The sequence below is a fragment of the Gossypium hirsutum genome, chromosome D13, assembly GCF_007990345.1.
Source record: "Gossypium hirsutum isolate 1008001.06 chromosome D13, Gossypium_hirsutum_v2.1, whole genome shotgun sequence".
Classification (NCBI taxonomy): Eukaryota; Viridiplantae; Streptophyta; class Magnoliopsida; order Malvales; family Malvaceae; genus Gossypium; species Gossypium hirsutum.
Window position 1 is genome coordinate 41,522,896 of NC_053449.1, and position 144,179 is coordinate 41,667,074.

Below are 144,179 nucleotides of genomic sequence, written 5' to 3' on the forward strand. Positions count from 1 at the left end.
TCCTGCGTATAGCTGTTTCAATTTTGGCAAAGTAGATCTGGTACCTACGGTGGAGGAATATATGGCCTTACTACATTGTCCAAGGCTTCAGGTGGATAAGGCATATTCTAGAGCCGCGTATGTCCCGGCATTTTGGAAGAAACTGATGAACATTACTAGCATGAGCGTGCAGTGGATCACAGCCAGGATCAAGTAGAAAGTGGAGTGTAAATGTATTCCATGGAAAAATCTACGAGACTTGATTTTAGCGCATCTGGATGGAAAAAAGAAGGTCGATGTGTTTGCTTTAAGAATCTACGGGTTAGTGATCTTCCCTAGAGCATTGGGGCATGTTGACGAAGCGGTTTCAGATCTCTTCGATCAGTTGGGTAAAGGGATCACGCCTGTTCTTGCGATTTTGGCTGAAACGTTTAGATCTTTGAATGCGTGTAGGCGAGCTGGTGAAGGCAGATTTATAGGTTGTGCGCAATTGTTGCTGGCATGGTTCCATAGTCATTTCTGGAAGGTCGACAAAGTTTCGTATCGAGTTTTCTCTGAGCATTACTCCCCGATAATAGAGATAGTGGCTACGCCAAGAAGGGACGATATATCAGAGGAAAATTGGATGGTAATTCTGTAAAACCTCCAGAAGGAAGATATTGAATGGATGGCTCCTTGGTTGATTCCTGACAGAATTCTGTATCGCTGCGGGGGCTTTGATTGGGTTCCGTTGCTCAAAATTTGGGGAGCCGTCGGGTATGCACCTTTGTTGGTACTTAGGCAGTACAATTCAAGACAGTTTGTGCCGGCAACGCATGGTTTAGCTCAATGCGAGTTCTCGTATCGAGGAGACAACTTTAAGAATAAGGTAAAAGAAATTTCTCAAGCTTGGAATCAGGTTCATAGGATGAAAAGGCTAGATGTGGGTTTGATGACAACTCCAGAATACGATGAGTGGCGAAGTAAGAGAATTAATGACAACGTTCCAGAGTTAAACTTAGAGGGTGTTTGAGCAATGGAAGAGTACCTACAGGTGATCCCATCAGAGTTGGAGATTATAAAACAGGATTTTGAAAAGAGGAATTTAGAGCTCGAAAAGAAGATAGAGCGGTTGGAAGAAGAAAAGATGCATTTAAGGCTAGATGTTGACGTCCAAAAGTTAGAGGCTGAAAGATTAAAGAAAGGGAAGAATAAAGTAGATGAGCATCTAGATAGCTTAAAGACAGACTTCAGAGCAGTGGCGACAGGAAATCCAGGAAGAAAGAAGCAAAGCTAATCAGTGGGAAAGGAAGGCTCAGGAGACTCAAGTACAGAATGAGGGTTTAGAACGACAGATGTTGGAAACTCAGAACCATCAAGAAAAATTGAAAGCCAGAATAGTAGAGCTCGAGAGATCACTCGCTCGTATAGAGGTCGTAATTCTGTGATAGAATTAAAAGTAAGCCTGTGCAAGATTGAAGAAATGAAAAAGAGGATAGAGGAACTAGAGAATACATTACAAAGCTGTGGACAAAGGATCGAATTCTTGGAAGGGAATGAAGAGCATTGGAAGGAACAACTTTATCATTCTCAGAGGCAAATTCAGAGCAGAGATTACATTATGGGCGAGGCTGTGGCTCAGATCCGGGAGGTATCTGATCATTTGCAAACAATGACAATTCAGGCTGACGTTTTAAGCGTAAAATATGAACTGGAATCAAATCGGGGTCAGGAGTTGGCTTCATTGTTGAAAGAAGTCAAAACTCTGAGCCTTAGGGCAAAGCCATATCTGTAATTCATTTTATGTAAAGAATTTTGTTTATCAATAAAGTTTTCTAAAAAAAAAGAAATTGGATCAGAATCGACGCTCTTTTTGCATTTATGTCATGTATTTGCATTACACGACATCATATGCATTCAAGATTATTAAAAAGGGTTTGAATTGGTTAAAATTGTGCTTCAGTTAATCTGGAAGCCAGCAAGAACTTGCCAACTGAACACCGTTACGGTACCCGTGCTAAGTCAAAAATTATGGACCAAAGGTTGGAAAAGCTAGAACGACTTCAAAAGGAAATGCAGGACCAGTTGTAGGTACAAATGAAAGAACAAATGGAAAAGATTCAACATGACATGGTACAAAAGATACAGGAGTCTCAAAATGACCTAATGACTAAGTTGACGCAACTAATAACCAAAGGAGTAGATAAAGGGAAAGGTCATGTGATTTGTAATGAGGAAGAAAACAATGATGAACCACTTTTTCCTCCAGGTTTTATGCCCCCGCATGCGCAAGTTCAGAATGAACCACATCCGCAGAGACCTTCTGTTTCAATTAGGCCTCAGCATTTTCAAGGTGATGTTTCAATGCCAAAGAACTTTCAGGTCGGATCATACTCTAATCCTGTTGATAATCTGATTAATATTGCTGTCCCGAATTTCGATGAAGTAGCTGAGAAGGATAAGGTGAAGGAAGAGTTTCCAAAGCAGTTTGAGGAGAAATAGAAATGGATTGAAGAGAAGTTTAGGGCGATAGAATGCATTGACAGCTATCATGGAATAGATGCAAAAGATCTGAGCTTGGTTCAGGACTTGGTGCTTCCTTACAAATTTAAGATGCCGAAATTCGAGAAATATAATGGGACTAGTTGCCCAGAAGCCCATGTTACTATGTTCTGTAGGAGAATGACGGGTTATATTAATAATGATCAATTATTAATACATTGCTTTCAAGATAGTCTTACAGGAGCGGCGTCCAAATGGTACAATCAGCTAAGCCGAACCAAAATTGCTATTTGGAGAGATTTGGCGCAGGCTTTCATGAGACAGTACAATCATGTCTCAGAAATGATACCTGACAGGATAACTTTACAAAATTTGGAAAAGAAATTGAATGAAAGTTTTAGGCAGTATGCGCAGAGGTGGAGAGATGTGGCGGTTCAGGTGCAACCACCGCTTTTGGAAAAAGAGATGACGACGCTTTTTATTAATACATTGAAGGCCCTGTTCATCACTCACATGTTGGGAAGTGTTTCAAAGAATTTCTTGGATATAATCATGAATGGTGAAATGATTGAGCATGCTATTAAAAGTGGAAGAATAGATAGAGGGGAGAATAATAGAAAGGCAGCCCCGAGGAAAAGAGAAAATGAAGTGAATAATGTGAATGCCTATGGTAAGTCAATTACCATGAATCAACCAGGGAAAGTGGTTGCTAATCAGCAGGGATCACCAAGACAGGAGTCAGGAGCTAGGCAAAATGCTGAAAAACCCCAGTTCACGCCAATACCAATGTCATACAAGGAGCTGTATCAGAATTTATTCAATGCACATGTTGTTTCTCCTTATCACTTAAGCCCTCTACAACCCCCGTATCCCAAATGGTATGATGCAAATGCTCAGTGTGACTACCATGCGGGAATTACCGGGCATTCAATAGAGAATTGCACGGCTTTCAAGAAGGTAGTTGAAAGACTCATCAGCATGGATGTTGTCAAACTTGACGACTCACCTAACGCAGAAAATTCCTTACCAAATCATGCTGATAATGGGGTGAATATGGTGAGCGAAAGTATGGGAGAAGAAGTCAAGAATGACATCGCTGAAGTAAAAACTCCGTTGAAGTGGGTTTGGAGAGAGATGGTGAAGAGAGGGTTAGTTGTTTTAGATTTTGAGGAAAGATACGAAACCGAAGACTATTGTGAATTCCACCGTGAAGTAGGACATGAGATTCAAGAATGTGAGGGATTTAGGGCTCTGGTCCAAAATATGATGGATAATAAGGAGATGAAGTTTTATGAAGAGGCAAAGGGTAAAAGAAATATATGTGCGTCAGAATTGGCAACGAAGACTCCAGGAATGAACTATCCTTTGGTCATTATCTCACACCCTAAGAGTAATGAGGCTAGGGTTCAGATAACACCAAAAATTGTAATCCAGAAACCATCAAATTTCTCATATAAGGATAGCAAAATAGTGCCGTGAAATTATGGGTGCAACGTGACAATCCTAGGAAAGGAGGTTGAGAGAAACCAGGAAATGAGTTCTTATACGCGCAATGGGAAATGATATGACGCCCAAGCAGAATTGTCAAGAGAAGAGAATTGGAAGAAAGAACAGAGAAAAGGAAAGGCAGCAGAATTTGAACCATTGGTTAATAAACCGATAAAAGAGGAGGAAGCAAAGGAGTTTTTGAAGTTTTTGAAACACAGCGAATACAGTATTGTGGAGCAACTGCGCAAACAACCGGCCCGCATTTCTATATTAGCTTTGCTCCTAAGTTCAGATGTACATCGAAGTGCACTAATGGAAGTACTAAATGAAACATATGTGGCTGATGATATTTCAATAAAAAGCTGGATCGGTTGGTCAACAATATAAGTGCTGATAATTTTATTTTCTTCAATGATGATGAAATACCGTCCGGAGGAAGGGGTTCTGCTAAAGCTCTGCACGTTACTACCCGATGCAAAGGGTACATATTACTGGGGGCCTTGGTTGATAATGGATCTGCACTGAATGTATTACCTTTATCCACTCTTAGTCGGTTACCGATGGATAGTTCACACATGAAAGCATGCCAGAGCATAGTAAGGGCATTTTATGGAACATAAAAGAGGGTTATGGGGAGAATTGAGGTACCGTTAAAGATTGGCCCAATTACTTATGATGTGGACTTCTTGGTAATGGATATTAAGCCTTCCTACAACTGTTTATTGGGAAGGCCATGGATACACTCAGTCGGGGAAGTACCTTCATCGCTACATCAAAAGGTGAAGTTAGTATCGGAGGGTCTGTTGATAACAATAAATGCGGAGGAGGATATCATCGCAACAGTAACTGGTGATGCACTTTATGTAGAAATTAACGATGAGGCACTGGAATGTATTTTTGGTCATTAGAATTTGTGAACTCGATGTTTATTGCTGAAGGAAGAAAAATTCCAGTACCGAAAATATCCAGGACCACAGAGATGGGGTTGCGATTGATGATAGGAAGAGGAGCTTCACCCGGGAAAGGATTGAGAAAATATCTTCAAGGAAAGATTGAAGCACCGATGCTGAAGGAAAAGTTTGATAGTTTTGGCTTAGGATACAAGCCAGACATGAAGCAGAAGAAGAAAGAAGTGGAGAAAAGACAAGAGAGAAGAAGGGCAAGTTTGAATGGACATGAAGTTAAGTGAGAGCCCTTGACCTTTCCCCACATATCTACATCTTTTGTGACGGGTGGATTTATTCATCTTGAGCGTGGAGAGTCCAATAGAAAAGGCATTAAAGAAATGTTGGAAAATGTTCATATCAATGCTATAGAAACAACAGAGGAAAGGGCCTTGTTGGAGATCTGCCCTTACGAGCTTGGGAGTGAGCTAAACAATTGGACTGCGGAAGAAATCCTTGTAGTCTTTAGGGCTTATTCAGAGTAATGCTCAGAACATTCCTGTTGTTTTTAGCCTAGAAACGATATGAAATCTTTTATGAAATAGGCTTGAGCCTAAATATCATTATTTTAATGAAATACATATTTACATTCATTTCGAGCAGTCATTCTTTTTTTTCTTTCTATTCAAGTAAATATTTTCTGTTCGATTGATTGTCTTTCAAATAATTCTTTCATTTGTAACCTTATTGTACAAATATTTATTCATAAATTTATATATTCTTGGTATATTCTTTGATATGCCCTCATAGGTCCTCAGATATTAATGACATGATTAACGCTATTTCAAACATGGAGCCTTTTTTTGAGCAAGACATGTGTTTGGAGAGATCTCACGACTTTGAAAATGATGAAGACTGTGGTGTATCTCCGGACTTGTTGAGAATGGTGGAATAAAAGGATAAGCAGATTCTACCTTATAAGAAATCACTAGAAATCGTGAGCCTAGAAGAAGGAAAAGAGGTGAAAATTAGAATTGAAATCACTGCAAAGACAAAACAAGACCTCATTGAATTGCTCCGAGAATTCAAAGATGTTTTCACGTGGTCATACCAAGATATGCCCGGGCTAAGTACTAGCATTGTGGTACATCGTCTACCCATAAAAGAAGATTGTAAACTAGTTCAGCAGAAGCTCAGGAGGATGAGACCGGATGTTGTGCTAAAAATAAAAGAAGAAGTCAAAAGGCAGTTCAATGCTGGGTTCTTACAGGAGATCAAATATTCCGATTGGGTAGCAAACATCGCCCCGTTCCCAAGAAAGATGGAAATGTATGAATGTGCGTGGATTACAGGGACTTGAATAAGGCTAGTCCAAAGGACAATTTTTCGTTGCCTCACATTGATACTTTGGTAGACAATACGACGGGTTACTCACTATTCTCTTTTATGGATGGATTTTCTGGTTACAATCAAATAAAGATGCACCCTGAATATATGGGGAAAACAACATTCATTACTTTATGGGGAACATTTTGTTACAAAGTAATGCCTTTCGGATTAAAGAATGCGGGAGCAATGTATCAAAGGGCTATGGTGCCCTTATTTCATGACATGATGCATAAGGAGGTCGAAGTCTATGTTGATGATATGATTGCAAAATCTAGAACTGAAGGAGATCATGTTCAAGTCTTGAAAAGATTATTCTTGAGATTGAGGAAATTTCAGCTCAAGCTTAACCCCGCAAAATGCACGTTTGGAGCCAGATCAAGGAAGTTATTAGGCTTCATAGTTAGTAAGAAGGGGATTGAGGTGGACCCGGACAAAGTAAAGGCAATCCGAGACCTGCCTCCTCCGCGCACTCAGAAAGAAGTCCAAAGTTTCCTAGGAAGATTGAATTACATTGCCCGATTCATTTCACAATTGACTGAGAAATGTGATTCAGTATTCCGTCTTTTGAAGAAGCATAATCCGGGTGATTGGGATGAGGAATGTCAACAGGCTTTTGACAAGATAAAGCAATATTTGGCTAATACTCCAGTACTGTCATCGCCCAGTCCAGATAGGCCACTGATACTGTATCTAACGGTGTTCAAAAGTTCCATGGGATGCGTATTGGGCCAACATGATGAGACGGGAAAGAAAGAAAGGGTAATATACTATCTCAGCAAGAAATTCAATGATTGCGAAATGAGATACTCATCAATTGAGAAGTTGTGTTGTGCTTTAATCTGGGCAACCCCAAGACTACGGCAATATATGTTGTATCATACGAGTTGGCTGATATTGAAGTTGGATCCTTTGAAATACATGATGGAATTAACTACTTTAAACGGGAGAATAGCTAGATGGTAGATCTTGCTATCTAAATTTGATATAGTATATGTAAGTCAGAAGGCCATAAAGGGGAGTGCAATAGCTGATTTCTTGGCCAGTAGAGCCTTGGACTTCGATTTTCCAAACGTGGACTTGATGTATGTGGCAAACACTGAAGAAAATCCTCAAAGGGATCACGTGTGGAGGTTAAATTTTGACGGAGCTTCAAATGCAACGGGTAATGGAATTAGGGCAGTCTTGATATCCCCAAGTAGAGATCATTACCTTCTGGCTAGCAAGTTGGACTTTGATTGCACAAATAATATGGCAGAATATGAAGCATGTATTATGGGCATTCGTGCAGCCATTGAGCGGAACATCAATGTGCTAAGGGTATATGGGGATTCCACATTGGTGATATACCAACTCAAAGGGGAATGAGAAACTAGAGATCCTAAATTGATCAGCTATAGAAACCTGGTTCTTGAATTAATTGATGAGTTTGATGACGTCACTTTTTGTTACCTCCTACGAGAGGAAAACCAAATGCCTGATGCATTAGCTACTCTAGCTTCGATGATTTAGGTAAACAGACTTGAGGCAATGAGGCCTATTCAGATGAGTATCTACGAAACCCCAGCTCATTGCTACAGTATTGAGTAGGAGGGAAAAGATGATCATCCTTGGTACTAGAGTATCCTACAGTATGTGAAGAATCAGGAGTACCCTAGTCAAGCAACCGAGAACGACAAGAGAACTCTGAGAAGAATAGCCATCGAATATGTCTTAGATGGGGAAGTGCTATACAAAAGAAGGAAGGATCAAGTACTGTTAAGATGTGTGGATGCCGTGGAAGCCAAGAAAATTTTAGAGGAGGTCCATGAGGGTATCTGTGGGACGCACGCCAATGGTTTCACCATGGCCAGACAGATCATGAGATTTGGATACTATTGGTCCACTATGGAAAGGGATTGCATTAATTATGCCAAGAAATGCCATAAATGTCAGATTTATCGAGACAAGATGCATGCACCCCCTTCACCACTTCACGTCATGACCTCTCCATGGCCGTTTTCCATGTGGGGTATGGATGTTATTGGGCCAATATCACCAAAAGCCTCTAATGGGCATCGCTTCATCTTCATGGTCATTGATTACTTTACCAAGTGGGTGGAAGCTGCCTCATACGCAAATGTCACGAAGTCAGCAGTCAGCAAGTTCTTGAAAAAGGAGATCATTTGTCGATATGAAATGCCTGAGAAAATCATATCCGACAATGCGTTGAATTTGAACAATAGCACAATAGCTGAGGTTTGCAGCCAATTAAAAATCAAACATCATAATTCATCGCCGTATCATCCAAACATGAATGGTGCAGTGGAGGTAGCCAATAAGAACATTAAAAGAATTGTGGGGAAAATGACTGAAACTTATAGGGATTGGCATGAGAAGTTATCATTTGCTCTCCTTGCCTATCGAACGTCCATTAGAACTTCTACCGGGGCAACACCTTTTTCTCTGGTTTATGGAATGGAGGCAGTATTACCCATTGAAGTTGAGATCTCTTCCTTACGGGTGCTATCTGAACTACAGTTGGACGAAGCCGAATGGGTCCAATCTCGGTACGATCAATTGAACCTAATAGAAGAGAAGAGGTTAAGATCTATTCACCACGAGCAAATGTACCAAAAACAAATGATGCGAGCCTATAAAAAAAAGGTCTGCCCTAGAGAGTTTCGTGAAGGAGACTTGGTGCTAAAAAAGATTCTCCCTATGTAAAAAGATTCGAGAGGAAAATGGACAGCAAATTGGGAGGGTCCTTATGTTGTAAACAAGTCATTTTCTGGTGGAGCTTTGATCCTAAGCTAGATGGATGGTAAAAGTTTGCCAAATCCTGTAAACGCAGACTCCGTCAAGAAATACTTCACTTGAAAGAAAAGGGAACCAAAGTGAAAACCCGCAAAGGGCGCCTTGAGGCCAAAGGGGGCTTGAGTCGAAAACCCGAAAAGGATGGCTCAAGTATTGATCAGAATGGGGCATGAGGTGATTTAAGCTGCTCAAATTTTGATTGGGGTATACGATGATCTTGCTTTACTTGAATCAACAAGAAAGGGTATGCGACATCTTGGAGCATTGACAGAGTACTGCAGATCTCCTAAACACATATCAAACTCAGAATAGTCTTTAGAAAGTTTGTACAGAGAAATTCAAGCTGCGATAACTGGGGCACCTAGTTCTTATTTTATTGAATGTGTTATCCTTGAAAATACATTTTTCTTCTTGTTAAGATACATGTTCTCAATCAACTTCTTTGTTATTCTTCTTTCGCTATCTTCGATATTTTATTTCTTTCGAGTTATGATCAGAACCAGCTTTATTCTTATCCATTGTTATGATCTTTTTGCAAACATATTGCATTGGAATAATGATTAATGGACTAATAATACTTTCACAAAAGAAGTTCTGCATATTACTCTGAAGAGTTTTAATAATACAATAACCTGAAGCAGGACTATCGTTTAGAACGAACCAGGTTTAAAGGTTAGACCTCTAAAAAGGAAAAGTATGAATTAAAACAATCCTTTTTGGATTTTATTTAAAATGACAGCAATAATCATGAGTTAGTAAGAAGAGATCGCTTTGGAGGAATTTCTTTATGCGCAAATATTTGATGCGGCATTTTAAGAATGGTATAAAAAAACCAAAGAATTATACGTTTGGTATCCTTCAATTACGATGGGAAAGGATTGAAAAATAAACCTCCTTATTTTTGAGTCACATCTTGAGAATGAAGATTCAACTTCTTGCGTCCCAGTGGATTGAACTGGGAGGTTCACGGTGGGAGCTATTTAATTGAGTATTTCATTGAAGGCGCCAGCCAGGAAGAAATGTGTTAAAGCACTTCCAGTTATAAAGCCTTAATAAACTTCGAGCAATGATAACCTAAGTGATAAAGAAGGATCATTCTCAAAAATAAGATTCTGCATTCATGCAAACACCATTCACACATGTCTAGTTAGGAGCATTTGATTCATTTCGATCACACCATCCTAATCATTAGGCATAATTAAGTTCATCATATAAGTCATGTTCCCCAGAGAACAGGTCGGTGAAGCCACTAATCCTATCTCCTTGAAGTTGCAGTGGAGCGGATTAAAGTAACAGATCTTATCTCACTGAAGTGGCAGTAGAGTGGATCGTATCAGGTCTTATCTCCCTGAAGGTGCAGCGGAGCAGACTAAGTAAGCAGGTCTTATCCCCCTGAAGTTGCAGTGGGGCAGATCAAAGATGGCAAATCTTATCTCCCTGAGGTTGCAGTGGAGCAGATTGAAGCCGATAATCCTATCTCCCTGAAGTTGCAGCGAGCGAATTAAAACATCAGATCTTATCCCTTGAAGTTGCAGTGGGGTAGATCGAAGGTGGCAAATCTTATCTTCCTGAAGTTGCAGTGGAGCAGATTGAAGTCGATAATCCTATCTCCCTGAAGTTGTAGCGGAGCGGATTAAAACATCAGATCTTATCTCTCTGAAGTTGTACTAGAGCAGATCGCAACCAGTCTCATCTCCCTGAAGTTGCAGTGGAGCAGACACAAGAAACAAATCCTATCTCCCTGAAGTTGCAGCGGAGCGGATCAAAATGATGGGTCTCATCTATCTGAAGTTGTAGTAGAGTAGATCATATCAGTCTTATCTTTAAAGTTGCAGCAGAACAAGTTGAAGCTACAAGTCTTATCCCCCTAAAGTTGCAGTGGGGCAGACCAAATATAGCAAATTTTGTTCTTTGAGAAACTACAAGTTACAAATTTTATCTCCCCGACGTTGTAGTGGATTGGATCGAAGCAATTCCTATACCTCTGAAGATGGAGTAGGAGGGAATGAGGCTACTGGAAGAAGAGGAGCACCAAGGTCCAGCACGACCGGGCAAAATTGGTCCTCTTTAGTCTTTGCTCTATTCTCGTTACACGACAATGAGCAAAGAGGGGCAGCTGTAATAGGCCCAATTTGCCCGGCCTATTAGTGAAATAAACCAAATAAACAAATGAATAAAATAAAACCAAATTAAAAATTAAAAGTCCAAAAAGTAACACAGTCCAGTCCTTTACATCAATAAGCCCAAATCCTAGTAGATCCAATTAGCCTAAAGTCTCAAGACCCACTAAGCCCAAACATTACAAACCCAATACCCAGCCTAGATCAAGGTTGAAACCCTAGCAGCAAGTAAGCCCCAGCGACACAGTAGCCCTAACTCCCCCGCACGTGCCAAGCTTCGGCCCTCACGTATGCGCCATCGCCTCCGTACCTCCACGTCCGCAGTCCTGTTCTCCGTACCTGCAAGAGACGCACAAACAAGCAGAAAAGCAGACGCCAACAGCACACGAAAAAGAAGCACAGAGAAAAAAACAAAAGGGCAGAGCAAGGGCGATTGGTTTCGATTTTTATTTCTCATTTTTTTGTAAATAGAGACTATAAAGGCCAAGAATATGCTGTAATACCCACTTATGCAATCAGAATACAAAAAAAACACCAAAAAGGTGATTTCTGGTTCTTTTTCTTCCTTTTTATTTTTCACAGTTCATTTTTCTTTTGTTGTGAGACTCCATTAGTCTTTTACTAAAGAAAAAAGGAAGTAGTAAAAGAAGGAAGGCGTACCTCTCGACTGGACCTATTGCTCTTTCTCCGTTGTCATCGGAGTTGGGGGCACGGTTCAGAGAGCCTCTGAAAGAGGCGATGAACTATTGAATGGCGCCGAGAGAAAGAGTTTAGGTTTTAAAACAAAAATAAATGTTAGGTTTTCGTTAAGGGTTTATTTTAGTTTTAATCGCAAGATCTGAAACGTCGCCGTTTGTAGCTAATGCGATAGCTTCAAAACGGCGTCGTCTGGTTGCCCTCGACCCGCGCAGTGACCCGACCCAAGGGCAGGATCCGCGCGTTTTGGGTCTGATGGGATTTTTGAGCTCTTAGTCCTTCTTTTTTGTATTTCCTTCAAATAAACCTTTATGTTACGTCTAAATTTGGCCATGCTTTTTTGCGTTCATTCCGATTTGGTCCGAGCTAAGACGTTGCGTTTTGGGGCACAGGAAATATTTCCCATTTGGTCCCCATGTTATCTGCACGTTACGCTTTGACCCGCCTTGTTATTCTGCTTTTGATATTTCCCCTTTAATTCTGTTTAATTTCTAATTTAATCCCCGTTAATTCATCTTTGTGTTTTAATATTCTTCCGTGTAATCATTACTTGATTTTATAAATATTTTTTTATGTTTTAGGTATTAACTTAATATAATTTACACATTCTCTTTAATTTATTTTCGTTCATGTGCGTATATATAACCAACTTCGAAATTTTAGTAATAACACTTTATATTTTTTATATATGCACATAATATATTTTTAGCACACGTATACATATAATAATATATCACTAATTTCAAATAATACTTTATTATGCATAAAAACCTTATTCTTTTTTTTTAATTTGTTATTTTATTATATTTAGTTAACTTTTATATATTATTACTATACATTTTTTATTAAGTTTTATTTATACAAATCCAAATGTAGATATTAATGTTAAGCTATCCACTTTTATTTTATTTCACGTTTTCTATACTTTTCTCTTTTTTTTTATGTGAACCTTTATTTGTTTTTTAGTTCTATTACCAAATTGTATAAAATATTTGTACTATCTATTTTTTTCTTTTATTGTTTTAAATTGATTATGAATTGGTGGGATGCTTAATTCTTAATATGGATGTTTATAATATGATCAAAGTCGATGTTTGTATTTGCTTGTTATTAATTTAATCGCTTCTAGTTTAAGTTTAAATTATTGCATGTATCGTTATTCAAACATGTTTTCGTTAGAGTTGAATTTCATTAAAGCTTCATAACCGTTTCATTTTATAAATTTAAAAAAGGGGCTTGGTGTTCATAGGTTCTCGAGAAAATCGTGCTCTCTAACTTACCGAGCTTTGATTCTTCTCGATGAATTTAGATGATCAAGCGTCCATTTTATTAAAATCATGCTATTAAAATAAAATTCTTAAGATTTCAAAATATTGTATCCTAACTTACCGGATACGATATTTTGTTATCTCGATTTTAAAATAAAGGCAATTTTCGATATTTAAGAATTTCGAGAAATTGAACCCTAACTTACCGGGTTCAGGTTTCTCGATGGACTTAGATAATCAAATAACCTTCTTAAACACATGATTTTCTAAAAAGGAACAAATTTAATTTCAAAGATCAAATTGTTGCACCCTAATTCACTGAGTGTAGCAATTTATTCCTTCAAAATGAGCCCGTCTTATTATTCAATTTGGTTTATTCAAATTTAAACTTCAAAGATCATATTTTAAAATCTTTTCAAATTCTCGACACCAAGACATTAAACAATCAATTCGGTACCAATTTTGGGCGTTACGAGGGTGCTAACCCTTCCGCGTGCGTAACCGACTCCCGGACCTATTTTCTCAAATCCTGCAGACCTAAAATTATTTTCAAGGTGATCCGATCACACCTTAATAAAAGATCGGTGGCGACTCTCAATTTTCTTTTTTAAGTCGACAACTAAACTTTTTTTGTTTTTCAAAAAAGGGTGGTTTCGACAAACACAAAACACAATTCACATATCATTCATGAGATAGCTCACATGAATCCTTGTTCGCAAGCATAACAAAACTATATACTAATATATATTACATTTACATACATACTTATTTAGTGGCCTTTGTCTCGTCTAATTTTAGCATACATTAAAAGTCCCATATACATTTATGTATATTAGATAATACAAAACCTATAAATGCATATATTTATTATATATAATAAAACCCACACATATATATTATATATAGCAAAACCACGCAAATATATGCTGTATGTATATAGCAGACCCAAGTAGATATATTATACATATAACACCCGTGCACGCATATATATATTATAAACCCCACTCATATATATTATATATAAAACCAAAACCCATATATATTATATATGAATAACAAAACTCCTATACAAATCTATTATATATATACACATACATTTTAGTACTTCAACTCACCTTTAAATTTAGCTCACACACAAATGTAATAATTAGATGCACAATTCACACACATTTATCATGTCAACTACATGGTTTACAACTATGGCCTACCTATTTTATTCTTATAACTACATGCACTTTTTAAATTCATGCATTTGGATTATTAAAATCGCACAACATGCATACCCAACACTCAACAAAATTGAAATGGTTTGCACTAGGAGAAATCAAGGTTCGCATATTAATTAAGCAAGGGATTCGCATATGTTACCTTAGCCTGTGTACCGGAGTTTAAATGTAGTATATCAAACCACTCACCTTAGTCAATACCTCTTGCACAACAATGTCAAACAAGCTTTCCTTTCCTTTTTGTATTGCTCGTGAAACCTCCCAATGAATCTGAAACTTTGCATACACATTAAATACAATATAAAATCACTAATAACAACTTTAAACTAAAAAAAAAGCAGCGAAATCACCACTCTAAGCTCACTTTTCTCATACTAAAAATTTAACTAGTTTTGCCGAAATAGGTGTTTAACCAGTCAAACTTTATCTCCAAGCCTTAATTTCAATTACAATATTTCTAAATATCATCTAATTTAACTTTCAAACCTTTAATTCTACCTAATCTCACAAATTTAAAGTTCCCAAAAAAAATCAAGCTCGTATGAACACACAAAAGGGGGAAATTTGAAATTAATTAAAATTGGTTACCTATGTCTCAAATTGAGTTCAAATACCTTCTATTTAGTTAAAGATAAATTAGAAATCAATCAAAAGTAGTAGGTTTACTCATTATTTCTAATTTCACCATTGTTGAACCGAAATTTGATTAAAAAGCTTTAAATCTTAAAAACTCTCTACACACTTGCTTAAATTCAAAATTAGAAAAATAACAACCTTAATCTAATCATAATAAGTCAGGACATTACCGCAATTTGAAGAAAACAACATGTTGTTGATCTAATTTGAAGTTGAACATGAAAAGAATAATGACGAATTTAATGAGGATTTAATGATTTTTCTTTAAAATTGGAAGGTGTTGAGATGTTTGGATAACTAGGAAATCACAAAGGATGAGTAAATTTTGAGAGAAAATATTATATTTGAATTTGGAAATTCCTTTGAATGTGAAACTAAATGTTAGGGAATGGGACGTGGGGGGTTTTTAAAGAGGAAGAAGATAAGCAGTTTTTTTTAAAAACAAAATTGAGGGGAAATTGCCTTTTAAAATAAATCCCAATTTTCCCTTATTTTTCAAATCAGTCATTAGTTTAATTAAAACACATTTTTCTCAATTATTTTAAAACCTGATTTTATTTTTAATTTTTTTAGCTATTTAATAATTGACCACGAAATCAAAATTTATACCACCCAATTTAAAACCGAATAATTATTTTTAATATTTTATTATTACTATTATTATTTAATTAATCATTTTATCCTATTTTTATTTCTATGATGTTAAACCCAATTTTTCTCTCGAGCCCACAATCTAATACCCAATCTAATACCCAATCTAATACCACAATCTAATACACATAATCTATCTCTTCTCTACTTTCATGTTTCTTGGGTTGGGGGTTATGTGTTTAGGGTGTAACAACCTATTTTTTAGTGGTGTCAGAAATAGTGGTTTCAGGACCACAATTCTGACGAGAGTCCAAATATATATTTAATTAATATTTATGATTTAAATATAGTATAATAGTGAATAATGATTTAATAGATTTTATTAATTGGTAAGTTAGTCAAGGTACAAGTGGTGCATACTGAAAGTCAAGTGGTTTTGGAGAGTGAGGTATCAGGACCTCATTTTTGTAAATCGAGCCCATGAATATTTTTATTAAATATTTATAGAGCTATTATATAAGTGAATTGAAGTTTGATCCAGAAATTCTAGTGTTTGGATGATTAATTAAAGCAAAAGGACTAAAACATAAAAGACGTAAAACATCATCACTATTGATTATTATTAGCTTAGGTGCATTGTTTAAGTTTGTTGAAGGATTTAAATGGTAATTTACCACTTTTTAGTTTAATGGTCAGTTTATACTTGGTTTTAATAATAATATTATAATAAAAGTTAAGTTAAATTTAAGTTAAAATATAATAAAACATAAGTGGATGGCAAATTTTATCATTCTTTCTTCTTTGCAAAGATTGAAACTCCATGGATGAAAGCTTGTAGAATTCGACCGATTTGTCTTCCTTGCATGTAAGCAATTTCTTTACTCATTTATAGTAAATTTTATATTTTTGAGATCGTTGCAACTAGGTCCACTTAAATCGTATCTCCATTTTCAAAACTATATAAGTTTGTTAAAAATTTCATTGATGATTTTTGAATGTTCTTGATGTTAAATGGAAGATTTTGAAGCTTGGAAATGTTTTAGGACTATTTTGTTAAGTGAGTTTTGTTAGTTTTGCATTTAAGGACTAATATGTAAAAATGTTAAATTTAGCGTGAAAATATTGTATTTTTTAAGTGATTGAAGGCTGATTAGGGATGGAATTATAATCGGTTATGTGTATTGGGGCTTTAATGTGAAATTTTTAATAGTTTCAGTGTTAGAGACTAAATTGAACAAAGTGTAAAAGTTTGGGGAAATTTGTAAAATAGAAATATAAGTTATATACATAAAAATGAATATGATAATGTATTTTAATTTAATAAATTTAATTTAATTATTATATAGATCAATGATTGAACTGTACGGGGGAAAATTGGAAAAAGAGGAAATTACAAAATAGTACCTACGAACAAATTTTCTTGTTGGTTGTATTAGGTAAGTTCATATGGTATGCTTGTGTTAAATTTTTATGTATTTAAAATTATAGCTGTAAATATGTTTAATTAAAATTTTGATCGTTTAAACTTCGGTATGAAATGTGAGATAGAAGATTAAATTGAACATAATTGAAGATAGTATAATTCGATAAATTAAGGAATTGACTTTGAATTGGAATGAAATAAGTTATGTTAGGTGATAAAGTGATAATTCGATAAATATAAGCTAAATTGGATCAATTAAAATTGGTTATATGTAAAAATAACTAATTTGACTAGATTAAAATAAAAATAAAAATAAAAATAAAATATAAAATATATAAAATATTATTTGAAATGTGGAATTATACTAATGTGGTGATGAGCTATGATATATGTATGGAATTCTTGATTTGATTGATTGATAATAAATTGAGTAATGAATACCTTATTAACTGTTCGGACAGAGTCAGATATAGTTGGCATGCCATAGGATAGGACGAGTTCAGTGTTACTTCGACTACGAGTCGATGAGGCATTAGGTGTCAATTTGCTTCGGTTTAACCGATGAGGCACTAGGTGTCAAACCTATTTATAGTGCTAGGCACAACTATTTACTTTAAGATGAAGAGTCACCTAGAGGATTGTCATTTTCCAAGCATGCAGAGTGGTGGCCTTTGACTCCATGTGGGATTCCTTTAATTCACTCACCGTAACTATTTGAGTTAAAGTGATATACAAGTGATTTTTTAGACTATTGAAAATGAACTATGAAATTATTTATTACCAGAATATAAAAGCAATATATATATATTAATTTAGCTAGTTTTTATCTATTTCAGGGAAGTGAAGAACTTGGCTGGTGTCAGGCTCAACCACTTTATGTTTCCATATTTGGTAACTTTATTGTTTGCTTGCTCATTGCATCTTAAGTGGATGACTCCCATTTCTGCCATCCAATTATTATAAGAAAAAATAGCAAAAACCTAGGTAAGACTTCCAAATAAATAAACAGCATTAAATAATTTTCCTATGCATGTTAGACAGCTACCATTTTATTGTTAAAAAATTAATAAAAGGTACTAACCTCTTTTGGATTTTTTACTCTTTATAGACAACACATATTTCCAATATTTAAATAATGAATTTAGACTAATAGTTAGCCAAGTTCTTGACTTCCCTAAAATGGATAAAAACCAACTGAACTAAAAATATAGACAAATTACTTTTATATCCTTATGATAAATGATTTCAGAGTCGATTTTCAATAGTCTAAAAAATCACTTGGATATCACTTTAACTAAAATAGTTACGATCAGTGAATTGAAGGAATCTGTCATGGAGTCAAAGGCAACCATCTCTACATGCTTGAAAAATGACAATCCTCCAAGTGATTCTTCATCTGAATTTTCCTTTTCTTCTTTAATTTTTTTACCTTGTATGTGGGGTGTGCCTCGTATTCTCTTTCCAATTAAATTCTGCTATCTTTTCCCAATTAAACTCTGATTATTCCAGGGACATTTTACTATGTTTAGTACTCTACTTAGCCTATTTAAAGGGGTTTTGTATCCCTGTTTCAAGATGCCAATCACAAAAAAGGCTTTTCTTTAGGGGCGACAAGATGTAGCCGCGCATGTGTTTTTCTGAGAGTTTCGTTGTAATTATGGAGAGTATTTTCTCCATATTTTGCTTTGGTTTGTGTAATCATTTAGTGGAAAATCGAAGCCTCATTTGCGTATGGTTTCTCCCTCTTTGAAGGTTTCTCATGTAAAATATTTGTGTTTGTTCTTCTCCACTTTTATTATCTAGTTGTTAATACGAGTCGAATCCTAACAATCTGAACAGGAAATTCTACAAGGTAAACAAAAATGAAAGAAGAAAATGAAGATTGAGATGAAGAATCACATAGAGGATTGTCATTTTCCAAGCATGTAGAAATGGTGGCATTTGACTCTATGTCAGATTCTGTAATATCCTAAAAATAGGGGGTTAGTAGAATCGGGTGTGTGAATCGAGAGAGAGTAGTAATGCACTAATTTTTGAGATCATCTGTGTGTTTTTAGGAAATAAATGATGTATTGGTTCGTTGGTTAAGTATTAGGGAAACGTTCCTTGAAACATAAGTTCAAATATCTTCCTTAGCATTATTTTTATTATTTTGCAAATTTTGTATCAAACCCTAATATGTGACAGGCCTTGTTTTTAAAATAAATATTGCAATTATTTCAAAAATAAGGAAATATACTAGTAGTTAGCTAATAAATGGAAAAGTATGAAATTTAGATTAAAGTCCCAAGTTCGAAAATTTTCCTTTACTAAATAATTAAGTTTTGCAAAATCTCTTTTTTTTTTAAAAAAATGTGCCGTCCATACCATTGAACCCTAGGCATAAATACAAAATTTTCTTGTATTTTTCAGCCTTTAAGTAAACTTTTCCCTACCCTAGCCGTTCACCATATTCCTCTCCTTTTTTCTCTTCAATTTTCTTTCTTTCTTCCCTTGTGTGTCGCTGTCTAAGCCACCAAGATTTACCATTAATTTCTCTTATTTTTGCAATGGGTTCTTGAACAATTATTTTCCTCTTATTTCTGTCATTTTTTCATAAAATTTTCAGCCTTAAATTTGAAATTTTAGCACTCAAGATTAGCTCAATTGATGCCTCAAAACAACTCCATTGTCACCCTTTTCACCTAGCTAGTGTAAGTTCTTGTTTTCTCCCAATTTCTTGATAAATCTTGTTAAACAAAAACATAAATTTACAGATCTGAATTTGGGGGATTTTTAAATATTTAATGGGGATTTTTCCAGCTTTTTAATTGATCTTGAAAGTGGTTTTAAATCAGCCCCAATTTGGCCACTGCGGGTGGTGGTGCGGGCGCCTATCGGCAAGAAAAGGGGGCTGTTTTTCTTTAATTTTTCCCATATTTTTCCAGAATGATTTTAGGTTATTCAACACCTCCTAATAATCCTTTAATCACATGATAATTAAGGAAATTCGTTCTTGATCAATCGACAATTTGAATCTAAAGCGTAAGTATAGGTAATTGTAAACTAGTTTGTTGTTTCGACATAGATTTTGGGAAAAGGTTATGGATTGATTAAATGAAGGATTTTAGTCAAGATTAGCTACTGATTTTCCAGTATTTAAATGTGTTAGGTGCTGACCCAAACATTCCAAATCAACAGTAAAGCTGAAAGACGTTCGCGCGTACAATTCGCATCAAAACAGTGTAAGAAATCTAACTAGTTTGAGTTCGAAAAATAGTTGTAATTGTGATGATTAGATTGAACCCTTAAGTTGGTGTTTAAGGGTTGTATAATATATTTTTTAACTAATTTCTATACTGATTTAATTTAATTTAATTTAGGTCCGTTTTAAAGTTTATTAAAAAATAATAAGATTGACTAGTGTGTTGCAAAAGATTGTAAATAAGGTGGGGGTCCAAACTCAAAAACTTGAATATTAATAATGATTTTATGTTATAAATAATAATTTTGCTTGATTATCGGCCTTGGCTATTTAGCAAACTAATTAACTTGAAAAGAGGTCAAATCAGGTACGTTTTGAGCCCTAACTATTTGGCATGGCATGGTAACAATGTTGCTAGTTTGACTGAATGATTGAATGTTTGACAATGTCATGAATGTTTGGTAATTTTGTGTATGATTGGTTGTATGTTCGTACAAGTGATTTGTTATGATATGTTTGAAATAGTATGTGACACGCCTTGTTTTTAAAATAAATATTGTAAGGTTATGTCAATGATGAGTAATTGACTTAGTGGTTAAGAGAAAATAAGGAGAAAGTGCAATTCTTGTAAAAACCCGAGTTTGATTCCCTTCTCTTGCAAATTGTCAATTTTTGCTATTTGTTCTCCTTCTCCTTATTTTGTGCCGCCCATGCTAAATTGGATAGCTCTAGTGTAAAATATAAATGAAACAACTGGAAATAATTTAAATATGAAAAATCCAAAGTTCTAGCTAAATACCATGTACAAGAAATAACCTAAATCTATGTATAGATATCCACATTTACCATACAATTATTACAACAAAAAATAGCAAAAACCTAGGTAAGACTTCCATAAAAATCAACAACATTAAATTATTTTCTTATGCATGTTAGATACCTACCACTTTATTGTTAAAAAAAATAAAATAAAAGCTACCAACTACATTTGGATTTTTTTATTCTTTTAAGACAAATCATATTTCTAATATTTAAATATTGAATTTAGACTAATAGTTAGCCAAGTTCTTTAATTTCCTAAAATGGATAAAAACCAACTAAACTAAATATATATGTAAATTGCTTTTATATTCTTATGATAAATAATTTCAGAGTCCATTTTCAATAGTCCAAAAAATCACTTGGATATTACTTTAACTCAAATAGTTACGATGAGTGAATCGAAAGAATTTGAGATGGAGTCAAAGGCAACCATCTCTACATGCTTGAAAAATGAAAATCCTCCAAGTGATTCTTCATCACAACCTTGTATGTGGGGTGTGCTTGGTATTCTTCTCCCAATTAAACTCTTCTATCTTTTCCCATTAAAACACTGTTTATTCTAGGGATATTTTAGTAGAATTAGATCTCTGCTTAGCCTATTTAAAAGCCTCTTGTATCCTTGTTTTAAGGCCAATCAAAAAAAAGCTTTTCATTAGGGGCGACAAGATGTAGTTGTATATGAGTTTTGGTGAGAGTTTCGTTGTAATTATGTAGAGTATTTTATACCCCTTTTTTGTGAGTTCCTTATGAGATTAAGGGTTTTGTTTTCTGATTTGTACCTTGGAATTTTGAGTTTTGTATTCGGGGTTTTTGGTAATGCCCGTTTAGTACATTTTGGTTTATTTTTTTCATATTTTACTTTCAATTGTTTACTCATTTGTGGAAAATTGAAGCCTCCATTGCCCATGGTTTTTCCCTCTTTGAGGGTTTTCCAAATAAAAACTTTCTATTCATTCTTCTTCACTTTTATTATCTTGTTGTTTATATGGGGCGAACCCCAATAATCTAAATAGAAGTTTTTACAAGGTAAACAAAAATTAAAGAAGAAAATAAAGATTGAGATGAAGAATCACCTAGAGGATTGTCATTTTCCAAGCATGCAGAAATGGTGGGCCTTTGACTCCATGTCAGATTCCTTGAATTAACACATCGTAACAATTTGAGTTAAAGTGTTATGCAAGTGATTTTTTAGACTATTGGCAATGGACTCTGAAATTATTTATAATCAGAACATAAAAGTAATTTATATATTTTTAATTTAGTAGGTTTTTTTATCCATTTTAAAGAAGTGAAGAACTCAGCTAATTTTTATTCTAAATTTATTATATAAATATTGGAAATCTGAGTTGTCTTAAAAGAGTAAAAAAATCCAAAAAGAGTAAAAAAATCCAAAAATCTTGGATTTTTGGATTTTTTTACTCTTTTAAGACAACTCAGATTTCCAATATTTAAATAATAAATTTAGAATAAAAATTAGCCAAGTTCTCCACTTCCTTAAAATGGATTAAAAACAAACTAAGTTAAAAATATATAAATTACTTTTATGTTCTGATGATAAATAATTTCAGAGTCCATTGCCAATAGTCTAAAAAATCACTTGCATATCACTTTAACTCAAATAGTTACGATGTGTGAATTTAAGGAAAGGCCCACCATCTCTGCATGCTTGGAAAATGACAATCCTCCAGGTGATTCTTCATCTCAATTTTCACTTTCTTCTTTAATTTTTGTTTACCTTGTAAAAACTTCTGTTTAGATTATTGTGGTTTGACCTGTATAAACAACGAGATAATAAAAGTGGAGAAGAATGAATACAAATATTTTAGGTTGAAAACCCTCGAAGAGGGAAAAACCACGGGCAATGGAAGCTTCGACTTTCCACAAAATGAGTAAACAATTAAGAGTAAAATATGCAGAAAATAAACCTAAATGCACCAAATGGGCATTACCAAAAACCCCAAATAAAAAATTCAAATTCCCAAAAACCAAATTGAAAAATAAAATCATAGGGAACTAAAAAAAAAGGTATAATATACTCTACATAATTACAATGAAACTCTCACCAAAACTCATATGCTGCTACATCTTGTTGCCCACAAAGAAAAACCTTTTTTTTTCTAATTGGAATCTTGGAACAGGGATACAAGATCCTTGTAAATTGGCTAAGAGAGTTCTAATCATACTAAATTATCCCTGGAATAATCAGAGTTTAACTAGGAAATGATAGCAGGGTGTAATTGGGAGAAGAATACTAGGCACACCCCACATACAAGGTAAACAAAAATTAAAGAAGAAAACGAAGATTGAGATGAAGAATCACTTGGAGGATTCTCACTTTTCAAGCATGTAGAGATGGTTGCCTTTGACTCCATCTCAAATTCCTTCAATTCACTCATTGTAACTATTTGAGTTAAAGTGATATCCAAGTGGTTGTTTAGACAATTGAAAATGGACTCTAAAATTATTTATCATAAGAATATAAAAGCAATTTATATGTATCTTTAGTTCAGTTGGTTTTTATCCATTTAAGAAAAGGGAAGAGCTTCGCTAACTATTAGACTAAATTCATTATTTGAATATTGGAAATATGAGTTGTCTTAAAAGAGTAAAAAAACCCCAAAACTAGTTGGTAGATTTTATTTTTTTAACAATAAAGTGGTAGGTATCTAACATGCATAGAAAAATAATTTAATGCTATTGATTTTTTTGGAAGTCTTAACTAGGTTTTTGTTATTTTTTTGTTGTAACAATTGGATGGTAAATATGTATATCTATACATAGATTTAGGTTATTTCTTGTACATGGTATTTCGGAAAAACTTTGGATTTATCAAATTTAAATTATTTCGAGTTGTATCATTTAGATTTTACACTAGAGCTATCCAATTTAACATGGGTGCCACAAAATAAGGAGAAGGAGAAAAAATAGCAAGAATTGACAATTTGAATGAGAAGGGAATTAAACTCTGGTTTTTACGAGAATATCACTTTCTCCTTGTTTCCTCTTAACCACTAAGCCAATTACTCATCCCTGACATAACCTTACAATATTTATTTTAAAAACAAGACGTGTCACATACTAGGGTTTAAAGCAAAATTTGCAAAAATAATTAAAATGGTGCGAGGGAAGGGATTTGAACTTTGGTTTTAATGATAGTTTCACTGAGACATAACCAACAGACCAATAAATCATTTATTTCCTAAAAATGCACAGATAATCTAAAGAATTAGGGCATGACTACTCTCTCTCGGTTCACAAACCCGATTCTACTAACACCCAATTTTTTGGATGTGACAAGCTGACTATGAGTCCCAACTGCTAACAACTTTACTTCATAGGTTAAGTAGAAAGGTTGTGAGGGCTCCTACCACGAGGTGATTGGATCGAAAAAGGCTACTAGGGGTATAGTTGGTGATAGAGATACACACAATAAAATGTACCGAATGTGATGAGAGAGCCTATAGCATATCATTGGTAATATACGGACTAGCATGAATCATCTGGTGAAATATAAGTACAGTAAAATAAAAGTTACAGGATAAATATTTATTTTAAAAACATTATTTATCAAGTATTCTCTATATTTTAATAAAACTTGAATCAAATTGATTCAAATAATTTAACTTATTCAAATTTGATTGACTTATATTTTAAAAATAAAAAATTTAAATTAAATAGCTCTAGTGTAAAATCTAAATGCTACAACTGGAAATAATTTAAATATGACAAATCCAAACTTTTGCCCAAATACCATGTACAAGAAATAAACTAAATCTATGTATACATACCCACTTTTACCATCCAATTATTACAACAAAAAATAGCAAAAACCTTGGTAAGACTTCCAAATAAATCAACAACATTAAATTCTTTTCCTATGCATGTTAGATACCTACCACTTTATTATCAAAAAAGTAATAAAAGCAACCTGCCACTTTTGGATTTTTTTACTATTTTAAGAAAACTCATTTTTCAAATATTTAAATAATGAATTTAAAATAATAATTAGCCAAGTTCTTCACTCCCTTAAAATGGATAAAAACCAACTAAATTAAAAAAAATACATTTCTTTTATATTCTGGTGATAAATAATTTCAGAGTCCATTGTTAATAGTGTAAAAAATTACTTGGATATCACTTTAACTCACATAGTTACGATGTATGAATTGAAGGAATCTATAACCTCCCAAACTCGACATAGACATTATGGCTAGACTGAGAAGGCTACATTAGCCACCAAAATGGCTAAGTTAACTTATGTTACTTTTGAAGACCGTCAATAAACTCATTTTAGAGAAAAATCGTAGTTGTACGTTTGTGTTAGTTTAAACATTCACTTATTAGGTCAATTGTACTTAAGATTCATTTTATTGTTGATAGTTTTGTTTTAGAAAAATTATTTACTTGTCGCTCTTTTTGTAAAAACTCGATGTTAAACTAATGCAACGGAAAAAACCATTTTTCAATTCATTTTGGTAACCTAGTTACCTTATCAATTTTTTTTTTCAAAAATGATTTCTTTGCAATGCAGCAGAATTTAGGGACCAATGCAAAATTTTACTTAAGCCAGATATCACGAGTTTTTCTGTTGTTATGCTTGAGTAATCCATGCATGCAAAAATCCCCAAATGGAAAGTTACCAAGCTACAAACTAGAAATAAGGAAAAAAAATACAAACAAAAACCAATAGAGACTTATTAATAATACTTATTAAAAATATTCCAAGGTCCAAGGTGATTCTTCGTATGCCAGGTCTGGTCCTAGTTTCAGGGTTTACCTGAAAAGTTAAACACTATGGGGGTGAGCTTATGAAAGCTCAATGTGAGTCGAACAATTATTTAAATGGACATAAATATCAAATATAGTGAAACATGTTAGCATTAACAGAAGAACACATAACTATCATTGAAATTTCATATCATTATATAACCATTATCAAATCGACGTCAACGGTGTATGAGCTAGGGTCATCATTCATTCGAGTAACAATCATTAATTTTGATATCATTCAATACAACACAATAATATACGTATCAAAAACCAATAACATTCAAGTATGTCATAAACATGATGCAATGCAAAGAGGTTCCTATCAAGTCATCCATTTGCTATACACTATGAGTTCCCCAGAATCCGTTTTCCAAACTCCAACGTATTCAAGCAAAGCTCGAGGTGGTAGAAACCACAGCGTAGCATAAATGCAGAAAATCTGTCGAATAACATATAAAGCGATAAAATCGCCAATCCCATTGGTACTCCAGGTGTAGTGCACTAACTATGTATAAATGCGAACTTAATATGCCGCTAGTACTCCACGGAACTCCTCCATCAACCAAAAATAACCCACCCCAATGTAAATGCAATATGTCACACAATCTCATCCATAGCCATAACTCATACTTTCACATTTTCTTGAAATTTTCAATACATGCCCTCAATTATCAAATACTTTCAATGAATGGAAATAATATTCCAAATTTCAAGTTACCAAAAAAAATGGTATCATCAACAATTCACAATTTCATATTCATTTATAACTTTTCTTTGTGTGCATGTATAATGGTCTTCCGAACATATCATAACAAATCACTTGTACGAATATATATTGCATAAGCCTTATTTCATTCATAATCATGCTATACATACAACCAATCATACATCAAATTACGAAACATTTATGACAATGCCAAACATTCAATCATTTAGTCAAACCAGCAATATTGCTACCATGCCATGCCAAATAGTTAGAGCTCAAAACATACCTGATTGAGCCACTTTTAAATTTAATTACTGAGCTAAATAGACAAGCCTGGTCAGCAAGCTAAATCATTATTTACAACATTAAAATATTTATTAATATTTAAGTTTTTAAGTTAGGACCCACACCTTATTTACGCTTTTTCGCAATACACTAGCAAATCTTTTGGTTTCTTTAATAAACTTTCAAACGAGACTAAATTAAATTAAATCACTATAGAAAATAATTAATACACCTCTTATACTACCCCTAAACACCAACTTATGGGCACAATCCTATCGTCATAATTACAACTATTTTTCGAATCCAAACTAGTTAGATTTTTTACATTGTTTTTATGTGAATCATACACGCGAACATCTTTCAGCTTTACTATTGATTTGGAGCATTTGGGTCAGAACCTAACATATTTAAATACTGGAAAATCAATAGCTAATCTTGATTAAAATCTTTCATTTAATCAATTCATAATCTTTTCCCACAATCTATGGTGAAACAACAAACTAGTTTACGATTAGCTACACTTACACTTCCCGAATTGTCGATTGATCAAGAACAAATTTCTCCAATTACCATGTGATTAAATCCTGATTAGGAGGGTTCAAGAACCAAAAATCATACTGGAAAAATATGGGAAAGAACTAAAGAAAAACATCCCCCTTTTCTTGCCTATAGGAGTGCACACCACCACCAGCGATGGCTGAATTGAGGCTGATTTAAAGCCACTTTCAAGATCAATTAAATAGATGAAAAAAATATCCATTAAATATTTAAAAATCCCCCAAATTAAAGATCTGGAAATTTAGGTTTTTATTTAACAAGATTTATCAAGAAATTGAGAGAAAATAAGAACTTACACTAGATAGGTGAAAGGGGTGACAATAGAGTTCTTTTGGGGCATCAATATAGGCTGATCTTGAGTGCTAAAATTTCAGATTTAAGATTAGAAATTTTATGATAAAATGACAGAAAGAAGATGAAAATAATGGTGCAATAACCCATTGCAAAAATAAGAGAAATTGATGGTGAATCTTGGTGGCTTAGGTGGCGGTACATAAAGTTGCAAAGAAAAGAAGGGAGGAACAAGGTGAACGACTACGGTAGGGAGAAATTGAATTAAAGGCTGAATAATACAAGAAAAAGTTGTATTTATACCTAGGTTTCAAGGGTATGGATGACACACATATTAAAAAAAACAAGGGATTTCGCAAAACTTAATTATTTTATAAGGGAAAAAATTTGAACTTGGGACCTTAACTAATTTCCATACTTTTCCATTTATCAACTAACCACTAGGCTATTTCCTTATTTTTGAAATAATTTTGCATAATTTATTCTAAAAACAATGCGAGTCACATATTAGGGTTTGATGCAAAATTTCCTAATATTTTAGTCCCTGGCAACGGCGTAAAAACTTGATGCAGTCGTAAACCAACTAAAAACTTGACAAAGGCAAGTGCACCTATCAATTAATAGTATAGCTAAGGTGAGAACAAATATCATTCCCATAAAGAGTAAAAGTACTAGTAATTACCGTCTTTCTATTATTTAACCAACAAATTGGAGTGATTGATTAAAACTAAAATTAACTAAATTAATTAACTAAAGAATACAACAAAGAACAAATCATGAAAACAAACGATTAACAACCAAGAAACGAAAAATACCCACGAAAGAATCTACCTAGATTTCATCTATCAATATTGATCTGAATTAAACAATTTTTTCACTTAGTATCTTGATCCGTAGAAATCTCTAAATTATGCTAATATCTCTTTCGAGAGTAAGAGCAACTGACGCTAGGTTGATTAATTGAAATTTATTTCTAATTAAAACCCCTATTTTCACATTAACACGATCTATGGATCCCCCAATTAGATTTGACTCTAATCCGGTAGATTTATGTGGTCCTATTTCTAGGATTGCATGCAACTACACTCAATTATGCTAGATCTACTCTTAAACAGGGTCTATTCCTCCTTTGAATTAAACACAACAAACATTGATTATTAATCTAGAAATATTAAACCAAGAATTAAGCACACATAATTAAAAACAAGATCTCAGTATTTATTGCGTAAAATAGAAATCAAAAGATAGAATTAATCATAGGGTTCATCTCCCCTAGGTACTAGAAAGTTAGTTCATAATCGCAAATAAAGACATCCCAAAGACAGTATAACTGTAAGAAATAAGGAAACTCGTAATAAACTTCAAAGAAACCAAAAGGATATCTTCAATCTTGATGGAAATTTGCTCCAGAGTTGGCTCCAATGGTGTTTTTTGAGTTATTTTCTTCAATATTCTTTGACGACTTACTCCCTTTTTCTTATATTTGGTATATATAGGTCTTATAATGCCTGAAAAACCTAAAAAGTGCACTTTCGGTGTTTTCAGAGTGTAATTCACGAAATCCACACGGTCTAGCACATGGTAGTATGGTAGCCCGTGTGGCTCACATGGTCGTGTGTCCAGCCCGTGTGGCTCTTGAAACTTGCTCCGATTTTCTGATTTCTGCTCTTTTTTCACTCCTTTTGCGCTTAAATGCTATCCTAAATATAAAAACATGAAGTTAAAGGATTAGGAGCATAAAATTCACCATTTTAAATCGAAAAATCATCTAGAAACACATTAAGAATGAGGCTAACACATGTTACTTTTGGCATTTTTCAAGAACGAACACAAATATTTTACGTGGAAAACCATCGAAGAGGGAAAAGCACGGCCAAAGGAGGCTTTGACTTTCCACTAAACGATCAAAAAAATAAGAGTAAAATATGGAGAAAATTCTTTCCATAATTACAATGAGACTCTCACGAAAACTCATATGCGACAACATTTTCTCACCCATAAATAAAAGCCATTTTTTTATCAGGGTCTTGAAACAGGGATACAAGACCACTTTAAGTAGGCTAAGTATATTTCGAATCATACTAAAATATCCTTGGAATAATAAAAGCTTAACTAGGAAAAGATAGCAAAATTTAATTGGGAGAAGAATACGAGGCACAACCCACATATAAGGTAAACAAAACTTAATGAAGAAAATGAAGATTGAGATGAAGAATCACTTGGAGGATTGTCATATTCCAAGCATGCAGAGATTGTGGCTTTTGACTCCATGTTAGATTCCTTCAATTCACTCATCGTAACTATTTGAGTTAAAGTGATATCCAAGTGGTTGTTTAGACTATTGAAAATGGACTTTGAAATTATTTATAAGAATATAAAAGCAATTTATATATATTTTTAGTTCAGTTGGTTTTTATCCATTTTAGGGAAGTCAAGAACTTGGCTAACTATTAGTCGAAATTCATTATTTAAATATTGGAAATATGAGTTATCTTAAAAGAGTAAAAAAAATCCAAAAGTGGTTGGTAGCTTTTATTATTTTCTTAACCATAAAGTGGTAGGTATCTAACATGCATAGGAAAATGATTTAATGTTGTTGATTTTTTTGGAAGTCTTACCTAGATTTTTGCTATTTTTTATTGCAATAATTAGACGGTAAATGTGAATATCTATACATAGATTTAGGTTATTTCTTGTACATGGTATTTAGCCAATAATTTGGATTCGTCAAATTTAGCATGGGCGACACAAAATAAGGAGAATGAAAAAAATAACAAAGATTGACAATTTACAGGAGAAGGGAATCAAACTCTGACTTTTAAGTGAACTGCACTCATTGTTTTCTCTTAACCACTAAGCCAATTAGTCATAGTTGTCATAATGTATCACATACTAGGGTTTGATGCAAAATTTGCAACATAATAAAAATAGTGCGAGGCAAGGGATTTGAACTTGGTTATCAATGATAGTTTCACTAACACTTTACCAACAAATCGACAACTTATTTTTTTTTCTAAAAATGCACAAATAATCTAAAAAATTAGGGCTTGACCACTCTCTCTTGGTTCAAAAATCTCATTCTACTAACACCCAATTTTTGGGATGTGACAAGCTGACTATGGGTCCCAAAAAATAACAACTTTGCTTCATTATTTAAGTGGTATTGTAACGACCTGAATTTGGGGCTAGTCGGAATAGTGGTTTCAGGACCACAAATTTGATAAGGAAAAATTTATTTTTATTATATTTTTATGGTCTACGATTTCACAAAATGATTTTGTGAAAGTTTCGTTCAAAAATTTTGACGTTTGGGCACTCAATTTAGTTAAAAGAACTAAATTGTAAAAAGTGCAAAAGTTGAGTTCTATATGTTAGAGCTGTCCAGTTGTTATGAAATTTTAAATTGGAGGTCTTTATATGGTAATTAGACCATTGGTTAAGTTGGTGGACAAAAATGGACATGGTTAGGCATGTTTCTAAAGTTTTTCATTAAGGGCATTTTGCTCATTTAGTTATTAAAATGAATTAAAAACAAAATTAAAAGCCAATTTTTGTCTATCTTCTCTTTAAGGCCGAATTTAGCAAGGGGGAAGCCATGGTTAGGGTTTTAAAGCTTCCAAGCTCCATAGTAAGTGATTCTAAGCCCCATTTCTAATGTTCTTACGTTTTCGGAGTCCTGGTAACTTGATTTAGCTATTTCTAGCAATAATTTAACCTAGGATTTATATTTGGAAAAATACCCATAGGTGAAATGTGTTTATTTTGATGTTTTATGGTAGAATATGAAGCTAGAAATTATGTTAAACAACTTTTTCTAAGCGATTTTAAGTGAAAACGAGTAAAACGACATAATCGGTAAAAATACCTAATGTTCATAAGTAAGTGTTAAAGTGGGAATTTGATGTTGCCATAGAAGGGAAAAATGTTCAATATGTCATAAAACATAAGAATAAGAGATGATGTTTAATTTCTGAGCTTTGGGGAAAAAGTGTAAATATGCAAAAGTTTCAGGGCAAAAATGTAATTTTATGACATAATCAAGGCATTATAACATGACCAAAACCAACACGAAATGACCAATTCAACAATCCAAAATAATTCAACCAATATGCCATACAAGGAACCTTAAATGCAAACATACAAACTTACCAAATCATGCATATATTTGATCACATTTCTACTATCAAACATAACTCACTTTTACCAGGTCATACCTCAAATATGACCATCAACACCTCAACATAACTTACCATTTGAGCCATACCATTCATGCATCATAAGTACCAAAATGACATAATCCAACCAATACAAAATGTTACCAAAACAACTTATACATGGCAAAATCATCAACGAACATTCAACTAGATACTAAAACAAGTTCACTTGTACATGCCATTATAATCTTGGCCAAAACATCAAAAACTACCAAAACTTATGTTGGATAGTGTGATAGATCTTTGACGAGCTTCCAAACCAATCGAGCTTCCGATTATCTATAAAAAGTAGGAAAGAAAACTATGTAAGCACATAATGCTTAGTAAGTTCGTAGAACATGAAACATAACTTACCATTTCATCTAAATAACATAAGTATAAGCATAATGTAATCCAACCACAAGCCTAAGCACCATCATCAATACAAAAATTAGTGCATTCATACATTATTCAATTGAATTTAACATATGGTAATTCATTTCCATGCAAACATACATCATTTGATTCATTCTTCATTTTCATGAACATAAACATACTTCTATTTGGGAACTTACCATTTCAATCTTTTTCATAAATACATGATATAGTTCATTTTGAACACTTACATTTGATTTCCTTTGCATGCCCGTTGAACCACTTAGAATATCATCGGATACTCAGGAAAGCTCACACGAAGTGTGCTTAAGCAAAACCATAACCTTTCCTTTACATCGTTTCTCACACAGACTGTAAAATAGGCCTACTCACACTAGCTGTGGGTCGAAATGTAAGCTACATAAAGCTGCTCACACGAGCTGTGGAGCATCCGCAACAAATGCAGGACCTCAGCCATTTGTAGGAGATTCAAAACCAGCACTCGGAATATGAAATCCCTAATGGCATGTCATTTGTATCCTACGAATTCCTAAGGTTCAATCCAGACTCTTAATCGTCATAGAATTGTTGGATATTCACTGTTCAGTTACATTACAACTACCATATTAACATAAAATTGAAAATAACATTAAAACAAAATTTATTCGTACAAACTTACCTCGATGATTAGGGCGTAAAAACGAAATCAATTAATCTGAGGCTTTAGCTTTTCCTCAATCTACATCCATACGTGGTCTATCTTGATCTAAATACACAAATTCAATCCATTTAATACTTCTATTATTCAATTCAGTCCATATTTAATATATTTTCAAATTTACTATTTTGCCCCTATCATTTTAACTTTTCACAATTTAGTCCTTAAGCTCATAAATTGAAATCTAAGCATTTTCATCCTTTTCTCAAGCTAGCTAATTTCTCTAGGGACCTATATCAGCTCATGCAAACTATCATTTCACAAATTTAACTTGAAATTTTATCATTTTTACAAATAAGTCCCTAAATACAATTTTCATCAAAAATTACTTTACAAAGTTTGTTTATTTATAAAAAAAGGACTCATAATATTTCATTAAGCATCAAGAATCACACAAGAACTTTCATGGAAAAACCCTAAATATTTAACAATTTTACAAATTATTCCCTGGGCTAGCTAGGTTAAGCTACAACGATCCCGAAAACATAAAAATCATTAAAAACGAGCTCAAGAACCACTTACATGTAGTGGATGTTCTTAGCCGAAACAATAAACCCTAAAATGGTGTCTCTTTCATTTGAAAATCGATGGAAAAAGATGAATGCGTAGGAAATGAAATTTTGTTTTATTTAATTTTAACCTTATTTACTAATTTACCTTTTTAACCTTTAAAAACATTGAAAATTTCAAATAAACCTTGCCATGAATATCCACTAACCACTCAAATAGTGTAATACCATCTAAGTCCTTTCACTTTAAAGTTTCATAGCCATTTGACACCCTTAACTAATAGAACTCTACTTTTGTACTTTTTACGATTTAGTCCTTTTTACTTAATTAAGCATGCAAACGTTAAAATTTCTTAACGAAATTGTAGTATGACCGTAATAACATCCCATAGACATTAAAATAATAATTTACTTGTCAGATTTATGGTCCCAAAACCTCTATTTTAATTTCACTAAAAACGGGCTGTTACAACTCCCCCTTAAAGGAATTTTTGTCCACGAAAATCTTACCAGAAAAGAGGTTCGGGTATTGCACTTTCATAACTTCTTTCGGTTCTCAGGTAGCCTCTTCTATTCCATGACATTTCAAGAGAACTTTCACTAAAGTTATACTTTTATTTATCAATTCTTTAACCTCTCGAGCTAGAATTTTGATCAGTTCTTCACTGTATTTCATATCTGCCTGAATCTCAATGTTAACAGGTGAAATCACATGTGAAGGATCTGATCGATATCGTTGTAACATAGATACATGGAGGAAATTGTGAATCTTTTCTAATTCTGACGTCAAAGCTAATCTGTAAGCTCCTGGCCAAACCCTCTCAATGATCTTGTATGGCCTAATAAACTGCAGACTAAGCTTTCCTTTTCAGCCAAAACAAAGGACTTTCTTCCAAGGTGACACTTTCAAAAACACTTTATCGCTGACTTGAAATTCAATATCTTTCCTTTTCAAATATGCATAAGATTTATGTTGATCCGAAGCTGCTTTTAAACTGTCTTGTATCACTTTAACCTTTTCCTCGGTTTCTAGAATCAAATCAATGTCGAATAGATATTTCTCACTGAGCTTAGTCCAGTACAATGGAATTCAACACTTTCAACCATAAAAAACTTCGTACGATGCCATCTTAATGCTCAATTGATAACTATTGTTGTATGCAAATTCAACCAACTTTAGAAATATCTCCCAGTTACCTTTGAACTCTAAAATGCAACATCGAATCATATCCTCGAGTATCTGAATTACTCGCTCAGACTGACCATTGGTCTGTGGATGAAACGATGTGCTGAAATGTAGTCGAGTACCTAAAGCTTTATGTAACTTGCTCCAGAATCGAGACGTAAACCGTGGATTTTTGTTAGAAATAATAAAAATTGGCACACTGTGCAATCTAACAATCTCAGCAACATACAACTCTGCCAATCTCTCGAGTGAAAAATCCATTCGCACTTGAATAAAATGCGCGAATTTCATAAATCGATCAACAATGACCAATACAACATCTTTCTTTCTCGGAGATAAAGGCAACCTAATACAAAATACATCGTGACATGTTCCCATTTCCACTCTGGAATCATTACAGGTTGTAATAAATAAGAAGGTACTTGATACTCGACTTTAACTTGCTAACAAACCATACATTTCAATACGTCTAAAATCTCTTGTTTCATACCTGACTACCAATATAACTGTTTCAAATCGTCATACATTTTATTGCTACGAGGATGAATCGACAAGCTACTACTATGAGCTTCTTGTAAAATCTTCTAAATGAGATCATAATTTCTCGAAACACAAATTCTGCCTTTGAATTACAAAATGTCATCTAAACCCACATGAAAATCTGAATCAGGTGTCATCTCAATCTATTTCTATTTAGCTATCAAAGCATCAATACATTTCTGAGCTTCACAAATCTGTTGCAGAAACGTCGGTCTACCTTTCAATTCAGCTAAAATTGAACCATCATCAATCAATGTTAACCACATGTTCAAAGCTCACAAAGCAAATAAAGATTTTCTACTCAATGCATCAGCAACAACATTAGCCTTTCATGGATGATAATCAATGATCAAGTCGTAATCTTTCAATAACTCGAGCCATCTGCACTGTTTCAAATTCAAATCTTTTTGTGACATCAAATACTTCAAGCTTTTATGATCCGTGAATATATGACATTTTTCTCTGTACAAATGGCGTCGCCAAATTTTCAAAGCAAACACAATAGCTGCAAGCTCTAAGTCATGAGTCGGATAATTCTTTTCGTGCGGTTTCAATTGTCTAGAATCATACGCTATTACTTTGCCCTCTTGCATCAAGACACAACCCAAAACATTCAATGAAGCATCGCTGTAAATCAAAAATTCCTTACTAGACTCAGGCTGAACTAACACAGGTGCCTCGGTTAACAAAACTTTCAACTGATTAAAACTTTGCTGACATTTCTCAGACCATTTAAATTTAACATCTTTTTGCAACAATTTCATAAACAGTGTAGCAATTATCGAGAATCCCTTAATGAACCTTCTAAAATACTCGGCTAAACCCAAAAAATTCTAACTTCAGATACATTTCTTAAAGGTTTCTAATCTACCACAACTAAAATTTTGCTTGGATCAACTCTAGTGCCATTTGCCAATACCACATGTCCAAAAAATTTGACTTCTTGGAGCCAGAACTCATATTTACTAAACTTAGTGAACAATTGTTTTTAGCGTAAGGTTTGCAAAACAATTTTTAAATGCTGGACATGCTTTATCTCATCTCGCGAATAGATCAAAATATCATCAATGAACACAACAAAAAATCTATTTAAATACAATCTGAATATTCTATTTATCAAGTCCATAAATACAGCAGATGCATTAGTCAAACCAAATGGCATCACAAGAAATTCATAATGTCTTTACCTGGTTCTGAACGCAATTTTTTGCACATTCAATTGTAATTGATAATAACCAGAATGAAGATCGATTTTTAAATATTTAATGGTTAATTTTCCATCTTTTTAATTGATCTTGAAAGTTGTTCTAAATCAGCCCTAATTCAGCCATCGCGGGTGGTAGTGCGCCTGCCTATGGGAAAGAAAAGAGGGTTGTTTTTCGTTAAGTCTTTCCCATACTTTCCAACATGATTTGGGTTATTCAAACCCTCCTAATCAACCTTTAATCACATGAAAATTAAGAAAATTCGTTCTTGAACAATCGACAATTTGAATCTGACAATTAGGGAATCGTAAGTATAGGTAATTGTAAACTAGTTTGTTGTTTCAACATAGATTTTGGGAAAAGGTTATGGATTGATTAAATTAAGGATTTTAATCAAGATTATCTATTGATTTTCAGTATTTAAATCTGTTAGGTGCTGACCCAAATGCTCCAAATCAACAATAAAGTCAAAAGACATTCACGCACACGATTTGCATCAAAACAATGTAAGAAATCTAACTAGTTTGGATTTGAAAAATAATTGTAATTGTGACGATTGGATTGAGCCCATAAGTTGGTGTTTATGGGCTGTATAAGAGGTGTATTAATTAATTTCTATATTGATTTAATTTAATTTAATTTAATTTATGTCTGTTTTAAAGTTTATTAAAAAACAACAAGATTCGCTAGTGTGCTGGAAAAGCGTAAATAAGGTGTGGGTCTAAACTCAAAAACTTAAATACTAATAATGATTTTATGTTATAAATAATAGTTTACCTTTTTGATCAGGCTTGGCTATTTAGCTAAGTAATTAAACTTAAAACAGGTCGAATCAGGTAAGTTTAGAGCCCTAACTATTTGGCATGACATGGTAGCAATGTTACTAGTTTGGCTAAATGATTGAATGTTTGAAAGTGTCATGAATGTGTGGTAATTTGATGTTTTATTGGTTGAATGTTTGAAAGTGTCATGAATGTACACAATATATGTTCGTAGAAGTGATTTGTTATGATATGTTTGAAAGACTATTATACATGCACACAAAGAAAAGTTATAAATGAGTATGAAATTGTGAATTGTTGGATGATACCATTTTATTGATAACTTGAAAGTTGGAATATTATTTCCATTCATTGAAAGTATTTGATAATTGAGGGCATATATTGAAAATGCTAATAAAATGTGAAAGTATGATTTATGGCTATGGATGAGATTTTGTGACATATTGCGTCTACATTGGGGTGGGTTATTTATGGTTGACAGAGGAGCTTCTACAAGGAAAGCAAAAATTAAAGAAGAAAATGAAGATTAAGATGAAGAATCACCTGGAGGATTGTCATTTTCCAAGCATACATATATGGTGGGCCTTTGACTCCATGTCAAATTCCTTCAATTCACACATCATAACTAGTTGAGTTAAAGTGATATGCAAGTTAGTTTTTAGACAATTGACAATGGACTCTCAAATTATTTATCATCAAAATATAAAAGAAATTTATATATTTTTAATTTAGTTGGTTTTTTTATCCATTTTAAGGAAGTGAAAAACTTGGCTAATTTTTATTCTAAATTTATTATTTAAATATTAGAAATATGAGTTGTCTTAAAAGAGTAAAAAAATAAAAAATGGTAGGTTTAATAATAAAAGTAGAGTATATAATGAGAAAGATCATCTTTAGAGGCCAAGATCACTAAAATTCTCAACATAAGTGATTGGAACATCTATTAGGGCAGCTTCATCAATGATTGAAACATCTATCAGGGTAGCTTCATCATTGATTGGGACATCTATCAAGGCAGCTTCATCATTGAGTGGAACATCTATTGGGGCAGCTTCATCATTGATTGCAGCATCTATCAGGGCAACTTCATCATTCTATTCGACTCCAATGCTGGCTTCTGCTTCTGAACTCACCAGTGTTTTCATCTTTCTCTTTCTTCCGCGCCTACCTGCTGAATGAAGAAAAAACCATGGTTGAATAACTCTCAAAAAGTACTAGATATAGATATGTGTTTTAGTTCAGAATCATATTGTCGAGTGTTTGAATACATGGTAGATATGGGTATTTCATGAAAATTGGAAATTTGGAGTTAGGGCTAGAATATGCTTAAAAAGTGAGTAGAAAGAGAAAGATTACCCTTTGGTGCAGTTAAAGCTGAAGCAGTAAGATTGCACATGTGCATATTCTCAGAATTTGTTCTCACCTTAGTTGAAGCCTCTATTCTTCATTTTGTTCTCCAGTTCCTCCGTAAGTCAATAATTGTAAAAGTTGAAAACCAATATAACGATGATTGGGAAAGAAACTCTCAAATCATGAAAGAATCGTTACAAAGGAAAAGTTAAAAAAAATCATGTAAAGAAATATGAGAAATGAAATTGTTTAGGGTTTAGGAAAATGACATGCTTACTAGCAAAGGTGCTGATGATTCACTTTTTTCGTTGCTATCCTTTTTATTCTTTCTACGCACGGGGAGACATCCGTTTCATACCTTTTTACCTCATGAAGTGATCGAAGAGTAATATTGCGCTCTTTATGGCGATATTTCTGCAATAATGAGATATTATCAAACATTAGTGATAAATGAGATATATATATATTTGCCTACATATGGGAAAAATAGATCATAAGATTTGTAAAAGTCATTTAAAGATAATTACTTTATCAATCCTCCCATATTTTCATGAACTTTCAATAACAATCCAATTGTTTAGGAACTTAGGCAGTGGCTTTAATTGATATGCAAAGCATTCAAGATAACTGTGTAAGAAAATGGTAGTTAATAGAGCTATTTGTTTATGTTTCTAAGGTGTGTGGATGCTTACCTTGTTGTATCTTCTCTTCCAGTAGGAGCTTGAGCTTCAGTAGGCAATGTAGAGACAGGGGTTGCCTCTATTATATAATCAATTGTTTGTGCGACTACTAGTTCAAACCATTTAGTAAATTCTGTCAGGACAATAACTTTGTTCTACTATATATGTAAAAAACTAAAATAGTTTATATAAAACACACACTCACGTGATAAAGAGTTAACCTTTTGAAATGAAAGAAGCACAAAATGAATATGACAACCTGCCTAAAAAACCTTAAGGGTATCTAAACCAAACATAACATATGTGGAAAGAGTTTAATATTAAAAACTTTGTGTTGAACAATTTTCAGAAAATATTTTTTAACCTCAAACTACCATCCAAAAATAAAATTGTAAGTGTTCATTTACTTCAAAGAATTTTTTTTTTGGAAAATTAAAATCGTTTTCACTATTTGTATAAAATAAAATTTACCATTTTTTATTTTTAAAAAATTCTGAACTGATATAGAAAATTTTAGTGTTAAACTTAAGAGATCTCTTTTTCTCTCAGTCTTATTTATATTATTGGGGCATTGCTAATTTAATTTATTCAAAATGCTTTTAGGTGGTGCAACCTAGCTAAAAAAATCTAAAATAGGCTTTTTTCTTGGTAATGTTGGTAGGAGGAAGATTGGTGGTGTTGAATAGAAATCTATATACTCTTATTTGGATTGTTGGTGCATGACTCAAGTTCTCATTCTTCCTCTCTTTGTTTTAGTTTTGATCTCATGGGCTTAATTCATGGAAGTTTATATGAAACATATTGATGTGACTTAACCTTAATCACAATATCTTGTATTAAATAGGTACATATATTTCAGTTGGAGAAAGTTTTATTTTTATTCTCAAATGCAACTTCAATTAAGCTAGGTTTTGTTCAACCGTGCTAAGGTTATGTGGACCAAACCAAAGAAAGAAATTCAATCCTATCTCTTTTTTTCTTAATTGAAAGATTAATTATTATAAATTGAAGAAAATAAGACAACATTCACTAAATCTTAGCATAACAAGATAGAAATAGCTTATTTCTAAAGAAAAATAAGTAGCTCCAAATTAAAAAAAAATATAAAAAAAGAAAAAAAAACCCTACCCTAAGAGTAGAAAGTCTTGATTGAAAAACATAAACAGTTTAAAGCTAGGCATAGTCAAATTTACAACCTAAAAGAAAACTTGTATTTCTTAAAATAAACTTTTGGCCTTATGGGTGCAAGTTATTTGTGGGATTTACAAGATTCAACAACAAACAAAGTTTTGGAGAAAGACTAAAGCATATTATGAAGATGAATGGAAAATTGACTCAAGTGGCAACTGTTTATGATTGTAAGGAGATTGAAAACCCATGTGTTGTTCATAAATTTGATATGGAGGATATGCAAGCCATCAAGGTTGATGATGGTTGTTGGCTAATTGGACAAGTGCTTGGTGGGGATTACGAAAGGGTTTTATGAAGTTGAAATTGTTAAGGAGAATCGAGTCTTTGACATTAATGTTAAGAAAATGCCAGGAAGGTAGTTCCTGATGGAATTTGAAGGAATGGTTCGTTGAGATAGATTATTGGTCTTGTTTCACCTTTCTCAAGCATAGAACTACATGGCTAGCTATTTGTGGTATTCCCTTAGAAGCTTGGAACTACAAAACATTCTAGAACATGGCTCGAGAATAGGGTGATCTGATGGTTGGCTAAGTCATGCTTTGCATGCATTGGAGTATTATTATCGTTATATCATATCATTACCGGGTTCGGATGGATACTCTTGTATTCGGCATATTTTTCCCACAAATGGTTACTTGGGCTAATTGGTTCTTTATGGTGTCGAATATGTAACAATTAATTTATATATTACCTTGTCGTATTAAAGTGATACTATGATTTTTATGCTTGAACCTTTTCTATTGTGGTTCATTTTATTGAATAGCTTTTAGAATTAAAAGTTGCATTTATAATGCTCGAGTGCTTGTAATTGGTTAATCCTTTTCGATTGTGGTTTTTGAGCGTTGATTTGTTTAGTTTTGTAAACTCGTTAATTGGTTGCTAATAGGTCGTTGAAATGCTACCTTTATGTCCTGGTGGGCTCGAGAGTGCTGTAGCGTCAAAATCGTACTAAGTGTGTACCCTAAACATGGAAAATTGACATTTGGCAAAAGTTGAAAAAGGGCACTATCAACGTCAGACAGGCGTGTGCCTGACCGTGTGTGAGACACAGCCATGTGTCTGACGAAGGTGTGGCTATGCGCAAGACATGGTCGTGTGATGGTGTGAGTGTGGCCATGTGGGCCACATGGGCTAGGCCAGATTAGACATGTGGGCCACACGAGCGTGTGGGTTTTGGGCCAAGCTGTGTGGGCCGCACGAGAAAGGCCAAACTGGGCGTGTGGGCCAAATGGACGTGATTAAGTCGAAAGGTTCTGATGAAGTGGTATCATTGGACTTCAGCCTTAACCATGAGGAAACCCTAAATCCCAGTCGATCTAAACAAAAAACTAAAAAAAAGTTTGTAGAAACCATTTTTATTTTGAAAAACGAGGTCGACTTTTAAAACGAAAATGGAGTCGCCACCAATCCTTTTTCGAGGTGTGATCGGGTCACCTTGAGACTAATCATTTTAATAAAACATTTTAATTTATTAAAATAATGATTTTGGTCTACAAAATTTGAGAAAACGGGCTCGAGAGTCGATTACGCACGAGGAAGGATTAGCACCCTCGTAACGCCCAAAAATTGGTACCTAATTGATTAATTAACGTCTGATTGTCAAAAATTTGAAAAGATCTTAAAATACGATCCTCTTTAAAAACCTGAATAAATCGAATTTGATGTTAAGACCTTATTGTCCCGAAGTAATAAGATGTCACATCCAGTAAGTTAGGATACGACATTTTAACCCTTGAAACTAAGCTTGTCTCATGCATTAAAGTTAAAAAAGGATATTTGGTTATTTGGATAAAAAAATCGAAACCCAGTAAGGTAGGGCACGATATTCTCACAACTCCAAAGTACCGAATATTGCCTTATTTTTAAAAATTTTCTTTTTTAAAATTGGGGAACATTGACGCAATATTAAAATGATGCGTAAAAACTTTGTTAAAAAACAGAAACGTGAAAATACAAATAAACAATTTGTAAACACATAATGGCAATTATTTAAATACTAGCATCAATAATCAAAGACCAATGAATTTAAAACAAAGAGTATAAAAAAAATAAGGCAAAATAAAATGTAAAGAAATTTAAAAATAATGAATTTGAAAATGAATAGTAAGGGAAAAAGAAATTTGAAATCAACAATATACAAATCAATAAATAAATTATATATAAAAAAATAGGTAATATATGTATAAGTTTGGAATAAATAATATATAAAAATGAAAATAGGGAATATATAAAGTAATAATATATAAATGATTTTAAGAATAAATATTGTGTAATAAGGAATTTAGAACAAGTTATACACAAAACATCTTAAAAATAAATGGTATATAAAATAGATAGTATAAAAAAATTTGCAATTGATAATATATGGAAAACAATTTAAAGCAAATAATCAAAAAACTTAAAATGGATGATTTATAATACGAGTGTTTAAAAAATAAACAGCATGTGTGACATACCATTAAAAATAAATAAAATATATAATTAATGGAAGAAAATAAAAGAATGATAAGAGTGGTTGAATGAATGAACAATATGTAAATAAGAAAATTGATGGATAAATAAACGAATAAAAGTAAAAGAATAATTAATGATTAAACAATTAAATGGATAAATAAAAAAGGTTAAAAAACACTTAAGTCACCCTAACTTTCACAATATGAAGATTCAACGAAAATCCTCCACCAAAATCCAACTCAAATGAAAGCAATTTAAAAAGAAAGAAGATGAATGAAGAACAAAATAAGAACAAGCCACAGAAAATAAGAACGCAAGAGAGGGAGAAATTTTAGTGAATGCTTTTGAGAATTATTATTGCTCCAAAGTCAAGTGTTTTACAATGAAGGGAAAGGCCTCTATTTATAGTTGAGCCCCCCCAAATCCAACGGTACAGATCAATTACATCAACGGCTATGATTGAAAGGTATCTACAAATTAAATCTCTATGATTACAAAATAATATCTTCTAAGATTGCATATCATTGAAGATTATGTTTCTATATGCGTCAAGCTTGTAGATGGACCTTCAACCTTTTCAAGTAATGGGCCATTCCGATCAGGCCAAATGATATAATTTTGGACTGGACTTGGACTTTGTTTTATTATTTTGGGGTTTTTTTGTGAGCCAGGGCTAAATTGGCCTATTACAGCTGCCCCTCTTTGCTCATTGTCATGTAACGAGAATGGAGCAAAGACTATGAAAAGGCCAAATTTGCTCGGTCTTGTTGGGTTCTGACTTCTTTGAGTGCTCGTCTTCTTCAAGTAGTCTCATTCCATCCCACTGCATCTTCAAAGGCATAGGAATTAGTGCTTCTATCTGATCTAATGTGATTTCAGGGAGAAGAGTTTTCTAGCTTCAATCTTCTCCGCTGGAACTTCAAGGAGGTAGGAATTGGTAATTTCAACCTACTCCAGTGAAACTTCAGGGAGATAAGGCTAGTGGCTTAAATCTGCTTCCCTACTACCTCGAAAAGGTAAGACTCGCCATCTTTGATCTGCTCCACTACTGCTTAGGGAGACAGGATATACAATCTTCAACCTACTCCACTACTGCTCAGGGAGATAGGACTGGTGGCTTAAATCTGGTTCCTATTATCTCGGGAAGATAAGACTCACCGTCTTTGATCTGCTCCACTACTGCTTAGGGAGACAGGATCTACAATCTTCAACCTACTCCACTACTGCTCAAGGAGATAGGACTGGTGGCTTAAATCTGTTTCCCTACTACCTTGGGAGGATAAGATTCACTGTCTTTGATCTGCTCCACTACTGCTTAGGGAGACAGGATCTACAATCTTCAACCTACTCCATTGCAAACTCAGAGAGGCAAGGCTGGTGTTTTTGATCTGCTTCACTGCCAGTAAAGGAAGACAAGATCCGCTATTTTCACTCTGCTCCGCTACAAAGTCAGGGAAGCAAGGCTAGTGTCTTCGATCTGCTTCGCTGCCAATACAGAAAGACAAGATCTGCTATCTTCAGTCTGCTCCGCTACAAACTCAGGAAGACAAGGCTGGTGTCTTCGATCTGTTTCACTGCCAATATAGGATGACAAGATCTGCTATCTTCAGTCTACTCTACTGTAAACTCAGGGACGCAAGGTTGGTGTCTTTGATCTGCTTCGCTGCCAATACAGGAAGACAAGATCTGTTATCTTTAGTCTGCCCTGTTGCAAACTCAAGAAGGCAAGACTTGTAACTTTAATTTGCTCCACTGCAACTTCAGGGAGATAGCATTATTGGCTTTAATCTTCTCCATTGCAACTTCAGGGAGATAAGATTTTCCATCTTCTGTCTACCTCACTGCAGCTTTAGGGGATAAGACTTGCTTTCTTCAGTCTACTCCACTGCAACCTTAGGGATATAAGACTTGTAACTTTAATTCGCTCCATTGTAACTTCAAGGAGATAGGATTATTGGCTTTAATCTACTCCACTGCAACCTCAGGGAGATAAGATTCGCCATATTCAGTCTGCCCCATTACAACTTCAGGGGGATAAGACTTGTTTTCTTCAGTCTACTCCACTGCAACTTCAGGGAGATAAGATTATTGGCTTTAATATGCTCCACTGCAACTTCAGGGAGATAAGATTCACCATCTTCTTCAATCCATTCCACTGCAACTTCAGTGGTATAGGATTTGTTTTTTCACCGATCTGTTCTCTAGGGAACATGACCTATAGAATCCATTTCATGGGCCTATTTATGCCTAGTGATTTGGATGTTATGACCGGAATGAATCAAAATCTCCTAACTAGATGTGTTATGAATGATATATGAATGCAAAATGAGAATGATCCCTTTTTTAATGCTTAGGGTGTCATCACTCATTGTTCATCAGGAGTCTTATCACTGGTGTATTGAACTACTATCTTATTCAACTGGTATTTTCCAATATAAAACTCGAAGAAACAATCACATTCTGCTCAGCAAGCTTGCCCCGTTGTAATTTCAGAGTCTCTTCCATTGTATCGTTTGGGACATAAAGTTTGTACCTCCAACTGCAACTTCAAGGGAATAACATTTGGTTTCTTCCATCCATCCTGCTGCCACTCAGAGGTATAGAATTTGTATCATCTTCAATCAATTTGATCTGTTACACCATTCCTTGGGTGTAATGACCAGATGTATATGCCTGAAATTTGCATGAATGCAGAGTATCATTTTTCTTTTCCCAAGGATGATCCCCTTTTACACTTGGGTTGACATTGCTCGTTATTTGTCGAGATGGTATCACCAAAGAAATGTCTTGTCTTTTTCTTCAACCAAAAAAATCTGAAGAGATAATCATCTTTCAATATTTCCAACCCTTAAACTTGGTGAGTTCTAAACAATATCCTGTTTCAGATTCTCGTGTTATTTAGAAGCTTCCAGAGTAATATGCGAAACTCCTTTTACGAAAATATTATTAGTCCATTAATCGTTATTTCAATAAAAATGCTTGAAAAATATCATAACAATGGACAAGAAGGAAATTAATTAGGAGCATAGCTCGAAATAATTAAATTAATCAAAGATAGCCAAGGCAATAAAAAGAAATTGATTGGGGCGTATCTTGAAAAGAATAAAGTAATCAAAGATAGAATATTCAAAAATGAGTAAGATGGAAAACTAGGTCCCCCAGATATCACAGCCTAAGCTTCTTTGTACGAAGTTCTTGAGGACCATTTTGAGCTTAATATGTGTTTAGGGGATCTGGACTACTTTGTCAATGCTCTAAGATGTAGCATACTTCCTCATTGTTAATTCAGGCATAGCAAGACTACCACATGCCCCACTTTCGATCAAAATTTGAGCCACCCTTTTCGGGTTTTCAACTCAAAACCCCTTTGGTCTCAAAGCGCCCTTTGCGAGTTTTCGCCTTGGCCTCTCATCTTTTTCTTTCTTCTTTTTTTTGATTTTTTTGATTTTTTTGTCTCAAGGTACCCTTTGCGGGTTCTCACCTTGGCCTCTCCCCTTTCAGGTAAAATACTTCTTGACTGAATTTGAATTCACCGGATTGGACAAGTCTTTGGTATCCATCTCAGTCAATATCAATGCTCCTCCAGAACAAGCCTTCTTTACAACATAAGGTCCTTCCTAATTTGGCATCCACTTTTCTTTAAAATCCTTTTGTACAAGAAGGATCTTTTTCAACATCAGGTCCCCTCGTGGAATTCTCTAGGATGAACCTCTTTATTGTCAGCTCGCATCATCTGACCATGACGGACAACTTTTAACCTTTTTTTTATTGGGTTCAACATTCCATAAACCAATGGGTCAGGTGTTGCCCCGGCAAAGGTCTTGGCCGACATTTGATGAGCATAGAGGGTAAATGGTAACTTCTTTATGCCAATCTTTACAAGTCTCGGTCATCTTTCCCACGATCCTTATTTTATTTTTTTCTTTTTTGGTTGCCTATGACTTCTGATCTTTGAACAGACTACAAACTTTTTACATTTTCCTTTTTGGCATTCTTTATCGGCGCCGGATCTCTTTTTTCTTTGAAATTTAAATTTAATGACTTCGACCTTGTAACATTGGCATATGAATCTATTTCCACCTTCTTAGTGAAGTAATCAAAAACTATAAAGATGAATCGATATTGGCTAAAAGCTTTTGACGAGATTGGCCCCATCACATCCATGCCCCACATATGGAAAATTTGTGAATAAATGGAGGAGGTACATAGGTTTTATCTTCCTGAAATTGGTATTTACGGCATAACTGATGTAATCCCGCTCCATGGTGGACCACCAGTACTGAAACCTCGTGATTAACTTGGCTATCATAAAACCATTAGTGTGTGTCCTTTTAACACAGTTATGGGCCTTTTAGCCTTAACAGCATCCACAGGTCTTAGTAAGCCAAACATATCTTGATATGATAGAGCAAACACATCTTTGAATTCTTGGAATAATTTAATGACGTTTCACTTTGTTTTGATGGTAAGACAAGCTCCAATCTCTTTCTCTTTTCCTAAGATCATTGTGCACTGACTTTTGTAAGGTAGGATCTATTTTTTCATCTTGTTCTACCATTCTTAAAAAATTAAGAGATAAGTTACAATCTCAGTCATATTCAATGTCCTGAGATCCCCCTAGACACATATCTTACTCAAAAGGAGATTTTAAGTCAGTAGCAACATTGCTCATGTCATTGATATCTGAAGAACTATTGTAGATACAAAGGCAGATTCCAAAGAATAAATAAATCGAAGGACAATTATTTGTATGAATGAAGAATAAAATAATATTTAAAAGAGAGTCCAAAGAACAAAAGAATCTATAAATGAAAAGAATGAAAGAATGTTTGCTCAAAAAGATGCATTTTATAAAGATTTTGGACACAAGCCTATTTCACAAAAGGATTCTTATTGCCTCTAGGCTTTAAATCAACAAGTGTGTTTTGAATATTATTCTAGATTATCTCTAAAAATATAGAGATCTTTTCCACAGTCCCATTGTTCAAAACACTCCCAAGTATGCAAGGGCTTGGAAACTTTATTCCTCGGTTCCCTCTTCAGATGCATCATTAATGTTTAGATTCTCCAATATTCCCTCTGGGCTTTTGACTTCTTCAAGGAGTCACAAATTTCTTTCCTCCTCCTTCAATTATTGCATTTACTACCCCGTCTAAGTGATTAGGTTCTGATGAAATGCCAAACTTCGCAATTCCCATTTTAATGAACTTTTCGACCAACTTTTTAAACGTAGTGCAGTTTTCGATCGAGTGACCCATTATTGCCACGTGGTACTCGCATTGGGCATTCTCATTATACCATTTTAGGAACGGAGGTTGCACGGGTTCTGAGTAGGATGAAGACACCACATGCACATAAAAAAGATTCTGATATAACTCTTTATATGTCATCGGGATGGGTGTGAAATGGAGCCTTTTTGTATTTGGCCTCGAGTTCGATTCCTGCCTTGAAGAGCCTTGATAGCTAGTGGTTACGGTCCTCGACTCACCTACAGTGATTGATTTGGAATGCCTGGTGCGCAGGTTATTCACTTCACTTTCCCTGTTTCTCAGGGTTGATCTTTTGGCACTTTCTCCTGCGTCTATCTTCCCACTCCTTATCGCGTTTTCGATTATCTCGCCGGACATTACCACATCTGAAAAGCTCATGGTAGCGCTTCCCAACATGTGGTTGATGAACGAGGCTTTCAGAGTATTGATGAAAAGCATCATCATTTCTTTCTCCAAAAGTGGTGGCTAGACTTGTGTTGCTACCTCTCTCCATCTTTGGGCATATTGCCTGAAGCTCTCACTTTGCTTCTTTTCCATATTCTGTAAAGTAATTCTGTAGGGTGTCATGTTTGTTACATGATTATACTGCTTCATAAAAGCTTGTGCTAAGTCTTCCCATGAATTGATTTTAGCAATGTATTAATAACTGGTCATTATTAACATATCCAGTCATCTTTCGACAGAATCTTAACATAGTCGGTATTAACAGATGATTATTAACATAGTCTGGCAATGTATTAGCAGATGATTATTAACATAGCTGGTGTAACGAGTTTCTGGAGAAATAATATCGTAATATCCATTGTAAGTTTTTGTCTTTGATTTACATTTTCGTTTGTTTCACAGTTGTTTGTTTCAAAACCCATATATCTGTTATTCTGTCTTCTTGTTGCCGTTGAGTCTAGGGAGGACGTTAGGCGTTGTGTGAAGACGATATAGATAATAGACGGTCTTAGGTACCAGGAACAAACATTATGGAACAAATTGAGTGTCAATTTCAAGATAAAACTTGTAATCATATTACGCATATAGACTCTAGAAATGAAAACAACATTTCATCTCTGAGTAAGGGTATAAACAGTCTTGTTGATATGACTTCTTTTTATTTTTCTAAGTTATGTAAAAAGGTCAGTAAAGTAGAAGAAAAGATAGATAATTTAGGAGATATTAAAAATTTAGACTAAAACCATGAGTCTAAAGAAATATTAACTAATATTAATAATAAATTAGAACAAGTTTTTAATAATAATATCGAGTCTGATGTAGATTTAGGTCATTTATATTATGGTAATGGTAAGGATAATATTTTAGTATTATTTGAAGAAGAAAACACTTCTTCTGATGAATCAACATCTATGTTAAAAAATTATAAAAAACATAAAAAACGGAAAAAAAAGGTGATAAACAAAAAGAATATGATTTCCAGTCCTATAAAACCCTTATAGAACATTGGAAAGAAAAATTTACTAATAGTAGTGATCAACTTGAGAGGGTTGAATATTTAAAATTAATAGAAGAAATTTATGAAAAACATAAAGATCTATTTATTAGGTTTAATTATCACTATATGTTAAAATATGATGATAGTAGTAGTTCAAGTAATTCTGAAAACACAAAATTATTAAAGAAACAATCTGATGAAGAAAAAACTTCAACAAATCAGGATAAAGATATAAAAGTCTCAACTTATAATTCTGATGAAGAAACCACTTCATCTGAAGAAGTAGACGAAGAAATAAATATTCCTGAACCAATAGATACTGAACTAACAGATCCTCGTAGAAAAAGGAAAATTGAGTCAGATTTTCAAACAAATGATTATCTGATTAAAGATTTAAGTAAAGTTCAATATACAACCAGTATGTTGTCTAATAATATAAAAAATTTAACTATTGATGAGAAAGATCCTAAAAATATAAGATAATGTATTAATAGAACTTCACTAGGATGGTTAGGTGTAAAACCTAATACACATCGTAGGCATAAAAATAAAAAATATAATAAACAAGTCAAAGGGAAACTAGAAAATAAAAAATTTTCTGGTCATATTAAGAGTCAGTTTTCTAGAAGAAAAACTTCTAAAGAACTTAAAGATATTTTAGATATTAAGATAGGTCATATAGTCAAAAACTTTTCTAACAAAAGAAAAGAAGTTGGAAAAAGAATTAATAGTCTTGAAAAACAAGATTTAGAAATAAGTTATAAAAAGGAAATAAATCCTTATAAAATTGAATCTGATAAAAATGAAAAAATATTTTTATTAGAAAATTATAGAAATACTAGAATTAAAAAATTAAAAATAGTTCTTCAACAAATGAAAATTGGGAAAAATGATATAATCACATTTTCAAATTTTCAAGCTAAGAAATATTGTACTTATATTGAAATCACATTTCAGTTTAGAGAATATAAACAATATTCTTTACACGCTTTGCTTGACACTGGTGCTACAACAAGTAGTTGCAGAAAAAATGCTATTCCTATAGAAAAATGGGAATTAATGAAAAATCCTATTAATGCTATTGGAATAGATGGTAAAGAAACCATAATCCAATATAAGGCAAGAAATATACCAATCTACATAAACAATGTTAGATTTGTAATTCCTAAGATGTTATGTTTCCCTGAAATGCATGGAGATATATTACTAGGAAATAATTTTATATATCATCATCTACCATTTTCTATAGATAAAAATTTGGTTACTTTGTTTGTAGAAAAATTCTCTGTGGAAATACCACTGGTAGAAACCATAAGTTTGTGTGTAATAAAAACTTTACACCAACAAGAAAAGAACAAATTAAACAACTAGAAACAAATCATTGGTTGTTTAAAATATTAGAAAACAATTTTAGTGATGAACCACTAAAGTTATGGAAAAATAGTCCTAGATACTGTGAAATAAAATTGATAAATCCTAATAAAATCATTAGGGTTAAACCTATAATCTATACTAAACAAGATATAGATGAATTTGATGTTCAAATAAATGAACTTTTAGAAAAAGGACTAATAGAAAAAAGTAATAGTCCTCGTTCTAGTCCTGCTTTCATGGTAAGAAATCATGCTGAGATTAAAAGAGGTAAAGCTAGAATGGTTATTAATTATAAAAGATTAAATCAAAACACTATTTTTGACGGATACTTTATCCCAAGAAAAGAAGTTTTAATTAACCAGGCTAAACATGCTAAATAATTTAGTAAATTTGATTGTAAATCGGGATTTTGGCAAATCATGCTAACTGATGAATCAAAACCTTTAACAGCCTTTAGTGTTCCTAATGGTCATTATCAATGGAAGGTAATGACATTTGGTCTATGTAATGCCCCACAAATTTTTCAGAGATGGATGGATTCCATTTTTAATAAGTATAAAAAATTTTGTGTGGTATATATAGATGATATCTTAGTCTTTTCAGAAACACTGGAAATGCATAGAAAACATCTAAACATTATTTCTCAAAAATTCCTAAAACATGGAATTATATTAAGCCCTAAAAAGATAGAGCTAGAGAAAACTGAGATTGAATTTTTAGGATTAAAATTATCTACAGATGGTCTTAAACTCCAAGATCATATTATTGTAAAAATAAAAGAATTTCCTGAAAAATAGAAGATAAAAAACATCTTCAACAATTTTTAGGAATTGTTAATTATGGGAGAAACTTTTTTCCAAAATTATTTGAAAAAATAGGTATATTATATGAAAAATTAAAAAAGAATATTTCTTTTTTCTGGTCTAAACAAGATGCAGAAATTATAAAAAATATAAAAGCAGAAATAACTTACAATCCAAAAGTTTATTTACCTAAAAAAGGTGATAAACTAATTTTAGAAACAGATGCGTCCCAAAACTATCGGGGATGTATTTTAAAAGCTAAAATAACTAATAATGAAGAATTAATATGCGGCTATAGTTTTGGAAAATTTAAAACAAATGAGGTTAATTATGTTATTTATGAAAAAGAACTTTTAGCTATTAAAAAAGGAATAAAAACTTTTCTTATATATCTAGCAGCTAAAAAATTTATTATAAGAACTAATAATCAGGTGGTAAAGAAATTTCTAACTAACAATAGTTTAGAAACTATTCCAAGAAGAATTAGGTGGTATAATGATTTATGTTCTTTTAATTTTGAAGTTATATATATAAAAAGTGCTGAAAATATTCTTGCTGATTTTCTGAGCAGGCCCTTTAATGGATAGAGGTAAACAGCCTCTAAAAGAAATAGTCGGTGAATGGACTACCGTTCACAAAAAACCCAACAAAGGGAGAGCAGTATCAAACTCCAAAAAAGGATTTGTACCTGCACAAATACCATTTTATCCTAACCAAGGATATTATGTGTCATATCCAATGGTAAACCAACCACTTGGACCAAATGTTTTAAAATATCCAATGGTAAACCAACCAGTTGGAAACAGTTTTTCAAATTTGGTGGGTCAATCACCAATGTCCCAAGATCCATATTTAGCATCACAAACCAGTTATGTTGATATGATCAAAGGATCAGAAAATTTGTTGAAAAAATAACAAACTGAAAAAGAAAAAGAAATTTTACAAATAAAAGATTTTTATAATCCAGGTTGATCACCAGAAAATTATGATTTTATAAATGAGATATGGAAAACCCATATTTCTAATCAAAGAGTCAATTTCAGAAGAGCTCTTACCAGATTTTCATTATTTTTATTTGAAAAACAGTTAAAGAAAATGAAGCTGATGATTTATTATTAAAATCTATTTTATATAGAGAATGAGATGAATTCCAATTAGAATTTATGGATAGTAAGGAGATAAACAATCTTCTTGATATTATTCAATATTTTATTCATAAAGGGAAAAACAATTCTATTATGAATAAAGTATTTAGAATATGTATGTATAATAAAGCTAGGGAATTATTACCGGTAGAAATATTCACAAAAAGCATATGTTTTACTAAAGAATATTTTCTATTTCAAAAAGCATTTTTAGAATATTTTCTACAAGCATATGTTTTTAATGATTATTGAGATAATGAATTTCTTACTTTAAAATGCAGATTAGATCATGAACCATTTGATATAACCAATATTCACTGGGGTTTTACTAAAGAAGTAGTTGTGCAAAATCTCTCTTTTCATCTTTTAAAAGATTTTCCAGCTATTGTAAAGCCAGTTTTACAAAACATCATAAACAATGATGATTTTATTACTATTTTCATATTGAAATTAGTAGTCTAATTGGTATAGCTGAACAAGAAAATTTTACCAGCCGTATCAAATTTGGATTATTAAAAAGATAATTGGAACCCCCCAATTATCTGCTGTTAATTAAGACAAAGAACATTTGTCAAAAACTATTGATGAATGTTATAATAAATTTGATCATTATCAAGTCCAAACAGGAATTGATTTATTATCAAAAGCCCATTATCTTCTCCATGATGATGTTTATAAATTATGGATAGATGGAAGAAGGATATTGGCATTTCCTAATGGAAACGTCCAGGAGGAAAGAGATGAAGAATCTGTGAAGCTGTTAAAAAAGATTGTTGAAATGGAGATAGAAGAATTTCCATCTCATATTACAGAAAAAATAAAAAATATATGGGAACTTGGAACTCACCACCAAGACTTTCATCAGATTCTTTACATTTGGATGAGATTGAAGAAATGAATCTCAGTAATATGCAAGAAGGTTGAAGTCAACAAAGATAGCAACCTAAAAGAAAGGCAATCTACATACCAACAAAAAGTTTTGCAATGTGGAAATCATGATGATGTAAGCTATAATGGAAGCAACCATAAAGGCTAATCAATGACATCCAAATGCAGACAAAAAGTCTTGCAACGTGGAAGATTTCATCAAACCAATGATGATGCAAGCAATGATGGAAGCTACCATGACACAAGCAAGTGATGGAAGCAGACATTAATTCAAGCATGCAATGTGGAAACAACCAAGGCCATGCAATTAAAGTTACAAGAAGAAAAATGAGACGTGGAAGCAGCCACATCCATTTGAAGCCGAATCCTTATCAGAAACACTGTTCGAATTCAAAATACGATTGTATAGAATTTGTAAACTCCTTTATAAATAGGGAGGAAAGATCAATTGTATAGACATCTTGTAAATTACAAAATACTTTACTTTTCAGTTCTCTCTTTTGTAAACGTTTCCTTTTGTAATAAAAGAGTCTATATTCCCTTCCGCTCATACTCAAAATCCCTTTACTCCCCCAGAATTGGTATCAGAGCCGGTTGTACTTTTCAAACTCTGGAGTTTTAAACTTTGGCAGGAGTACTGGATCTAGGACCAGGCTAAAGTCCTTAGTGTCAACCCTGCAATGGTAGTCAGTATTTTCTATTACTTTAAATTTCTCTTCCAGCCATCTCCATCGGTTCTTAAGTTGTTTTGACAGAACTACCCTTGCCTTTTCCATTTCTGCCACCTCATCGAGATCAGGGACAACGGGATTAGTTGGATTATTCCCCAGATTAGAAACTGAGCGTATCAGGTAGTTTATTGGTACAGAGGTACTGGCCTGGTATTGTTGAGGCCTGATCGTAACAGATGGTCATTGTGGGTACACCTCGGGTTGTGTCTGAGCATTTATCGGGGTGAAACCCAGAGGTTCGCCATTATCATCTCCAAAATGGACCGTAGGGTTTTTCCCTTTTTCTATCCCCCGGTTAACAATTGGGTCAATTGATCCATCATATTCTTTTGGGACTCTAACATCTGATCCCTCATATCTTGCTAAATTTTGGTCATTTGCTCCTACATTTGCATTTGCATCTGGTCTTACATTTCTCTTTGAATATGTTCTAACATTTCCAATCTTTGATCCATTACTTTTGTTCTTGCGCGAGTACCATAATGATGCTTAGTCGATAGACTTTTTTTCGGTTCCTAGGTTAACTGAAATAATTTTACCTAATTAGAGTCCTTTTGTGAAAATCTAATGCATATGATGCAATGTAATGCAGATACATGGAATGAATGCAAAAAGAAAGAGAGGCATTGATTCTGAATTCAATTCCATTAGAAAAAACTTTTTACAAAATAAATTTCTTTCCATAAAATGGATTACATATGCGGCTTTGACCTCATATTCCAGGCAAAGACTTCGATCATTTTCTTCATATCTAGATGCTAGGATCAAATCTTGCGAATTTTCCAAAATATGTCTCTTCTATCTCCTTTTTGTTTGATCCGAGCCACGACCCATTGCTCACCCCGCGATGCTCTTTAGTTTCTTTGAGACGTGACAGCTCTCAAATAATCTTTGTCGGTTTGAATCCTTCACAAACTTCCAGCCTTCTCTCGTTGTGTTTAATCAAACCATATTCGGGCAGTCGCATTATATTTCACTTTATCAAGAAATTCATTTTCCATGACAAGCTTTTCTATTTAGCAATCAAATTTGAATCAACGCCTCTTTTCTATGATAAAAATGCAAAATAATCATAAAAAAAATAAAACAAAATACGTCAGTACAGAAGAAATAAACAACAGAATAGAACACCTATCTAGGTGACCACTAGGGTTTGGCGCGACTTTACCTAGGGTAGGTTCTTAGGTCTCTCTATATGAGGTTCGGTTCTAAGGTAAGGGTACATGAACCAGCAGATTCCTCAATCGTCACCCATTATAGGCTCATATGGACCGAGTTCAATTCAGGGGAATACATTTCCCTATGGCTACACGGAGATGAAAATCTCACGAAAACATAGGTATGGATGTATCTCGAAAGTGATCCACTATCCTGTACAGAGGTGAAAACCTCATGAAATAGTAGCTTCTCACTCCCACTTAAAAGGGTGTGACCAACGGTCATGCAATGCAATGTGTAGAGATATAAAAATTTAAAATACAAAACATGATGAAAACTATAACTCAAAACAGATGAAATGCAATGCGAGGATCATATGTTAAAAACCAAAATTTCAACTTTCGACAAAAAATAATCAATTTACGACTTGACTCTCTTATGGTCCCAAGTGGAGTCGCCAAGCTGTAGAAACCATTTTTATTTTGAAAAACGGGGTCGACTTTTAAAATGAAAATAGAGTCGCCACCAATCCTTTTTCGAGGTGTGATCGGGTCACCTTGAGATTAACCATTTTAATAAAACATTTTGATTTGTTAAAATAATGATTTTGGACTACAAAATTCGAGAAAATGGGCTCGGGAGTCAATTACGCACGAGGAAGGATTAGAACCCTCGTCACGCCCAAAAATTGGTCCTAATTGATTAATTAATGTCCTAATGTCAAAAATTTGAAAAGATTTTAAAATATGATCCTCCTTAAAAACCTGAATAAATCAAATTTAATGTTAAGACCTCCTTGTCCCGAAGTAATAAGATGTCACATCCAGTAAGTTAGGATACGACATTTTAACCCTCGAAACTAAGCTTGCCTCATGCATTAGAGTTTAAAAAGAATATTTGGTTATTCGGATAAAAAAATCGAAACCAAGTAAGCTAGGGCACGATTTTCTCAAAGCTCCAAAGTACCAAATATTGCCTTATTTTTAAAAGTTTTCTTTTTTAAAATTGGGGAAATTGACGCAATATTAAAACGATGCGTAAAAACTTTCATAAAAACGGCAACATGAAAATACAAATAAACAATTTATCAACACATAATGGCAATTATTTAAATACTAGCATCAATAATCAAAGACCAATGAATTTAAAACAAAGAGTATAAAAAAATATAAGGCAAAATAAAATGTAAACAAATTTAGAAATAATGAATTTGAAAATGAATAATAAGGGAAAAAGAAATTTGAAATCAACAATATAGAAATCAATAATAAATTATATATAAAGAAATAGGTAATATATGTCTAAGTTTGGAATAAATAATATCTACAAAATGAAAATAGGTAATATATAAAGTAATAATATATAAATGAGTTTAAGAATAAATATTGTGTAATAAGGAATTTAGAACAAGTTATACACAAAACATCTTAAAAATAAATGGTATATAAAATAGATAGTATAAAAATATTTGCAATTGATAATATATGGAAAAAAATTTAAAACAAATAATCAAACAATTTAAAATGGATGATTTATAATACAAGTTTTTAAAAAATAAACAACATGTGTGGCATACCATTAAAAACAAATAAAGTATATAATTAATGGAAGAAAATAAAAGAATGATAATAGTGGTTGAATGAATGAACAATATGTAAATAAGAAAATTGATGGATAAATAAACGAATAAAAGTAAAAGAATAATTAATGATTAAACAATTAAATGGATAAATAAAAAAAGTTAAAAAAAACCACTTAAGTTAGCCTAACTCTCACAATATGAAGATTCAACGAAATTCCTCCACCAAAATCTAACTCAAATGAAAGCGACTTAAAAAGAAATGAAGATGAACGAAGAACAAAATAAGAACAAGCCACAGAAAATAAGAACGCAAGAGAGGGAGAAATTTGAGTGAATGCTCTTAAGAATTATTATTGCTCCAAACTCAAGTGTTTTACAATGAAGGGAGAGACCTCTATTTATAGTTGAGCCTCTGCAAATTCAACAGTACAGATCAATTACATCAACGGCTAAGATTAAAGGGCATCTATGAATTAAATTTCTAAGATTACAAAATCATATCTTCTAAGATTGCATATCATATCTAAGATTGCATATCCTTGACGATTATGTTTCCATATTCGTCAAGCTTGTAAATGGATCTTCAACCTTTTCACGTAATGCGCCATTTCGATCGGGCCAAATGATATAATTTTGGACTAGACTAGGACTTTGTTTTATTATTTTGGGTTTTTTTTGTGAGCCCGAGCTAAATTGGCCTATTACAGTTTTTTTCTTATTAAAAACGAAGAAAAAAGGAAAAAAAAAAGAAATGATTTAGAAATGATATTTTTTTATCAGCCACCATATATAGTGCTTTGTTGTCGAAGACTAATGAGCCTTTGGGTTAACTAGGGGCAAAGCTAACCAACAAAAATAGAGAGAGTAAAAAGAAAATCAAAAAAGGATTTGTTTCGAAAAAATTAAAAAATATGGAAAGAAAAAAGAGGTTCAGGTTTAAATAGTGGGGGAAATGGGAAATTTGCTACACAGTCCTCTTATGTTTTCATTTTATTTTTATGGCCTTTCGCTTTTTAAATTACAACTAAGATCCTTTCATGTTTTACGAAATTGTGTTTCAAAAAGAACTGGTTTTTTTTAAGTAACTTGGATCATTCTGAGTAAGTAAGTGGTACACAGAGTCTCTGGAGTCAATCCTATAAGTATTTTTGAACTTGGATAAAACTTTCTGAAAACACTGCAGTTTAGCACTTTATGAAACTGTAATGAGTTAAGTTAGAGACTGAAACCTCTAAAAAACTTCTAAACTTTTGATAATTTCAGCATAAAATATCTGCTAATAAATACTGGAACTGATGCATAAAATTTAGTCAATTTTGAAATATACGATTAGCATTCGTGGAACTCGCAGTCGTAGTATTTGTGGGCGCGATAGGAGCCATAAGGGGGCTCAAGTTGAGTCTTCCTCTTCGGGCAGTATGCCAAATTCAGACACGAATGAGACACCAGCTTCACCTACTACTGAGATTGGGTCTCAAAGCCTCTTGACTGGGGACGATGCACTGTCCCAAGCCATGTTCAGGGTGTTGGAGAGAGTCACTGGACACCATTCTGGATCTAGGGGTTGTGGGTCGGTAACTGAACGACTCCGATCCAATAGAGTTGTGCTGTTTAGGGGTGTCACTGGAGTCGCCCCTACTGTGGCCGAGTATATATTGGAGGCCATCGAAAAGATTACGAACGACATTGACTGTACTCTTGAGCAAAAATTAAAGGGTGCGGTCTCTTTGCTTCGCGATGAGGCATATAAGTGGTGGTTTTCGGTTGAGGAGGGTACTCAACCGGATCGTCTGAACTGAGATTATTTTAAGACTGCCTTCCAAAGGAAGTATGCGGGTGTGAGCTATGTTGATGCTCGTAGGCGTGAGTTCATGAATCTCACGCAAGGCGATAAATCTGTGACCAAGTATGAGGTCGAGTTTCATAGATTGAGCCATTACGCTTGAGGCATGGTGGCGTCTGAGTATGAGAAATGTGTCCATTTTGAGGATGGCTTGAGGGACAGTTTGAAGGTTCTGATTGCTCCACAGATAGAGCAAGAGTTTGCAGTTCTTGTGGATAAAGCGAAGATCGCCGAAGAGGTTAAGTGCGTGGAGTGTCAGAAGAGAGACTGAGAGAGGTAAGAATAAGAGGGATTCAAAGCCCTCTAGTTCTGTTCAGAGGCCTAAGAAATGGGCCAAACCTGATGGGCCTATTAGAGTGGGGGTTCCTGTTGCTCTTACTGGGATTCAGCCTTGTAATGGCTATGGTAGGGGCCATCCGGGCAAGTGTTGGAGGAGATTAGGGGCTTGTCTAAAGTGTGGGTCTTTGGAGCATTGGATTAGAGAGTGTCCATAGCGTATTGATCAGATGCAAGCTTCAGAACCGAGTTCTGTACAACTTCAGAGGGCAGTTTAGCAGCCACCCATGGGTCGTGGATCGGCTAGAGGTGTTAATGGTATGAGCCGAAGATAGAGGCACTAGGCAGAGGTGCTAGTCAGACTGAGGTGAGGCAGCCTGTACTGGTTTATGGTACTCGACGCCGAGAGCATAGAGACACTCTTAATGTGATCATGGGTACATTCTTTGGTTGTGATGTTCTATATACTGCTTTGATAGACATAGGTTCTACTAATTCCTTTGTAGCTAGTATAGTTTCTAAGAACTTGGGGATTTTTGTTGAGTGTTCTTCTAGTGAGATTACTGTAATGAGTCCGTTGAGGCAGTCTGTTCAAGTTAGTAGACTTTATAGGAATGTACGGCTGAAAGTGCAAGGGACTGTGCTTCTGGCAAATCTAATGGAGCTACCGTTTGGGGTGTTCAACTTAATTCTGGGTATGGACTGGTTAGTTAAGCACCGAGTTAGTTTTGACTGTGTGACTAAGAGGGTTGTTTTGAGGACAATGGATGACAAGGAAATAGTGGTGATCGGTGAGCATTGAGATTATCTGTTTAATGTGATCTCTGCTCTTGTGGCTAAGAAATTGGTTCGAAAAGGGTGTGAGGCGTATTTGGCTTACGTTAGTGTTTCAGTTTCTGGAGACTCTTTCATCAGGGAAATTAGGATAGTGAGAGAATTCCTGGATGTTTTTCTTGAGGAGTTATCGGGTTTACCTCTGAATCGAAAAGTTGAGTTCGGCATTGAGCTTCTCCGGGTACAGCTCCAGTGTCCATTGCTCTATACCGTATGGCACTGAAGGAGCTTATAAAGCTTAAGGCTCAACTTCAAGAGCTTCTAGATCGTGGTTTCATTCGTCCTAGTGTGTCTCTATAGGGGCCATCGGTTCTGTTCGTAAAGAAAAATGATTGTACCATTAGGATGTGTATTGACTACTGGCAGTTGAATAAATTGACAGTGAAGAATAAGTATCCACTTCCGAGGATTGATGTTGTTTGATTAGTTTTGGGGGGCTTCAATATTCTCGAAAATAGATATTCGATATGGGTATCATTAGCTGAGAGTTAAGGAAGTTAATATTCATAACACGAGATTTAGGACTCGTTATAGGCACTACGAGTTTCTAATTACCCTTTGGTCTGACCAATGCTCTGTCTGCATTCATGGATTTGATGAACCGAGTCTTTGAACCGTATCTAGATCACTTCGTCGTGGTCTTCATCAACGATATTCTGGTTTACTCTAAGACTGAGGATGAGCATGATGAGCATCTTAGAGTAGTGCTTCAGATCCTCCGAGAGAAACAACTCTACGCTAAGTTGAGCAAGTGTGAGTTCTGGTTACGAGAGGTAACTTTTCTAGGGCACGTGTCTGTACTGAGGGGTCTGAGTTGATCCTAGAAAGATTGAGGCTGTACTGGATTGGAAACAGCCTAAGAATGTATCTGAGATTCGTAGTTTTCTGAGTCTTGTGGGATATTATCGGTAGTTTGTTAGGGGTTCTCTCTGATTGCAGCTCCTTTGACTAAGCTTCTAGGCAAGGGTGTTCCTTTTGTCTGGACTGATGCGCAACAACTGAGTTTCAAGAAGCTCAAGTTTGTTCAAACTCAGGCTCCTATTTTGATACAGCCTGAATCTGGTAAAGAGTTTGTAATGTATAGTGATGCGTCGCATGTCGGTTTGGAATGTGTATTGATGCAAGATGGAAAGGTTGTGCCTTATGCATCCCTCCAGCTTAAGTCACACAAGGGGAATTATTTGATGCATGATCTCGAGTTAGCTGCGGTGGTGTTTGCATTAAATATCTAGAGGCATTATCTGTATGGTGAAAGGTGTATTATCTACACCGATCACAAGAGCTTCAAGTACCTCCTTACTCAGAAGGAGTTGAATCTTAGGCAGCGCCAATGGATTAAGTTGGTCAAAGATTATGACTACACGATTGAGTATCATCCTGATAAGGCCAATGTGGTGGTCGATGCTCTCAGTCAAAGAGCGATGAATGATTTGAGAGCGATGTTCTCTCATCTTAGTCTGTTCGATGATGGGGGTCTGTTAGCTGAGTTGCAAGTTAAGCCGACTTGGATTGGGCAAATTTGAGAAAAGTAATTAGGGGATAAGTCTTTGGTTCTACGATTCTGTCAGGTTGAGAGTGGCAGTACATCTGATTTTAGGCTGAATAATGATGGAGTTCTGTGTTTCCAAGGTCGGGTTTGTGTACCGAATAATTCTAACCTGAGGCTGTCAATTTTGAGGGAGGTGCATAGTAGCCCTTATGCTATGCATGCCGGTGGTAATAAAATGTATCGTGAGCTTCGTGAGTTGTACTGGTGGCTGGGTTTGAAACATGAGGTTATAGATTTTGCTACTCTTTCTCTAACGTTCCAGCAAGTTAAGGTTGAGCACCAATTGCCTTTGGGTTTTCTCCAGCCTGTTAAGATTCCCTTATGGAAGTGGGAACGAGTGTCGATGGACTTTGTTAGTGGTTTGCCCTTGACACCCACTAAGAAGTATTTTGTTTAGGTTATCGTGGATCCTTTGATGAAGTCCGCCCAATTTATTTTAGTTCAGACGGATTACTCTCTACAAAACTTAGTGAAACTCTATATCTCTAAGATTGTAAGACTGTATAGGTTTTGATTTCAATAATTTCTGATAGGGATCCTCGCTTTACTTCTCGGTTCTAGAAGAAACTGCATAAGGCTCTGGGTTCAAGGTTGGACTTCAGTACTGCATTCCATCCTCAGGCCGATGGTCAATCTAATAGGGTGATTCAGATACTGAAGGATATGCTTCAGAGTTACGTGATTGATTTTCAAGGTAGTTGGGAGGATTTTCTATCGTTAGCTGAGTTTACCTACAATAACATTTTTCACTTTAGCATCTAGATGGCACCTTACGAGGCTTTGTATGTTCGCAAGTGTCGTACTCCACTATGTTGGACTGTGTTGGGTGAGTGACGAATTTTGGGTCGTGAGTTGGTTTCCAAGACTGAGGATAAGGTTAGACTAATTCGGGATTGTCTAAAGGCGGGTTTTGATAGACAGAAGTCCTATGCAGACTTGAAAAGAAGAGATATCGAGTACTCTATGGGTGAATTCATTTTTCTTAAGGTTTTTTCGTGGAAGAAAGTTTTGAGGTTCAGTCGTAAGGGCTAGTTGAGTGCTAGGTTCATTGGGCCATATCAGATTCTGAAGCGTGTAGGACCGGTCGCTTATCAGTTGGAGCTACCTCCAGTGTTGGACCATACGCATGATATGTTTCACGTCTCGATGTTGAGGTGGTACCGGTTTGATCCATCTTATGTTGTCTCTGTTGAGGAGATCAAGGTTAGACTAGATTTGACTTTTGAGGAGGAGCCAGTTCAGATTTTGGATTGTGATATTAAGGTTTTGAGGAGGAAGTCCATTCCGTTGGTTAAGGTTCTGTGGCGGAATCCTGACACTGAGGAAGCCACGTGAGAACCTGAGGACTCGATGCGTCACCAATATCCTCATCTATTCAGATCAAGTAAATTTTGAGGTCGAAATTTCTTTTAGGGGGTAGAGTTGTAACGCCCTGCTTAACTTATTTCTATTTTTGTAAAATCTGATAAAATGAGTATCTGCTTCTGTGGCTAAGTGTTCTGGGTGTGTGTATGAGGTATTGGGTTCAAGTCCCTCATTTGGAAAGCTTTTGTTATTTATGATTCTAGCCTTATCTTTGGTGGGTTGAGTTATATTTTATCTTTAGTAAACTCATATCAGAATGAGCTTAATGGTTCGAGTGGTAAGGATTTAGTGTGTTGGAGGTCCTATGTACGAATCCCTGCGTGAGCGTGGGTGATAATTTTGTTCTGGTTGTCTACAGAGGTTTGGTGGATTTGGAAGTCTGAAGTAGTTGGATGTGGTTAGTGGAAGGATTTTATGGGAAATGGTTGTTGTGGTGAGTTGGGATATTAATTAAATTTATTTTTTTAATTAATTTTTCTCTCTCTTCTTAAAATTTGACTTCAGTTTCTACTTTTTCTTCACTTTTCTTTTTTCTGTCATTCTCATCTTTTTGTTCCTCCTCTATTTTTTCTTGTTTCTTTTTCTTTCGTTCCCTTCAATTTTTGTTCACTCTTCCTGTTCTTCGCGCGGTTTCGGTAAGGCTTTCAAATCTTTTTTGTTGTATTAGCGTAACGTTCCTTGTAGAGAATTTGATTTCTGCGGGCTATTGTGTAGAAGAAGGCGGTGAGGCGGTGATTTTCATTCCAACGATTTAGTTTATTGCGTGTGGTAATTTTTATGGTGGTAAGTTGATCAATTTAGTTTTGTGAACTCGTTAATTGGTTGCTAATAGATCGTTGAAATGCTATCTTTAGGTTCTGGTGGGCTTGGGAATGCTGTAGCGTCAAAATTGTACCAGGTGTATACCCTAAACACAAAAAATCGATGTTCGACAAAATATAAAAAAGGGCACTGTTGACATCACACCGGCATGTGCCAGCCCGTATGGGTGGTTGTGTACAAGACACAGTCGTGTGTCTGGCAAAGGTGTGGCCACGCGCAAGACATGGTCGTGTGATGGTGTGAGTGTGGCCGTGTGGGCCACACGGGATAGGCCAGATTGGGCATATGTGCCCACACGGGCATGTGGGCCTATAATTCTAAAATTTTCCCTATGGTCGTACGGGTCGTTCCAATCGACCGTGGGCTTATCGTAAGGTTAGTAAGGGATAAACAAACCCTTAACTATGTGATATGACATTCTGATAGTCTGCTCTGAGTAGGACACCGTTATGCATGTCTGACTATTCTGCTAAATTTGTATGTTATTTGTATACGAGCATGTTAAGCATGATATTTCTGTATCTGTATTCTATCTTTATGATTAGGGTGGCAATCGAATATTTGGAGGAAGTGGTCTGGATGGCGACCCTTCGCCTATATTCTGCCAGCTTGACTGCATATTATTTGTTATGTGTCATACCGGTACTATATGGTGTGTAGGGATGGGTGGGTGATTTTATCCCCACATGGTGTGATGGGATGGTCGGAGTTTGCTCTGCTTATCTAATTCTGTTATCTGTATCTGTAAAGGACTTAAGTCCGAATCTGATTCTGACAGTATATGAGATTTTTGTATGTATAGCATGTCTATTTCTATTGGGTTACACACTGAGTTTACGAAAACTCACATCTGTTTGTCTGTTCTGTTAAGGTAATCCATAGACTTAGCCTGATCGGTGAGGCGGAGTCTCACGGTGACCACAAGTTTGTGAACTGACTTAAAGTAATGGTTTTTATTTAATTAAGGTTTATTTCATGGAGTTTTGTAATTATTGGACTCTCTGGACTGTTTGGTTTTATTTTTGGATTTGGATTTTTGTTTTGACTCTTTATTTGCGACGGTTGACTAGAAACATGGTTTTTATTATGAAAACAAAGGTTTTTCTGAAAATACGAACTAAATTTTCAAAATATAACGGTTTCTAAGACTTTCGCTGTAAATTTTGTTTTGGCAAAGGAATTAATTAAATAACGTTTTCAGTAATAGTTATAAACGAATATGGGTTATAAAACTTGGATAATTTATTTAACAACTATACAAAGCTTTGTCGAAGTAACACTGATTTTAAAACCCTTCATTGTAACATTACCAGATTTGGCCACAACATCTTGGCCGGGTTTGGGGTGTTACAGGGAAAGGTTTTTTGTTTCTATTTTTTTTCTTTCCTTTTTCCTTTTTCTTCAAAATAAAGAGGTAGGAAGGTTCTGATTAAGTGGTATCATTGCACTTCAGCCTTAAGCACGAGGAAACCCTAAATCCAGTCGACCTAAACAAAAAACTAAGAAAAAGTTGTTTTCATATTAAAAACGATTAAAAAAGGAAAAGAAAAAGAAAATCTTTAAAAATGATATTTTTATCGACCACCATTTATGGTGCTTTGTTGTGGAAGACTAATGAGCCTTTGGGTTCACTAGGGGCAAAGCTAGCCAACAAAAATAGAGAGAGTAAAGAGAAAATCAAAAAAGGATTTGTTTCGAAAAAATTAAAAAATATGGAAAGAAAAAAGGGGTTCAGGTTTAAATAGTAGGGGAAATGGGAAATTTGCTACACAGCCCTCTCGTATTTTCATTTTATTTTTAAGGCCTTTTTCTTTTTAAATTAAAACTAAGATCCTTTCATGTTTTTATTTTAATTTTTAAGGATTTCCACCTTTAGAAATTGCTTTATTGGTCCCTGCACATTTTGATATATTCAAATTTTGAAATTCTGGCTAGGAAAATTACCAATTAAGTCCTTTTACTTTCATTTAAAAAAAATGAAATTTAAATGTTATTCAAATAAATTTATTTTATTTCTCTTTTAATTGAATTGAATTGAATTGAATTTTTAGTTTATTTTTAGTTTATTATCATGTATTTATTTTTATTATGTGAATATCTTCAATTATTTTTATTTTGTAATTTTATTTTATTCTATTTTCTTTCCTTTCACGAGATTATTTTTATTGTTTCTTTTATGATTATTTTGTGTTTATTCTTTATTGAGCAGTTCTTTATGAATTTCCATTGATTAATTTATTGTTTTTTCTATTATTTTTTTAGAATACTTTGATGGATAGTTAATAATTATATGTTTCTAGAATTTAGGTTTTTATTTATATTCAACTTGTTTTAGGATTTGGATTTTTAATATAATTTAGATTTAATTGGATTTTGGTATTAATTTTGGATCTTATTTAGATTTATTATTTTGAGATTTTAGATTTTAGATCTTTTAGGTTTAGTTAGATTTCAAATTTAGATTTTTGAGTTTAGATTTTCCTTTATTTTATTTTTAGCCTTCGAATTTCGAAATTTTAAGTTTTAATAGATTTAATTAGAATTTAGTCTTGAATTGAATTTATTTTATTTTTAGCCTTTTTTAGTTCTTTTGTTGAAGTATAGTTGTCAAGGTTTAGGTTAAATCTGTAATGTGTTTTGTTGATCTAGTCAAAGTTTTTTTTTTGTTTCTCATTGATTAAGTTATCAGTTTGAATTGTGTATGAGAACATAGGGCTTTGGGACAAAGATGGATTTGCAATGCTTCTCATCTCCTTGAGGAAGGCTACCTCATTATTCCATTGATTAGATCTTTGGGTCCACCATTTCCATGTATCTTTTTAGCTATAGTTGGTTGTTGTAGAGCTTTAATGTTTTTTTTGTTCTGGTTTAAGGTATGGTTGTTTCTTAGGTTTATAATATGCATACCTTTTTTCAAGGTCTATGTTGGATTTTAGTTTGTGTAGTTTGTCAAAGGAAAACTATAGGATAATAAATCAATTAGAAAAATAAAGTATATGTATTTAATGAAATTTCTTATCCAAAATATGTACGTTTTATGTCCCCATAATATTTCTTATCCCTTTTTTTTATTAAATTCAACATGAGTAAATTTTCATCGGATAGAATCTAATCTAACTAGTTTTAAGAGTTTTTTGGTAATTAGAAGTGCAAGTAAGGATACTAAAGATTGAACCTAAGTTTTCATGTCACACAACACAAACATCTTGGCATTAGTTTGTTTTCCATTCTAGAAAATTCTATGTGATAACAGTGCAATCATTCTTCACTTTCTTTTTCAAGGAACATTTCTATTACAAATTTTGATCTTTCTAAATCACTAGTTGACTAAGTATTTTTTTTATTCTTTTATTGTAGGACAACACCATTGCGAACTTTATTGTGAAAGGTATTCAATAGTTAATAATTCTTCTTGGCTATTAAAAATTTTCAAACATGAAAATTTTCTTGCAATTATGGTAATATTTCTAACAATTTTGGCCTCTTCCTCAATAGGTATGTCTTTGTCTCTAACCTATTTAGGCATCTCTCCAATAATCCCTTAATAAAATGTTTGGTGACGTTTTTTTTGTTTGTTTTTTTTATAATAATATGGTACTGCCAAGAATTGTGCTAACTTATATGTTTGTATTTTCATTAAAAAATAATTTTTATCTTAGTTTCCAATTTTTATCTTAGTTTGCCACAAAAGCCAACCCTATACTATAAGCCATTGCCCTGAAGCAAACAGGGTATATCTTGCTCTGCAGCACCCCAAACTGCTGTCTTGGTAGCTGTCCTGCCAAGATATAGCCGGAAATAAACGTAACCCACACACTCATCCCATATGTTGTAGCTAATCCAAGTAAGTTCGCTATACCCATCATTGTATTCAATGCTTTCATTGAATTCATGTACTTAAAACCATCAAGAAACTTGTTTGCATTCTTCGGAGGTCGGACAACTTCTTCCATGGTCTTTTCCTGAACGTTCTCCACTTGCTCTGATATATTTTTCACTATATCATCCCCCATCATCTTGGCTGTTTCTTTTTCTATTGTCGCCACCTCCTTAGACTTATCAATGGACTCTTTCGCCCTTTCTTTAACATCTTCGCCCTTTTGCATAATTTCCCCTTTTTCTTTGCCTAAAGCATTGCTGATAGATCCTTTTGTATCTATGACCTTGTCTTTGGTTTCATGTGCAGTCTCTGAAACCTTCTTTCTAACCTCCTATGCAGTTTACCAAGCCTTGTCTTTAACCTTCTCTTTCGCTTCATGTGCGGTCCCTGTAACTACTTGTTTAAGCTTGTTAGCTTCATGTGCGGTGTCTGAGACCTTATCTTTGGCTTTACCAAGGGTAGTGGTGGCCCTTTGAGTACGTATCCCAAAAGCATCGCATATAAGTTCCCCAAGTGAATGTCATCTCGAGCCAGCTTTTCCTTGTGAAATGCCATAGACAATGTTGGGAAGCGCAAATCTGACATCTTTCATAGTTTCCTTGCCAAAATATTCCTCTTGGTTTATTTGCTGGTGCAGTGACGGGGATGAGATTGAGACTTTGGTGTTATGTTTTCGATCTTGGTCATCTATGACCCTATGGCCTTGTTTCAATATAACATCGTCTCTTCCGACGGCAGCAACCATCGCCAGTGAACTAACTACAAGAAGACTCAAAACGAAACCATTCGCCACCTTTGTCTTAGGTGGGGATGCTCAAGCTGGGTTACATTGTTAATGGAGGTTTACTTTAAATAACTGGAAGATATGGTTTCAAACTGAGGAGGAAGAAACGATACGCATTGTGTTGGAAAATTGCATATTATTGGAACTTTGAGGCATATTCTCAATAAGTAAAGGTGGAAAGTTGAATCATAAAATTATGGTTTCATATTCTACTCCACGAGACCTTTACAACGGTATATCATATACTCAACATGCTTGAGTGATGAATAAGAAATTGATGCTCAAAGTAAGCTACTTGGAAATATTTGTTGAGGAAAGGTAAAAGCTTAGATCCCACATTTGTTAAATACAAAGTGTGAGATGTTTATATATATGGAACCCTTGTGAAGGGTGATTGAATGAATAAGCTTGGAACCCTGCCTTGCGCCCAGGTAGGGGGTGCAGGTTCAAACCCGACGGGGTTGGGGCACACCCGCACAACATGGGCTACGCGAAATGTCTGGACCAAGTCGGGCACAATAATTAAAATAATTTGTTGGCTCCTTCTTAATGGAAGATTTTGTGCATATTTAAAAAATTCCACCATAATAAATGCCTATAGAAGGCTATGAATTCTAAAGAATTTCTCCACACTGATATCCTCTCACACCGAATTTATTTTGCTCTCAAATTCTTCTTTTCCTCTCCATATTTTTCATCGTTCCGGTGATAGAAAAAGGCAATGTTTGTTCATTGATCGTTGTAGAGGTGCTACTGCTTTGATCATTGTGTTGTTGTATCCTGGGGGACATTCGACCAATATTTCTCCAAGTACCATTTTGTTCGTTAATCGCTGCAGAGGTGCTACTGCTTTGATCATTGTGTTGTTGTATCCTGGGAGACATTCGACCAACGTTTCTCCAAGTACCATAAGAGTTGTCGAATCTGCCTTAAGAAAACTATGTTAAGTAGGCCTCAATATTTAGTAAATTCTCTATTCTTATTTTTTATTTCAACTTTTGTTACGGTTTTTATTGATTTACGTATTTGACAACTTAATTATAATTTATTCTATTTATATTTTACATTATATATAAATATGTGTTAATTTATATTTAAATATTTTATTTGCTAAGGTGTTTTGTCCAACAATCTTAAGACAAATCATTTTTTTATTTTTTAAATTCTCTAATCCGAGATGAACGAGACATCGAGGCGAAAAGAGAAAAAAAATTATTTGAATATAAAATTTTAAATTAAATAAAATCTATTTCAGGATGTTTTCCCACTGTTAAACAAATTTTATTCTCGATTTTGATTTTTATTTCCAAACAAACTGTAAAACTCAATAAAATTTGTTTAGGGATTTATTCCCGCTGTTTAACAAATTTTCAACTTTGCTTCCAAATTAAAAGTAAATAAAATCAGTTTTGGGATTTCTTGCCGCTGTTCAACGGATTTTATTCCATTTTTTATTTTATTTCCAAATGGGAAATTTAAGTTAAATAAAATTCATTTCGGGATTTATTCCCGCCATTCAACGAATTTTATTCGAATTTCGATTTTATTTCTAAAACGATTATTAAAATTAAAATAAAATATGTTTCAGGATTTATTCCCGCCGTTCAATGGAGTTTATTCCAAATTTGTTTTTATTTCCAAAAACGAGTATTAAAATTAAAATAAATTATGTTTCGGGATTTATTCTCGCCATTTAACGGATTTATTACATTTTTATTTTGTTTCCAAAAACGAGAAATTAAAATTAAATAAAATCTGTTTCAAGATTTATTCTCGCCGTTTGACAAGATTTTAGTTTGCTTCCAAAGTAGAATTAAATTAAATAATATTTGTTTCGGGATTTATTCTCGCAGTTTAACAATATTTTATTTGATTTTATTTTGTTTCAAATTAGAACTAAATTAAATAAAATCTTTTCGGGATTCATTCCCACCGTTTAACAAGATTTTATTCGATATTGTTTTATTTCCAAACAAAGATATAATCAAATAATTCTATTTCAGAATTTATTCCCGCCATTTAACAGATTTTATTTTGATTTAATTATATAATTTTGTTTCGGGATTTAATCCTGCCGTTTAACAAATTTTTTTTTGATTTTGTTTCAAAATTTTAATTCTATTATTTAACAAATCAAATGGAAATTTTTCTATTTATAGTGGCCTTAATTGTGGTTTTAAATTGTGAATTAAAAAGAAATTTATCAATGGTGAATTAAAAAGACAATATAAGAGTGCATGCCTAGGATTGGTTCTTTGAAAGACTTGGTATGTAAGCATGCTGAGTGCACCACCTCTCTTTTAGGGTTATTGTAACACTCCAAACCCGGCCTAGACGTTATGGCTAAATCTGGAAATGTTAAATATAAAAATTTGTTTTATATGAAAATGTTTGTCATCCTTAATAGTTAAAATCATTAATTGTTTACATTTAAAAAAATCGAATAATTTGCAGCAGAAATTCTTAAGGCGTTATATTTTGGAAAACCGCGTTTGTTTTCTTAAAAACAATTGATCGCAAAAACATATTCATTTTTTGAAATAAAATCATTTTATCATAAGTTATGCCAAAACCCAAAAAAAATCTAAAAAAAAATTACAAACCCAAACATCTAGAGAGTCTAAAAATTACAAAACTCTCTCAAACTGGAAATTTAAATAAGCCAAATTATGTAAATAAAGTTTTACAAAATTATTGATATATTCGAGCTCCCGCCGTACCGACCTGCCTAAGTTTGAGGATTACCTAAAAGTAATAGACAAATAAAGAGTGAGTTTTATAACTCAGTGTGTAACTTAACAGAAATAGAATCACAGGTTGAATACATAATAGAACAAATACTAACGAATGTCTCATGCAGAATCAGAGTTACATGCAAATTACAAACCTACCCTCATCTGCTACACACTATCTCCAACCATCCCAACACACCATGTTGGGTATAAAACACCCATCCAGCCCTACACACCACTTAGTGTCCTTACGACACTTTTTACAAAAATCGCAATAGTGCTGCCGATATAATGGCGAGTTAACGCCTCACACAGAACACTTCCTCCACATAATATATAACCGACCCCTTAGCCAGATGCAATCAGAATACTAGATATAATAGAATAATAGATATCAAAATGTATATATCATGCATGCTCGTATAACAAATATAGAACATGCTTATACAAAAACGATCAAACATATCACATCACATTACATGCATTCAGGTGTTTATTTACGTCAAATTTCAAACTAATAGATTAACAGATTTCATGCTTTAAAGCTTATATAAACACATACCGACCCCACGGAAGGCCCAAAGTGAATGGGGACGACCTGTACGACCTTAGGGAAAAATTTTGAAATTTTGGGCCCACATGCCCGTGTGGCCCACATAGCCCAAAATAGCTTGCCCGTGTGGGCCCACACGTCTGTGTGGCCCATACTGCCCAATATGGCTTAGACCGTGTGTCACACACGACCTCACACATGGCCTATCACATAGTGATGTGTCGCACACGACCTACCACACGGCCTGGCACACGGCTGTGTCGCATCAACAGGCCCCAATTTCAACTTTGCCGTTCGTTATTTTTTGGGTTTCTCGTTACACACCTGACTATTTCTTGATACAGATTCAATGTGAGTAATCCCAGAACCTACATTGATGATTAACATAACCAATTTTAATGACGATTCCCGAAAAAAACTAATAACGACCCCAATCAAACCAAATAACCCTTCATAACACAACCACACACACTTACTGATGAATGAGCATCCACTACGCAAATTCTAAATTGTTGGAGGGTCTTCCACTGCCTCTTGCACTACTTCTAACAAACAATAGAATTTATACAATGTCACTAATCCGATTTAACATGATACAGCAACCAACACCTCTAGAAAAACAAATGCATAATGAATTGAACTTGAACACTTACCTTTGGATTTATAGTCAAGAATCACACCACTGCTTCAAAAATTAATAGCCCAACGTTTAAAGAATTTTCCCCAAGCAAAATTAAAAGAATAGATGAAAAATATGAAATTAAGAAAATTTAATTTTGGAAATGGGGGGTTTGCGGTGTGGCTTAGGAAAAATAATAGAGGGAATGTGGGTTTCTTTTTTTTAGTTTTGTAGCTAAAATAAAATGGAATTAAATTTTTTTAAAAAGATGGATAAGTAAAAAGTAATTTAAATACTTAATTTATTTATTTCAAAACTAACCCAAAAGACATAATCATTCAAAATTAACCACTTGATTTATTATTAATATATTTTCATAACAAACTCATGTAAAAAAAAACAACTTCAAAATTGTTTCGACAACAAAGCATATTTTATTTTAAATCAGATAAGCTTAGGAACAAAACGATTGAATTGAGACTCAAATCCATGACCCTAGCACACGACTATAGCCCCTAACCACTAAAACAAATACGCGCTAAAAACAAAACCTAACCACCATAACCAGTTAAACCTTGGGGCGTTAAATTTATCTACCTGGTGCATTGTTTTATTGTATTTTTTATTACATTGTATAAACTTTTGTTTCAGGTTTTACTAGATTCCTACTGTCTAACAAAAGTTGATAAGTTTTCTAATTTTGGTTTTGTTTCTTAACAGAAAAATGGAGACTCCCACCAATTCAATCAATTCACAATCTGAAGCTTTGGTTCAAATGCAATCTTCGATCCAAAACTTAGTGTTTCCGGTGGTAGCTGCTGTAAGCCAAAACGAGAAACCTACAAAATTATAGGGATAGAATTTCAAGACTTGGCAACATAAAATGTTATTTTAGTTGACCATGTTAAACTTGGCCAAATTTTTTAAAGATGACCCTCCTATTGTTAAAGAAAGTTACCACTTTCACTGCTGTTGAAGCTTGGAAACATTCTGATTTCCTATACGGAAACTACATCCTAAATGGATTGTCGGATGCACTGTACAAAGTGTATAGTGTTAAGAAAACAACTAAGGAATTATAGACATCATTAGACCATAAATGCAAAGTCGAAGATGCTAGAACTAAAAAGTTTTTAGTTGCTAAATTCTTGAATTTTGTTATGATTGATTCTAAATTAGTTGTGAGTCAAGTGCAGGATCTTCAACTAATCATTCACGGAATTTTTGCTGAAGGGATGATGATAAGTGAATCCTTTCAAGTGGTCGTCATTATTGAGAAGCTGCCTCCTGCTTGGAATGACATCAAGAATTTCCTAAAGCACAAAAAAAAAGGAAATGTTAGTGGAAGATTTAATTGTCAGACTTTAGATTGAAGAAGACAATAGAGGTATAGAAAAAAGGCATAACAAAGCAAAAAATGACAATGTTGCTAGGGCAAACGTCGTAGAAGTCAAGAAAGACTTCAAGAAGGGAAAACAACCGCAGAATGGGTCTAAACTGTGACCAAAAGGTGGTGTTTCCAAGAAGCAAAAATTTCAAGGAAAATGCTTCAATTGCAACAAGATGGGGCACTAGTCATCCGACTGTAGGATCTCAATGAAAGTTAGAGCTAACGAGACCAATGTTGTGGAAGAAATTTCTAACGAAGTGTCTAACATCCAATGTACTGATCAGCTAGTTCAAATGAGAACTAAAACCTTGTCAGGGAGGTACTTGTGTGAGGTATATCATCATTTACACAAAAAGGCAAAACAGTTTAAGGACATCCCGTCTACTGATCAACTAGTAAAGTAAATATACTTTCAGAAGGGAAGGTTCAAGGGTGGATATCTACCCATCCTATGCAACTATTGATCATATACTCTATCACCACATTGAGTCAATGTTTTCCGATACACTATCAATTTTCATTCATGTGGGGGATTGTTGGAAAAATTGCATATTATGGGAACTTCGAGGCATATTCTCAATAGGTAAAGGTGGAGAGTTAAATCATAAAATTATGGTTTCATATTCTACTCCAAGAGGCCTTTACAATGGTATATCATAAGCTCAACATGGTTGAGTGGTGAATGAGAAATTGATGCTCAAAGTAAGCTACTTGGATATATTTGTTGAGGAAAAGTGATGCGAACTCGTCCTCATAGGATGATTATGAGTCGCGAGAGTTCCCGATCGAAATTAAAAAGTATCAATGTAATGCACTTTCTAAAGGTTGAAACGTTAATGGTCGGCTTTTAAAGAAAAGGGCGATTTGATGAATAATAATGGAAGAAGGAATGATAAGCTTTGATTCAGTTTAAGGACTCAAGAATGAACCAATATTATAGAGCAATACTGACTCAATTCTTATATTAGTACTTAAGATGGATACAAAAAGGAAAACATGAACCGTGACCCTCTATCTAGCAAGATAGGAACCAATCAGTATGAGGGATGAACGCCACACTTCTAAGAAGTGATAAGTTCGAATGAAATCAGATTGATGCCACAAGGAATGTTTGATAAGTCAAATTGAGTCAAATGAGAACAAAAAGAGTGAACACTCACAATAGGATTAAAATTCATCAAAAGTTGTTACAAAATGTCCATTAATTCGTCCAAGGTATCCCTTGAGAGTTTCTAGACATTGATGATGCCAAAAGCCTTATTCACATTGTGAAATTTGTATTCCCAAACAACCAATTACATTGGTCCTTGTGAGTTAATAGAATTGAATGATTTAAATAGTGTGAACATGAATTGATGCTGCCTTGATAACCAGCTGGTCACTTGGGATATGTTGTTCATTCGTGCAAATTGTGTCACACGAAGAGTCTCAAGGTGTGAACAGTAAGAAATGAATGGTTCCATAGGTGTGAACTTGGTAGCCAACCGAATGGTCAAGTGTGAAAACACTTTATGCTTTGCTTTTCACGAAATGCCTCATGGGAGGTTGTCTTCTGCTCCTTAAATGTAGTTTACACAATACGAACAACTTGAGAGGAAGCTTCCTAGCAACAGAAATATGAACAATCTAGACAAAACTAAGATAAGGTTTAAATGCAACAATTTAAGACAAAAAACACACATTTAATTTGTATGAACTTAGACAAATATTAATGATGTAAGAATTAAGACACATAATTAAGGTGCAGTATTTAAGACACACATCTAAGATGTCTAAACTAAGACATAATTAAATCTCAAACTAAAATAACTAAATAACTAATGGATAAAATACTTATTTCTAGCAACCAAATTTAAACACACAAACATTAAAGTTTTACATGCAGCACATTGCGTGGAATGCATGGTTTACATGAAATGCATGGATTGCATGGGATGCATGAAATGCATTTTTTGCGTAACACGCATGGAGTGCATTACCGAACTCGATCAATTAAACCTGTGACAACTTTTTTAAACTTCTTGGCTCGTGCACGAGCAATTGGCCTTCTTGGAAGCTCAGTTGGATCTTGCAAGGTTTCACGAGTTACTTGTTTGACATCAAGGGTTTCGGTTGGGTCTATGTCCATGCTCACATCAACCCCTTCCCCTTCGAAGCAATTTGTCCCCAAATCGTCCCCTATATCATAAGGAGAGAGATCAGAAACATTGAAACTTGCACTAATGTTATACTCACCTGGGAGGTCCAATTTGTATGAATTATCCGTTAATCTTGTCCAAACTTGGAAAGGTCCATAGCCTCGGGGTAACAACTTAGATCTTTTTTGAGTAGGGAATCTTTCTTTTCGTATGTGGATCCAAACCTAATCTGCGGGTTCAGAAACTACTCGTTTGCATCCCTTATTGGCTTTGTTTGCATACTGTTCGGTTCTCTTCTCGATATTTTCCCTTACTTTTTGGTGTAGAGTCTTTACGAACTCAGCCTTCTTTTTTCCATCTTCATGCAAAAATTGATTAGTAGGTAAGGGAATTAAATCTAAGGGAGTCAAAGGTTTAAACCCGTAGACAACTTCAAATAGTGAGTGCTTAGTGGCTGAATGCATTGATTGATTGTAAGCAAACTCGATATGTGACAAGCACTCTTCCCATGTTTTCAATTTTTTTGGAATGATTGCTCTCAACAAGGTGGATAGAACTCGATTAACCACTTTGCTTTGGCCAACCATTTGTGGGTGGCACGTTGTGGAAAACAATAACTTGGTGCCATGTTTGCTCCATAAAGTCCTCCAAAAATGGCTAAGGAATTTGGCATCTCGATCCGATATGATCGTCCTTGGTTCTCCATGTAGTCAAACCACTTCCCTGAAAAACATATTTGCTACATTCGGAGCATCATCAGTCTTGTGGCATGGAATAATGTGAGCTATTTTAGAGAATCTGTTAACTACTACAAAAAGTGAGTTAATATTTTTTACTATTTAAATATTCAAATTGACTAGAAAATCAAATTTAATAATTTAAATGGTACCGTAATTTATTTAATTAAAATTAAATATTAAATAAATGGATTTAATAGAAATTAAATAGAATAAGAATAGAATTTAATAGAATTCTCTAATTTCTAATTCAAATTTCGAATCCTAAAACTAAAATAATAATAAATCCCACATTTAGTTCTAGAAAGTCTTAGTACAAAATCCATAGAAATGTCTACCCATGGTTCTATGGGAATGGTTAGTGGAGTGTACAATCCATAGGGCTTAATGCAAGATTTTTCCTTCTTACAAGTGATGCATCGGTCGCATACTCTCTTGAAATCTCGCCTCATCTTGGGCCAAAAGAAATGTTCGTGAAGAATGGCTAAAGTTTTGGCCACTCCAAAGTGCCCCATGAGACCTCCACTATGTGCCTCTTTCATGAGAACATCTCGAATGGAACCTTGAGGGATACATAATTTACCTTCTTTTAAGAGGTATCCTTCATGCTTATAGTACCTTTCAAATGCCCCTTTTTCAAAAACTTTGTAGATCTCCCCAGAATCAACACCAGTTTCATAAAGTTCCTTAACATACGCAAAACCAGGCAACTTAGAATCTAATTTATTGAGAAGTGCATACCTTCTGGATAATGCGTCCGCGACAACATTTTCTTTACCTTTCTTGTATTTAATCACGTAAGGAAATAATTCAAGGAATTCCATCCATTTGGCATGTCTCTTGTACAACTTGTTTTGCCCCTTAAGATGTTTTAATGCCTCATGATTGATGTGAATGACAAACTCCTTTGGCCATAGGTAGTGTTGCCAAGTTTCCAACGCTCTGATTAATGCACTCATCTCCTTATCATATGTTGGATAATTGAGGGCAGCACCATTCAATTTCTCACTGAAATAGGCTATGGGATGTCAATCTTGTGTTAGAAGGGCTCCAATCCCTATTCTTGAAGCATAGCATTCAATCTCAAAAGTTTTTGTAAAATTAGGTAAAGATAACAGAGGTGCATTTTTCAAGCAATCTTTAATCATAGTGAAATACTTCTCTTGTTCCTCGCCCCAATGAAAGTTTGAACTTTTCTTGATAATTCTAGTTAAAGGAGAAGCTATGGTGCTAAAGTTAGGAACAAACCTTCGGTAAAAACTAGCAAGACCATGAAAACTTCTTACTTGGCTTATGCTAGTAGGTCAGGGCCACTCTCGGATTGCTTTTACCTTCTCTTGATCGACTTCGAAGCCTTATGAGCTAACCAAAAAACCTACAAAAAACAATATTGTTAGTGCAAAAGGAACACTTTTTAATATTTGCAAATAAAGTTTCCTGTAACACCCCAAACCCGGCCTAGACGTTATGGCCGAATCTGGCGATGTCAAATGAAATGGGATTTGAAGACAAGATTGTCGAGTTAAAACCGTTACAATTAGTTAGCTTTTATTTAATTCAAAAAAAGTAAGTACTAGTTGATTTGCTTTAAAACTTGTATCTTACCGGAAGCTTTTTTAACCAATTAATTTAGGGAAAATCGTTTCTATTTATGAAAACCTTAGTTTTTAGAAAAACCGTGTTTTGTTGAGTTTCAGTTTTAAAAAAATCCATAAAAACAGTATAAAGTCTCAAATTTAAGGCCAACAAGTCCATAGTCCAAAAGTTACATAAAAAACCCCAAATAAATAATAAATTCTAGACATTAACAAAAAACAGTCTAAAATTTATGTGTGGCCACCGTCGAGTCCTCTGTTGCACCGGCCCGTCAAGCGTGGGGATTACCTTTACAAATTAAACAAAAAAAATGGTAAGCTTTCGCAAGCTCAGTGTGTAATCCCTATAGAAAACATGCATACAGATATTCAACAACATTCAGCTAGCTACAATCTAGGGCCTGGGCCATCACAGAATTAGTTTGGACCTTAGCCCGTTCAGATACAGTCTCAGAAACACATTAGGCCTTGGCCCATATCAGATACAGAATGCAGACACAATAAATCAAAATCCTACCCACCAGCCTCTACACACCATCTCCGTCCAACCCTACATACCATGTAGGGATTAAATCAACCCACCCATCCCTACACACCACGCTGTACCGAAATGCGGCACATAATTAGAAGGTTGCAGCTGAGCTGCCAGATAAAAGGCTTAATAGCCTTTCAGACACTTTCTCCAAATATCATCAACCCACCCCGATACAATGTAATCATACAAAATGTCATGCCATTATGCAATTAATAGTATATACATTCAGATATCATAAGTCATGCTCGGTCTAGAAATCAGACAGACAGATCACACATATAGGGGTCTAAGTAAAGCTTACCGACCCTATAGTAGATCCACAGTTGACTTGGGCAACCCATGCAACCTTACAGAACTTTTTAGAAAAATGGGCCATATGGGCATGTGGGCCCACACGACCCAAATTAGCCTTGGCAGCGTGATCCATTTTTAATGTAACCCATGAAAGCTAAATATTCATATATGTTTCCACTAATTACTTATATGTTCCTTCTAAGCTATCTACTTGAGTCACTATTACTAAATTCTTTATCTCTTGAGCTACACAATTTCAAATTAAGATCCGCTTGATGTTTTTGAAACTAGACTCAAATATATTTCTACCATAAAATTTTCAAAATTTTTGGTGTAGCCAATAAGTACAGTAAAATATTCAATCTTACCCCTGTTCTGCTGTCTGACAGCTTTGTCCCTTCATTGCTAAAAAGTAATTATCTCTTATTAAATAATTTGGATGATGTTTTCATTTGTTTCTATTGAAAATAGACTCATTAATAATTTAAACATGTAAATTTTAACCCTTAATTATTTTTCTCCAATTTTTAATGATTTTCCAAAGTCAGAACAGGGGAACCCGAATTCATTCTGACCTTGTCGCACAAAGTTTATTATACCTCACGATTTACAATTTCATTACTTATACCATTTCTTCTATGAGAAACTAGACTCAATAAGATTTAATTCATATTTTATTCATCCTCTACTTTGATTTCCATAATTTATGGTAATTTTTCAAAGTTTTGTATGATGTTAAAACAATCCCCGAGCACTCCAAAGCCTATAGTTGAACAAATAGCATTAATTTAATCTCACATAACATGATCCGAAATTGAACTCGTATCGAGGTTTTAACTCATAAGCGAGCAAACCTTACCTTCAACTGATGAACAGTAATTCCCACACAAACTAAGACACAATTTATGGTGATTATGAGTCCTTGAATCCTCCTCTAATTGGCATAAACAAAACACTTAAGATGAAAGTTAACAAACAGGGACAAATCACTTATCTAAAACTTACCGAACGATCGCAAACAAACGTGGAGCAACACGAGGTAGAGTGGGAAAAGAAAAATCAAGAAGATGAAGGGTGAAAGAGAGCAGAAATTCAGCAACAATGAAGAGAAAAATGGGAAAGTAAAAAAAAAGGGAAAAAAGATAAACATAATATTTGATAACCACCCCAATCCCTTATTTCTCTCCATCAAACTCCCCACTAAATCCACTAATCAGATTTTTAGTCCATCTCAAACTCTCCTGGACGCACAAACAAAAATAATGCCCAAGCCAAGATTCGAACACAGGACCTCCTTCACACCAACACTCCACTTATCCACCAGACCAGCAGGCCCATTTTGTTAATTATTTGTCAACTTTTACTTAAAATCCTACTGACCAAAGATAGGGCTTATTCATAAAAATACTAAAATTTTCCCAAGTCCTAGCTTGAACATGGGACCTGCCAAACACACTCAGAACACATAACCACTCAAGCAGACAAATATTTTGTGTCACACATTCAAAATACCCAAAATTAAAATTTTGGGGCATTACAATTCTACCTCCTAAAGAAAATTTCGTCCTCGAAATTTAGCTGATCAAAACAGATAAGGACACTGCTGACACATCGCATCCTCAGACTCCCATACGGCCTCCTCAGTGCTATGATTACGCCATAGAACCTTTACTAGTGGAATGAATTTCCTTCTCAAAACCTTAACGTCGTGATCCAGAATTTGAACCGGCTTTTCCTCAAAGGTCAAATTTGGCCTAACCTCGATCTCTTCAACAGGGACACTATGAGTAGGATCAGAGCGGTAGCACCTCAACATGTCCTTCAGTATCTAAATCACCCTGTCAGACTTACCATCGGCTTAAGGATGGAATGCAGTATTGAAGTCCAACCTTGAACCCAGAGCCTCATGTAACTTCCTCCAAAATCGAGACACAAAGCGAGGATCCCTATCAGAGGTGATCCAAATCGGTACTCCATGCAGTCTCACTATCTCATAAATATAAAGTTTCGCCAACTTCTGCAAAGAATAATCAGTACGAACTGGTATGAAGTGGGCGGACTTGGTTAATCGATCCACGATGACCCATATTGAATCCTTCTTAGTGGGTGTTAGAGGCAACCTATTAATGAAATCCATAGTTACGCGCTCCCATTTCCAACGAGGAATCTTAACCGGCTGCAGCAAACCCGAAGGTAACTAAGCTCAGCCTTAACTTGCTAGAAAGTCAGACATCTGCCCACAAAATCAGTAACCTCACGTTTCAACCCTGGCCACCAATATAACTCACGGAGGTCTCAGTACATCTTATTTCCACCAGGATGCATAGCATAAGGGCTGCTATGCGCCTCTCTTAGTATGGCCTGTCTCAAATCAGTATCATTCGGAACACAGATTCTCCAATAGAAACAGAGTACCCCATCAGTGTTCAGTCCAAAATCCATTGTACTACCACCCTCAATCTGCAGGAATCGAAGACCCAACGACTCATCCTCTAATTACTTACCCTTAATCTGTTCAATCCATGATGGCTTAACCTAAAGCTTAGCTAATAAACTACCATCATCAAATAAACTTAGGCGAGCTAATATCGCCCTCAAATAAATCATAGCCCTACGGCTCAGTGCATCAACCACCACATTGGACTGACCAGGGTGGTACTCAATGGTGCATTCATAACCTTTAAGCAGCTCATTGGTGCCTCATGGGTCTTAAGCTGACGAGATGCATAGGCTACCACCTTACCATCCTGCATCAATACACATCCCAAATCGACATGTGATGCATCACTATAAACAGTGAACTCCTTTCCAGGCTCCGACTGTATCAAAATAGGGGCCTCATTCAGTATAGTCTTGAGCTTTTCATAGCTCTCTTGCTGCGCATCAGTCCAGTTAATTGGCACACCCTTATGTGCCAGCTTAGCTAAGGGTGCTGCAATCAATGAAAAACCCTCAACAAATCGTTGATAATATCCCACTTGTCCCAGAAAACTACGGATCTCAAGCACGTTCCTAGGCTACTTCCACTCCAACCCAGCCTCAACCTTTCGAGGATCAACTTGAATCCCCTCATCTGAAACTACATGACCAATAAATGTCTCCTCACGCAGGCAGAACTCACGCTTACTAAACTTAGCATAGAGCTATTTTTCCCTCAAAGTTTGAAGAACGACTCGAAGGTGCACATCATGATCATCCTCAGTCCTAGAGTAAACCAGTATATCGTCGATGAATACCACCATAAACCGATCCAGATAAGGTTGGATCACTCAATTCATTAAATCCATGAAAGCTGTCGGTGCATTAGTCAGTCGAAATGGCATCACTAGGAACTTGTAGTGACCATAACGAGTCCTAAATGTTGTTTTATGGACATCAGCCTTTTTAACCCTTAATTGATGATATCCAAATCGGAGGTTAATCTTGGAGAAAATTGATATGACTGGTCAAACAGATCATCTATCCTCAGAATCTGAAACATCTGGAACATCTTTTACTGTTATAGACGTTTGGAACATCTTTTACCGTTCTGATATCCTTAACTATAGTGTCCCCAGAATCTGAAACACTTACATAGGCCAAGAATGCCTCACATCCCTTACGAACCAACTTCTCTGCCATCAGTCCAGAGATCACATTAGGTAAGTAGTTCTGATGTTCTTCAATCATGACTACCTCCATATCCTCCTCGGTGATTTTTCCCTTCTCGAATAAGGCAGAAATATCTCACTCCCTCTGCGAAGCTATAAGAACTCTCAAATTATCTCTGAAGCCATCCTAAAAGCGGACACATCGCTTATACTCAGATGCCACCATACCTTGTGCATAGCGGCTTAGTCTTAAAAACTCAGCCATTGATCAATCCCCCTATGTAAGATTCAGAAACTCCCTCCTACATACATCCACATAACTAGCTCCGACATATTTCCCTTCGAAGGCGGTCTTAAAGAACTCCCAGGTCAAACGGTCAGGCTGAGTGCCCTCCTTAACGGTCAGCCACCACTGATAAGCCTCGACCCACAGCAGCGAGATTGCACCCTTTAATTTCAACTTAAGGGTGAAATCTAGATCATCCATAACCCTCTCTGTGCCCAAAATCCAGTACTCGGCCACATTAGAGGTGACCCCAATGACTCCCTCAAGAGCTCAGCTCCATTAGACCAGAGTCGTTCCGTAACCAACCCGCGGTCTCCAAATCCAATATTGGCCTAATGACCTTCTCGAAAACCCTTAGCATAGAATGGGACAATGCATCGTCCCCAGCCATGCAATCTTGAGACCCTATCACAGTAGCAGGTGACATGGCCTCTCACTCGTATCCAGATTTGGCAGGCTGCCCGATGGTGATGACTTAGCTCGAGCCCCTCTACGGCCTTTACCTTGGCCTCTAGTTTTATAAATCAGTTACAGTTTTAGTATTTATTAACAAATATTTTATGTATAACAATATCGATTATTCAAAGTTCATTTTCATAAATAGCAGTCTCACTACAGCTTCCAGTTTCTCTACAATTTTCAGTATACACTAACTAAAGTGTTTTCAGCACAGTTTGCTTCCTATAGTAGTTTCAGAATTTACTATCTATAACAATTTCAGTTTAAAACAAATCACAGTTCAAAATACTTACAGGATCGGCACCGGAGACTCGGTGTACCACTTACTCAGTAAAAACAGTTTAAATCATTTGGAAATCAATCAATTTTTTGAAAGCCTAATTTTTATAAAACCCATCATCCACAGCCGAGTTTTGAAACCTGACTCTGATACCATTAAATATAACACCCCAAACCCAGCCTAGACATTATAGTCGAATCTGGTGATGTCACATGGAATGGGATTTGAAGACAAGATTGCTGAGTTAAAATGAGTTAAAATAAGTTCTAGTTGATTTACTTTAGAACTTGTCTCTTAGTTGAAGCTTTTGTAACCAATTAATTTAGGGAAAATCATTTCTATTTACGAAAACCTTAATTTAAAAAAAAACATGTTTTGTTGAGTTGCAGTTTAAAAAAAATCCATAAAAACAATATAAAGTCCCAAATTTAAAGCCAACCAGTCCATAGTCCAAAAGTTACATCAAAAACCCCAAATAAATAATAAATTCTAGATATTAACGAAAAACAGTTTAGGCTTAGCCCCTTCAGATACAGTCTTAGAAGTATATTAGGGCCTTGACCCATATTAGATATAGAATACAAATACAGTAAATCAGAATACTACCCACCAGCCTGTACACACCATCTCCGTCCAACCCTACACACCATCTGGGGATTAACTCAACCCACCCATCCCTACACACCATGTTGTACCAAAATGTGGCACATACTCAGAAGATTACAGCTGAGCTGCTAGATAACATACTTAATAGCCTTTCAGACACTTCCTCCAAATATCATCAACCCACCCCGATGCAATGCAATCATGCAAATATGTTATGTCATTATGCAATTAATAGTACATAAATTCAAATATCATAAGTCATGCTCGATATAGAAATCAGACAGTCAGTTCACACATATAGGGGTCTAAGTAAAGCTTACCGACCCTACAATAGGTCCACAGTCAACTTAGGCGACCGGTGTAACCTTACAGAACATGTCAGAAAAATGGGCTCACACACCCATGTGCCCTGCCTGTATGGGCCCACACGCCCGTGTGGCCCATTGGCCTTGGCCGCATGGTCTATTTTTAATGTAACCCGTGCTAGCTAAATATTAATATATGTTTTCACTATTTACTTATATTTCCTTCAAAGTTGTCTACTTGAGTCACTATTACTAAATTATTTATATCTCGAGCTACAAAATTCTAAATTAAGGTTTGCTTAATGTTTTTGAAGCTAGACTCAAATATCTTTCTACCATAAACTTTTCAGAATTTCTTGTTTAGCCAATAAGTACAGTAAAATCTTCAATATTACCCTTATTTTGCTTCTTGACAGCTTCGACCTTTTTTTGCTAAAAATTAATTCTCTCTTAGTATAAATTTTGGATGATGTTACTATTTGTTTTTGTTGAAAGTAGAATCATTAATAATTTAAACATGTAAGTTTTAACCTCTAATTATTTTTCTCCAATTTTTGATGATTTTCCAAAGTCAGAATAGGGGAACCCAAATTCATTCTAACCTTGTCTCACAAAACTTATTATATATTATGATTTACAATTCCAATACTTACACTGTGTCTTCTATAAGAAACTAAACTCAATAAGCTTTAATTATATATTTTGATCAACCTCTAAATCAATTTCCACAATTTATGGTGATTTTTCAAATTTAGCTTACTGTTGTTGTCCAAACAGTAAGCAATTTTGGCTTTTCACCCAATCCCGTTTTCTGCGTTTCAGGTACACACCTGGTTTTGTTTGATGCTAAAACAGTCCCCCGAGCACTCCAAAGCCTATAATCAAGATACTCAACATCAATTTAATAGATTTATAACCGAATTGACAACCAAGAACGAACAGAAACCCAACTTACGACCAACAATAACCCTCCATTATAGAAACGAAAAGAAACACTTACCGAAACTAAGCGAGCACTAACCGCATGTGAAAATGAAGGAAAATAAATGGATTAGGGAAAAGTTAAGAAGAAGAAAAAGAAGAGAAAGATGAAAAAACTCAGAGAATTTTGACAAGAGGATAGGGAGAAGAATAGAATGTAAAATTTTTTTTGAAAAAGAGAGTCAAAATTCGGTTATGGGAAAAAAATAAAATAAAATCCCAATAACACCCAAAATCTCTTAATCTTCTCCCCTAATTCCCATTACACATCCACTACTCAAAATCCCCTATTACAAAACTCTATCTCGAAATCTGAGCAAAAAAAATAATTCCTTTGCCTGCATAAGGATTCGAACACAAGACCTCCACCATAATAACACACTATTTAACCACTAGACCAGTAGGCCCATTCTGATGTAATTTACCCAACAATCAAATAAAATCCTACTAAACAAGTGTAAGGCCTAATTCATTCGAAATACCAAAATTTTCCCAAGCAAAGGATTGAACTTGGGACCTCCCAAACACTCCCAGAACAAATAACCACTAAAGCTAACAGATATTTGTGTCATATTTTCACAATGACGAAATTAGAAATTTTGGGGCGTTACAACTCTACCCTCTAAAAGCAAATTTCATCCTCAAAATTTTACCTGATTAGAACAGATGAGGATATTGCTGACGCATCGCATCCTCAGGCTCCCGCGTGGCCTCCTCAGTGCTATGATTACGCCACAAAACCTTTACTAAAGGAATATACTATTTTCGAAGGACCTTTACATCATGCTCCAGAATCTGAAGCGGCTCCTCCTCGAAGGTCAAGTCTGGCCTAACCTTAATCTCCTCAACAGAAATAACATGCGTGGGATCAGAGCAGTAGCGCCTCAACATCGAGATGTGAAAAACATCATGAATGCGGTCCAACTCTGAAGGTAACTCCAACTGATAAGAGACAGGTCCTACACATTTCAGAATGCAGTAAGGTCTAATAAACCGATGGCTCAGCTTGCCCTTGTAGCCGAACCTTAGAACCGGTTTCCGTGGCAAGACCTTGAGAAAAACTAAGTCCCCCACAAAATACTAGATCTCATGCCTCCTCAAATTGGTATACGATTTCTACCTATCAGAAGCCACTTTCAAACGATCCCGAATTACTCTAACCTTATTCTCTGTCTGAAAGACCAACTTAAAACCCAGAACACGTCGCTCACCCAACTCAGTCCAACATAAAAGAGTTTGACACTTACGACCGTAAAGAGCCTCGTAAGGTGCCATCTGGATGCTAGACTGGAAGCTATTATTGTAGGAAAACTCCACTAACGGCAAGTACTCCTCCCAACTACCTCGGAAAAAAATAACACAGCTCCCCAACGTGTCCTCCAGTCTCTGAATCACCCACTTCGACTAACCATTTTTCTGAGGATAGAAAGCAGTACTGAATCTAATCTTGACCCTAGAGCCTCATGAAGCTTCTTCCAGAATCAAGACGTGAAACAAGGATCTCGATCGAAAATGGTCGAGAAAGGTACCCCATGTAGTGTCACTATTTCTTATATGTAGAGCTGTAACACCCTAAACCCGGCCTAGACGTTATAGCTGGATCTGGCATGTCACATTGAAGTGTTTTTCGAAAGATTGGACTTGTTGGTAGAAATTTGACTCCATGTTTAAAGTTAACTCCTTTATTATCAAATAAAATAAAATGTTTGTCTTGCTATCCGATATTGTTTTTAATAACTTAGTCTAAATCGCGGAAGTTTTATTTTATTTAAAAAAAATTCTATTGTTTTAAAACCCGTGTATTTGAATATAGTAATTATTTTAAAACTCGTCCTCTCCTAACTAGCAGTTTAAAATAGGTAAGCCAAAAGCCCAAATAAAAATTTAAACAAACTTAAGGCCTTATTAGGAAAATAAAACCCAACATATAAATTAAATTAAATTAAAAGCAAATGTAAACAGCAGCAGATGTGTGGCCACCTCCAAGTCCCTCGCAACACCGAACTGCCTAAGGTTGAAGATTACCTGCACGGTTACAAGGAGAGGGTGAGTTTACGAAATTCAATGTGTAATCCCCTACCCAACAGTTAGCCTACAACATGCAATAACAGTGTGGGCCTTAGCCCGATACAGTAACAGTGTGGGCCTTAGCCCGATACAGGAACAGTGTGGGCCTTAGCCCAATACAGTAACAATGTGATAATGCAACCTATCTCAATCCAGCCAACACAACGCTTTGTACCGCCAACACACCGCTTTGTACCACCAACACACCATGTGGGGATAAAATCGACCCACCCACCAACGTACACCAATATCGCAGCGAAGCTGCCACTAATAGTATATGTGGCAAAACCACCAGTATAGTATACTTCCTCTATATCAGCATCCCAACCCCATGCAGTATGTCATGTCATAAATGATACGTGTATGTAGAATGCCATGCATAACATTAGAGCAAATCAGTCAGTCATACATAAAGTCATAACAGCCATTTAATCTCCTAGAGGTATAGTAGTCATTTTACCCTATGGGGGGTATTTCGGTCATTTTACCCTATGGGGGTATTTTAGTCATTTTACCCTTCGGGAGTATTTCAGTCATTTTACCCTTCAGGGGTATTTTAGTCATTTTACCCTTCAGAGGTATTTTGATTATTTTACCTTTCGCGGGTATTTTAGTCATTTTACCCTTTAGAGGTATTTTAGTCATTTTACCCTTCAGGGGTATTTCAGTCATTTTATTGACCCTACGAAAGGTTTGCAGTCGCCTCGAGCAACTTAGGTAACCTAAATGGGCAAAACAATGTAAATGGGTCTGAGGCCTATTACTCGGCCCAAGTGGGTCCGCACGTTCGTACGGCCCACTCAGCCCAAAATTCACTACGGCTATTGGAACTTTATAGCCCAGTCCAATATTTGCCATAGTTCATGGATTTCATTTGTGTAGGCCCACGAGCCCATTGGGCCCATACGGCCCATTTCGGCCCAACGTGGCCCATTATGGCCTAAGCCCATGAAAATACTCATGGAGGCCTCTACAGTTCACACCATGTTTCTTGGGCTCAGTTTACCACACGAGCGTTCGCACGCTCATGTGGCCTCAAACGCCGTCTTTTCTAGCTTTTAGACATTTGCCGATTTGTAGTTGAGGGGGGTGTGATCACACACTTATATTCTATTTGCAGAGAAATCTCTCACGCCTTGGAAATCTACACTTGACCAACAACATCCAATTAAATCACTTACATAGTTAAACCATCAAATGAACACAAGTGATCACAACCGATACTTACTACAACCTTTAATTGAGTGAAGAGGGAAGTTCGCCTATCCAAATGCAATCACCAACCTTCAACCCTTTGAAAAGTTCCTAAGCACCAACCGAAATTGGTAAGCACTTAATCAACAGATAATAAAGTAACTCTATACTATTACCCTTACCAAAATGCAAGAGAGAAAACAAACTACAAAAAGTGAGACACACGGTCGACCCCCCTAAAAAAAGGAAGATTCGACAACAAGAAAAAGAAAGGAAAAGATGAAAGCAGGGAAAAATCAAAAGAGTAAATCGGTAGTGGTGCAACAGAACAAGAAACGGTTGAAAGGATAGGTTCAAAAGAACAGCAGGAGGAGAAAGGTGTTTTCGGCAATGAAAGAGGAGAGAAATTGAAAAGAAAGAAAAAAATGAAAAGATGAGGGAGGAGAGTATGTTCGGCCAAAAAGAAAATAGGTAAAAAAGAGAAGGGCAATCAAAAGAAAATGAACCTAAGAGATACCCTAAAACTTAGCAAAAATCAGCACCTACAAGTAGGGAGAGGGAAAACCACCCAGAACCGACATGAAAAGTATAACTGAAAATGAGTAGAATGCCCACTAGCTACACAGCTAGTATAACCAAAAAGTATAATCAAAAAGTATAACCGAAAAGTATAATCAGCAGCACTCCCCTTATCCCTCCTTGAATCACTCCACCAATTTCTCCTCAACTCCCCCAATAACTCTATTCAAATTCCATTGAAACACCCCTTAGCTGTGTTTGAATCCAACTCCACTACCTACACAGCTCCAGTAGCAAAATAAATACTCCAATGCGCAACCCAGAACTTGAACCTTAGACATCACAGTTACACCACACGCCACCTTGCCACTAGACCACAACCTCTTTTTGTGTCATAAAGCAAACACTAATATTTATAAGGCGTAAATGCCAATGTCCAGATTCATTTAAAAGAAAAACTAAAAATTCTGCAAAAGCCAATGCTTGAACCCAGGCTTCTCAAACACTTCCATACACACCCAAATCACTTAGCCATGAAAGCAAACAAGCAATTTGTGTCAAATCATGCAAAAATTAAAGACTTAAATTTTGGGGCGTTACAAGAGCTTAGCTAATTTCTGAATAGAAAAGTCTGTTCTTACTGGGATGAAGTGAGTAGACTTGGTCAATCGATCCACGGTGACCCAGATAGAATCCTTCTTAGTGGGTGTCAGAGGCAACCTACTAACGAAGTCCATCGTTACTCGCTCACATTTCCATAATAGTATCTTAACCAGCTGCAGCAAACCCGAAGGTAACTAATGCTCAGCCTTAACCTGCTGGCCAGTCAAACAGTGAGCAACAAAGTCGGTAACCTCATGCTTCAACCCTAGCCACCAGTATAATTCCTAAGGATCTTGGTACATCTTATTCTCGCTGGGATGCATAGTATAGGGACTACCATGTGTCTCTCTCAGAATCGATTGCCTTAAATCCTCATCATTTGGTACACAAATCTGACCGCAAAAAAAAGTACCTCAACACTGTTTATCCCAAAATCAGTAGTGCCACCATTCTCAACCTAATGAAAATGCAACATGAGAGACTTATCCCCCAACTGTTTACCTCGAATCTATTCAATCCATGTTGGTTTGACCTGAAGTTCTACCAACAGACTTCCATCGTTGAATAGGCTAAGTCGAGCGAACATCATTCTCAGATCGATCATAGCCCTATGGCTCAATGCATCGACCACCAGATTGGCCTTGCCAGGATGGTACTCAATGGTACAATCATAATCCTTAAGTAGCTCAACCTATCTACACTGCCTAAGATTTAACTCCTTCTGAGTGAGTAGATACTTGAGGCTTTTATGATCAGTGTAGGTAATACACTTCTCACCGTACAAATAATGCCTCCAGACTTTCAATGCAAAGACTATAGTGACCAACTTCAAATAGTTCATCGGATAGTTCACCTCACGTGTCTTAAGCTGACGAGACACATAATCAACCACCTTACCATCCTGTATCAACACACATCCCAAACCAACAAGTGATACATCACTATAAACCGTGAACTCCTTTCCAGGTTCAGGCTGTACCAAAATAGGAGCCTCAGTCAGTACAATCTTAAGCTTCTCAAAGCTTTTGTGCTGTGCATTAGTCCAGTCAAACGGTACACCTTTACTTAAAAACTTAGTCAATGGTGCTGCAATCAGTGAAAATCCTTCCACAAACCATCGGTAATAACCTGCCAGCCCCCAAAAGTTACAGATCTTAAACACATTCTTAGTCTGTTTCCAGTCCAATACAGCCTCAATTTTTTGAAGATTGACTCAAATCCCCTCAGCAGACATCACATGACCTAGAAATGTTACTTCACGTAACCAGAACTCGCACTTGCTGAACTTAGCACAGAGCTACTTTTCCCTCAAAATCTGAAGAACAATCCTAAGGTGCTCGTCATGCTCATCCTCAGCCCTCGAATAAACCAATATGTCTTTGATGAACACCAGTACAAACCGATCTAGGTAGGGTTGAAACACTTGGTTCATCAAATCCATGAAAGTTGTCAGTGCATTAGTCAGTCCAAATTGCATCACTAGGAACTCATAGTGACCATAATGAGTCCTAAATGCCATCTTCTGCACATTAGCCTCCTTAACCCTCAACTAATGATACCCATAACGCAATTCAATTTTAGATAACACAGACGCCCCTCGAAACTGGTCAAATAAATTATCAATCATCGGAATGGATACTTGTTCTTAATAGTTGTTAGTAGTCGATACAAATCCTCATGGATCCATCCTTTTTCTTAACAAATAGTACTGGTGCTCCCCATGATGAAACACTAAGGCGGATGAACCTACAATCCAATAACTTCTGAATTTGAGCCTTGAGCTCCGCAAGCTCCTTCGATGCCATTCGATAGGGAGCGGTAGACACCGGAGATGTACCAGGGAGAACTCAATCCTAAACTCTACTTCTCGATTCGAAGGTAAACCTAATAGCTCATCAAGAAAGACATTCAGAACATCCTTTACCTTTCTGATATCTTTAACTGTAGAGTGTCCAGAATCCGAAACACTTACAAAGGCCAAGAATGCCTCACATCCCTTACGAACCAACTTCTCCGTCACTAGTGCAGAAATCACATTAGATAAGTAATTTCGATGTTCTCCAATCATGACTACCTCCATACCCTCCTTGGTGATCTTCTCCGTCTCGACTAGGGCAGAAACATCTCACTCCCTCTGCGGGGCTATCAAAACTCTAAAATTATCTCTCAGGCTATCCTCAAAGTAGACACATTGCTCATACTCAGATGCAACACTACCTCGCGCATAGCGGCTCAGTCTTAGAAACTCGACCTCATACTCGACCACTAATCGATCCCCTTATGTAAGATTAAGAAACTCCCTCCTACGTGCGTCCACATAACTAGCTTCGACATATTTCCCCTAGAAGGTGGTCTTAAAAAACTCTCAGGTTAGACGTTCGGGCTGAGTGCCCTCCTTAACGGTCAGCCACCATTGATAAGCCTCGTCCCGCAGCAGCGAGACTGTACCTTTTAATTTTTTCATAGGGGTGCAATCTAGATCATTCATGATCCTCTTCGTGGCCCCAATCCAGTACCCGGCCACATTAGGAGCGACCCTAGTGACACCCCTAAAGAGCTCAGCTCCATTGGATCGGAGTCGTTTTGTAACCGACCCTCGACCCCCAAATCTTGTATTGGGCCCAGTGACCCTCAACAAAATCCTTAGCGTAGCTTGAGACAATGCATCGTCCCCAGCCATGCTATTTTGAGATCCAGTCTTAGTAGCGGGTGACACTGGCATCTCACTCGTATCCAAATTTGGTAGGCTGCCCGATGACAAGGACTCAGCTCGAGCCCCTCTACGCCTTTACCTTGGCCTCTAGTATCCCATTTGCAGATACCTCGTATGCTCATATCTAATTGAATTTATCTGGTATTATAAGTTTTATTAATCAGTATTTATTAACAAATGTTTTATGTAAAACAATATCGACTATTCAAAGTTCATTTTCGTAAATCGCAGTCTTACTACAGTTTCTAGTTTCTCTACAATTTTTAGTATACACTAACTAAAGTGTTTTCAGTACAGTTTACTACCTATAGTAGTTTCTGAATATACTATCCATAATAGTTTTAGTTTAAAACAAATTACAGTTCAAAAACTTACAGGATCAGCGCCGGAGACTCGGTGTACCACTTACTCAGTAAAAAAATTTCAAATCATTTAGAAATCAATCAATTTTTCGAAAGCCCAATTTTTATAAAACCCATAATCCACAGCCTAGTTTTGCAACCTGGCTCTGATACCACTAAATATAACACCCTAAACCCAGCCTAGAAGTTATGGTCGAATCTGGCGATGTCACATGGAATGGGATTTAAAGACAAGATTGTTGAGTTAAAATCGTTATAGTTAGTTAGCTTTTATTTAATTCGAAAAAATAAGTACTAGTTGATTTGCTTTAAAACTTGTCTCTTAGCGGAAGAATTTGTATCCAATTAATCTAGGGAAAATCGTTTCTATTTATGAAAACCATAGTTTTTAGAAAAACCGTGTTTTGTTGAGTTGCAGTTAAAAAAATCCATAAAAACAGTATAAAGTCTCAAGTTTAAAGCCAACCAATCCATAGTCCAAAAGTTACATCAAAAACCCCAAATAAGTAATAAATTCTAGACATTAACGGAAAGCTGTCTAAAATTTACGTGTGGCCACCATCAAGTCCTCCGCTGCACCGACCCGTCAAGTATGGGGATTACCTGTACAGATTAAATTGAAAAATGGTGAGTTTTCACAAACTCAGTGTGTAATCCCCATAGAAAACATGCATACAAATATTCAACAACATTCAATTAGATATAGTCTGGGGCCTGGGCCCATCATAGAATCAGTTTGGGCGTTAGCCTGTTCAGATACAGTCTAAGAAATACATTAGGGCCTTGGCCCATATCAGATAAAAGATGCAGATACAGTAAACCAAAATCCTACCCCCACCTCTACACACCATCTCCATCCAACCCTACACACCATGTGGGGATTCAATCAACCCACAAATATCTATACACCATGCTGTACCAAAATGCGGTACATAATCAGAAGATTGCAGCTGAGCTACCAGATAACAGGCTTAATAGCTTTTCAGACACTTCCTCCAAATATCATCAACCCACCCCGATGCAATGCAATCATGCAAAATATGTCATGCCATTATGCAATTAATAGTACATACATTCAAATATCATAAGTCATGCTCAGTATAGAAATTAGACAAAAAGATCACATATATAGGGGTCTAAGTAAAGCTTACCGACCCTACAATAGGTCCACAATCGACTTGGGCAAACCGTGCAACCTTATAGAAATTTTTAGAAAAATGGGCTCACACGCCCATGTGGCGTGCCTGTATGGCCCACTCGGCCCAAATTGGCCTTGGCCGTGTGATCCATGTTTAATGTAACCCGTGCTAGCTAAATATTCATATATGTGTTCACTAATTACTTATATGTTCCTTCAAAGTTGTCTACTTGAGTCACTGTTACTAAATTATTTATATCTTGAGCTACAGAATTCCAAATTAAAGTCTGTTTGATATATTTGAAACTAGACTCAAATACCTTTCTACCATAAAATTTTTAGAATTTTTGGTTCATCCAATAACTACAGTAAAATCTTCAATCTTACCCCTGTTCTGCTATCTGACAGCTTCGTCCCTTCTTTGCTAAAAATTAATTATCTCTTAGTGCAAAATTTGAATGATGTTTCATTTGTTTCTATTGAAAATAGAATCATTAATAGATTAAACATAAATTTTAACCCCTAATTATTTTTCTCCAATTTTTTATGATTTTCCAAAGTCCGAACAAGGGAACCTAAATTCATTCTGACCTTGTCTCACAAAGTTTATTATACCTTACGATTTACAATTCCATTACTTACACTGTTTCTTCTATGAGAAACTAGCTCAATAAGCTTTACTTCATATTTTATTCATTCTCTAATTCGATTTCTACAATTTATGGAGATTTTTCAAAGTTAGCCTACTGCTGCTGTCCAAACAGTAAGTAATTTTAGCTTTTCGCTGAATCCCTTTTTTTTGCATTTCGGGTACACACCTGGTTTTGTTTGATGCTAAAACAGTCCCCGAGCACTCCAAAGCTTATAATTGAACAAATAAAATTAATTTAATCTCACATAATATGATCCTAAATCAAACTCGTATCGAGGTTTTAACCCATAAGTGACTAAACCTTACCTTCAACCGATGAACAGTAATTCCCACACAAACTAAGACTCCGATTGGTGATTACGAACCCTTGAATCCTCCCCCTAATTGCCATAAACAAAACACTTGAGATGAAAGTTAACAAATAGAGGCAATTCACTTATCTAAAACTTACCGAACGATCACAGACAAACGTGGAACGACACGAGGCAGAGTGGGAAAAGAAAAATCAAGAAGATGAAGGGTGAAAGAGAGAAAAAATTCGACAGCAATGAAGAGAATAATGGCAAGAGGGTGGAGGGATTTTGGGGAAAGTAAAAAAAGGGGAAAAAAGATGAACAGAATATTGATAACCACCCCAATCCCTTATTTCTCTCCATCAAACTCCCCACTAAATCCGCTACTCAGATTTTTAGTCCATCTCAAACTCTCCTAGATGCACAAGCAAAAACAATGCCCACGCCAAGATTCAAACACAGGACCTCCTTTACTCCAACACTCCACTTATCCACCAGATCAGCAGGCCCATTCTGTTAATTATTTGTTAACTTTTACTTAAAAGCCTACTGACCAAAGATAGGGCCTATTCATAAAAATAACAAAATTTGCCCAAGTCCTGGCTTGAACTTTGGACCTCACACACCTAGAACACATAACCACTAAAACAGACAAATATTTTGTGTCACACATTCATAATACCCAAAATTAAAATTTTGGGGCGTTACATTTCCTACCGTAATACCTTCCACACGGATTTTAAATGATGAATATGATCTTCCAAAGACTTAATGTAAATCAATATATCATCAAAATACACTACACAAATTTTACCAATAAAGGATCGAAGGACATGATTCATTAATCGCATAAAGGTACTTGGTGCGTTAGTTAGGCTAAAAGGCATAGCCAACCACTCATACAAACCGTGCTTCATTTTGAATGCGATTTTTCATTCGTCTCATTCTCTCATTCTTATCTGATGGTAGCCACTCTTTAGATCTATTTTAGAAAAAAATGTGAGCTCCACTTCGCTCGTCTAACATGTCATCTAAGCACAGAATCGGGTGTCGATACTTTATGGTAATCTTATTGACTGCGCGACAGTCGATGCACATGCGCTAAGAGCCATCCTTCTTAGGTACTAATAGCACGGGCATGACACATGGGCTTAGGCTTTCTCGAACATACCCCTTTTTTCATTAGTTCAATAACTTGCCTTTGAAGCTCCTTAGTTTCCTCAAGGTTGCTTCGATAGGCTAGTTGATTCAGATTAATGACTCCAAGAATAAAGTCTATTTGATGCTCGATTCCCCTAATAGGTGGCAACCCACTTGGGATGTCCTCCGGGAATATATCCTCGAACTCCTACAGCAAAGACATGATAGAAGAAAGAAGAGTGTCATCTAAATCATTAGTACTAAACATATTTTCCTTGTACATGAGCACAAGTAAAGGATGTTTCAAAAGCAAATACTTTCTGATTTCCCTTTCTTTTGCAAAAATACTCAACTTTCCCATCTCACTCTCTTCTTTTCTTTCATTTTTCTCACGTGTTTTTACCCCACACTCTTTTTTTTTCTCTTTTGTTTTTGATAGATTCTTTCCTTTTTTATTTTCTATTTTCTTGTCTTTTTCTCTCTCATTTTTCCTCCTTTTTTTGCTCTTAATTTTTCATAAGACGCGCTTAATTGGAGCTGATCTTCATAAACTTGTTTGGGAGAAAGTGGTGCTAAAGTAACGTTCTTCCCATGGTGTTTGAAGGTATATCGATTGGTATAACCATCATGCAATACTCAGCGATCAAATTGTCATGGTCTACCTAACAATAAGTAACCAACATGCATTGGCACTACATCGCAAATAACTTCGTTGCTGTATTTGCCAATCGAGAAAGTGATGACAGGTTGCATAGTAACTTTGAGCTCACCACCATCATTGAGCCGTTAAAGCTTGTAAGGATGTGGATGTTTGGTGGTTGCTAGGTCGAGTTTTCCTACCAACAAGCTGCTAGCAACGTTAGTACAGCTACCACTATCTATAATGACACTACATACCTTTCATTGGATGTGGGAACACGAGTGAAAGATATTTTCACGTTGTTGCTCATTCTTTGTGCTTGGATGCTCAAGCTTCGCTTAATGACAATAATTTCACCTTTCAAGGCATACTCCAAGTCATCCTTCTTATCAGTAGGTATTTCGGGGTCATCTTTCTTTTCAAATTCATATTCTATCTCACCATTGTCCCTTAGAATCATAACGTTTCAATTTGGACATTGGCTAGCAATATGGCTCCTCTTGAGGCATTTGAAACACTTGATGTCTCAAGTTTGATTTGGCACAGCCTCATTTTTTCCTTTACTCGAATCTCCACTCGACTTATTAGACTTTGATGCACCAATGTTGTCTTTGGTTTGAAAGGTGGTATCCTTTTTGTAGGTTCCTTGACCCCACTTCGATGTAGAAACAAAGTTAGAAAAGGGTCGGGTGGTACCTTTTCTTTTTAATCATTTTCTACCTTGATTGCCATGTGAACCATATCAATGACCTCAATATAGTGTTGCAATTCAACTATATTGGCGATGTCTCATTTGAGGCCAGCTAGAAATCTTGCCATGGTGGCCTCTCGGTCTTCCTCAACATCAGCACGTATCATTGTTATTTTCATCTCCTTGAAGTAATCCTCCATGCTTCGATTACATTGAGTGAGATTTTGTAATTTTTGGTACAATTCTCGATGGTAGTGGACTGGTATGAACCTCTTCCTCATAATAGTCTTCATTTCGGCCCATGTAGACACGGGTCATTTGCCATTTCTTCTCCTACACAAGGTTAGCTTATCCCACCAAATAATAGCATAATCAAAGAATTTGATAGCAGTAAGTTTTACCTTTTTACTTTCTTAGTAGTTATGGCATTCAAAGACGAGATCAATCTTCTTTTCCCACTCTAAGTAAGCTTTAGGATCGGTTTTTTCTTGGAATGAAGGGATTGCCTTTTAATATCGCTAAGGTTATCATCAATTCGATTTCGTTTCCTTGGCCCTCGATTTCTTTGACCTCGACTCGTTACGCTATGACTAAAGGCTCGATCACTCTCCATGTCACTCGAATCATAGTAATGTTCTTGATTTGGCCTTAGGGGACCTCACTCCCTCCTTTGACTTTGAGGAGAATGTCCCCTTTGGGCTCTTTTCTCCAATTGGTCCAATTGTTCTTACATTGGATCCAACTGGCGTTGCAACATTCTGTCCATCTCATAGATGAGAGCATGGTATGCTAGATTGGGCACACCACCAGCGGTACTCCTTTTACCACTAGTACTCTCAAAAGAAATGTTCACTTCTCTCGTGTTTACACTCGTTATTGGCTTCTAACCCCTCTAATGCTCTCACGCGCTCTTGCCTTTTACCACTCTTATTTTTATCTCTAAGTTCTTATGTGATTTTCTTAGACTTAAGTAACAAATCTTGTGGAATCAGCTTTAAAAGTGATGTAAGGTAGGTATTAAGGTTACGTGATAGGGAACTCTTAGAAGAAAAAAATCTATGATAATTTGAAGTGTGGCTGAAATCATTGCGGTCAAGGAAAACTTGTACTTGGGAACAGAAACACTTTCAAACTAGCTTTTCTTTATAGAATTTTGAATCTCCCTTTCATACTTTCGAACTTGGGATGTAGATATGTTATATTTCCTTCTTTTTTTCAAATTTTTTTCGAATTTTTTTTGAATTTTTTTGAAATACCAATCCTGGGAGAGATAAAAATGTTGGATACTTACTTAATCTAGCTAGCTCTGATACCAAATGATATATAAAATTATATTCAAACTCACGTCTTTCTACATTAACAATTAATTTTGATAACAAAATATATCTATTAAATAAAGTATTTCTTAAAACAAGGAGAGGATACCACTCCTTTTCCTTCAGTTAAAAATCCAACAAAACATCCCAATAAAAACTTTCACCCATTAATCCAATGAATGTAATATCTTAAAGTTAATTATTACAAACCCAAACTCCTGATAGTTTACGCACAGTTTAAATGTGTATTATTTCATGAAAGCAATAGAGTATATAATGAGAAAGGTCATCTTTAGCGGCCAAGATCACTAAAATTCTCAACATATGTGATTGGAACATCTATCAGGGCACCTTCATCAATGATTGGAACATCTATCGAGGCAACTTCATCATTGATTGGAACATCTATCGGGCCAGCTTCATCAATGATTGGAACATCTATCGGGGTAGTTTAATCATTGATTGGAACATCTATCGGTGCAACTTCATCATTCTGTTCGACTCTAATGCTGGCTTCTCCTTCTGAACTCCCCACTGTTTTCATCTTTCTCTTTCTTCCACGCCTACCTGCTGAATAAAGAAAAAACCATGGTTGAATAACTCTCAAAAAGTACTAGATATAGATATGTGTTTTAGTTCAGAATCATATTACCGAGTATTTGAGTACACTGTAGATATGGGTATTTCATGAAAATAGGAAAGATGGAGTTAGGGCTAGAATATGCTTAAAAAGTGAGTAGAAAGAGAAAGAAACGCTTTGGTGTAGTTGAAGCTGAAGCAGTAAGATTGGACATGTGCATATTCTCAGAATTTGTTCTCTCCATAGTTGAAGCTTCTAGTTCATCATTCTGTTCTCCAATTTCTCCATATGTCAATAACTGCAAAAGTTGAAAACCAATATAATGATGATTGGGGAAGAAACTCTTAAATCACGAAAGAATCGTTACAAAGGAAAAGTTAAAAAATCATGTAAAGAAATATGAGAAATGAACTTGTTTAGGGTTTAGGAAAATAGCATGCTTATTAGCAAAGGTGTTGGTGATTCACTTTGGTCGTTGCTCTCCTTTTTCTTTTTTCCACGCACGGGGAGAATGCCATCCGTTTCATACCTTTATACCTCAAGAGTGATTGAAGAGTAATATTGCGCTCTTTATGGCAATATCTCTGCACTAATGAGATATTATCAAACATAAGTGATACATGAAATATATATATTTTCCTACATATAGGAAAAAATAAATCACAAGAGTTTTAAAAGTCATTTAAAGATAATTACTTTATCAATCCTCCCATTTTTATGTGGACTTTCAATAACAATCCAATTTTTTAGGAACTCAAGCAGCGAATTTAACTGATATACAAAGCATTTAAGGTAACCGTGTAAGAAAATGGTAGTTAATAGAGCTATTTGTTTATGTTTCTAAGGTGTGTGGATGCTAACCTTGTTGTATCTTCTCTTTGGATTAGGAGCTTGAGCTTAAGGAGGCAGCATAGAGATAGGGGTTTCCTCTATTATATAACTTGTTGTTTCTGCGACTACTAGTTTCAAACCATTTAGTAAATTCTGTCAGGACAATAACTTTGTTCTACTATATACGTAAAAAACTAAAATAGTTTATATAAAACACACATACGTGATAAATAGTTAACCTTTTAAAGTGAAAGAAGTACAAAATGAATATGACAACCTACCTAAAAAAACCTTAAGGGTATCTAAACCAGACATAGCATATGTGGAAAGAGCTTAATATAAAAAACCTCGTGTTGAACAATTTTCATAAAATATTTTTAAACCTTAAACTACCATCCAAAATTCATTTACTTCAAAAAATATTTTTTTTGGAAAACTAAAATCGTTTTCACTATTTGTATGAAATAAATTTTACCATTTTCTATTTTTAAAAAATTATGAGCTGGCATAGAAAAGTTTAGTGTTAAACTTAAGCGATCTATTTTTCTCTCACTCTTATTTATATTATTGGGGCATTTCTAATTTAATTTATTCAAAATGCTTTCAGGTGGTGCAATCTAACTAAAAAAATCTAAAATAGGATTTTTTCTTGGTAATGTTGGTAGGAGGAAGATTGGTGAAGTTAACTAGAAATCTATATACGCTTATTTGGATTGCTGGTGCATGACTCAAGTTCTCATTCTTCCTCTATTTGTTTTATTTTTGAGCTCATGGGCTTAATTTATAGGAGTTTATATGAAAGATATTAATGTGGCTTAACCATAACCATAATATATTGTATTAAATAGGTACATATATTTCAGTTGGAGAAAGTTTTATTTTTATTTTTAAATGCAACTTCAATTAAGCTAGGTTTTGTTCAACCGTGTTAAGGTTATGTGGACCAAACCAAAAGAAAGAAATTCAATCCTATCTTTTTTTTTAATTGAAATATTAATTACTATAAAATGAAGACAATAAAACAACACTCATTAAATCTTTGCATAACAAGATAGAAATAGCTTATTTCTAAAGAAGAAGAAGTAGATCCAAATTAAACAAAAGAAAAAAAGCCTACCCTAAGAGTAGGAAGTCTTGATTGAAAAACAAAAATAGTTTAAAGCTAGGCATAGTCAAATTTACAACCTAAAAGAAAACTTGTATTTCCTAAAATAAACTTTTGGCTTTATAAGTGCAAGTTATTTGTGGGATTTACAAGATTCAACAACAAACAAAGTTTTGGAGAAAGAGTAAAGCATATTACGAAGATGAATGGAAAATGGACTGAAGTGGCGACTGTTTATGACCGTAAGGAGATTGAAAACCCATGTGTTGTTCATAAATTTGATATGGAGGATATGCAAGCCATCAAGGTTGATGATGGTTGTTGGCCAATTGTACAGGTGCTTGGTGGGGATTACAAAATGGTTTTATGAAGTTGAAATTGTTAAGGAGAATGGAGTATTTGGCATTAATGTCAAGAAAATGTCAGGGAGGTAGTTCCTGATGGAATTTGAAGGAATGGTTTGTTGAGATAGATTATTGGTTTTGTTTCACTTTTCTCAAGCATAGAACTACATTGGTAGCGATTTGTGGTATTCCCTTAGAAGCTTGGAACTACAAAACATTCTAGAACATTGCTCGAGCTTGGGGTGATCTTCTGTCAATGGAAAGTAACTCTCTGAAATTTCAGGATTTAAGGAAAATAACAATGCTCATCAGTGGAAACCAACTTAAGAAGATTTGTAATATGATTCATCTCAATTGTGACGAGATGCAATACCTTCTTAAAGTTGCAAAGTTAGCTAAAGGGAATAATTTCTACTTTGGGTGTAAAGGCTGCTGCATCAATCTATATATATAATAGCTAGGTGGAGGACTTTTTTTCGACATCAGAGATAACTCTAAAGATTCCTTAATGGACTTGGATTTCATGAACAGAAGTGAGTCTTATATCATAAGGTAGAAGAAACATGGCAAACGGGAAAAGCTCTTAGGCTAAAGGCTAGTTGATTAAATGAGGTTATCATTTCCAATATTATGAGGATTGAGCAAGGCATAGGTAGGTAAATGTGTCCTCTAATTAATCTTATAATTTCTATTATTAATAGGTGAATTTATTAGGTTGAAGATATGATATTGGCCTTAAGAATTTAAAGTGTAAATGAGAAGGAGTATTTATGGGTACAATGTTTTATGGGTGGTTTACACTATGATTAAGAAAAATAATCTTTTCTACGGAATATATATGGAGAGGGAAAGGGGGTAGGTAATAGATATAGGTATTCCATATGTATACTTTATAAAAATTAAAAAGTTGGAGTTAGTAGTAGAATATGCTTAAAAATGAGTAGAAAGAGATACCTTTTGGTGCTGAAGCAGTAGCAGGATTAGGCATGTACATATTGTTGCAAGGTTCTATCATGTGACATTGTTATTGGGGAATACGCATTCTCGTCTTTTGAGAATTGCAGGTATCCACATTTTCAATATTCTCATAATTTATTATCTCCTTAGTTAAAGCATTTGGTTCTTCTACATTCAATTGTTTAGTTCCCTGCAAAAGTTGAAATGCCAATATAACAATGACATGGGAAGAAATATGCAACTCTCAAAAGGATCATCACCAAGTTAATTTATTTATGTAAATAAATATGAGAACTAAACTTGTTTAGGTTTTATAGTTTATGAAAATAGCACACTTACTAGCAAAGGTTCATGTAATCCAATTTAGTCTTCATTCTCCTTTCTCTTCTTTGTACACCTAGGGGCATTTTGATTCATACCTTTCCACCTCAGCTAGTGATCGAAAATTAAGATTCAACTCTTTATGTTGATAATACTACAATAATGAGATATTATTAGACAACATTGTTAAACGAGATATATTTTTGTAAAAAATTGATTGGAAGAGTTGCAAAATTCATTTAATGATGATTACCTTGTCTATCCTTCCATTTGGGCGTGGCCTTTCAGAAATAATATATTTATTAATGTATTCAGGCAGTGGCTTTAACTGACCTACAAAGCATTCAGGACAACTATAATTATAACATAAAATATCTACAAAAAATGGCAGTTAACAGAGTTATCTATTTAATTTTGAAGGTGTGTGGCTCCTCTTGAAATTAGGTTTGTAACACCCCAAAATTGGCCTAGGAGTTATGGCTGAACCTGGCGGTGTCACATTGAGGTGTTTAGCGTAAAACTTGTTGTCGTTGAAATCCTTAAAATCAATTAATCATTTTTTTATTAAACGATGATTCCAAAACGGTTTATTCATTTCCAATCGTGCATCATTAAAAGCTAATCACTTTTAAAACATTATAAATTTTCCAAAATCTCATTTATTGCGAAAGTTATTTTTTTAGGAAATGTTACGAAAATGTGGTGTCTTTGAAAACAGTTAATTTTGAAAGCCCATCTTTTTTTACAATTAGTAGTTTATATCAAACTAAATAAATAAAAACCCCAATTTAAAGTTTATAACTTTAAAGAGGCCCTTTTTACATAAAAATACCCAAATCTAGTTACTTATAAATCATAAGCTAAAAATGAAAGCTGATGTGGTTGTGTGGCCATCATCAAGTCCCTCGCAGCACCGACCTGCCTATAACTGGGGATTACCAGTACCATTAAACAGAGGGGTGAGTTTATGAAAACTCAGTGTGTATCCCCTAACAAGCAAACATTCAATTAAATAGTAGATAAATGCAGTTTGGGCCTGAGCTCGTTACAATAATAGTCTAGTTCAGTGTGGGCCTAAGCCTTTTCCCGTAATAGTAAACGATTGGGCTTGAGCCCATCACAATGCCAGTAATCAATAGGGCCTTTGCCCAAGTTCAGTAATAGTATCAGTGGGGCCTTGGCCCATAACAGTAACAAATATCAGTCATGCAGTGGACAGTATGTAATATCATTAATAGATGCAGTAACAATAGAAAATCATTAATCAGTACAGATATGCAGTTAGAAATCCTACCCAATCCAGCCTCTACATACCACTCCGTCCCGCCAAACACACCATGCGGGGATAAAATCGACCCATCCATCCATACACACCAAGATTAGCACCGGTTGCAGCACTAAACAGTATTGCAACAAAGCTGCCAGTAAAATAAACGACATATAGCCATTAGTAGGTCCACAGTCGTTCTGGGCGACCCGTGCAACCTTATCAGTACGGTACAGTTCCTCCAAATATAACAACCCATCCCCATGCAATATGTCGTGACATAATATCATACGTGTATACAAAATGTCATGCTCAATCATAGTCATACATATCATAGAGCAAATCAGTCATACATAACATAAGGCCATAACAGTCATTTCATCTCCTAGGAGTATAACAGTCATTTTACCCTATAGGGGTATTTCAGTCATTTTACCCTATAGGGGTATTTCAGTCATTTTACCCTTTAGGGGTATTTCGTTCATTTTACCGTATGGGGATATTTCAGTCATTTTACCCTATGAGGGTATTTTGGACACTTTACCCTATAGGGGTATTTTGGTTATTTTACCCTACGAAGGTATTTTGGTTATTTTACCCTATGGGGGTATTTTAGTCATTTTACCCTATGAGGGTATTTCGGTCATTTTACCTTATGAGGGTATTTCAGTCATTTACCCTATGGGTGTATTTCGGTTATTTTACCTTATGGGGTTATTTCAGTTATTTTACCCTATGGGGGTATTTTAGTCATTTTACCCTATGAGGGTATTTCTGTCATTTTACCCTATGAGGGTATTTCGATCATTCTACCCTATAGGGGTATTTCGATCATTTTACCCTATGGGGGTACTTTGGTCATTTTACCCTATGGGGGTACTTCGATCATTTTACCCTATGTACTTTGGTCATTTTACCCTATGAGGGTATTTTGGTCATTTTATCCCATGGGGGTATTTCGGTCATTTTACCTCATGGGGGTATTTCGGTTATTTATTGACCTCTCGAAAGGTCCGCAGTGCCCTCAAGCGACTTAGGTAACCTAATGGTCAAAATAGTGTAGATGGGTCCATGTGGGCCCACACGTTCGTGCGGCTCGTTCAGCCTAGAATTTGCCATGGCTATAGGATCTATATCGCCCAATCCAGTATTTTCCACAATTTTTGGATTTCATCCGTGTGGGGCCCACAAGCCCATTGAGCCCACACGACCCATTTCGGTCCAACGTGGCCCATTATGGCCTAAGCCCATGAAAATGCTCATTGAGGCCTCTATAGTCTATGGCCCACGTTTCGCGGGTTGGGCTTACCACAGAGCGACCACACGCCTATGTGGTCCCAAATGCCGTATTTTCGGCTATTCGGCTTTTTGCTGTTCTATGATTGCAATGGGGTGTTTACACACCTGTTTACGAGAAGATGCGTAGACAGTCCTCGAACACTTTAGAACCTATGTTCACCCGTAACACTCGGTTAATCATATATCAATTGAATTTAAAAAGAATCTTATTCATTACACATAACTTCTGGATTGACAGTCACTTACCTTGATTGAACAACCGAATCCCTAAGCACTTCACTCACTGGAACAACGTTGGTCACTAGATCTCGGGGTTATTACCTGCAATCCAGTTGAACCCCTTAATATCAATTATCTATTAGAACAATTTAAGTCAAAACGAACACCAACTTATCGAAAGTATTAAAACCGTAGAATAAGAATGGTATACAAAATCGGCAGAGAGCAAGGAAAAAAAGTTGGCACAAAGAAGGTAGAAAAAAGAAGAGCAAATCGGCAAGAAGGTAGAAGAATGGTTTAGGGGACGAAGAGGTTTCGGTAGAGGGTAAAGAAAGAAAGAGTGCAGAAGGAGAGAAGATAGATTAGCCACCAGTAGAATTACTTGGAAAAGAAAGAAAAAGAGACAATTGAGAGAGGCAATATTCGGCCAAAGAGAGGTTGCCAACACAAAAAAAAAACGAGACAGAAGAATATGCAAAAACCTCTTACCACATCGACCTTCTAGCAAAAAAAGTGAAAACACCACAGAAAATTGAAATGAAAGTATACCAAAAGTGAGCAATCTCCCCTCTGGCCGAATTTTCCTGAGTACAAAGTCCAATTTTAGCACACCTTTTCTCTCCCCTCACTTTGCTTGATTTTCTCCTAAAATCTCTCCCCTTATCCTTCCACCGATTTCTCCTCCAATAACTCCATTCAAATTCTACTCAAACTCCCCTTAGCTGTGTTGCAGTCCAACTCCACTACCTACACAGCTCAAGCAGCAAAATAAATAATCCATTGCAAAACCCAGGACTTGAATCTCAGACCTAACAGTTACACCACACGCCACCTTGTCACTAGACCACAAGCTCTTTTTATGTCATAAAACAAACACTATTATTTAAAAGGCTTATCTGCCAATGTCCAGATTCATTTAAGAACAAAACTAAAAATTCTTCTGAAGCCAAGACTTGAACCCAGACTTTTCAAACAATCCTGTACACACCCAAATCACTTAGCCATTAAGGCAACAAGCAATTTGTGTCATATCATGCACAACTAAATATTTATGTGCAGTCTTCTAACTGTTCCCTTGTTCAAAACCTATTTCTTCTAGGCCCAAAATTTGGGGTGTTATAATGTTCTTACCCTTTTTTTCTCTTTGGTACCTGGACTTGAGCTTTAAGAGGTGCAACAGGAATAGCGGTTGCTGCTCCTAGGTTTATTAATTTTAAACCATTTGGTAAATCATGTTAGAGACAAGGACAATAACTTTGTTCTACTATATAACTATAAGTAAAATTGTACGGCACATTGCTATGTATTTAAAATATGAAAGAATCAGAAAATTTACGTAAAAAACCTTAAGGTAATGATAGAAAGTAAGAAACTACGTGTTTTTTACTTTTTCAAAATGAGACATGTTTTGGACAAATAATGGTATCCAAACGAGACATAACTTATGTGGAAAGTGTTGAATTACTTTCATAAAATCTTCTTTGGAGTTAAACTAGCTTCCAAAAGCAAATTATCTATTAATTTAAGTGTTGATTTACAAGTAAAAAATAGCTTACAAAAAATAATTTTTCAAATCCTAAATTGTTTTTACTATTTCTATGAAATAAATTTTACCATTTGTTATTTTTTAAAAAATTATGAATTGATGTAGAAAAGTTTAGTATAAAACTTAAGGGATCCAATTTTTTTCTCCTCACTATCTCTAGCCTTACACTTATTGATATTAAAGCTGCAGCCAATTTTCCTCCAGCTTAATTTAGAGATTATAGGGTTGCTTTTGCATGGGTGCAACTTGGAGACATTATAAACATTACACGTCATTGGGGGAGATTTTATCGCTATGGAAGAGAACACTCTCAGTCTTTCTAATTTCTCTAAAGGTGTAGGGTTGATCATAACTAACTAATTGAAAAAGTTGATGAATTCGGATATTAGAATGCAGAGAGGAGCAGTATCTAATAAGAGTGCTAAAAGTTGGTGATATCTCAAATTTTAAAAAATGGTAATGTTAGGGCAAAACTGTTGCCATAGAGTTTGAAGATTCTTCCATGGAAGATGAGATGGAAGGAGACAAATATGTGCAGGAGGACTAGATTGGGTTGGCTATCGTGGTAGGGGAGTTTTATGCTAATGTCGTAGTGAGTGGAGGTGGATGTTCGACTACTTTTAAGGTTTGAATTTGTTCAATTTTAGTTTTAATTATAAAGGTGACGTCATGAATTATGCATGCGATTGGCAACCTGTTGAAGAGCAGTCTCTATATTATGTTCTACTTTAGTCTAGGGGTTTTATTTGATTAGTGAAAAGGTAATATTGAATTTTTTTTATGATGGAATTTAAGGAAAAGGCTCTTGGGAGGTTTTTCTAATGTCTAGCGAGAGCCGAAAGGATTTTTAGTTGCCTTAGCTAATGTATGAATTGATCAATTGAGCATGTTTTCATCTTGGATGTTGATGTATCTTGATTTTGGATATGGATTTGTTTTGATTGTCAAAGCATTCTTTTTGTGTTTTTGTGCGTACTGGAATTCGAGATTACTTTCTAAAAAAATCTTTGTAACTAGCTTTTGACTTTCTAATTAATAAATATAATTTCCTTGTAGACCAAAAAATACTATATGGAATGTAAAAGTTTTTCAACATGAAGGTTTTTTAAAAATAATTAGTGAGATAAATAGATTGATTTTGGTAAATGTGGCAAAAACACTCCCTGCAGGAAGCGCTTTTTGCTAGCGTGGTAGGAGAGAGAAGGAAAGCACGCCTTGTAGGATGCGCTTTCAATGGAAGCCTATGGGACTTTTATTGACTAACTTGAGAAGGCATGGCGTGCCACGACTCGATATATGCATCATTTCTGATACGACACCTGAAATAGATGTTATGATCAATCGACGTGGAAGCCTATGAGATCATGTACACCATAGGTATTATATATGTCATATCGGGAAAAGTTATGGGCCAATTTCACAAAGATGAGGAACAACAATGCTTTTTTTTAAAAAAATTATGTGAAAGCATGTCCAGCAGGGCGCGCTTTTGCCTATGTAGCAACTGCACCCCACAAAAATGACTTGTTTCCATAGAATAAAAAAGGGTCTAATCCCCGAATTTTTCTTTCAAATCGGCATATATGCCTAATTTTCCCAAAATAAGAGAATGGAAAATTAATGGAATTTTCCCAGCTAATATCCCCTTTTTGAGTTCTTTCGTTGATGTATATTCACCAAGGTTTAGGTTATATCTTTGCTTAAGTAATGTGTTTTTTTGATCTAGTCCAAGTTTTTTTTTCTTTCTTATTGATTAAGCTATCAATTTGAGTTCTGTATGAGAACATAGGGATTTGGGACCAAGGTAGAGTTGAAATGCTTCTTCATCTCCTTGAAGAAGGTTAGCTATAGTTGGTTGTTGTAGAGTCTTAATGTTTTTTTTTATTTTTCTGGTCTAAGGTATGGTTGTTTCTTAGGTTTACAATATGCATACCTTTTTCCAAGGTCTGTGTTGGATTTTAGTTTTTGTAGTTTGTCAAAGGAAAACAATAGGATAATAGATCAATTGGAAAAATGAAGTATATGTATTTAATGAAATGTCTTCTCCAAAATATGTACATTTTACGTCTCTAAAATATTTCTTATCCCATTTTTTTATTAAATTCAACATGAATAAATCTTCTTCGGATAGAATCTAACCTAACAAGTTTTAAGATTTTTTTGGTAATTAAAAGTACAAGTAAGGATACTAAAGATTGAACCTAAGTTTTCATGTCACACAACACAAACATCTTGACAATACTTTATTTTCCATTCAAGAGAGTTCTATGTGATAACAGTGCAATCATTATTTACTTTCTTTTTCAAGGAACATTTCTATTACAAATTTTTTTCTCAATCACTAGTTGAGTAAGTAATTTTATATTTTTTATTGTAGGACAACACCATTGCGAATTTTATTGTGAAAGGTATTCAATAGTAAATAATTCTTCTTGGCTATTAAAACTTTCCAAACACAGAAATTTTCTTGCAATTATGGTAATATTTCTAACATTTTTGGCCTCTTCCTCAATAGGTATGTCTTTGTCACTAACCTAGTTAGGCATCTCTCCAATAATCGGTTAAAAAAAAAAAGATATAAGCAATGTGATGGGTTTGGTGACATTTTTTTGTTTGCTATTTTTAAAAATAATATTGTACTCTTCTATCTATCAACAATTGTGCTAACTTATATGGTTTCATTTTCATTACAAAATAATTTTTATCTTAGTTTCATATTTTTATATAAGAAAAAGAAATCTAGATAGTAAACAACTTCAATTTTTTTTATCAAGATATTTAGGACAACATTGAGTTGTTATTCCAAATTAATTCAATCTTAGTATAACTTATAAATAAAAAATGAAAAGAAAAAAAAAAGAAAAATTGTCTATATTATCAACTATTCTAAAAGAATATTTATGTAATGATCTTATAATATTTGTAATGATAACATCAACAATACAAAAAATTATAATGATGATAAGGTAATTTAAACAAAAATAAGCACAATAAAATTATAATGAAGGAAAAATAAAAGAAATAACAAAGAGATTAATCCAACATTTTCTATCCTAGTAAAATTGAATTCAAGAACAAAAATAAACACAATAAAATTGTAACACCCCTAACCCGTATCCGACGCCAGAATAGGGTTACGGAGTATTACCGAACTTATAACTCAATCAATCAAACATTTTATGTACATTTCTCATTCAATTCAAAAACCATTCACAAACATTCATATGGTCTCAAATACGAGCCCTCGAGGCCCAAAATAGACATTAAAAGTGGTTCGAGACTAAACCAAGTAGTCAAGAAATTTTTAGAAAAACATTGCAATTTTTCAAAGTACAGGGGACACATGCTCGTGTGGCAAGGCCGTGTGTCACACACGGCCAAGAGACACGCCCGTGTAGCAAATCCGTGTGTCTCACACGGCCAAGACACATGCCTATGTCTCAGGCCATGTGGGCATTCGAAATAGGGGCAAACAGCTGTGTCCCAGCCCGTATCGGACCCCGTGTAACTCTTTGACTTGGGTCACACAGCCAACCCACACGCTCGTGTGCTAGGCCGTGTACCCTTCGAAATGGCCTTACACGCTCGTGTGCCAGACCGTGTACTAGGCCGTGTGAAAACTGGAGGATATACAGGCTTGTGCCACACAGTCAAGCCACACGCCCGTGTGCTAGGCCGTGTGAAGCTACTGACTTGATTTCTAAGGAAGTTACAGGGGACACACGGCTGTGTCACCTGGCCATGTGTCACACACGGCTGAGACACACGCCCGTGTCTCTGCCTGTGTTGACAAAAATAGGCCATTTTCCAAGCCATATTTCTCACCCAAATTGGTACCATTCTACACATATCAATATGCATACAACCATGGCATAAATAGGAATTCAAAACCAACCAATGTCAAGTTTATAACATGTAATAATATCACCTACCATCATGATACATATAGGCACCTCAAATGGACACTCATAAACATGCAAACTATGTATCCAAATGTACCTAATTGGTCAAACACATATTGAAATCTTTGTGCCTAAAACTTGGCATGTATGCCACTTATAAATCTCAACCATTTGATACCCAAAATACCATTTCAAAATAAAGACATCCACATAACTTCTATACATCATATACTATAAGGCTATTTACATATATATACATAACCAAATTCAAGCCAAATTAAATCGCTACAACACAACAAAACATATGAGCTTCCAATAGCCAAAAGACCTATACATGCCATTTAACCCAAATATATATATAAGTCAAAAGTACCAAAATGTTGTTTGATAGTGTGATGCGACCCTTGACGACTTCCAATACGAACAAGCTTCTGAGACACTATAAAACAGGAAAAAAATAAACAAAGTAAGCAATTAATCTTAGTAAGTTCGTAAAGATGGAATTAAACTTACCATATAACCACAATTTTAGGTAAGTAACTCAAAGCATAACTCAATTCAATTTGGCCAAATCCAATCACGTAACCATTCACCAAGTTAGCCATGTATACGCATAAAAACCGAGAATCATGTATGAATTCAACAATTATTAAAATTCCATGTACATGTAATATCTCTCCCGTATATCCATATATTATATATATAAACCATTTCCATGTAAATACATGTACTAGTTCGTATCGAACTTGTCTAATCTCGTAATAACACTATGCCCGTTGAACTATTTAGGACCTCGTTAGATACGCAGTAGTACACACGAGGTGTACTGAACTGTAATCTGTCGATTCCTGTACATATAGGCTCATACGAGCGATAAATGGTAAGCTCCTCTGAGCTGAATATCGGTAAGCTCATACGAGCTGTGAATTGGTAAGCTCATACGAGCTGTGGTGAGTTCGCAACACATGCAGGACCTCAACCAAAATAGTAACCCTAATGACATGTCATTTGTATCCTACGAATTCTTAAGGTCCAAACAGGGCTCGATATTCTTCATACATCGTCAGTTATGTACTTGATAATTATACATAATAATAATTAAACTAATCACATACATATATATTTCATTCAAAACATATAATTATGCAATGTATTTACCCGTACTTACCTCAAACTCAAATGGAGAATATGATCGTTTAGTCCACAACTTTATCTTTTCCCTAATTTAGTTTCGACTATTAATTTTCTTGATCTATATAATCAAATTTAACTCATTTAATCATATTCCTAATCAATTCAATCCAAATTTCTTGTTATGGCAAAATTACCATTTTACCCCTAAACATTTAACTTCTTTACAATTTAGTACCTAGACTTGTAAAATGAAATTCATGAAATTTCACTACTCCCAAGCATAGCCGAATATCTTATGTGCTCATAGCAGCCCATAATTTTCACCATTTACACATTTACCATACAATTTACGCATTTATCAATTTAACCCCTAATTGACAATTTCATTAAAAACCACCTAACAAATGTTGTTTAATTCCCAAAAAAGATTCATTTTCTTCCATTAAACTTCAAAACCCTAACACATTCATCAATGGCAAGTCTCAAACTATTCAATAGTTTTGCAAATTAGTCCCCAAGTTAGCTAGGTTAAGCTACAACGATCCCGAAAACATAAAAATCAACAAAAACGGGACAATATATCACTTACATGCAAGGGATTTGCTTAGGCAAAAATTTTTAAGCTTCAATGGTTATTCTTTGCTGTAAAAATTGGTTGGGCAAGAGAATGAAAGATGATAGCTTTAAATTTTTTATTATTTTATCCTTAATTACCTTTTTACCAAATTACCATTACCTAACTTTAAAATTTTCATAATTGCCAAGCCATGCACATCCACTATCACCTTTAATGGTTTAATTACCATATAAGGACCTCCACTTTAAATTTCTATAGCTATTTAAAACCTTTAGCTTATAGAACACAACTTTCGCACTTTAAGCAATTTAGTCTTTTTTCACAAATTGAGCATACAAACGGTAAATTTTCTTAACGAAATTTTTATACTATAATAATATCATGTTGTAGATATTAAAATAATATTAAAATAATTTTTTACTTTAGATTTGTGGTCCTAAAGCCATTGTTCCGATTTCACTAAAAATTGGCTGTTACAAAACCCATATCCAAATAAATTCAAGCAAGCCAATGTTTGGTTAATCTAAATAGAAGATTATACATGTTAAACAAAAATTAAAGAAGAAAATGAAGATTGAGATGAAGAATCACCTGGAGGATTGTTATTTTGCAAGGATGCAGAGACCTTTGACTCCATGTCTAACTCTTTGAATTCATAAATCGTAATTACTTTTTAGACTATTAAAAATGAACACTAAAATAATTTATCATCAAATATAAATGTAATTTATATATATTTAAATTTAATTGATTTTCATCCGTTTTAGGTAAGTGAAAATTTTAGCTAATTATTAGTTTAAAATTTGGAAATATGGGTTGTCTTTAAAGAGTAAAAAAATCCAAAAGTGGTAGGTAGCATTTATTATTGCATAGGAAAATCATTTAATGCTGTTGATTCTATTTGGAAGTATTACCTACAGGGGCGAAAGTAGAAAAATGTTTTAGGAGGGCGAAATTAAATCTTAATTTTCACTATACTAAAAATGCAATTTCACCATTTAAATAGCGTATATCTTTATAATTTTTAAAGGATTAAATCAAATTTTTATCATTTTTAGGGGGGCCAAAGTAAAATTTTACGTTTACTAATTTAAAACTTTAAAAAATATAAAGGCCCTAAATGGAAAATTTACCATTTTAGGGGGGACTGGGGCCCCTGCCAGCCCCCTTAGCTATGCCCCTGGGTTTCTATACATAGATTTAGATTATTTCTTGTACATGGTATTCGAGCAAAACTTTGGATTTTTCAAATTTAAATTATTTCGAGTTGCATCATTTAGATTTTACACTAGAGCTATTTAAATTAATTTTTCAATTTTAAAATATAATTTAATCAAATTGGAATAAGTTCAATTATTTGATTAAATTTAATTAAGGTTTTATTAAAATATAGAGAATATATTATAAATAATGTTTTAAAATAAATATCTATATTGTAATTTTAATTTTACTATACTTATATTTCATCAGATTATTCTTGCTAATCCGTATATTACCAATGATATGCTAAAGACTCTCCCATCACATTCTCTACATTTTAATGTGTCTCATTGCACTCTATCACCAACTATATACCTACTATCCTTTTCGATCCAATCGCCTCGTGGGAGGAGCCCTCACCACCTTACCACTTAAGATATGAAGCAAAGTTGTTATTGGTTGGGACCCCCAGTTGAATCACCTCTAAACCCACTATCTATTAAAGAATTCTAACTCTTTAGAAAGAGCTGATAATCTCCTCCCTTAAAAAAAGCATTATCTACCGTACTTACCCCCCTCACCTTGTGGCTTTTGTAATCTCCACCATGGTCTAAACAAACCTTATCCACCACCCTCCTGTTGGTGTGTGGGGATAAAAATAAAGTTATGGGAAATTAACGAAAGTTTCAAGGTGTTTATCAATGCCACTTTCTTTAAGGTTCTATTCACCCCACCTATACTATGGTGAGCAAATGAGTTACTGATAACTGAACCTCGAAGATACCATGAAGCCCAATGGTTGTCTATGTTTTACATTGACGGAAACAGTCCATTAAGCACTGAGTGGAGCATAGTTATTTTTTGAATTTTAGTAATTACTGGTTATTACTTTGGGTCAAGGATTGACTTGAAAAAAAAGTGAAATTAGGAGTTTTAAAAGCTTAAGGACTAGTTTGATCAAGGGAAGAATTGGGACGCTTTACATTGATAATTGCCCAAAAGCCTAATAATCTATTGGTCTGAACCTAATTTGGTGTAGAAATCAACCTAGTTTTCCAAGCTAGGCCGTCATTATTTGAAAATAAAACATATTTTTTTGCCTATTATTTCTCTAACGATCATCCCTCTTAGAATTATTAAGTGCTTTGCTCCAAGTTATTGCTACGATTTGGTTTACATATGCAACGCCCCAAAATTTCTAATTTCGTTATTGTGAAAATATGACACAAATATTTGTCAGCTTTAGTGGTTATGTCTTTTGGGAGTGTTTGAGAGGTCCCAAGTTATAGCCTTTTCTTGGGAAAATTTTGGTATTTTGAATGAATTAGGCCTTACTATTGTTCAGTAGGCTTTTATTTGATTGTTGGGTAAATTACATCAGAATGGGTCTGCTGGTCTGGTGGTTAAATGGTGTGGTGGAGGTCTTGTGTTTGAATCCCTATGCAGGCAAGGGTATTTTTTTCTCAAATTTCGAAATAGAGTTGTATAATAGGGGGATTCTGAGTAGTGGATGTGTAGTGGGAATTAGGGGAGAAGATTAAGGGATTTTGGGGGTTATCGGGATTTTATTTTATTTTTGCCCATAACCAAATTTTGTCTCTTTTCTCCAGAAAAAATTCTACTGTCTATTCTTCAACTTCTCCTCTTGCCAAAATTCTCTGACTTTTTCCATCTTTCTTTTCTTTTTGTTCTTCTTGATTTTTCCCTAATCCATTTATTTTCCTTCGTTTTCACACACGGTTAGTGCTCGCTCGGTTTCGATAAGTGTTTCTCTTTGTTTCTATCATGAACCTCTTAACGACTGAAGTGGTAATGTTTTTTCTCTACGATTTGGGTGTAGAGGGAGGCTCAAAATGGTGAATCCGGTGTCCTAATCTTAACAGTAGTTAAACGTAGGGTTATCGTTAGTGGTAAGTTGGGTTTCTATTCGTTCTTGGTTGTCAATTTGCTTATAAATCCATTAAATTGATGTTGAGTATCTTCATTATAGGCTTTGAAGTGCCCGGGAACTGTTTTAGCATCAAACAAAACTAGGTGTGTAGCCGAAACGGAAAAAAGAAGGGATTCGACGAAAAGCTAAAATTGCTTGCTGTTTGAACAACAGCAGTAGACTAACTTTGAAAAATCACCATAAATTGTAGAAATCGAATTAGAGGATGAATAAAATATGGAATTAAATCTTATTGAGTCTAGTTTCTCATAGAAGAAATGATGTAAGTAATGGAATTGTAAATCATGAGGTATAGTAAACTTTGTGAGACAAATGAATTTGGCTTCCCCTGTTCTGACTTTGGAAAATCATCAAAAATTGGAGAAAAATAATTAGGGGTTAAAATTTACATGATTAAATTATTAATGAGTTTATTTTCTATAGAAACAAATTGGAACATTATCCAAATTTTGTACTAAGAGATAATTAATTTTTAGCAAAGAAGGGACGAAGCCGTCAGACAGTAGAACAGGGGTAAGTTTGAAGATTTTACTGTACTTATTGGCTAAACCAAAAATTTTTAAAATATCATGATAGAAAATTATTTGAGTCTAGTTTCAAAACCATCAAGTAGATCTTCATTCAGAATTCTTTAGCTCAAGATATAAATAATTTAGTAATAGTAACTCAAGTAGAAAGCTTTGAAAGAACATATAAGTAAATAGTGAAAATATATATGAATAATTAACTAGCACGGATTATATTAAAAATGGATCATGTGGCCAAGGCCAATTAGGGCTGAGTGGGCCACATGGGCGTGTGAACCCATTTCTCTGAAATGTTCTGTAAGGTTACACGGGTCGTCCAAGTCAACTGTTGACCTACTGTAGGGTCGGTAAGCTTTACTTAGACCCCTATATGTGTGATATGTCTGTCTGATTTCTATATCGACCATGATTTATGATATCTGAATGTACTATTAATTGCATAATTGCATGACATATTTTATATGTTTCACTGCATCGGGGTGGGTTGATGATATTTGGAGGAAGTGTCTGAAATGCTATTAAGCCTGTTATCTAGCAGCTCAGCTGCAACCTTCTAATTATGTGCCACATTTCAGTACAGCATGGTGTGTAGGGATGGGTGGGTTGATTTAATCCCCACATGGTGTGTAGGGTTGGACGGAGATGGTGTGTAGAGGTTGGTGGTAGGATTCTAATTTACTGTACCTTCATTCTGTATCTAATATGGGCTAAGGCCCTAATGTATTTCTGAAACTATATCTGAATGGGCTAAGGCCCAAACTGATCCTGTGATAGGCACAGACCCCAAACTGTATCTAACTAAATTCTATTGATTATCTGTATACACGTTTTCTGTGGGGATTACACAGTGAGTTTGCGAAAACTTACCCTTTCTCTGTTTAATCTGTACAGGTAATCCCAGACTTGACGGGTTGGTGTAATAGAGGACTCGATAGTGGCCACACGTAAATTTTAGACTCTTTTATGTTAATGCATAGATTTTATTACTTATTTGGGGGTTTTTGATGTATCTTCTGGACTATAGACTCATTGGCTTTAAAGTTAGGACTTTATACTATTTTTTATGGATTTTTTTTAAAACTGCAACTCCACCAAACACGATTTTTTCTAAAAACTAAGGTTTTTCTAAATAGAAACGATTTTCCCTAAATTAATTAGTTACAAAAGATTCCACTAAGAGACAAGTTTTAAAGCAAATTAACTAGTTTTTTTAATTAAATAAAAGCTAACTTACTGTAACAGTTTTTAAACTAGACAATATTGTCTTCAAATCCCTTTCCATGTACATTGCCAGATATGGCCATAACATGTAGGTCGGGTTTGGGGTGTTATATTTAGTGGTATCAGAGCCAGGTTGCAAAACTCGGCTATGGATTTGGGTTTTAAAACTTAGTTTTAAAGAGATGATTTTTAAATGGTTTGAAATATTTTTGACTGAGTATGTGGTACACCAAGTCTCCGGCGCCGATTCTCTAAGTGTTCTAAAAACTCTAATAAGTTTTTGAAAATATGAGTAGCATATTCTGAAACTACTATAGGTAGTACACTGTATTGAGAACACTGTAGATAGTGTATACTGAAAACAGTAGCAAAACTAAAAACTGTAGTAAGACTGCGATTCGTGATAAGAAACTCTAAACTTCTAATACTATTTTACGTAAAATATCTACTAATAGATTTTGAAACTATAACTGATTCATAAAACTGTTAACACAAATAAGCTACAAATTCTATGATGAGTGCACGAGGTATCCGCGGACGGGGTACTAGAGGCCAAGGTAAAGGCCGTAGAGGGGCTTGAGCTGAGTCCTCGTTATCGGGTAGCCTACCAAATTTGGATACGAGTGAGACACCAGTGTCACCACTACTGAGACTGGGTCTCCAGATCACATGGCTGGGGATGATGCATTGTCCCAACCTATGCTAAGGATTTTGGAGAGGGTCGCTAGGCCTAATACTGGATTTAGGGGCCGAGGGTCGGTTACGAAACGACTCCGATCCAATAGAGCTGGGCTCTTCAGGGGTGTCACTGAGGTCGCCTCTAATGTGGTCGAGTACTGGATTGAGGCCACGGAGAGGATCATGGATGATCTAGATTACACCCCTAAGAAAAAGTTAAAGGTTGAGTTTCGTTGCTGCGGGACAAGGCTTATCAGTGGCGGCTGACCGTTAAGGAGGGCACTCAACCTGAACGTTTGACCTAGGAGTTCTTTAAGATTATCTTCTGGAGGAAATATGTCGGAGCTAGTTATGTGGATGTATGTAGGAGGGAGTTTCTGAATCTTACACAAGGGGATCGATCAGTGCCCGAGTATGAGGCCGAGTTTCTGAGACTGAGCTACTATGCGCGAGGTATGGTGGCGTTTGAGTATGAGCGATATGTCCACTTTGAGGATGGCCTCAAAGATAATTTAAGAGTTCTGATAGCCCCAGAAAGGGAGTGAGATCTTTCTGCCTTGGTCAAGAAGGCAAAAATCGCCGAGGAGAATATGGAGGTAGTCATGATTGGAAAACGTCGGAACTACTTATCTAATGTGATCTCTACACTAGTGGCAGAGAAGTTGGTTCGTAAGAGATATGAGGCATTCTTGGCTAATGTAGGTGTTTGGATTCTAGGGACTCTACAGTTAAGGATATCATAACGGTATAGGATGTTCTGGACGTCTTTCCTAAGGAGCTATCGGGTTTACCTCTGAATCGTGAAGTGGAGTTCGGGATAAAGCTCCGTCTTGGTACAGCTCCAGTGTCTATCATCCCCTATCGAATGGCACTAAAGGAGCTTACGGAGCTTAAGGCTCAGATTTAGGAGTTATTGGATCATGGGTTCATCAGCCCTAGTATGTCTCAACAGGAAGCATCGGTACTGTTTGTAAAGAAGAAGGATGGATCCAAGCGGATGTGCATCAACTACCGGTAACTGAACAAGATGACCATTAAGAACAAGTACCCCCTACTAGGGATAGATGATCTATTTGACAAATTTCGAAGAGCTTCAGTTTTCTCCAAGGTTGACCTCCGATCTAGATAACATTAATTAAGGGTTAAGAAGGCTGATGTTCATAAGACGACATTTAGGACTCGTTATGGTCACTACGTATTCCTAGTGATGCCATTAGGACTAACTAATGCACTGAAAGCTTTCATGAATTTAATGAATCGAGTGTTCCAGCCTTATCTGGATCGATTTGTGTTGGTATTCATCGATGATATACCGGTTTAGTCAAGGACTAAGGATGATCATGATGAGCACCTTCGAGTCGTTCTTCAGATTTTGTGGGAAAAACAACTCTATGCTAAGTTTATTAAGTGCGAGTTCAAGCTGCGTGAAGAGACATTTCTTAGTCATGTATTTTTGGCTAAGGGGATTCAAGTTGGTCCTCGAAAGATTGAGGCTTTGTTGGAGTGGAAGCAACCTAGGAATGTGTCTGAGATCCGCAGTTTTTTGAGACTGGCGGGATATTATCGATGATTTGTACTGGGTTTTTCATTGATTGTAGCACCCTTGACTAAGATGCTACGTAAGGGTGTGCCATTTAACTGGACTGATGCGCAGCAAGAGCTTTGTGAAGCTCAAGACTATACTGACTGAGGCCCCTGTTCTGATACAGTCGGAGCTTGGAAAGGAGTTCACTATTTATAGTGATGCATCACATGTCGGTTTGGGATGTGTGTTGATGCAGGATGGTAAGGTGGTAGCCTATGTGTCTCGCCAGCTTAAGACCCATGAGGAGAATTATCTAACGCATGACTTAGAGTTGGTCGTTGCGGTATTCGCACTAAAGGTCTGGAGGCATTATTTGTATCATGAGAAATATATCATCTACACTAATCATAAGAGCCTCAAGTATCTCCTCACTCAGAAGGAACTTAATCTTAGGCAGTGCAGATGGATGGAGCTACTTAAATACTATGTTTGCACCATTGAGTACCACCCTGGAAAAGCCAATGTGGTGGCTGATGCACTGAGCCGTAGGGTTATGACCAATCTGAGAGCGATGTTCGCTCGACTTAGCCTATTTGATGATGGAAGTCTGTTGGCAGAACTTCAGGTCAAACTGACATGGATTGAACAGATTCGAGGTAAACAGTTAGGGGATAAGTCTCTCAGGTTGCGTTTTTGTCAAGTTGAGAATAGTGGCACTACTTATTTTGGGATAAACAGTGATGGGGTACTTTGTTTCACGGTCAAATTTGTGTACCGAATGATAAGGATTTAAAGCAGTCGATTCTGAGAGATGCACATGGTAGTCACTATACTATGCATCCCAGCGGGAACAAGATGTACAGAGAACTTCAAGAATTATATTGGTGGCTAGGGTTGAAGCGTGAGGTTACCAACTTTGTTGCTCGTTGTTTGACTTGTCAGCATGTTAAGGCTGAGCATCAGTTACCTTCTGGTTTGCTACAATCGGCTAAGATACCGTTATGGAAATGGGAGCGAGTAACGATGGACTTCGTTAGTGGGTTATCTCTAACACCCACTAAGAAGGATTCTGTCTGGGTTATCGTGGACCGATTGACCAAGTTTGCTCACTTTATTTCGGTAAGGACAAACTTTTCTTTTCAGAAATTAGCTAAGCTCTACATATCAGAAATAGTGAGACAACATGGGGTACCTATCTTGATCATTTTCGATCGGGATCCTCGTTTCACATATCGATTCTGGAAGAAGATTCATGAGGCTCCGGGTTCAAGATTAGACTTCAGTACTACTTTCCATATTCAGATAGATGGTCAGTCGGAGAGGGTGATTCAGATATTGGAGGACATGTTGAGGAGCTCTGTTATTGATTTTTGAGGCAGTTGGGAGGAGTACTTGCCATTAGCGGAGTTTGTCTACAATAATAGCTTTCAGTCTAACATTCAGATGGCACCTTACGAGGCACTGTACGGTTGTAAGTGTCGCACTCCTTTATGTTGGACTGAGTTGGGCGAGCGACGTGTTCTGGGTCCTGAGTTGGTTTCTGAGACAAAGGATAAGGTTAGATTGATTCGAGATCATTTGAAAGTGGCTTCTGATAGGTAGAAATCGTATGTGGATTTGAAGAGGCATGAGATCGAGTATTCTGTGGGGGACTTAGTTTTTCTCAGGGTCTTGCCATGAAAAAAGGTTTTTAGGTTTGGTCACAAGGGCAAGCTGATCCCTCAGTTTATTGGACCTTACCGCATTCTGAAACGTGTGAGACCTATCACTTATCAATTGGAGTTACCTCTAGAGTTGGATCACATTCATGATGTTTTTTATGTCTCAATGTTGAGGCGCTACCACTTTGATCCCACGCATGTTGTTTCTGTTGAAGAGATTGAGGTTAGGCCAAACTTGACCTTTGAGTAGGAGCCGGTTCAGATTTTATAGTGTGATGTAAAGGTCCTTCGAAAAAAGTCTATTCCCATAGTGAAGGTTCTGTGGCGTAATCATAGCACTAAGGAGGCCACGTGGGAGCCTGAGAATGCGATGCGTCATTAATAACCTCATCTGTTCTGATCAGGTAAAATTTCGAGGACGCAAAATTTCTTTTAGGGAGGTAGAGTTGTAACTCCCCAAAATTTCTAATTTTTGTTATTGTAAATATTGACACAAATATCTATTAGCTTTAGTAGTTATGTGTTCTGGGAGTGTTTGGGAGGTCCCAAGTTCAAGCCTTCGCTTGGGCAAATTTTGGTATTTTGAAAGAATTAGGCCTTACTCTTGTTCAGTAGGCTTTTATTTGATTGTTGGATAAATTACATCAGAATGGGCCTGCTGGTCTGGTGGTTAAATAGTGTGTTATTATGGTGGAGGTCTTGCGTTTGAATCCTTAGATTTCCGGATAGAGTTTTGTAATAGGCGGATTCTGAATAGTGGATGTGTAGTGGGAATTTGGGGAGAAGATTATGGGATTTTGGGGGCTATCGAGATTTTATTTTATTTTTTCCCATAACTGAATTTTGACTCTCTTTTCTAAAAAAAATTCTGCCGTCTATTCTTCTCCCTCTCCTCTTTCCGAAATTCTTTGAGTTTTTCCATCTTTCTCATATTTTTCTTCTTCTTGATTTTTCCCTAATCCATTTATTTTCCTTAATTTTCGCACGTAGTTAGTGCTCGCTTAGTTTCGGTAAGTGCTGCTCTTCGTTTCTATCATGAATCTTTTAATGACTGAAGTGGTAATGTTTTCTCTCTGCGATTTAGGCATAAGGGGAGGCTCAGACTGGTGAATTCGGTGTTCTCGTCTTAACAATAGTTAAACGGAGGGTTATCATTGGTGGTAAGTTGGGTTTCTATTCATTATTGGTTGTCAATTCACTTGTAAATCCATTAAATTGATGTTGAGTATCTTTATTATAGGCTTTGGAGTGCTCGGGGACTATTTTAGCATCAAACGAAACTAGGTGTGTACCCGAAACGCAAAAGAAAAGGGATTTGGCGAAAAGCTAAAATTGCTTACTATTTGGACAGCAGCAGTAGGCTAATTTCAAAAAATCACCATAAATTATGGAAATCGAATTAAAGGATGAATAAAATATGGAATTAAAGATTATTGAGTCTAGTTTCTCATAGCAGAAATAGTGTAAGTAATGGAATTATAAATAGTGAGGTATAGTAAACTTTGTGAGACAAGGTCAGAATGAATTTGGGTTCCCCTGTTCTGACTTTGGAAATTCATAAAAAATTGGAGAAAAATAATTAGGTGTAAAAATTTACATGTTTAAATTATTAATAATTCTATTTTCAATAAAAATAAATGGAAACATCATCCAAATTTTTTACTAAGAGATAATTAATTTTTAGCAAAGAAGGGACGAAGCTTCCAGACAGCAAAACAGGGGTAAGTTTGAAGATTTTACTGTACTTATTGGCTAAACCGAAAATTCTGAAAATTTTATGGAAGAAAGGTATTTGAGTTTAGTTTCAAAAAAATCAAGCAGATCTTAATACGGAATTTTGTAGCTCAAGATATAAATAATTTAGTAACAGTAACTCAAGTAGACAAATTTGAAGGAACGTATAAGTAAATAGTGAAAATATATATGAATAATTAGCTAGCACGAGTTACATTAAAAATGGATCACGTGGCCAAGGATAATATTGGACAAGTGGGCCACATAGGCTTGCGAGCCCATTTTTGTGACAAGTTCTGTAAGGTTGCACGGGTCGCCCAAGTCGACTGTGGACCAATTGTAGGGTCGGTGTGTGATCTGTCTGTCTGATTTCTATACCGACCATGACTTATGATATCTGAATGTATGTACTATTAATTACATAATGGTATGAAATATTTTATATGTTGCACTGCATCGGGGTGGGTTGATGATATTTGGAGGAAGTGTCAGTTGCAACCTTTTGATTATGTGTCGCATTTCGGTACAGCATGGTATGTAGGGATGGGTGGGTTGATTTAATCCCCACATGGTGTGTAGGGTTGGACGGAGATGGTGTGTATAGGCAGGTGGGTAGGATTCTGATTTACTGTATCTGCATTTTGTATATGATATGGGCCAAGGCCCTAATGTATTTCTAAGACTGTATCTTAATGGCTTAAGGCCCAAACTGATTCTGTGATAGGCACAGGCCCCAGACTGTATCTAATTGAATTATGTTGATTATCTGTATGTATGTTTTCTATGGGGATTACACACTGAATTTGCGAAAACTTACCCTTTCTCTATTTAATCTGTAGAGGTAATCCTCAGACTTGACGAGTTGGTGCAGCGGAGGACTCGATGGTGGCGACATGCAAATTTTAGACTGTTTTCCATTAATGCCTAGAATTTATTACTTATTTGGGGTTTTTGATGTATCTTCTAGACTATGGATTGGTTGGCTTTAAATTTGAGACTTTCTACTGCTTTTTTATGGATTTTTTTTTAAAACTACAACTTCACCAAACACGGTTTTTTTTTCTAAAAACTAAGGTTTTTCGTAAATAGAAACGATTTTCCCTAAATTAATTGGTTACAAAAGCTTCCGCTAAGAGACAATTTTTAAAGCAAATCAACTATTTTTTTTTGAATTAAATAAAAGCTAACTTACTATAACAATTTTTAAACTCACAATCTTGTCTTCAAATCCCTTTCCATGTAACATCGCTAGATTCGGCCATAATGTCTGGGCCAGGTTTGTGGTGTTTCAAGATCATTGATGCCATTGTCGCTTGAATTTGCTACTTTAAGTCCGTCAATAAACTAGCCCCAATTACTTGTATTGAGGATAGTTTTTTAATTGACACATTTAGTAAATATTGATGTTTATTTGGTTGAGATGAGTTAGAACATTAAGAATTAATTTAATTTTAAATTCATGTAAGTTTGTTTTGTTAGCTTAATTTTGAACTTGATTTTAGGATTTGATATAATTTAGTTAAAACATGTTTCTTTATGTAATCTTGTACTAGTCATTTCTTTATTTATTAAGTCATGCTCGAGTTTCTTTTTGTTGCCTTCACTTGATTGAATTTACTTGTAATGATTTTATATTTGATTTATTATTATTGAATTACATGTTTAGATTAAGAAGATTACCTTTGATTAAACGAATTAATTATATCTAATTGCTTAATTTTATTGTTGAATCTAGTTTAATTACATTAATAAAATTCAAATCTAGTTTTGGTTACTTTCAATTTTAGGAGTTTATATAATTTATTTAAAATAGGTTTCTTTATGTAATCTTGTAATTTTTATTTTTCTATCTATCAGGTTACTTTCTTTTTGTTTGCGTCACTTTATTGAATTTACTCGTAATGATTTTATATGTGTTCTCTATTGTTTAAATATTTTATAATTTTTCTAAATTACTAGTTGTTGTGAATGTGTTATAAATTGAATACACTTGTTATTGATATTGTGTATTGAAAGTATGCACATGTGGTCATGAATAGAAAACGGATGTTATATTTATTCTAGACCCTTGTAAACCTTATATGAAAGTTGTTCAGGTATAGTTGACATGCCATAGAGTATAGAGCTCTTTAAATATGTGTTAATGCGGGCTACTATATGCACTTGGCAGTATCGTATCATTGCTCTTTGTGCATTTGGTGTTCTGGTTGGCTAAGTCATGCTTTACACGCACTGGAGTATTATTATCATTATATCGTATCATTACGGGGTTCAAATGGATACTATTGTATTCAACATATTTTTTCCCACAAATGGTTACTTGGGCTAATTGGTTCTATATGGTGTCGAATGTGTAACAGTTAATTTATATGTTACCTTGCCGTATTAAAGTGATACTATGGTTTTTATGCTTGATCCTTTTCAATTATGGTTCATTTTATTGAAAAGCTTTTAGAGTTAAATGTTGCTATTATAAAGCTTGAATGCTTGTAGTTTAGTTTACTTATATGATATTTTTCCAGATTTTGGTAGAATACCACTAAACTGTAAAAAGCTTACGTTCGAGTTTTTATTCCATGCGTAGATTATTGATGGTTTGTAGGTTCATGATTGAGCATTGTCGTCAAGGAGTCTTCGTAATCTTTATTTTGTGAAAATTGTTTACACTTAGATTAGCCTAGGCATGTTCTTAGGATTTGTTACTTGGTTGAATTGGGTGCTTTCATCTTTATTTTGGAACTTATTTGATTATTTCAATTTTTTTGTTAAATGATTTATTATTTGTACCATAAAATTTTAAAATTTACGTGTTAATTAGTAATGACTGAACAATTGATTGAGTGAATCACTCCGGTGACTGCTGTGTTGCTTTGGGTTTGATCCAACTTTCTGACCGGGATTGGAATTTTACATTGAGTCAATGAATACACAAAAAGAACCAAAAGAAAAAGGGAAAGATCAAAATACAATAAAACAAAAAAAAAGATATTTGAAGGTAACATATATTTATTTCTTTTCAAGGAGTGCATGCATATACAATAAATGAGATGAGCTCAAATGAATGTGGCTTCATCGGACCAATGGTCCTCAGCCACGAGGATGCTATTAATCCCCAAATGTACTAAAGAATAAAAAAGGGGAAAGGTTTTTTGTTTCTATTTTTTTTGTTTCTATTTTCCTTTTTTCTTCAAAAATAAAGAGGTAGGAAGGTTTCGATTAAGTGGTATCATCGAATTTAAGCCTTAACCACGAGGAAACCCTAAATCCTCAATCGATCTAAAGAAAAAACTAAAAAAAAGTTTATTTCTTATTAAAAACAAATAAAAAAGAAAAAGAAAAAGAAAAGCGTTAAAAATGATATTTTTTATTAGTCAGGAAAAGAAAAAGAAAAGCTTTAAAAATGATATTTTTTATCAGTCACTATATATGGTGCTTTGTTGCCGAAGACTAATGAGCCTTGGGTTTAGTAGGGGTAAAGCTAGCCAACAAAAACAGAAAGAGTAAAGAGAAAATCAAAGAAGGGTTTGTTTTGAAAAAAAAATTTAAAAATATGAAAAGAAGAAAGGGGTTTAGGTTTAAATAGTGGGGGAAATGGGAAACTTGCTACACAGTCCACTCGTGTTTTCATTTTATTTTTAAGGTTTTCCACTTTTTTAAATTGCAACAAAGATCCTTTCATGTTTTTATTTTAATTTTTAAGGATCTCCACCTTTTGAAATTGCTTCATTGGTCCCTGCACATTTTGTTATATTCAAAATTTGAAATTATGGCTAGGGAAATTATCAATTAAGTCCTTTTACTTTCACCTTTTTTAAAAAAAAATTGAAATTTAAATGTTATTCAAATAAATTTTATTTTATTTCTCTTTTAATTTAATTTTTATTTTATTTTTAGTTTATTATCATGTATTTAATTTGATTATGTGAGTGTCTTCAATTATTTTTATTTTGTAATTTTATTTATTCTATTTTCTTTCCTTTCATGAGATTATTTTTATTGTTTCTTTTAAGATTATTTTGTGATTATTGTTTATTGAGTAGTTCTTTATCAATTTCCATTGATTACTTTACTATTTTTTCTATTATTTTTTAGAATACTTTGATGATAGTTAATAATTATATTTTTTAGAATTTAGGTTTTTATATATATTCAACTTGTTTTAGAATTTGGGTTTTAATATAATTTAGATTTAAATGGAGTTTGGTATTAATTTTGGATCTTATTTAGATTTATTATTTTGGGATTTTAGATTTTAAATATTTTAGGTTCAGTTAGATTTCAAATTTAGATTTTCCTTTATTTTATTTTTAACCTTGGAATTTCGAAAATTTAAGTTTTAATAGATTTAATTAGAATTTAGTCTTGAATTGAATTTATTTTATTTTTATCCTTTCCAAGTTCTTTTGTTGAAGTATATTTGCCAAGGTTTAGGTTATATCTTTAATGTGTTTTGTTGATCTAGTCTTTTTTTTTTGTTTCTCATTAATTAAGTTATCAGCTTCTTCATCTCCTTGAGGAAGGCTACCTCATTGCTCCACTGATCAGATCTTTGGGTCCAACATTTCCATGTACCTTTTTAGCTATAGTTGGTTGTCGTAGATGTTAGATTTGTAAAATAAATCTAAAATAAAACTTAATAAAACAGGACTATCATGTCAAATCATGAAGAATAAATCAAGAACAAAACTAGATGCGAAACTGTACCTGAATCCATGAATTCCTTGAAATCTACAGATCTTGAGAATTTGATCTTCCAAATTAGCACATAAGAAATTCAGAGAATATTTTCTCTCTCTTTGCTAAGGATGGGATATTAGAAAAGATATCTTGTATGTAATTTGGGGACCATAACCCTAATATTTATAACATTAGCATATTAATTCTAATTCCAAATTAGCACATCATTAATTAGAATTTGATTAGAACTCAATTATTAGAGTATCTACACTTATTTGACCCATACTTTATTTAATAATTAAAGCCCAATAAAATTTTAACCAAATTAGATCACTTCTAATTTGGGCTAATGTAACACCCTAAACCCAGCCTAGACATTATGGCCGAATCTGGCGATGTCACATGGTAGTGTGTTTGAAAACCATAGCTTGTGTTGGGAAACCGTAACTTTGCTAAATACATTTCCATTTAGATTTCTTTCATTATTATTTATTAATTCTAATATCGTGTTAATTAATCATTCGAAAGCTTTCAAAATGTTTAATCTATGCAGAAGCTTTTAAAACAAATTGCGTAATCGCGAGTATTTTGTTAATTCGTTTGGCTCTTTTGAAAACTCGAGTTTTCTTAAAACTAGTAGGTATAAATTGAAAAATCCCAAATTTAAGAAAAATCCTTAGAGGCTATATTTACAATAAAATTCCCAAATAAAATTTAAAATCATAATTAAGTACGAAACAGAGTCAAATAAGGTTGTGTGACCACCGCTGAGTCCTCCGCCGTACCGGTCTGCCCAAGCCTAGGGATTACCTATACAGGTAAATCAGAAGGGTGAGTTTACAAAAACTCAGTGTGAAATTCCCCATATAGAACAAGCCGACAAAATGCAGTCACAGTCTGGGCTTAAGCCCTTTCAGTACCAGATTTAGTTTCAGTTTAGGCCTTAGCCCATTTCAATACAGAAACAGTCATGCATTAGGGTCTTTCCCATTACAGTATCAGTAATCAATACAGTAACAGACATACAGTCACAAAATCCTACCCAGCCAGCCTCTACACACCAACTTCGTCCAACCCTACACTCTATGTGGAGATATAATCAACCCACCCATCCTTACACTCCAAAAAGTACCAAATGTGGCATTAGACAGTAATTTACAACTGAGCTGCCAATAAATTAGGCTCGAGGCCTATCAGTATACTACCTCCGAACATTAAAATCCCCAACCTAATGCAATGTAATATACAAATATAACATGCTATACATAATATCATGCATGTAAACTGGAATACAGTATCACATCATTGGGACATCATCATGCTTAATCATATCAGTGATATAGTTATTTCAGTCAATTAGGGGTCTAGGTAAGCTTATCGACCCTACAGTAGGTCCACAGTCGAGTCGAATGACTCGTGCAACCTTAACAATTAAACAGTAAAAATAGGCCTACAAGCCCATGATGTTCGCCCGTGTGCTCACATGGCCCAAATTGGCATTGGTCGTGTAGGTCACACGGCCTAGCCTAAAAATTCCACATGCTCGTGTCATTCACCCGTGTGGCCCAGACGGCCCAATTCGGTCTGAGCCGTGTTTTGCACATGGCCAACCTCGTCGATCATACACCCTTGTGGCATCTACAGCCTCACTTTTTGGCTTTTCATCGATTTCCATTTGCAGTGTTTCAGTTACACACCTACTTCAATTTTGACGTCCAAAAACTCCCGAGAACACCGATACCTAAAATTAGAAATAAATACTAGATTAATAATTTAAACCATCGAATTTATCTGAATCCCGAAGCAAAGTGATCATCTTCCGATCGATAAGACATTACCTTATATCGAGTAACAGGAATTCCCCGTCTTCAGAACGTTGGCGAGCAATAAACAGCCATTCGATAAACCCCTAAACCAAAAGAATCCATATTAACACTTGCCCAAATCCTAGTTTAAAGGTAATCAAAACTAAACTTACAAGAAACGCGAAGAGAATGATGCGCAGAAAGAGAGTAGAAATAAAAAGAATCGGAAAAGGGAAAGGTAGCAAGGCGAAGGTTGGGCTAGGGAAGGAATAGGGAAACGTTACGAGACTCTCAGCAAGAAATGATGAAACTGAAAGTTGAGAACAAAACCAATACCACCTTATTTCATTTACCGAACAGACGGAAATGAAGGTTGCCACAAACAAACAATTGAAGCCAGGAAAAACAAAAAGAAACGCCAAAGGTGGGGGAGAGAAGCGAAATTTGGCGGAAATGGGAGGAATTGAGGAATGAAAATGGTAGAGATGGGGAAAGAAATCACCAGGAAGATAGAGAAAACTGGCTCTCTCTTTTTTCCAAAAAAAAAAGAAAATGATTAGATTTTCGATATTTTCCCCATAATCCCCTAATTTCCTCCCACTTACCCCCAAATTTTCTCCCACACTTCATTACACCCCTCAAACACTCCTTAACCATCCACTACTTCCCCACACACCTCAAACACTCAGCATTTTACCACACCTCAAACTCCTACACGGCACAAGCAGTAAAAATAAATCTCATTTTCACAAGCAAGGGTTCGAACTTCAGACCTCTTGCTCCTTTGCTCTCCACTTAACCACCAGACCAGCAGACACATTCTGACATATTTTATTAACATTTAATTATAAGCCTATTGACTTGTGATAAGGCTTTGTTTAGAAAAATACAAAAATTTTCCCAAGACAAGACTTGAACTAAAGACCTCACACACACACCTAGAGCACTTAACCACTGAAGCAGATACACAGTTGTGTCATAAATACACGAAAAAATATACAAACTATGGGGCATTACAACTCTACCCCGAAAAATAAAATTTCGACCTCAAAATTTTACCTGATCAGAGCAGATGAGGATACTGCTGACACATCACATCCTCAGGCTCCCACGTGGTTTCCTCAGAGCTATGATTATGCCATAGAACCTTAAACAGTGGGATGAATTTTCTTCTTAGAACCTTTACATTTTGCTCTAATATCTAAACTGGCTCCTCCTCAAAGGTCAGATTTGGCCTAACCTCGATCTCCTTAATAGAAACAATATGCGTGGGATCAGAGCGGTAGTGCCTCAACATTAGTACGTGCAAAACATCGTGAATCTGGTCCCACTCGTTTCAATACGCGATAGGGTCCAATAAACCTAGGGCTTAACTTGCCCTTGCGACCAAATCTCATTACCTTCTTCCATGGCGAAACCTGAAGAAAAACGAAGTCTCCCACAGAAAACTCGATCTCACGACACTTCAGATCTGCGTAAAACTTCTGTCTATCGGACGCCACTTTCAATCGATCTCGAATCAATCTAACTTTATCCTCGGTATCAGAAACTAGTTCAGGGCCCAGAACACGCCGCTAGCCCAACTCAGTCCAACATGAAGGTGTGCGACACCTACAACCATATAATGCCTTGTAAGGTGCCATCTGAATGCTAGACTGATAATTGTTGTTATAAGCAAACTCTGCTAGTGGCAGGTAATCCTCCCAACTGCCTCGGAAGTCGATGACACAGCTCCTCAACATATCTTCCAGTATCTGAATCACCCTCTCAAATTGACCATTTGTTTGAGTATGGAACGCAATACTGAAGTTCAACCTTGTACACAGAGCTTCATGTAGCTTCTTTCAGAACTGAGTCGTTAACCGAGGATCCCTATCAGATATGATCAGAACTGGTCAAACGAATCATCTATCCTCGGTAAGGGATACTTATTCTTGATTGTCAACTTACTCAATTTTCGAAACTCAATACACATACGCATGGATCCATCCTTCTTTTTCACGAACAGAACTGGTGCTCCCCATAGAGACACACTAGGGCGGATGAACCTACGATCCAATAACTCTTGAATCTAAGCCTTAAGCTCTACAAGCTCTTTCGGTGCCATTCTATAGGGAGCGATGAACACTGGAGCTATACTAGGAAGGAGCTCAATCCTGAACTCTACTTCACGATTCGGAGGTAACCCAGGTAGCTCTTCAGGAAAAACAACTGAAAAGTCCTTCAGCATCCTGATATCTTTAACTGAAGAACCCCCAAAATCTGAAACACTGATGTAGGCCAGATACGTCTCACATCCCTTACAAACTAACTTTTTTGCCCTCAATGCAAAGATCACATTCGATAAGTAGTTCCAATGTTCCCCAGTTACGACTACCTCGCTATCCTCCTTAGTTATCAGTACAACCCTTTTTGTGGCACAATCTAAGCTCACTCGGTGTTTAACCAACCAGTCCATTCCCAATATCAGATCAAACTCTCCAAAAGGAAGTTCCATTAGACCAGCCAGAAAAATAGCCCCTTGAACCTCGAAAAGAATATCTCTAAACAACTTATTTACCCTTACCAACTATCCTAACGGACTCAGTACAGTCACCTCACTCGCAGTGCTCTTAACCAAGATACCCAAGTTCTCAGACACAGTACAGACTATATAGAAGTGAGTGGATCCATTATCCATCAATGCAGTATAAGGTACATTATAAATAAGGAATGTACCCGTGATAACGTCTGGAGCATCTCCATCCTGTCGGCGACGTGTAACACAAACTAGAGCTGACTGCCTCACCTCAATATGACCAACACCTCTCTCCGGTGCTCTCTGACCACAGCCTAACCTATTACCACCTCTGGCCTGACCACGGCCTCTCGGTGGCTACTGAACTACTCTCGGTGGTGGTGCAGTACTAGTACCCAGAGCTTGCATCTGATCGGACCTCCGCGGACACTCTCTAATACGCTACTCTAATGAACCGCACCTCAAGCAAGCCCCAGTTCTTTTCCAACACTCACCCTGATGGCGTCTACCACAGTCAGTACACGGTGGCTGTTCAGGAGCAGCAATAGGAGCCCCAACTCTGATCGGCCCTTCAACTTTGACCTTTTCCTTAGGCCTCTGAACGGAGCTCGAGGGCTCTGAATCCCTCTTGGTTTTACCTCTCTTTTGATTCTGGCGGTCAGCGTACTTCACTTCCTCAGCGATCTTTTCCTTATCAACCAGTACAGCAAAGTCCCACTTTTTCTGTGGAGCTATCAAAACTCTGAGATTATCCCTGAGGCTATCCTCGAAGCAAACACATCGCTCGTACTCAATCGCCACTATACCTCATGCATAGCGGCTCAATCTCAGAAATTCAGTCTCATACTTGACCACTGATCTATCTCCCTAAGTCAGACTTAGGAACTCCCTCCTACGGGCATCCACCTAACTGGCCCCCACATACTTCCACTAGAAAGCGATCTTAAAGAACTCTCAGGTCAGTCGATCGGGTTGAGTGCCCTCCTTAACAGTGAGCTACCACTGATATGCCTTATCACGTAGCAACGATACAGCCCCTTTTAATTTCTGCTCGGGAGTTCAGTCTAGATCGTCCATAATCCTCTCTATAGCCTTTATTCAGTACTCAACCACATTAGGTGTAACTTCAGCAATACCCCTAAAAAGCTCAGCTCCATTAGACCAAAGTCGTTCCGAAACTGACCCGCAGCCTCCAGCTCTAGTATTGGGCCCAGCGACCCTAAAATCCTCAACATGGCCTGGGACAGTGCGTCGGCCCCAGCTGCTCGATCATGAGACCCAGCCTCTCAGTTTCAGTTTTAGTTAAGACAATTCTCAGTTTCAGTTAAGACAATTCTCAGTTTCAGAAAACTTACTGGATCGGCGCAAGAAACTCGGTGTACAACACTTTCAATAAGAACATTTAGAAATCAGTTCTTAAAAATCACGTCTTAAAAACTTACATCTACACTCAATTTTTGTAACTTGACTCTGATACCACAAAATGTAACACCCCAAACTGGCTTGGTCTTTATGGTTGAATTTGGCAATGTCACATGGTAGTGTGTTTGAAAATTATAGCTTGTGTTGGGAAACCGTAACTTTGCTAAATACATTTTCGTTTAGAGTTCTTTCATTATTATTTATTAATTCTAATATCATGTTAATTAATCATTCGAAAGCTTTCAAAACATTTAATCTATACGAAAGCTTTTAAAACAAATTGTGTAATCGTGAGTATTTTGGTAATTCGTTTGGTTCTTTTGAAAACTCAAGTTTTTCTAAAACTAGTAGTTATAAATTGAAAAATTCTTAGAGGCCATATTTACAATAAAATTTCCAAATAAAACTTTTAATCATAATTAAGTACAAAACAGAGTCAAATAAGGTTGTGTTACCACCGCTGAGTCTTTCGCCGCACCAATCCGCCCAAGCCTAGAGATTACCTGTATAGATAAATCAGAAGGGTGAGTTTACGAAAACTCAGTGTGAAATTCCCAATATAGAACAAGCCGACAAAATGCAATCATAGTTTGGGCTTAAGCCCTTTCAGTACCAAATTTAGTTTCAGTTTGGGCCTTAGCCCATTTCAGTATAGAAACAGTCATGCATTAGGGTCTTGTCCCATTACAGTATCAGTAATCAATACAGTAACAGACATACAGTCACAAAATCCTACCCAGCCAGCCTCTCCACACCAACTCCGTCCAACCCTACACTCTATGTGGGGATATAATCAACCCACCTATCCCTACACTCCAAAAAGTACCGAATGTGGCACTAGACAGTAATTTACAGTTGAGCTGCCGGTAAATTAGGTTCGAGGCCTATCAGTACACTACCTCCGAACATTAAAATCCCTAGTACATGCTATACATAATATCATGCATGTAAACTAGAATACAATATCGAATCATTGGGACATCATCATGCTTAATCATATTAGTCATACAGTCATTTCAGTCAATTAGGGGTCTAGGTAAGCTTATCGACCCTACAGTAGGTCCAGAGTCGACTCGAGCGACCCATGCAACCTTAGCAATTAAATAGTGAAAATGGGCTTACAAGCCCAAAATGTTCACCCATGTGGCCCATATGGCCCAAATTGGCCTTGGTCGTGTAGCTCACACGGCCTGGCCTAAAAATCCCAAACGCCCGTGTCATTCACCCGTGTGGCCCAGATGGCCCAATTCGGCCAATCTCGTCGATCACACACCCGTGTGGCGTCAACAGCCTCACTTTTTGACTTTTCGTCAATTTTTGTTTACAGTGTTACGGTTACACACCTGCTTCAATTTTGACGTCCAAAAATTCCTGAGCACATCCATACCTAAAATCAGAAAGAAACACTAGATTAATCATTTTAACCATCAAATTTATCTAAATCGTGAAGGAAAATGATCATCTTTTGATCGATAAGCCACTACCTTATATCGAGTAGCAGGAATTCCCCATCTTTATAACATTGGCGAGTGATAAACAACCCTTCGATAAACCCCTAAACCAAAAGAATCCATATTAACACTTGCCCAAATCCTAGTCTAAAGTTAATCAAAACTAAACTTACCAGAAATGCGAAGAAAACGATACGTAGAAAGAGAGTAGAAATAAAAAGAATTAGAAAAGGTTTAGAGACTCTCAGCAAGAAAGGATGAAACTGAAAGTTGAGAAGAAAACCAATACCACCTTATTTCACTTACTGAACAGATGGAAACAAAGGTTGCCACAAACGAACGATTGAAGCCAGGAAAAAATAAAAAGAAACGCCAAGGGTAGAGTATAGAAGCAGAATTTGGCGGCAAGGGAGGAATTGAGGAATGAAAACGGTAGAGATGGGGAAAGAAATCATCAGGAAGATGGAGAGAAAACTGACTCTCTCTTTTTTTCAAAAAGGAAAGAAAATGATCAGATTTTGGATATTTTCCCCATAATCCCATAATTTCCTCCCACTTACCCCTAAATTCGCTCCCACACTTCCCCACACCCCTTAAACAGTCCTTAACCGTGCACTACTTCCGCACACAGCTTAAGCACATAGTATTTTACCACACCTCAAACTACTACACGGCACAAGCAGCAAAAATAAATCCATTTGCACAAGCAGAGCTTCAAACTTCAGACCTCTTGCTCCTTTCCTCTCCACTTAACCACTAGACCAGCAGGCCCATTCTGACACATTTTACCAATATTTAATTATAAGCCTACTGACTAGTGATAGGGCTTTGTTCAGAAATATACAAAAATTTTCTCACGATAAGGCTTGAACTAAAGACCTCACACACACACCCAGAGCACTTAACCACTAAAGCAGATACACAGTTGTTCATAAATACACAAAAAAATATAAAATATTTGAGGCATTACAATTTTACTCCCTAAAAGAAAATTTCGACCTCAAAATTTTACCTGATCAGAACAGATGAGGATACTGCTGATGCATTGCATCTCAGGCTCCCACGTGGCCTCCTAATAGCTATGATTATGCATAGAACCTTAACCAATGGGATGAATTTTCTTCTTAGAACCTTTACATCTCGCTTCAATATCTAAACTAGCTCCTCCACAAAGGTTATATCTGGGCTAACCTCGATCTCCTTAATAAGAACAATATGCGTGGGATCAGAGTTGTAGCGCCTTAACATCGATACATAGAAAACATCATAAATTTGGTCCAACTCTGGAGGTAGCTCTAACTGGTAGGCAACCGGTCCCACTCGTTTCAATACGTGATAGGGTTCAATAAACCTAGGGCTCAACTTGTCCTTGTGACCAAATCTCAATACTTTCTTCCATGGCAAAACCTTAAGAAAAACGAAGTCTCCCACAGAAAAATCGATCTCACAACGCTTCAGATCTGCGTAAGACTTCTGTTTATCGGACGTCGCTTTCAATCGATCTCGAATCAACCTAACTTTATCCTCGGTATCAGAAACTAGTTCAGGGCCCAGAACACGCCGCTTGCCCAACTCAGTCCAACATGAAGGTGTGCGACACCTACGACCATATAATGCCTTGTAAGGTGCCATCTGAATGCTAGACTGATAGCTATTGTTATAAGAAAACTCTGCTTGTGGCAGGTAATCCTCCCAACTGACTCGGAAGGTGATGACACAACTCCTCAACATATTCTCCAGTATCTGAATCACCTTCTTAGACTGATTAGTGATAGGGCTTTGTTCAGAAAAACACAAAAATTTTCCCAAGACAAGGCTTGAACTAAAGACCTCACACACACACCCAGAGCACTTAACCACTGAAGCAGATACACAGTTGTGTCATAAATACACAGAAACAAATATACAAACTTTGAGGCATTACAGCTAAATTACCATGATAGTAAATAATAACATTTAATTACCCTTATTGTATATGCGATGTCCATATTTTTCAACAATCTCCCACTTGGACCACATATATATACTAATTACTCTATAATTACATGTAATTATATAACCTTATCAGCTCAATATTTTACTGTCATATCCAAAAGGCATTTTGAACAATCTTGTCTATTAATTATGTTAACATAGAACCAAGGCAACTTTCGTTGCATATATCGTAACTAAATCCATCCTTGATCACGTATATTAACACAACCAAATGACATAGATCAAGTATTCATGTGTAGCATGGAAATTACATGCAATATGATCTAAACATGTTTATTTCCAACTAGTCCTTCTTAAACCTTAGTGAGATCAAATCTTACCAAAACCAAAGTGTGAATAAACCCCAAAAAACTTTATTTTTGGAGAAAATAAACTTAATATCTGTAAACTGAAATAATTTCAAATGTGTCTATAACATAAAAACATTTAAAAGTACAAACTCCCACAAAAACCAAATATTCTTAAATGATATTACACCCATATGAGCAATGTGCTCATGAAAAACCTTGGGTGTAGTCCCTTAGTAAGCGGATCCGCAATCATGAAGTTTGTCCTAATATGCTTTATAGGCACCTAGCCACTCTGACCTTTTACTTTAACAACCAAAAACTTAAATTCTATGTGTTTTAACTTTGATGTACTCTTGTTGCTATTGGAATAAAAGGCTGCAACTTGTTTTCACAATTTGCACCTTAGTGACAAAATATTGAATTCATATTCCATCAAAAACGGAGTTCTGTATACCTAATAATCTCTAACTGATGAGATCTGTGATATGTGAGTATGTAATCTTTTGTTCTCTAAAAATACCTTGGATGTTATCCAATGGTACAAACCAGGGTTGCTTAAAATATCTGCCTAACATCCCAATAATGTACATAATATTCCAATGTATACAAACCTGGAGGTACATTAGACTTTCCACTGCTAAAATGTAAAAAATCTTATGCATTTTTGTAATCTCAAAATTATTCTTAAGGCATTGATTGAGGCTATACTTATTATTGACAAGTAGTATATCATTAACATATAAAACCAAATATAGAACCTTACTCCCGCTAAACTTATGATATATACTATTATCAACAAAATTTATCTCTAAATCGAATAAGATAATCATTTGGTAAAATTTGTAATATTACTGATGAGAAATCTGCTTAAGCCCATAGATGAAGTTATTTAATTTGCAAATGGTATCCTTTCAAAATTAAGTTTGGGCATGAGGAATCAATTTTTAGTATAAAACTTTATTTTTGCATAATTATAAATTTTTTATATATACTAATAAATTTTAAAAAATAAAAAAAGAAAATTTTATAAGACGAACCAATGTTTGGTGGTCCCTCAAAATTTTTGATAATCCCTCATATTTTTTGTTGATTTAATTAAATATTTTCATTTATTTAAATTTTCAAAATTTAAAAAATTACCATTATATATGATTTACTCCGTATCAAGTATTAGCATGAAAATATAATAATTTAAAACTTACCAATTTTTTCCATTATAAAATCTTAATGAAATTTCTTAATATTCAAATTTATATTTTTTGTTTCAAATTTATACTTTTTACTCCAATTTTTTTTTTGTTTCAAATCCTCATTCTGAAACATACAATAAATTTTGAGACCATATCAAAAATTATGAAGTACTGAAAATTTTGAACGATTACTAAAATTTTGAGGAAGTACTAAGAATTATCCCGAATACGAAAAAACATGAGGGAGTACTAAAAACCATGAGAAAGTACCAATAATTATGAGGGAGTACAAAATAGAGAGAATATAAGAAAGGATCAAGTTAGCAAAAAAGGCCAGTTTATTTCAAAATAATAAAAATAGGACAGTTTTGTTAAAATTGACATAAATGGGTCGATTTTATTAAAACGCGCCTAGTCTTTTCCCCGTGTTTTGCCACATCAGCACTAAAAATGAAAATACCAATTTTTTTGTATCATCTATTAATGTGGAAATAAAACTTATAAAAAAAGCCTTTATATAGACCCAAAGTCTCATTTCCCTTGTTTTATACTTATGAATATGTTTGCAGCTTGTTCTTAGACAATGTGGGATTGCTTCCTTAAATTATGATATATAGACCATGTGTATATATAGACTCATGAATAAGGGTCTTCCACCACTATGCCTAAATAATTATTTTATTTAGATAAAAATCTAAATTATTTAATTTAAGTCTTTTTTTTCACCAATTTTTTAGTATCACAGTTTCAAATCCTGAATAATTTGGAAGGGTATGCCCCCTACTATCTTTATGCACAGAGAAATCTTGATTTTTGTTTTCGTCCATATTGTAATGGCCCAATATTTCCCGGCCCAATATAAATAATAAAAATCAAAATAATGATTAAATATCCTAAAAATGTCCAGTTACAAACCAAAAATTAAAGGCCGCCCAAAATTATACTAGACCCAACTAAAACCCAACCGCACTAAGCCTAATACCCATCAGCCAACCCTAGCCCAATTAGGCCTAATAAGCCCAACCTAAACTAAAAATAGAACCAAAACCCTAGCAGTAACAGCAACCTCTGCGCCGCAGCCGAGCCCTTCTCTGCGCGTGCTGCGCCTCCGTACACCGTACCTGCAAGAAGGACAAACAAACAAAAAACGAGCAGAAATCGACAGAAAATAATAGTGAAAAAAATGAAATAGGTTTTGATATTTCCGGCTATAAAGAGGCCATTTTTTCAAATCTGTAAGGGGGAGGAATATTGTATCAAAAAAAACTATTGAAAGAAAAAGCAATAGAAAACAGTTTTTAAAGGTGATTCGAGTTATTTTTCTTCCTTTTTTTTTCGCTGCTGTTCTTTTTATTTTTTTATTTTTTATTTATTTTTGGTTGATTGATTGTAAAAACAAATATAGAGAAAAAGGGGGCTTAGAACTCATACCTGGATCGGTGCGCCGCCGAATCCCTCATCCATTCAAATCAAAGTTGAATGGGTGGAGGGCTTTCGATTTTGAAGCGGCGTGAAAAGGGTAGTCTCAGGGGCTGATTTTTGTTTGCTTATAAACTGGCATAGGGTTCTGATTTTAGGGTTATAAGTGGCTTTTGTATAGTGCATAAAACGACACCGTTTAGGGCCTGCTTTAGTGGCTCTAAAATGGTGCCGTATTGGTCATTTAACCCCAGCGACCCGCGCGGTGACTTGACCCGGGGAAGGATCCACGCGTTTTGCAGTGCTTGGGTATATTGCACTAATAGGCCTCACGGTTTTGCAGAATATTTCAAATTGGTCCTTTTCTTTTTTGAAACAAATTTTTGCACCGCATTTTGATGTTGTCTCATTTGAGTTCATATCACTGCGCTACGTTTTGGGGAAGCAAAATATTTCTGATCCGGCCCCCATGCAATCCGAGTGTTGCATATTAATCCTTCATTTTATTTTAATTTCATTTGTTTCCCGTTAATTATGTTTACATTGCAGTTTAATCCCTTTTTGTGATTTGCGTTTTTTACTAATTAGTTTTAGATTATTATTAATTTAGTATCATCATCATCATCATCATCATCATCATCATCATCATTATTATTATTATTATTATTATTATTATTATTATTATTAGTACTATTATTATTATTGGTATTATTGGTATTATTATTTTTATCAACTTATTTAAATTTTTTTATGTGCATAGTTTTATTCTATTATGTATTATTCTTTTGCAATTTATTATGTATTATTTATTGTTATATATTTATCATCACTTAGATTAATGGTTTATTTTTTTGTGTAAATTCGATATGTTTTATATACATTCTTTAATATTTTATTCTATAATATATATTTTCTCTAAATTCACTCATTACACATTTTTAGATTTGTAAATATATATTTTTATATAATGCTATTATATAATAAAATTATATGTATACATATTTCATATTAAATTATTTTCATTATACATACATACATAATCTATTGTTAATTTCATATTATTATACAGATATTTTATCTCTTTCAAATATTTTAATATCTTTAATTTATTTCAACTTATTTCAATATTGTTAATTTATTTAAGTTATTTTAACATTTTAATTTATATATATTATATTTATTTCTTAAATTATGTTTAAATTTGTATATTTTATTAGTGTTTATGTAAATTTGCTTGATTTTAATTAGTTTCCTCTTATTAGCCAATGTTGATATTTACATAATGTATGATTGAAATTATTTTCATTATACTTGTTTATATTTGTTTATTGTTCTCATTAGTGTGCATTTTATCTTCGAATTATTCTTTTATGTAATATGTTACCGTCCAATCACACTACATTTATTTTAAAAATCTTGTTTCATTAAAGCATTAGAATCATCTTATTTCATAAATTTTCAAAATACTCGATATTCACAATTCTCGAGAAGATTGTGCCCTAACTTACTGGGCTTCAATTTTTTTGATGAATTTAGATAGCTAATTATTTCTTTTACAATAAAACCATACAAATTTTAAATAAAAGTTTTTCGGGATTTCAAAATGTTTGATCCTAACTCACTGGATATGACATTTTGCTACGTCGAATTAAGAATTTTAAAAATAAAGGCAATATTCGGTATTTAGGAATTTTGGGAAATTGAACCCTAACTTACTAGGTTTTGATTTTTCATTTGACCCAAATAACCAAATATCCTTCTCAAAATGCATGGGTTTTAAAAGTCAAAAGATAAACTTAATTTTGAATATTAAAAATGTTGCGCCCTAACTCACTGGGTGTGACATTTTAGTTCTTTGAAATATGAGTGTTTTATTATTCAATTTATTCAAGTTAAAAGGATTGTATCTTAAAATCTTTTCAAAATTTCGACACTAAGACATTAAATAATCAGTTCGGTACCAATTTTTGATGTTACGAGGGTGCTAACCCTTCCTCGTGCATAACTGACTCCCGAGCCTGTTTTTTCAAATTTCGCAGACCAAAATCATTTTTAAGGTGAGCGATCACACCCCAATAAAGGATCGGTGGCGACTCCAATCTTCATTTCTTTTTTTAAGTCGACAACTCCCATTTTTGTTTTTCTAAGTCGACTCCCGGTTTTTAAAAAAATAAATAAATAATGGTTTCGACAGCTTGGCGACTCTGCTAGGGACAATTAGAGAGTCAAGCTGTAAAATTGATTATTTTTTGTCTTATTGTTGAAAATTGAAAATCTGGTTTGAAAAATTACGATCCTCTCATTGTATTTGTTTGTGTTCTGTGGGTTGAGTTTCATAGAATACTTTCGTATCATATTGCATAAGGACCATTTGGTCTTACCTTTTTTAAGTGCGAGTGAGAAAGTACTCCTTCGTGAGGTTTTCACCTCCTTGCAGGATAGTGGATCACTTTCGATATACATCTGTACCTATGTCTTCGTGAGATTTTCATCTCCATGCAGCCATAGGAAAATGTATTCCCCTGAACCAAACTCAATCCGTATAAACCTATAATGGGTGAGGATCGAGGAATCTGCTGGTTCAGGTACCTTTTCCTTAGAAGCCAAACCACATATAGTGAACCATAGGAACTTGTCCTAGATAGAACTATGCCAAACCCCTTAGAGGTCACCCAAGTAGGTACTCTATTTATTCCCTTGTTTGCGTTTATTTTTTATTAACTTGTTTTTGTTTTGTTATGATTGCATTGCATTTGCATCTTAGAAAAGAGGTGTTGATTCAAGTTTGATTACTAAATTAGAGAGCTTGTCATGGAAAATGAATTTCTTGATAAAGTGGAAGATAATACAATTGCCTGAATATATTTCAAGAAACACAAGAAGGGTGATGGAGGAATACATGAATTTACTTCATGGCTCGAGGATTCAAACTGATTATTCAAGAGTTTTTGACATTCCAATTTCCTTAAACAAGTTGATGAGCATCATAAGGATGAGAGAATGATGGATCGTGACTAGGATCAAGAAAAAGGAGCTAGCAGTGGCATCCATTGGAAATTTGTGAGATTTATCTTAAACATATGGATGAAGGAAAGGATCGATGTTGTCTCTTGGAATGGGAGGGCGAGGCCGTACATGCATCCGTTTGTAAAGAAGTTTGTTTTCTAGTAAAATTTTCTAAATGTAATTGAATCAGAATCAATATCTCTTTAGGCATTCATTTCATGCATTTGCATTACATGACATCATATGCATTAAAGATTATTAAAAAGCCCTAATTGGTTAAAATTATTCCTCAGCTAACCTAGAAAACCAATCAACCAAACACCGTTACGGTACTCGAGCAAAAACCAAAGACATGGATCAAAGATTGGAAAAACTTGAACAGTTCCAAAAGGAGATGCAAGACCAAATTCAGTTGCAAGTACGAGAGCGGCTAGCTAAGATTCAGCAGGATATAATGGACAAAATGCTGGAGTCCCAAAAAAAACATGATGAATCAGTTGACTCAACTTTTGGTTGGAGGAAATGATAAAGTAAAGGGCCTTATGGCTAATGTTGAAGAAGGGGGCAATGAACCTCTCTATCCTCCAGGCTTTACTCCTCCACATGTGCAGACCCAAGTTGAGGTGTACCCGCGCAAATCCTCTGTCACAATCAAGCCTCAGTAATTTCAGGCCGGTGCCTTAAGGCCAATAAACTTCCAAGCCGGGTTAGGATCTAACCCCAGAGATAACCCCATTAATCTTGCCATCCCTGATTTCGACAAAGTGGCTGAAAAAGAAAAAAACAAAGGAAGAATTGCCAAAGCAGCTAAAGGAAAGGTGTAAATGCCTAGAAGAAAAATTCAGGGCAATGGAAAGCTCCGAGAATTATCATGGGATTGA